This window comes from Centropristis striata, chromosome 16 (assembly GCF_030273125.1).
Source record: "Centropristis striata isolate RG_2023a ecotype Rhode Island chromosome 16, C.striata_1.0, whole genome shotgun sequence".
Classification (NCBI taxonomy): Eukaryota; Metazoa; Chordata; class Actinopteri; order Perciformes; family Serranidae; genus Centropristis; species Centropristis striata.
The window spans coordinates 5,747,240-5,891,418 of record NC_081532.1 but is presented as its reverse complement, the minus strand read 5'-3'; the positions used below and the strand labels follow the sequence as shown (position 1 = coordinate 5,891,418).

At 38.5% G+C, this 144,179-nt stretch overlaps 4 protein-coding genes and 1 long non-coding RNA gene across 8 annotated transcripts; 3 read left to right on the top strand and 2 right to left on the bottom strand.

Annotated features, from left to right (window-relative positions):
- The first annotated feature begins 3,590 nt into the window (after window positions 1–3,590).
- Window positions 3,591–5,670, top strand: LOC131988041 (uncharacterized). The gene is made up of 3 exons (XR_009395850.1): window positions 3,591–3,616; window positions 3,703–3,807; window positions 5,650–5,670. It is a non-coding gene; the product is annotated as an uncharacterized LOC131988041 (long non-coding RNA).
- A 4,351-nt stretch (window positions 5,671–10,021) lies between these two features.
- Window positions 10,022–12,485, bottom strand: ptafr (platelet-activating factor receptor). The gene has a single exon (XM_059353690.1). It carries the CDS (start codon window positions 12,483–12,485, stop codon window positions 11,331–11,333), a length of 1,155 nt encoding a protein of 384 aa, XP_059209673.1. The 3' UTR covers window positions 10,022–11,330.
- A 14,473-nt stretch (window positions 12,486–26,958) lies between these two features.
- Window positions 26,959–106,290, top strand: luzp1 (leucine zipper protein 1). 2 transcript variants are annotated; one of them, XM_059352807.1, is made up of 8 exons: window positions 26,959–27,241; window positions 60,729–60,787; window positions 80,655–80,996; window positions 81,647–83,924; window positions 85,460–86,052; window positions 86,768–86,944; window positions 98,050–98,339; window positions 99,983–106,290. In XM_059352807.1, the coding sequence occupies exons 3-7, from the start codon at window positions 80,865–80,867 to the stop codon at window positions 98,296–98,298; spliced, it is 3,429 nt and encodes a 1,142-aa protein (XP_059208790.1). In that variant the 5' UTR covers window positions 26,959–27,241; window positions 60,729–60,787; window positions 80,655–80,864; the 3' UTR covers window positions 98,299–98,339; window positions 99,983–106,290. The 2 variants fall into 2 exon arrangements, with proteins under 2 accessions (XP_059208790.1, XP_059208791.1); XM_059352808.1 differs by having other exon boundaries at window positions 60,729–60,792.
- Window positions 106,291–112,768: 6,478 nt separating this feature from the next.
- kdm1a (lysine (K)-specific demethylase 1a) lies at window positions 112,769–134,453 on the bottom strand. 3 transcript variants are annotated; one of them, XM_059353769.1, is made up of 21 exons: window positions 134,390–134,453; window positions 132,034–132,327; window positions 131,482–131,650; window positions 131,171–131,304; window positions 130,580–130,658; window positions 130,373–130,465; window positions 129,997–130,103; window positions 129,229–129,310; window positions 128,493–128,587; window positions 127,033–127,050; window positions 126,013–126,155; window positions 125,784–125,874; window positions 124,270–124,404; window positions 121,624–121,697; window positions 120,154–120,265; window positions 119,168–119,300; window positions 117,997–118,184; window positions 117,011–117,125; window positions 116,191–116,318; window positions 114,439–114,585; window positions 112,769–113,718 (listed from the first exon to the last, which is right to left on the bottom strand). In XM_059353769.1, exons 2-21 carry the CDS (start codon window positions 132,304–132,306, stop codon window positions 113,518–113,520), a joined length of 2,517 nt encoding a protein of 838 aa, XP_059209752.1. In that variant the 5' UTR covers window positions 132,307–132,327; window positions 134,390–134,453; the 3' UTR covers window positions 112,769–113,517. The 3 variants fall into 3 exon arrangements, with proteins under 3 accessions (XP_059209752.1, XP_059209750.1, XP_059209751.1); XM_059353767.1 differs by lacking the exon at window positions 134,390–134,453 and adding an exon at window positions 132,863–133,299; XM_059353768.1 differs by lacking the exon at window positions 134,390–134,453 and adding an exon at window positions 132,863–133,298 and having other exon boundaries at window positions 131,482–131,647.
- Window positions 134,454–135,475: 1,022 nt separating this feature from the next.
- On the top strand, window positions 135,476–142,688 carry tmem30b (transmembrane protein 30B). The gene is made up of 8 exons (XM_059352653.1): window positions 135,476–135,607; window positions 136,585–136,785; window positions 137,695–137,802; window positions 137,922–138,029; window positions 138,643–138,730; window positions 139,037–139,174; window positions 139,826–140,032; window positions 141,949–142,688. The coding sequence occupies exons 2-8, from the start codon at window positions 136,594–136,596 to the stop codon at window positions 142,125–142,127; spliced, it is 1,020 nt and encodes a 339-aa protein (XP_059208636.1). The 5' UTR covers window positions 135,476–135,607; window positions 136,585–136,593; the 3' UTR covers window positions 142,128–142,688.
- Window positions 142,689–144,179: the final 1,491 nt, after the last annotated feature.

The following is a 144,179-nucleotide window of genomic DNA, read 5'->3' as shown; positions in this document are numbered from 1 at the left end:
AATTATTAATTTCATTTACATGCAAATAGCAAGTTTTTTCTGCTGTTTTTGTGTGTATAAATATAAAAAAAACACTACATTCCCATAGAAACCTGTGTCTTTTGTTTGTATTTTGGGTTCCTGGATGCTTTTTATACTTTGTTAATTTGAAAGAAAATGAAAAATCTGACTGATAGCCAAATGTTTGTGGAGAAAAAGGAGCCATGCATGTGATGTAAAGACAGACTGAAAGATGCTAAACACAGACAGAAATTAATGCATAGGAAGTTGACAAATTTGAACCAAAATCTCCTGGACTTCAGAGGTTTAAGAGCTGATATCTAGACATTTTCCATGGTTTTCTTGATAAAAAAAAAAAAAACATGGAAAATGTCTAGATATCAGCTCTTAAATTAAACTCTCAACAGCTATTTTTCTTGTTATCATTATATTATCAAGCACAGTGACGTCTTTTAAATCTCTTTTAAAAATTAACTTTTATCGATTGGCCTTCTCTTAATTTCCTTTTATTATTGTTGTATGATTCCCTTGTTGTGATTGGTGATTTTAAATTTAAAATTTTAAAGTTTTTAAAGTTTTTAAATGTAATTTCTTCTTGTTGTTTTATTTTGTTGTTGTCAGTAAATTGTATTTGATATGTTTTATTTCTGTTGTACAGCACTTTGTAACTTGTTTTTGAAAGGTGCTATATAAATAAAGTTATTATTATATTTGTCCAAACAAATGTACCTTTAGTTGTACCAGGCATTAAAATGAACAAGAAAGCAAGGAGAAAACAAGGGTACTCTAATCATTTTATCCATGACTGTATGTTCAATGGCGGTCCTAGACCAATTTTACTGTGGGGGCCAAGGAGGGGCCAGTGTTTAATCAGAGGGGCACATTAAAAATCGTCAAAAATGATATTTAAGCATTCAAAACCTTTATTTTAGCTAAAAGTCTCATATTTTGAAGAACTACATTGATTGAAGCAATGAGACTTACCAACATTAACAGTTATTTTTGTACGACAATGACATTTCTCTTTTTTTTTGCACAATCACTTCTTTTATTTTGATAGTGCAGTACAGTGAGAATGATCTTTATATTTAGCTTTTATTGCACAATTAAACTATTATACAATGTTCACATTCTGGGTTCCTTTTGTGTACAATGAGATATTGTTTGAACAAAAAATAGGTAAGAATTGTTCCATCGTTCATCGTTATAAATTTATCATTTTATTATTAATTTTACACAGGGGCCACAGCAGGGGCCAAGGGCTTCTTCACAGGGGCAGTGGCCCCTGTAGGCCCCTGTGTAGAACCGCCACTGTGTATGTTAGTATGAATGTAAAAGGTAAAAGCTTATATAATGGACTAAAATACAACTAAACCATGAATTAGAAACTTTCGTTTTTGTGCCTTTTGCACACCATACGCTATAAATCCACTTGCCTCTCCTGACCCTCTCTGGCAGCCAGTGAGCGTTGGCCTCAGGTGAGAGCTCTGGTGTCAAAGTGTCCAACAGCAACAATCTGAGCTGTCATCACAGCCTGGGCCTGAAGGTGACCACTGCCGCAGATATGAAGAGTGTTTAAAACCAAGTGTGCTGAGAGTCTGATAGTCGTCCCCGCCAGCTCTGAATTTTAAAAAACCATTAAAAGTTCTGTGGAATCTGGTTAACTGCTTTTTCCTGCAGGTCATGAATTGATTGACGGATTTTAAATTCTACAAACTGAAGGCTTTCGTGGGTGAGATTGTGAGTTTAATTATGCTTCTCTTTATGCTCTTTTGAACAGTTGTGTTTGTGCTACTCTTATCCTATCTATTCTATGCTTTCTTTTTCCTATTTCCACATTTTTTTCTGCCAGTTGTGCACCTTGCCCTTTCTTTTAACCCTCTATGGTACGGTGTTGCCCTCAGGCAACATTCCCACTTTGGCCTGTCAAATTTCTCCAATGCATGTTTTTGAGTGATGCGATACTTTAAAAAAAGAGGGAGGAGTATAGGGAACCAATAACAATGCTTTAATTTGTCACATGACCTCCAGGAGGCCATATTGAAACCCTATTTTACAGACTTTTCCAAAGGAAACAGCTTTTTTTTGCACCACAAAAAGCTCTCAAAATGTCATTTCTTTGCCCTTTTCAATCTGGAAAAAAAATATTCCTACTGATAGGTGAGTAAACCAAGACAATCATTTCAGTGGGTCGTTGGTTTAATGGTACTATAGCAGTGTTTCCTTTAGGGGGAAGAGTGGCCATTGGGAAAGTGTCAGGCCACGCCCTCTTAAATGTCCGCTCACTCTGCGTGTTTCCATTACAAAAAGGCCCCCAGAGGGATTTAGAGACTCTGGAGGTGACGTCTGGTTTTCGATCATGGCGTAATCGCTTAGCGACAGTTTCGACCGTGATCCGTGATCACATAGGCGACAGATTAAACATGGGAGACTCAACTGTGGCCGCCGTCGCTAATTGTGCACAACGTCAGCAACTGATCATAAACAAAGCAGCATGGCTAATTATGCACAGTCTCTCCGCTGATCATAAACATCGTGATAGTGAATTAACCCGCATCGCTAACTGTGCACAGAGTGTCCGGTGCTTGTTGTAAACAAACAGAGATCGCTAAGAGAACACCTCCTGCAGCAGCACATACACACTGTACTGCTACAGAGCTAACTTTAGCTTATAAAGTCACTAAATATAGCAACAAAGTCGCTAAGTTGGCAACACTGCTTCGCAGGCTTTTACAAATGGTTGTGTTGTTGTGGCGTCGAGTACTATGACACATCCTGCTTAGTGATCTTTCCAATCAGCGACCAGGCTTTTTTCAGGGGAGAAAAACATCCTTGCTCTTCCACAGGGCCAAAAAAAAGTCCAGTCAGAAGTCCGCTCCGGATGGCTCATATTCAAATTAGGGGAGTTTCGGGTAAGAGTTTTGGCCGGTAGTGGAAACACCCTTAATGTTGCCTACAGGCAAAATTCAGAAAAGAAACTGGTTAAAAAAGTTCCTTTTATAATGTTTTTAAATTTAAAATGCTATGTATTGTACCCTGTTGAAGCTACTGAATCCTTTAAACATGTTTATTAAATACATTTTGTTAAAATACATTTAAAAACTCTCTTTTTTACTTGTGCACTGTTATGGTACAATGTTGCCTACGGACAACAAACCCCAAAAACTTCTGATATTTTTTTTTCAGATTATGTTTATTTAGTCTATTTTAAGACAAAAAAACAATCCAAACTTTTTTTTCCTAACTGGCATCATAATGTGTATCATAGAGGCTTAATGCCACATAAGATCTCCAATAACATGGTGCTGTAGAGGAGGCGGACACATTACCTTCTGCTGTTTGCCTTGTATGCCATATTGGGGAATGTAAATGATTTCTGTACAGTATTTTTGTTACTTGTTTGGAAAAAGGAACTTGACACTTCCCCTTCTTTCTGTTTTCCAGTCTTTTACTTCCTCCATCCTCACCTGTGCTTTGAATATTCACATTTGATCCACTCTTGTACCTGTTTGTACCTGTTACCTGCCTGGAGTGAGTTTGCAATATAGTTTTAGTCCATCTGAAAACAACATGCTGCTCTGCCTGTTTCTCCTGTTCTTTTTGTGTGAGAGCACAGGTAAGGACATGTTTATTAACAGAATCTCCACTATGGGTTTTAAATATACTGTCAACATTTATTCATGCTTCTTGTTGTCTTTACAGCACTAACAATTGTGCCTACAACCCACTGGCCTACTACCACCCTCACTACTACTACTACTGCTCCTACTACTACTACAACTACAACTGCAGTGACTACTGCAGAAGGTAATGTAGAATAATAATAATAATTATTATTATTATTATAACTTTATTTATATAAACAGCTGTTTACAAAGTGCTTCGACAGAGAGCAAACTGAAAAAAAAATTTTTTTTGGCAATGTAATTATTATTTTAATCATCTATATAAATTCTACAAAGAAATACGAATTCAGTGCTTTTACTTTAAAATAGCAGTTTTTCATGTAAAGCATTACTGTTACACAGACAGATTGTTTGTTATTATGTGTCCTCAGTTTTGTATGTAATATTCACTAAACCAGTTCATTGGCTTAATTAGTTGATATTTCCAAGTAAAATGTAATTGAGGTGAATCTGCAATTTACTTGTGTATTTTCATCAACAACAACAATCACAAGACATTCTCAAATACACAGAAAATAAAAGGTAAAAGCAGCAAAAACTAAAAAGTGAAGAAGTAAAAAGGAGTGGTGAGACAGACAGCATTACATTAAAACAAGAAGTTACTGACTCTGCACGTTTTAGTAGCTCATTATTAGCTCTGTAAGGATGTACAGCAGTGTTTTGAGCTAAATGCTCATGTCATCATGCTAACATGCTCATACTGATAATGCTAACCTGCCCGTGTGTAAAAGATAGGAGCTGCTCTGAACTGTTCTTTGTTGAACACGGAAATATTCTCCCAGATGATGTTATATGCTAAAGGTTTATATTACGGCCACCAGTTTTATTATCTATTCATTGGTTTCAGAGAAATCATGTTTATGTAATTTTTGCATGTTAGAGCAGTCTTAATGCTACAAACTCAATTCCAAAAGAAGGGGGATGCAGTGAAAAATGTAATAAAAACAGAATGCAATGATTTGCAAATCCTTTGAAATCTGCATTCAATTGAACACAATACAAAGAAGAGGTATCGGTAACACTTTACAATAACCAACAAAGTAATGTTTATAGATGGTTTATAGACCAATTATTAACCATTTACAAAGTGCTATACATATTTAATCTTTAAATGTTGTCAACCAATTTCTTAAAGGTATATGAATCATTTCAAAATCATTAACATACTTAATATGGTGTTAATTTTTTTTTGTAATGAGTGCAACTACAACTTTTAATAAATAATAATCTGTTTATCATTTATAAATGATGGTTATTGGTAAGTGTTACCGAGGTATGTAATGCGCAAACTGGAAAATGTACTTTTTTTTAATCAAAGTACCAGATGTAAGACAGTTCTTTTTTTTTTAACTGATGACTTAACTGGGAGAGTTTCCTGCTGATTTGAGCCAACTGTGAGTGACATAAAATTGGCTCAGTATAAAATGTCATTCTGAATCAACTATGTCCATTTCACTGAAATGGAAGGACCCAGCTCCTCCTTCCTATTCACATTGGCTCAGAGACATGATATCCTGCATAAATCTAGAAAAGATTGGATACACTATTCGGGGATCGGAGAACAAAATCTACAAAATATGGCGCCCCTCTTGGTATTTTATGAGAAATCCTTTGATTTTGACCCTTTATTTTATTATTATTATTTGTTCATTATTTATGTATTTTATTTCATTCTATTTCATTGTATTTATTTATTTATTTATGTATTTATTTATTTATTTATTCCATCTTTTTCTTCCATGTATTTCATCCTTTTAGTTGTTACTCTGTCCAGTTACAATTTTTTGTCAGTGGCTGTATATGTATGTGGATGTTCGGGCAGGGGGTTGTGTTGTGTCATGGGTGGATGTTGTACAAAAAATCAAAAGAAAATTCTTCCTGTACAGTGATTGTCTTATACATACTTTGTCAACAATAACAAGACCATTGAAAGAAAGAATCAACCGTGTCCCTTCCTCCACAGTAAAGCTCTCTCCTCTGCTGCTGGTGGCCACACCAGACTACCCAGTTGCAGCAGGAACAAGAGTCCACCTGCACTGTACTGCTGCCATCTTTCCAGACTCCATCATGTGGTACTGGGAAGTTTACCTCCCGGAGAGTTACAGATGGAAGACAATTGCAAATGGTTCTGATCTGATCCTTACCAAGCCAGAGGAGAGTGGGCTTTACCGCTGCTATGCCAAGAAGGATACAATTCTGGAGAAAGTGAGCCCTAGCCACAACGTCTACATCATCGCCATGCATGCAACAGGTTGGTGGTCGGTTTGGTCCCTTCCCGCTGCTCTCAGAGCTGTTTTTGGCCACAAAATACCTGTAAAAGCCTTGTAACCTGGTCAATATTGTCAAGCATTTAGCACAGGGGTGGGCAATTCATTTTCCCAAGGGGCCACATGAGAAACTGTGAAGGTTGTGGAGGGCTGGACCAAAACTCTAAACTAAATTCCGCTCAGTATTTATTTCATCACTTTATAAAATGCAGTAAATTTTCTGGTTTTGAGCTGCTACTGGTAAGAATACATGTTATGATAAGACTATGTTAATGTGGACTAAGTCAAATATAGCAGTAAAAAATTGTAAAAAGTCCAATCATTATCTCACTTTTCCATTTATTTTAAACACAACATACTTTCAAACCACAAAAACAACATAGAGCATGTTTGTTATGCAGTAAACCAGCACTTTATTAACTTTATGCAAAAAACAATAAGTGTTTTTGACAAGGTAGCAAGGTAACTCAGTGTTTCTGTGCAGGTGCACATGCACGCATGCACATACGTACACCACCTTCAAAATAAAAGAACCGTAGGCAGGCCGGACAGGGACAGCCAACGGGCCGGATGTGGCCCCCGGGTCTGATTCAAGAGTCAATGTAGATTAAAACCAGAGCTAGAAGAGGAGTAAATGTTGGAATGTTGGAATGTTGTTTCTTTATATCTGCTGGATGTAAACTGATATGTATACACTCCCTCACTTAATTAGGTGGTGGTGTGGTCTTCTGCTGCTGTAGTCTATCTGCTGTAAGATTGGAACTGAGTAGGAAATTACGTAAAGATATGGCCACAATGAACATATTTGTATTTGATAAATAATCATCTAGTGATATTCTCAATAGCTTTAAATATTTCTTTGACCAAGAAAATGTAGATTTTGACACCAAGATTGCCCTTCTAAGTGGCTTGGAAGATGTATTGGTTCTCATAGATTTTATATGGCTGCCATCTTTGATCCGCAATCTTGATGAAGTGGCTCCCATCAAAAATTTAAACTTATGGTGATAGAGAGCATGCGGAAAAAATGTGGTGCTTTTGTCCGACGTGTCCCCTTTATTTAGCTCCGCCTCCTGACTATGTCGTATGTACAGCAGCCTATTTGATCCTATATTTAGGTTCATTATTTGGCAGTGGCCTCTCGTGGCCGTAGAAATTAGGATGGAAGTCCATTTGGAAGTGAAATTATGGCATCTAAAAGCCGAACTACCTCATGTCCAGTATTATTATTTTACTTCTCTTTTCCTAAGCCCAACCATGTATTTTTCCTAAACTCAACCAATCAATGTTATGCCTAAACCTAAACTAAACTACAATTGTTTGGCAATATTAACTATGACAAACATTTTGCATAAGTAGATAAAATTTCTGATTTCTGAACAACTAACTACAAATAAGATAGGATGCAGTTTTTTGCTGTCACCTACAACTAAAGCCTTTCTCCTGTAATTCTGTACTGTTTCCCCGACTTACAACAGTTGGTGAAAAATTAGGAATAGCTGCCTTTGCCCTTTGTCTCGTGGCCTTCATCATCATCTCGGCTGTTATTCTCTGGCTGGGCTGGAAACGATCTGAAGCCACAAAGACCACCTCCAATACTGCACCTAAAGGTAAACAACACCACTGAGCATTTCCTGTCAAGTTCAATTTTTCAAAGGATCAGTATACAGGTTCATCTCAATAAATTAGAATATCATAGAAAAGTTTATTTATGTCAGTAATTCAATTCAAAATGTGGAAATAACACATTATATAGATCCATTACACACAGAATAAAACCTTTCATGTCTTCATTTACTTAATTTCTTCTAAATATAATGACTAGTGCAGGGTCCGTAGGAAGTATGTATTCGTATTGCGGTGCGAATCGCCATTTGGCCAAACAAATCCACGCAGCGATAGTGTTAGCTAATGCCTCTTGCTAGTGTTACCTTAAATAACACAGAAACGCTATCTTTCCATCCGTATTATGCTTAGCTGTCAGTTAATAAAGTTTTGTTTTTACTGTTTTCAATGGATCAAACTGATGCGGAAAAAAGGCCTTAAATCTCCGCTTAGCATGCTAATGGTGAGCTAGCACATTACGCAGTATGCTGCACTAAAAGTACATTAACATGAACCCAATTAGCCGATATACTATATTGCATGTAAGTATCTCATATCAAATGATTATGGGCATTACACTAAGCAACATGAATGTCATCCCTGAATTACATAGTAATGCAACATAAGAAGTGAATAAAGCTAAATCTCCGCTTAGCATGCTAATCGTGCTACAACAACATCTGCAACTCCATAAAACACTTACTTTTCATAAGGTACCACACCATCCAGCACATACACATTGAACATTGATATTCGCTGGAAATTATTTGAATATTATTGGAAAATCGAACCTTGTAGCGCACTTTAAAACTCCGAAAGATAGGTAGGCTAAATAGACTTCCAGATGAGATGAGTCAGGGTGGAAATCCAGAGTGAATTGTGTTACTGACCAGGTGTAGGCCTATCACACAATGGGGCGGAGCTCCCCTAAAAGGGGGCGGAGCTCCCCTAAAAGGCGTACGATCGGAAACAGTGCAATGCCGCAACACGTCCTACTTAAATAATGATATTTTGAAAAATGGATTCAAAACTCTTCAAAATCGAGTGCCATGCGCAAGACACATACTAAATCTTAGGTCACTCTGACTAACAGTCAGTGAGATATGCTCCAGACCATGGGTCTCAAACTCAAATTACCTGGGGGCCGCTGGAGGCAGTATCAAAATGACCAAAAAAAGACACAAAATTACTTAAAAAAGACACAAAATGATTTTAAAAAAAGACACAAAATGACCATAAATGACACAAAATTATTTCAAAAAGACTCAAAAATTACAAAAAAAGACGCAGAATTACCAAAAAAGACACAAAATTATTTTAAAAAAGACACAAATTATTTAAAAAGAAATTACCAAAAAAAAAGTAAATAAAGGGAGGGCCGCAATTGGCCCAGGGCCGCAAGTTTGAGACCCATGCCCTAGACACACACACACACACACACACACACACACAGACGCTTCTTGCTTTTATAGGTAGATTATGGTTTACATTTAATGAAGACCTAAAATTTACTCAAAATTTGAATATTCCAAAACACCAATTTTTAAAAAAAAAAGTATGTTTAATATGGAAATGCTGGCCTCTGAAAAGTATGTCCATCTATATGACTCAATACTTGGTTGACTTGAACTACTGAAATGGACTTTTCTATAATATTCTAATGTATTGAGATGATGATGATTGAGATTACCTACAGCAGACAGCAAACCCAACTGTAGCTCATAAAATCCCACTTCAAAAAATCTGAACTCTCATTTAAACAAATGTTCTGTGAATCATTTTAATTTCTTGTTTTTTTTAAAGGTTTTCCTGCACCTGAAAAGTCACCAAAGTAAGTCTCTACATGGAAAACACAATGTATTTATAGTAGGGTTTGCATTTTGTTCAGTCAGAAGGTTAACAACACATCTTTCTGCACACCAGGAGTGGATTTCCACAGACTGAAAGTGACGGAGATGTGTACATGAATTACACGAGCACCAGCGGAGCTTACACCGATCTGGACCCAGCCAGCGTGACTATGGATAACGTGTACCAAAGTCTGTAATAAACATTCATAGGAAGGTGGAGATGTTCTATAATGAGACACAAAAAAAGGTTTTTGTTCCGCAGCAGCTGAAAGATGAGATGTTTGATAGTATCTAATTTTACAAATGTTATCTTACATGATCTGAATGTGGTGAAACCTGCAGATGTGGAGCTCGAGTTGCCCCTTCCTTCTCTTTTTTTTATCCACTTTTAATAGAAGGTGTCATTTCCTATAATTTTCTCAACCCACATGTACTGTTTTTTGCTTAATACAGTATGTCAGACTTTTAATTTAACTCATCCTGATACAGCAAATGAAACGTACAAATAAAAGTCTATCCAATCAAAGACTAGGAGTTGGTTGTATTGAGTAAAAACATCACATTTTCACACAAATACACGTTTTATTTCACAGAATAAAATATTCTTCATCAATCTGTTTTGCAACAGTATACAATATAAAAAAACAAAGTATATTACATATATAGTAGACAGGTAATAAAATAATCATTTGATTTATTTGTCACAGTGAATCATGGGATTTTCAACACATGACATGAGCAATGTCACAATATTGGATGCCAGAGGGGAAACGTGACCGTATTACTTCTGTTCCCTGGTTTCATAATACCAGTTTTAACTTGTCCAGGCAAAGCTGAAAAAACTGTAACGGATCTGTCGGGAAACAAGAATCTCTTTACATATTTCACTGGTATAATGTCATGCATGGCGCCTTGCTGAGTGAATGTGTGTGTGTCTAATCTAGTGAGAAGCTCCACTCTTTACACCCCAAAAAAGATTCTGTATATATGTGTATCATCTTTGACTTCTCTTCTATTTTCAGTGCCCCACTTTGTGAAGAAACAAAACCTGTGGGTAGATTTAAATAATGCATGTGTTTCATCAGTTCATTTCACAAACTAAAGTGGTAAAGTGTCCTCCTGCTGACTTTTTTTCGGTGCCGTCATTGATTGAATCTGTACTTCTGCTTGCAAAACTTCTGCTTTTCAGCTTGTACTTCACACAGGAAGAGCAGGGAGACTGGCGCAATAAAGCCACCAGCTTCTACAGTTCATAGAGATGATATCTAAAAAATGACATGGGTGTGGGTCCGTGTGATATCCTGTGGGTCTGCAGTCACACACTGAATTACATAAACACTGCTCAGGAGCGTTATACATTTAAGTTATTATTATCATAATTATTATAGCTCCAGAGGTGCTATAACCTATATTATGTACACTGTAAAAAATTAAAAATAAAAAGTATAATGTACAGTAAAATACCAGCATCTGTAGTTGCCAGAACATCACTGTAAAAAATACAGTGAGTGGGCTTTCTACTCTCAATTTAAATGTAAATATCAGCAAAAACTGTAATTTAGACTGATTCATCCCGCTATTTTAAGGCTAATTGTGTCATTGTGACATCATGGTATTTCTCCATTCATTTTACATGAAAATTTTATAGTTTTACAGCAAAACTGTGTATTTTCTACAGTTCATGACAGTAAAAGTTTTGGCTGATTTTGATTTACGGTTATTAAAAATATCTACTACGGTGATATGCATTTTTAATTCTACGCCCTAATTCTGATGCAATTTGACTGTGTTTTACTGTTATTTCTACAACTTTATTTACAATGTAATCTTGAATCATTAACAAAATAAAAGTCTTTCACACTCAAAAAGAGATATCTACATTTTTGTACAACATATTGCATAATTACATAATATAGTTTGAATTAATCCTTATCGGGCAGTTGGTGTCTGAAATCGATGGATTGTTCTTTGCTGTCCAAGGAGAGATGTGTGGTCCCCGTCTGAGAGCACCCCTCTCCCTTTATTACCTTCTTAAAGTGAGACATGATGAACACTCTGAATTTCCTTGTGGCGAAACAATAAACAACAGGATCCAGGATGCAGTTGAGGCCCATGAGGAACAAAGTGACCTGATGCGCGTCGTTTAGCAGCTGCAGAGTGTTCTGGCTCCACTCTACGTGTCCCCAGCCCTGCTGGATCTGCAACACCGCCAGAGTCCAGAAACCTTGAATGACGTGATGTGGCAGGAAACACAAGACAAACACTCCCACTACTGCTAGCAGCATCTGCAGAGCTCTCCGTTTCACCCCTCTGGGCCTTTGGAACGAGGAGGACATGGTCCTGGTGGACTTCCTGGATATGATCGTTGCAGACCTGACCTGCTGCTGAGGAGTATTTTGAGAAAGTAAAGCTCGAGCAATGAGGGAGTTACACACCACGACCAGAAAAAAGACGACAAAAAACATCCCAATTATTGCAAAATGAGTGGCAGCCACTGTTTTCTTCTGAGAATCCGTTTGATCCTGGTATCCTTCGAAACAGCGAGTCACGTTGTTCTCATCCACGTTGGTCCCCGGAGACGCCAGAGATGGAATAGCCATCGCCGTGGTCAACGCCCAGATGACGACGCACACGCCGATCCCACGCCGCCGGTGGTCCGAGGAGGCGGCGTCCAGAGGCCTGGTGACCGCCCAGTATCTGTTCACGCTGATGGCCCCGAGGAAGAGGATGGAGCAGTAGGTGTTGATGAAGAACAACGAGCCGGTCAGGCGACACATGAAGTCAGAGTAGATCCAGTTACCGTGGCGACTGTAGTAGCCGATCCAGAAGGGGAGGGCGCAGACGAAGAGGAGGTCGGCGATGGTCAGGTTGGTCATGTAGATGCGGATTTCTCCCATGGCCTTGGCGCCGCGGAGGCGGCTCAGCACGAACAGCACGTAGAGGTTAGCGATGAGGCCCAGGACGAAGATGATCCCGTAGACGACCGGGAAGAAGATGTAACGGAACTCAGAGTCCAGGAACGTCGAGGCTGCAGAGCCCAGACCAGAGGACCCTGATACTGTGGTCGAGGCCTCCATCTCTGCCTGTAGGAGACAAAACATCAACATCAGAGCCATCAATGGACTCTCACAATCCACAATTTGATTCAATTTTCACTTCTGACGGCTATGCCATTGTTAGTCTTGATTCATAAAGGTGCTGCTTCATTCTTAAGTGTAAGAAATCAGGATTTAGAAGGGAACTGAAAAAAGCTGTTTTGAGTAAAGAAATTAGGTTAACCTCCTGAGACCAAAGCTTTAGTTTGGTATGTATTGTTAGTTTCTCCTAAATATTTAGGATTAGTAGGATATGATAAGTACAAAAACTAAGCATTATTAAAAACTGAGCTTTATTTTACTGTAGAACACAATTAATTCACCAGTGTGTAAATCTGTTTATTTCCATACATTTACAGCCTCTCTTTGAAAGAACGATAGCAAAATCTATTCGTTGTCAAATGAGAACTTCCTGATTAGCAGTCGCAGCTTGTTGCTATTGCTAAAAATAGTCAAATTTGTACAGAATCTCAAACTACAAACATTTTTAAGCACAAATAAACAAGTTTTAACCATAAAATCTGATCAGCTTTTGTACCTGGTCCACTTTTTTCTGGGGATAAGCTGTTGATTGACTTTACCAAGATGCTGCCATCTGATTTTTTCACTCATTGATGTATTTTCTAGAGTGTGTACTGCTGAGGACAACATGTCATAGTTAAGCAGAATGAAGTATAAAGGTCCAGCAAACCTAAAATGTAATGTCCACATATGAGGATGCAGGTTCTCAGGAGGTTAAATTCAGTTGACTGATATCTGTAAAGCTGCAGAGTGCCTTATTTTTTTATATTTTTTTTTTGTTTAAACTTGTACAGAGACAGCTCTTAATGAACTGATCTCTGAATGTGTCTGTGTATATGTGTGAGTATGTATGTGTAGGTGCTTGTATTATGTATATACTTGTACTGTGTATGCATGATGCATGTGAATGTTACTGTTATGTGTCTTACTTTTTAGGGACCCCAGGAGGAATAGTTGTCACCATGGTGACAACTAATGGGGATCCAATAAACAATAAACAATAAACAATAAACAAACAGATTATTGGTTTCAACACCTTTCCAGTGTAGGAACGTGTGTGTGTGTGTGTGTGTGTCTGTGTGTGTGGGCGGAGGTGCCAAACCTCAGCTCTGTTTTCATGCACATCGAAGATACTTGCACCTGTGTTGTAGAGCGCTTTGAGTGGCCGTTTAGACTAAAAAAGTGCTAAATAAATGCAGTCCATTCTTTAAAAAAATATAGGCTACAATGTATTAAGTATGACTTGATATAGGACTGCATTTTTTTGTGGTAAAATGTAATAATTTAAATTTATTTTAATCACCAATCCTGCTTTTGATTTTCAATAATTGAAATCAAAAAAGGTTTTAATTTTTTATGTAGAGCTGAAATGATTACACCCATACATTAAATGTACTATCTGGTGGTTATTTTAGTCACAGAAGTACACTCAGTTGCCAATTTATTAGGTACACCTAGCTAAAACTTCATAAAACGCATTTATGAAGATTATTATTATTATTATTATTATTATTATTATTTAACTGAATGGTCATTTTGGAGGCTGCAGTGTGTGGTGCTACCAAATTGTTTTGTGTTCTATTATACGGACAGGTGTCTCTATTCATTTGATCTAGGTAAGTATAAACTGTTACAGTTTTAAAATCAGAATTTGATCGACGGGAGCTTTAAGTTTAAATTATTCAATTAAAAGCAGAATCAGCAAAAAAAAATAAAAAATAAAAAATCATTTGACTTTAGTGTGGAACATTCCAAGAATAAAACAACAAAATAATAAAACAATAAATAAAGGAATAATCTGAAAATCTAAATGCAATAAAAACACTGATCTGTTGTTCTTTACAAATCAGGGCTAGATAGTCTAGTAATGTCTGATTTAAAAAAAAAATCGAATTCAATCGTGACTATAAAATCAAAATTAAATCGTGGATTCAGAGAAACGTGACGCACCTTTTTGTGAAAGGTGCGTCACGAAAACACCTGCACATTACTTCTTCATGACGTGAAGTCGTAAAAATTAAGCAACATTGCGGCTTGCCATCAACTTCTCTCTAAAGTTCTGTCTTGAAACCCCATGCCAGATTATGATATTCAGATTTATGATATTCGGCCAAGTAAAACCGGAGATATTGTCAAATATATTTAGTATAAATATTGAACTAGACATTATCCTCATTTCACCTGTTACATGTTATATTCTGTGTTTTGAATCATCATTTTCAAGATCAGATTTTATGTTACCTTAGTTTCTTTTGGGTTCAACATTTTGATCAAGTAAGTCAAAGTTCAAAATTAATTATATGGACATATAGGTGAGGAAAAAAACTGATACCGACATGGCATGGTAAATATTTTTAACAGACATAATAGCCGAAGATTTCAGAGGATTAACTTACCAGGCGTCTTCTTCTCCTGTGAGGAAGTGGCTACTGTCTGTCTCAGTAGATGTAAGGTGATAAGTGAAGGCATGGGCGGTCCGTGCGTCTTACAGTCCGGTTTCAAAGTTCAACACGAAGGAGGTGTGAACATATTTAGGTCTTTTCAGGAAAACCCCGCGTGGTGCAACGCGTATCTTCACCTCAATATTTTTCCGCGGCTGTTACTGTCTGTCAAGACGGAAAAATCCGCCCACTTTGAGGAAATCTCGGAGTTTTACAGTAAGTGGAGGCATGATTGATAGACGGCGGCAATAAACTATCATTGATCATCTGAAATAATTTCTGTGGAACCATAAAGCAGAGTAGATTTTCTTTAAGAATAAAACTTACATCTTTATAGGTTTACAACTAAAACAGTGAAATAGAAAGGAATAATAGGGCGGTTAAATATTTCAAAGATGTTATTAAAATATCAAATAATGATCTCAGTAGTTGAGGTTATTAGCAGAAGAAGTTATAAAAGCACATAACAACAAACATACAGTGAGTTTGGCAGAAGAGGAAAGAAACCAATAAGGACTAAAAAAAATAAATAATGAATCCTAATACAATAGATATTTGTTATAATAACAGAAAGAGAAAGAGAGAAAGAAAGAAAGAAAGAAAGAAAGAAAGAAAGAAAGAAAGAAAGACAGACAGACAGACAGACAGAAAGAAAAAAAAAGAAAGAAAGAAAGAGAGAAAGACAATAATTATGATAATGATAATAATTATAATAATAGTAGTAGTAAAAAAATTAATATATATCCGGCTGAAAAGTAGATTTTTCCTCATTATGCGGTACATATACCTTAACAAAAATGTTTAATAGTGTGCCAATTTCAGGAGGTGACATGGGGACAATACAGCAGGTGACTTTTTTTTAAAAAAAAAAGAGTCCCTCAAAATGTCAGTGCAAGACCTTGATGGGCTAATAAAGAACAATGAAGGGATGCTAATGACATTAAATTAAATATCAAGCAAATCTGTACTTAGACTGGGCGATTAATTGTCTTCAGTCGGACTATTAGATGCAATCGTGCCTCACTGTGGAGATGGAAACTTGTTTAATCAGAGGGCTGACAGCCTGTAAATCAATTACAGACATTAGTTATTAAATCTTTATGGTGGAAGTTAAAATGAAAGTTAAACCTTAAGTTGACTTTTGGTTTCATTCCAGGGCAAATTGAAGTTAATGTTGTGTTAACTTAATTCTAGAGAGGAATTAAGTGTGTCTTCAATACCAAGAAGTGGATATATAGTGATGTTAATTCAATGATACAGTAGTATATATAACTTATATATATATATATATATATATATATATATATATATATATATAACTTATATTTTATAGTCTTATAGTCTATTCATCTTCCCTTTTATCACACACTTCCTGGCGAACATAACTCCTGGAATACCTGTCCCCAAAACCTGCCCATCCCTGCCAGTATTTAAATTTCATATTAATCATTTCATAGTTTTAATTCATGAAAATAAAAAATGAAAAAACACCTGTGACAAAATGAATGTGATCAGTATGTGTGTTTTGTGTTTACTTTTGTTCTGTATGGTATACACAAATATGTAAAACACCTATAGATTTGTTTTAATTTGTTTTTTAATTTTTCTTTATTTTACCATAATATTTGTTATTGAGATTCAAAATTCCTAGCCCTGGCCAAAATGGCAGCATAAAACGCATTAAAGCTCAAACAACAGGCTTAATATAATACAGAAAAAGTGAAAACAAACAATGTAAAAGGAAAAATACTTTTGCTGGGTAGTTAACTTAACACATTTAAAACAGAAACACATTTAACCCCTTGGAGTCCACAAAAGCACTGACATGTTACTTCTTCATTATGTCATTATGGCATAATAACAAAGAAACTTCAAGCCTTGACATCGAGTTCTGGCTTCAAACTCTGCCAGTTTTTGTTTGATGATGATAGGCCAGTGTACAAATGTGTGTGTGTGTGTGTGTGTGTGTGTGTGTGTGTGTGTGTGTGTGGGCGGAGGTACCAAACCTCAGCTCTGTTTTCATGTAAAGCAGATGATAAGGTCAAATATATGTATATATATATATATATATATATATATATATATATATCATCCCATCAGTTTCTCTGCAGCAACATCTACAGTAACAGTCAAAAGTTTGGACACGTCTTCTCATTCAAAGGTTTTTTTCTTTATTTTTTATTTTATATATATATATATATATATATATATATATATATATATATATATATATTCCCATCTGCAACATTTACAATTCTTACACATACACATACTCTGAGCATGAGTATGTTTTGTAAGTTAAAAAAAACTATTATTTAAACTTTTTTTAAACTTTAAGTTTTATGTTTTGGTTTTTTTCCTGTATCCTGGGTTCAAAATGTTGATCCAGTAAGTCAAAGTGAAAAAATATTAATCAGATCAAATAGGTGAGGTGCTGAAAAATAGTGATACAAACATACACATAACAGTCAACACTTTTTAAGTGACAGAATCAAAAGTATTCAAAATCTGACAAAATAGCCCAAGACTCCAAAGGGTAAAAATGTTCTTCAGGCTCATCAGCAGTTAAAGCGTTTGTGCAGTAACGTATTTTGACCACACGGGGGCGGCAGAGGCTAATAAAAGAGTGTCTTCAAACACTGAGCAGTGTTAGAGTGGTTTTTAGCTCAGGTAAGGCTCTCTGCAGCCCTGTGTGAGCTGCATGAAGCACCACTCTCACTCTCTGTGGAGTTCAAAGCAGCTCCAGCCCCCTCTGAGGTAAATGTTTAATTCCAGCTCCTATGTACAAGCACACAACACAACACAACACGGCCTCCTCTCCCTGGTGCCACAGTGTAATTCCTTGGATTAAGGTTAACGAGCCTTCCTAACCTTATTGCTGTTATTATGGCTTGGCGCTGGAACAAGAGAGCAGAGCTTTTTGGTGGTTGTGCCCTGCAGGACTGCCAGGCATGCTGTGCCATTGCTTGGTATACAAGCTTACACTGTAAAAAAAAAAAAAAAAAAATCTTTTCACGATACATCTTGCTGCTGGTGGTTTGGGTGTGGAGTCAAAAGATTCCACAGCAAGCGAGTGAGATTTGTCTTGGTCATGAAATAGAGAGCAGCTTATGTGAGATGTGGTTTGCTTCAAAGTATGTTATTGGATAATTGTTTTGAAGTATCACATACACTGTAAATCATACGACTAATCTTTTATCAGATACATTTAATTACATATTTCCACTTTATTCTATTCAAAATTCTACTTCTGAAGTAGATTTGAGAGTTAAAACTCTTCAGAGATTCTTTTTATAGTTAAAAAAAAAGGCATGATTGAAGCATGTTTTTAAATACATATCAAATAATTAGTATGTGCCTATTTGATTTCTTGTAGAGAGAGTGAGATGAGAAGATCAATGCCACTATCATGTCTGTACAGTAAATATTCAGCTAGAGCAGACCAGTGGTAATTGTAGGTTTGTAGGTAATTATGTGGGGACAGGCTTGGGCTACATGCAATTTTAGGGTTAAAAAATGTTCTTACCACTACCCCACTGATAGGTTTGGATTCTCATATGAATAACAATACACACAGATCAATAAACGCAAGAATACTCATTGAGTGTTGCTGAACGTTTCATTAATGGGACAATGCAGTCATGGGAAAATATTAGACCACCCTTGTTTTCTCTAATTTCTTGTTCATTTAAAGTGCCTGGTACAACTAAAGGACAGAGCCAGGCTAGTTTTCACTTTTCATGCTAAGCTAAGCTGAGCTAAGCTGCCACTGGCTGCAGCTTCATATTTACCATTCAGACAGAACTCTCAGACATGAGACAGCATAGATTGATATCTTATTCCTTCCCTAAACCCTAACTATCAACTATCCTTCTCTATTCTCTATGTTGCACTATGTGGCTCAGGGACCTACTTCTCTGTTTTGTAATTTTAAACAATGACAATAAAGACACTTGACTTGATTTGATCACTGTAGGCAGGTTTGAATGTCATGGTTGCCAGTGTGGCTGAACAGTTAATGATAGTTCACATTTCTAAGGGAAACCTACTTTTCCAAGTTCAATTTTCTAGACTGTAATGCTAAAAACTGTTGGATTCAAATGTAGACATCCCATGTTGCACAGGCAGCAGTGATACGCTTCACAAATTCTTCCATAAGCTGAACACCTGTATCTCCCTCCTGCCTGCACGCCAGCTGATTCTTCTTCTCAAACATTACTCCTCTGTGCGGCCTCTGAATAACTCAGGAGAAACAGTAAAATAATCAGATACAGATTCATGCAGGTGATCCCTGATGTTGTGCACCGCTGCACAGGTCAGTCCAAGGATTCCTTTCTCCCGACGAGTGCTTAAACTCTGAGTCCAGGTGTGCAGAGACACACAGATGGACTGCTGCCAGGGCCCCATCATTTTTTCCCTGCTATCGCCCTGGAAGAGCTGTTATAGTCAGAAGTCAGAGTGGTGCATTCCTCAGGGAGGCAGGAAGGGAGGGAGCTGCCTGTGTGGAGCTCCTCTTGTCCCATTAACACCTTTTCACAGTTGCTCCTTCACCTCACCTTGATCCATGGCACTTTGCCTCTGGCAGAGACGTGAAACGCCCTAGTAGGATGTTTTAACAGACGGGTAGGCCGGCCCGTGGCTGTACAACGAGGCCACTTATGAGAAACAGAGAGAAGCTGATAAATAGGTAGTGTTCAGCTGCACGTCTTGCTTGGCAGACCAGAGTGTAGGTCTCTCTCTCTCTCTCTCTCTCTCTCTCTCTCTCTCTCAGGCAGATTTACTGCATGCCAGAGGCTGAGGTTAGAAGAATGTCCCCCTGCAGTGAGAAGCAGAGGGCCATGGGAGGGTGAGCGAGACACACTGAGGCATCTGTACTTCAAGATAATAGAGAACCTGACAAGTTTTTTTTTTTTCCAAGAATATATGTATTGAGTTTTTACAAAATTGACACATAGGTCACAAGAAAAATACAAAACAAGCCAACGTACAAGAACATGGCGGCCAAAGGTACACTGTAAAAAAAGATAAACAATAGCTACTCAATAAAGTTGAGGCAACAGATTGCACGCAATATTTTTAATGAAATCTAACTACGTTACAAGTTGAGTTAATAACAACTTAACAGGAAGTGCCTGTCAATTAAAAACGGACTAATTCTATTGTGTTGGATTCATTCAAAATTCTCTTGATTTAGAATTACATACACATAAAGATTATATTTAATGTGATCAAAATAAGTAGATTCTATCTCAAACATTTTTGTATTAAAGTTACTTAAACAACCGCCTCAAAATCAAGGACGCATTTATATTTAATACATTTTATCAAATATATTAAGTAAAATGAAATGACTACAGAATAATTTATTACAATGTAGCATAATTTAAGAACAAGAGTCCTTGAGGATCTATTCAAAAAAAGAGTACATGAGTATAGAGCAAATGAAAAGAAGTATAAATACGCAGAGGGTAAAATTATTCTGCTCCAGGTTCGTTTATTAAATGAGCCAAATTATTGTTCTTAATATAATGTACACTGTAATAAATTATTCTGTTAAGTTGTTATTAACTCAACGTGTAACGTAGTTAGATTTAATTAATAATATTGCGTGCAATCTGTTGCCTCAATTTTATTGAGTAGCTATTGTTTTTATTTTTTTTACAGTGTATAAAACGTCCCCATACTCTTTAAAACACCTCTTGTTTATGTAATTCGACAAGTTTTTTTTATTCTTATCAAAGCATTTGGAGCTCTCTATCTCTCCCTCTCTCATGGGACATTCTGTGTATTTCTAAATTAAGACGTAAAAAACCTCAAATATCAAAATCTAGTAAGAGCTGTTGGAAGTCCCCCATTAGTGGTACGAGTGGGGATGGCTGTCATGATTTTAAGATATTTAGATTCACATGACAGTGTTGTACAAGTGATGCAGCCTATAAAAAGGGTCACTTCAAACATAATATCTGCACGGCATGCTGGTACTTACACAATGTTACACAATGGTGTTGTCAGTGCTGGAGGGCATTAGATAAGTGCATGTTTGCCTCCATGACAAGCTGCCCCACATTTTGATCCATCGGGGTTACATCTGTTTGAACACTGGCCATAACCCACTCTGAGAGGACAGTGAATTAAGCACATTAATCCTTATCCCCGCTGTAAAACGGACACAAAGTAGGAAAGCTTTAGTCATATCGTGGCATTAAATCCTCCTACTCTGGTCTAATTTTTTTCCTACATGCTCATTTTGTAGTCAAAAGAATATTGTCAGGTGACTATTGACCCGATCCTTGCACTCTGTACTATTGGCTGCTTGTAATTTTGGTGATCTATGCAGGATTATTAGAGATTAGTCTGCAGCTGCAGCCGCTGCAAGCCAGCCACTCTGGATAAGATAAAATACCTAAAATGTGAAATACAAACAAATCACGCGGCTTCCTTCTGAAAGACAACCAGTTGTTGTTGGTCCACACAGTTTTATTTGACTAAACAACAATGTTGCTGGGTGGTGAAGGATGTTTGTGATTAGGAAGGATGTTGGCTCGAACACTAGCTCTTCCTGAATCCTGTGTGTGCTGCACTATGTGCTGCAGGAGATTACATTCCCCGCGACCCCCGACTTTATGCATTAGATTGCAGCCTGTATTATGCATTTGGATTTATATCATTTGATGTATTAAGGCAAATTCCCAGGATGACAGAAACTTGTCTGTGCATGAGCCAACCCTCTCAGGAGGGATGAAACATGGCCGATACACGTCCTCATAAAAAAGAGGCATTTTCCATGCCTGTCTTTACTTATATGTCATCTCACTGTTTCTATTGCCCTGATGGATTTTTTGGGGCTTTGCTTCGTCATAGATCAAGAGTTTGTTTAATGTTTAGAGCAGACCTGTGGCTCTGGAGGTATTCTACTGCTCTCTCTCATGCCGTGCCTTTCTCCTTTAGGACACAATAACAGTAGAAATATACACACAGACACAGAGTTTATACAGAAACTAGTGCACTGCCTGTAGGAAGTATATATTTGTATAGTGGGACATTAAGTACATTTTTCAATTATGGCCAACGTCGGCAACTCCATAAAACTCTTACTTTTCATAAGGTACGCACAGCATCCAGCACATACACATTGAACATTGATATTAACCCTTAATAGGGGACTCATTGAAATAATTGCACATTCCAAATTTCAACCCTAGAGAATATTGGAGGATATTACATACTGCCAGAATGTGTAAAAAAAACATACGGACCCAGGGGAGGGGGGTAATATTTTGAGAAAAAAGTTTACGAGACTAAGGTGTCTAATCTATGAGAACAATGTGCAGATTTATGATATTTAAAGTGGTGAATCTGCGAGAAAAAAGTTGTTTTTTCCCCACTTTTGTCTCGTAAATCTGCGACTTTTTTCGAGCAGATTTGCCACTTTAAATCTCTTAAATCTGCACATTTTTTTCTTGTAGAAATTGAATTTTTATTTTTATTCATACTTGGCCTTAATATGCCGTCATAGTCAAGTTCTCCTCATACAAGTCCATGTGGTTCGAAGACCAAACAGAGAGACATTTTGATATCCACTGAAGTTACCAAATATAGTTCTTCACCTGATAAAGGGTTAAACTATTCAAATATTATTGGAAAATCGAACCTTGTAGCGCACTTTAAAACTAGGCTAAATAGATTTACAGATGAGATGAGTCAGGGTGGAAATCCAGAGTGAATTGTGTTACTGACCAGGTGTAGGCCTATCACACAATGGGGCGGAGCTCCACTAAAAGGCGTCCGATCAGAAACAATGCAATGGCCTACGTAAATAATGATATTTTGAAAAATGAATGAAAAAATCTTCAAAATCGAGGATGCACACCTTCGTGCCATGCACAAAACACATACGAAATCTGAGGTGAGCAAGATATGCCCTAGACCAGGGATGGGCAACTGGAGGCCCTGGGGCCGCATACGGCCCGCACCCTCACTTGAAGTGGCCCTCAGTACAACTACATGCATTTGAACATGAAATCTTAAAAGTGCAGTGTAAAAATGCATAAAATAACTTCTTGCAATTAATGTTGGTCTGCTGTTCTTGCACTGAAAAAAAAAAAATCATAGTAAGTGGTTATTTTTTATTTGCTTCAAACCTTTTGTATTCCTATTTATACTGTTATACATGCATTTGAGCATGAAATATGTTAAGTTACTGCACTGTAGACACAAACACACACACACACACACACACACACACACAGATGCTTCTTGCTTTTATAGATAGATATGTACGCACATATTCACATACACCTGCGCTTGGCTGTCCTGCAGGTGTCTGGGCATGCCTGATCGTTATGTCTTTAGTTCACAGCAGCTGAAGAAAGGATTTAATTTCTCTTTGATTACCTGCTACCTCGAGTCTTTTCTGCACCTGGAGACAGCAACACCGTAACATTATTTGTATCTAGCCCACGATCAAAAGTGATAAGACTAGAGCACTATGGCCTTTTAGAAGGGAGGAGTGTTTAATGAGGTGGAAACAATAACTTGACTGTGGGAATCTCCATAAAGGACTATTTTAATTACACAAGCCACAAAAGACATGGTCACGGTTATTGATGAGGCTTTTGACATCCACTAACTGTGATTTCTAGCCTCTCCCTTTCACACAGTGCAACAATGTACTGCTGATGTTATTTTGGAAGAGCAATCAGGCAGGATATAGATTCAGTTTATGATAATACGACACCAACGACTTGAAATGACGTCAATGTTTATGTGTTTCTCTGCTGCTGAATAAAGCCGCGTTTTGCAACAATCAGTCTAACTTGTTCAAGAAATACAAACACTGAGCGTGAGAGCATGTGTATGTCTGTGTGTGTGTGTGTGTGTGTGTGTTAACTAATGAACTGAACTGAACTAATGGCTCTTATTGCACTATCCCTGGATTCAATCAATCAATCAACACTTTATTTCAGACACAGGGGCGGTCCATATAACAATAAAGTAAAAACACAATGATAAAAAAATAAAAAATAAAAAAATAATAATAATAAAAATAATAATAAAATAAAATAAAATAAAAATAAATAAAAAAAATAAATTAGAATAATAATAATAATAATTATAATAATAAAAATAATAAAAAAAATAATAAAAATAATAAAAATAAAAAAATAAAATAAATAAAAAATAAAGTAAATAAATAAATAAAAATAAAAACTCTGTTAGTTGCTTTGGATAAAAGTGTCTGCTAAATGACTAAATGTGTGTGTGTGTGTGACATCACCTGGTTGGCTGGCTGCCTATCACATTCATACAGGAAGAGTTCGGCTGTATTTTATCACCTTGTTGAAATCATTTCCACAGTTACGTAACCAAAAGAAAGTGAAGAATTTACTGCCACACCATAATCATGCTGCGATAGAGAAAACAATAAGCTTTTGTTACAGTTATCATGCTGTATGACTGCAGTGCACTTGAAGTTCTCAATAGCACCAGTTACCCGTTTTGCATTAGAGGATTAAACACCTTTAGCATAACTTTTGGTCCACATTAAGTCACATTTACCAAATATCAAAAAGGGTCTTAGTTGCAGAAGCCTCTTAAAAAACTTGGACCGTTGCTGTAAATTCCACACTGGACATTAATCCCAACAATGCCACTTGCATTCCTCAACCTGACATCATAAAAGTTGCATAACTTTAATTGTGGGATTTGTACATTTATATGCAGAATAATCAGCATTTTTGTGGTCGTCAGTTTGCAGTTGTTGGAATTTTTATAGACATTATAGTGCATACAAACCCAAAAAAACCTTTATAACAATACAATGGGGATATATAATATGTCTATGCTACTGGAAAATTAGGCTACATGTATAGTAATCTTAGCAGTGTTTTTCCCTTTGCTTACCTAAAGACTCTTGTAACATTGCTACAGGGGTTACTCATTGAGTTTATAGCGACTTTATGATACTTTTGGCACTTTGTTCCTGTGTCACTTCTGTCTAATATTGCAACAGGGATTTAAACTGTGACACATGATGGAAAGTTTCCTTATAATGGTAATCTACAGCTCCAATGATATTATGAAAATAGTGCCAGTGGTGGAAGAAGTACTCAAATATTTCAAAACCACTGCGAAAATATGCTTTTTTACAAGTTAAAACCCTGCATTCAAAAAGTTTTTGAAAGTAAAAGTAGTCATTATACAGAAGTATCGATGCTCTTATGTGTACATTACTTTAATGCTACTATATACCATATGTATATTGTTCATGCAACTGTACTTGACTATTTACATCTTTCTTGCACAAACTACTTTGCACTAAATGTATATATGTATAGTTTATATTTATATTGTATTTTTGCACATGCAGCCTCTTAGAATTGCTTTGTTTTGTTATTTTATGTATTCTATACTGTTATATATATTCATTGTGGACAGTAATAAAATAATTTCATTGTAAAGGGAAACATATTTTCTTACTGTACGTTTGACAATAAACTTCTCTGAATTTTATAACATGTGAATTTCACCTAGAGATCAATTGAGTCTTTATCTCTAATAAGGTAATACATCATGATGTGTTTGTTCACAGTTGTGGACTTTTCTACTGAAGCAAAAGTCGCAATGCCAAAAGTTGTTATGCAGAATGGACCCACTCAGATTGATAAATATACTATATATATATACTAAATATTTTTGGATTATTATTATTGATGCATTTATGTAAGCAGTGTTTTAATTTTCTAAAGGTAGGGCTCATTTTAACTACTTAATATACTGTTATGATGTTTAATTAAAGGAAAATATGCATAATTACTTTAAATGTATTATGTTTTTTTGTTAAATCTCCTGAAAAGTAACTAAAGCAGTCAGCTAAATGTAAATTTTTAATCTAAAAAGTACAATATTTGCCTCTAAATGTAGTGACATAGAAGTATATAGTTACATAAAATGGAAATAGTCAAGTAAAGTACAGGTACCTCAAAATTATACTTAAGTACAGTACTTGAGTAAATGTACTTAGTTACATTCCACCACTGACTAAAGGTATCAAAAAAATATAGTGAAGTAGAAAGTGTAATATTTACCACTGGGATGTAATGGAATAGAACTATAAAGTAGCAGAAAATATGTTAATGCACAAATAAAGTAGAAGTCAAAATAATACTAAGTAAATGTAACATTGTATATGTAATATTAATAATCTGAATCGGAAAAGTAACTAAAAGCAGTGGTGGAAGAAGTATTCAAATCTCTTACTTAAGTAAAAGTACTCATACCACACTGTGAAATGACCCCACTACGGTAAAAGTCCTGCATTCAAACCTCACTATTACTATTACTATTACTTATTTTCTGCTACTGTATATTTCTACTCCATTACAACCCAGTGGTAAGTATTACACTTTTTACTTCACTATATTTTGTAATACCTTTAGTCAGTGGTGGAATGTAACTAAGTAAATTCACTCAAGTACTGTACTTAAGTACAATTTTGAGGTACTTGTACTTTACTTGAGTATTTCCATTATGTAACTTTATACTTCTACTTCACTACATTTAGAGGCAGTGGGTCCATTCTGCATTATGAGTACTTTTACTTTTGATACTTTAAGTACATTTTGATTCTGATACTTTTGTACTTTTACTTCAGTAAGTTTTGAATGCAGGACTTTTACTTCTAGTGGAGTAATTTCACAGTGTGGTATTAGTACTTTTACTAAAGTAAGGCATCTAAATACTTCTTCCACTGATTGTATGTGTGTACAGAGAGTTTAACTCTGCGTACATGAAGACACTCGGACTCTCCACGCAGCCTCAGCCTGGATCCATTCCTCCCCACCGGACAGACTTGCCTATGTTTTGTGGGGGAGAGAGGCGGGACCTCGCAGCCGGGAAGGGCGTTCTCTTTGCGGTCAGACCGGGCAGAGTCATCCCGAGGGGTGGGTCCTCCGGCAGCAGTAAAGGAAAACCCACCTTTTTTCATTGTTAAGGACGCGGTGGAATGTGATGGTTTGATCTGAAACGGGCCAGGGAGGGGAATATCCGAGAGGAAAGGACCGAGGAAAGTGATTAAGGGAACGGGGGGAACCAAAAGACGCATTCCCCCCAGCCGCCTCCAACTCTCCGCTTCTCTGTGAGGATATGTGGATGAACTTGTCCTCTCCGAGTCGGCAGCAGCAGCAGCAGCGAGTCCTCCCGTCCGCACGAGCTCTCACCGTGTCAAGTTGTGGATTTACCGCTGCGTTTTTCTCACCCGGCGGCGGAGCAGCTAAGGTAAAGTTACACCTTTTTATTTCTCTGTGTTTTCGGGGTTTTTTTTTTTATACAGAACATGTGTTTTTAGAGGGGTTCAGACAGCGGCTTCCTGACTTGGATCCAACCAGTCGGGACTGCAGAAGTCTGAACTGCGGCAAGTTTTTCAACCCTCCTCCTCCTCCTCCTTGTCGTCGTCCTTCTCCTCCTCTTCCTCTGCTCGTTTTGTAGCCAAAAGGAAGCATCCAGGACTGCGGCGAAAACCTCAGGTGGTTAAAATGTAGCGGTGCAACATCATATTTTGTTAACACGTCGCAGTTTTTGCACTGTTTCCAGCGTTTTGGCTGCAAAAGTGTTGCATGTTTGCGATTCGGCTGCGTCTACGCACTTAAAAACGTCAAGCTTTTTAATATAGGCTGCTGCATTACAAGCTACAGTACAGAACATGGGGAGAGGAAAACATTAAAAAGAAAGTGTTTTTCTATCTGTACATGCTTTTGACATTAATGTAGTTTATGTTTTGGCTACTAGGGAGGCCTACTAAACGTTTTGTAGGCCTGTTTTAACAAACTGTGATTCCCCCTTGTTTCTTAAAGTCGTTAGGGATTTTAGGGTATTTTTATGAATGAAGTGAAAATGTTTCTGTTTCTTTCAGTATTCATAACATATTCTAGCATAAGTAGACGTTGTACCTGACTGCTAAAGGCACTGTTGGCTGTTTTTCCCTTCAGGGTATGCATAAAAAACTATGTTTACACATGCACATATATATTTCTTGCACTTCAGAGTATGTATACAGAAAGCAGATACTGTATGACATGATGTATTAGTAGATACTGCACTTGTTCATGAAAAGGTTGCATATACAGACTGGCCTGAATATATTTTGGGTAAAGCTTAATCACATCATAAAATCCCAACTGAATCCCAACATTATGGTGGTTTTACACTGAAGGAAATCTAAACACCACCTGTATTTAGGTTTCTTAATCCGTTGAATGAGTTCACTGTTAATTAAGCCATTTTGACTGCAGCTGGAAGACTGTAAAGATAAATGAGTTGTGCACATGTTCCTGTGTGCTGGGTTCAGTTTTTTTGGATGGTGGACAAAGATGTGGATCTATAGACAGAAAATTAGTAGTTTGTAAAGGAAAAAAGGGCTAAACATTCCCTGGTTCCAGCTTTCAAAGGGGAGGATTTGTTGTAAATATGAGTGGCATGAATGTTTGGCGGGTTTGGACAGTTTGCCAAACAAAACAAGCAGTTTAAAGACGTCAACTACTGTGTCACAAATTGTTCTGGGCGTCATTTTATTGCCTACATTAATTGACTTACAAGTTGCAAGACATGTTTGTTCTGTTTGTTTTCTTTCACGTGAGCTGGAATGCACATGCATGTATGAAACCAAGGTGGCAAAATGTTAACAGTATGGGCCCTGTGCTGCCTCACCAGATCAGTAATAGAGGAGTGTGTGTGTGTATGTGTGTGTGTGTGTGTGTGTGTCAACAGCAGAAAAGGTAGTTGTCGTGGTGGAATACTAATCTGCCAGGTGGGGCTCGTAAAGAGCAGCACAGGGAGGGAAGGAGATGGAGGGGACCTGCCTTGACCTGTTTCAGACATGAAGGAGACAAAAAAAAAATCACTGATGACTTTCCAGTAAGGCTCGCCCTCCCAGCCAGCTGTAGATTATACCAGCTGAGCTACCAGCTTCAGCTGCTGCACTGAACTTTCCTGCAGGATTTTGCACTTGCATGGCAGCTTGTCATGGCGGTAGATGTGTGAAAAGGGTTTCCTACGGTATTTTGGAGTTGATCTTGACACCGCATGTGGAGGGAATGTCTGCAGTTTGTGCTGTCAGTTTGGAAATGTTGGGATGAAATGCAAAGGGAAAATTAAATGAGAGTACCAGCAAAGTGAAGAGTGAGATGTCTAAATTTCCCCCTGATTATGGCTTGATCCACGCATTTACAGTCTTGGGAAATCATGCTCCGAGTTGGTTGCACCGGCTCGCCGGAGGGATATCTGAACATGGTTCTTCAGTGCAACGATCGCTGTTACTGCTGACACAGAAAGAGAGCCGCCACCACCTGTTGTGTGATCTTTTAAAGCCATCTCTATTGGTAACAAGTGACACAAAGACAGAGTTTGCACCACGTCCTGTCCAGGAGTTGTCGCCTGCCATGCAAAGTAATAATAATACCCCTCGCTCCTCTTTTATGACCTGGGCTATACCACGCATGATTGGTTTTCCACTCCGCAGAACGCCGCGACCGCCCAATGAAACTGCCTGCACTGCTTTGGGTGAAACCAAAAACTAATCATTATGGGTGTCCAATAAGGGTAATTATCAGACTAAGCACTGGACCTGGGGATTATGGAGTGGCTAAATGACTGCTCTGGGGATTAAATTAAAATATTGAGGTTTTCTGCCTGGGAGAATCAAACCGCTGGGAATGTCAAACCCAGCTTGCCGGTGGTAGTATTACTGCCACTCTGCACATCAAGGTTTATACAAAGAGCCCCTGATGTTAGTGTAATAGCGTCACATCAGTGTGGAGTTACACTACATGGATGGAATTCGCTGCAAGTGTATGCATATAAAAATGGATATTGTTTAGGCTGAGTTGGACGGAAAACACAAATTGAGAAATGGTTTGGTATAATTAAAGCATCAACTTGTATTATTATTTAAATCCACAAGAAAAGAACACAAAGTGGGCAGTAAGCCAACATTAAAGTGATATCAATACCAATGGAGTACTCCATTTAATACCTTTTCCTCTCTACGTTACTGTTCTGATGTCCCGCCGGCGGGAAACTTTACAACCATAAACTAGAGACCTGGAGCATTCAGAGGATGTGCAGCTTTCCAAGGTTTATTGACCATAAGAAGGTTTCTCAGCAGTTTGTAAAACAGAAGTGCTTGTCATCCAATCGCTGAAAATACAGAAATCTCCAAAATGTTTTTTAACCCAAATCTCAGCATGGGTTCTGCTATGTTGTTCCAAAGGTCTTTATATATTTATGTGATATTCTGGAGGGTTTTTCTGACCATTTTATCCATTCTCGATATAAATATATTTGCATTATTGAGCACCAAATGTGTGAAGCAAATGGTATCAACCCAGAAATTGCTGCAACAACTTCTGGGACACAGTTGAACACGGACTGGACTTTAGAAAGCGTACCCTAATGTTGTGACCCTTTATACACCATAATAGGTTTCAATAAATAAATAATTAATTCATTAAGTCATATTGATTAGATATTTTTGACCAGAACAACTTGACACACTTCTGAGCAAATTAAAATTAATCTTCGGTTTCACAGCTTTCAGATGATGTTCACCACTTCTATGTGGCATTTATTGTTGACCTGCTATCTCCCCCTAAACATCCTCTGCCCACAACCACCAAAAAGGTCTTTGAACAATAAGAGTTTATCTGATACCCATCATGCAAATGGAACATTCCATTAAATAAAATGCCACCACAGCATTTATTTTTATCAGATGCCACAGGTGTGTCGTATCTCCAAACATTCAAATGTTTTGGTGGCACGCTGAACCACTAACTCCATCAAATACATCAATCATCACAGACTGTACAGGCTGCAGTAGTGGGCCAATAACACGTCCCATTGAATCGTATGACTCTTGTGGTGTTTGGCTGCAAACAAAACCATAGAAATAGTGAATTTTTTTTGTCTAAATCTGGGTGCAAAAGTTAAATTTAATGCACATATCGTAGGACTGGAGATACTACTTGTTGATAAAGCTGATACCTTAAAGATAACACGCATTCAAATTGTTTTAAATCACAGTTCAAAATCAAAAGATATTGAATTTACTCTCACATATGGAAAAGGAAACGTTCAACTGTGTCCCAGTGTTTTGGCATTTTGACTTAAAAAATCACCAGACCATTTAATCAATTATTAATTTATTTCCAATGGACTAATTGATTGTCAGCATAATGAAGACTAGGCCTGTCATGATAATTACTATATCAACTTATCGTTTTATCTATCTATCTATCTATCTATCTATCTATCTATCTATCTATCTATCTATCTATCTATCTATCTATCTATCTATATATATATATATATATATATATATATATATAATATATTCCCACATTTCATTCATCTTTTATATTGACAGGCCTAATGCAGACGACTCAGATCGTGCACTGAGTGTATCTTGTTCCTTCTCAAATGAATAAAGGTTAAAATAAATGTCAGTGTGTCCTTTCCAGCCAAATCTATACATCCTAGAATGCTGTAATGGATACTCAGGTACAATTTGGACCGGATGGTGTTGACTATTATTAGTGGTAGTAGTCTCTCACTTTCAGCCTCCGTAACCCTCTCACCAGGAATAGAGAGCGGAGGATGCATACACACACACACACACACACATACACATACACACACACACAGGATACAGAGGGATGGTGCAGGCGTTACAATTTGTTGGCCTCCTTGAAATAGCACAGATGAATCATGGTTTCTTACAGGCTTGTAATAAAGCCCACACACACAGTGTGTATACTGTACATCCTTTTGTGAGTATGTGTATGTGTGTGTGTGTTTTGTGATAATGCAATAATGGGCTCAGTATCCGGGACAGAGGCTGCTGTTGACAGTATGCAGGCCAGCTGGAGCTGCTGTCTGTCTATTAGACATGCAGGAGGACGGCTTCGTGCTATAAAGACGCCTAAACATGTCTGGAGTGTGTGTGTGTGCGTTTAAGGGACGATATATTCCATTAATCAATTAGTCAATCAACAGAAAATTAACCTGCAACTAGGGCTGGGCGACATGGACCAAAAGTAGTGATCGACCGATACAGGTTTTTCAAGGCTGATGCCGATGCCGATTATTTTGACATCAGTCTTAACCGATCCCCGATACGTGCTGCCGATTTTTTTTAGGCCGATTCTTGAAGCCGATATTTCCTTTTCTCCCTCCATTTACATCATAAAAATGACAAAATGACAACAAATGTTACACAAGTCTCAATTTAAACAAAAAAAAGAAACATTTATTAACAAAACAGACAAAACATATTAACAGTTGGATAGCAAACAATGTGTATGTTGTTCTAGGCCTGGAGGTGGTGGCGCTTCAGATGAGTCCACATATTTGATGTGTTTTTCTTTTCTCCGGTATCAGCAGCAGCTCACCAGAGAACGGCAGATGTTGCACCGAGCCTTGCCTGCTGTTGGCTCAGTGAAATGGGCTAATTGATCGGAGAACGCACGCACGTATTGGCCAATGCCGATACAGTTAAAAAACGCAAATATCGGCCGATATATCGGTCTACCTCTATATTCCATTAATCAATTAGTCAATCAACAGAAAATTAACCTGCAACTAGGGCTGGGCGATATGGACCAAAAGTCATATCCCGATATATTTAGGCTGAATATCGATATACGATATATATCCCAATATTTTTAACGCAAAGACTGCACTTAATTGATCCATTTGGGATGACTCCCTCAAGGAAATTGAAGTTCCAGTAGCATACAAATGCAATTAAGATAAACAATCAAACAATAGATAAATAAATATAGAGGAATGTATGGCATTGTGTTTTGAACAGTGGATAAATGACCAAATAAGAAGCTTTAAATAAAATATTGCATGGTTATTGTACAAGAAAAGGAAGAAGATAAGTGTCCAAGTTATTTTTGTACAGTGGCTTCTGTTGTTTTTTTCCTACAAACTTATTTTCTACAAGAATATCTTCCAGCTTCTCAATTGTAGGATTTTATGCTTTTATTTGTCTTCTGTTAAATGTAAACTGAACATCAAAGGCTTTTGGGGCTTTTTGTGACGCAAAACAACCAATTTAAAAAGCAAAAAATGTTCTGCTAGGGATCTCTCGTACAAAACAATAACAAAAGGCAGAGTTTGGTGACGTTGTGAAGTAACGTCATTACAGTCACCTTCTCCTGGTTAGGATTCTTTCAGTGTTCATTGTTCAGAAGGTTTTTACCAGGAGCCAAATTATCTGCAGGAGTCTCCTCTCCAAAACAAACTGACCTGCTGATTAAAACCAGTAGAAACGCTGAATATACCAGTTTCATGTTAAAAATCAGTGTTTTCTGATGCTGGGCACAGGATGTTCTCAGTTATCAGATGTTCTCTGAACAATGTATCGTAAAAATATGTCTAAAACTGGATAAAAAGTCAATTTATCACAGCTTCTAGCAGACAACCACAATGCTGACACATGCTTATAGGGGATATGACGCCATAAAACGAATGAGGCCCCTTTTTCCTGATTAGAATTATGGATTTCTCTAAGTTTGAAAATTGATGGAAACATTTGGGATAAACAATTAAACAAAATATATAACGTATTCCTCGTCCTTTTTAGACATTTGAATATGGAAAAGTTACATATTGTACTTTTTAAAACCAGCTGCAGGCTCTGGGAAATAACAGTACAACAGAAAAAGTGGATTATGACAGTAAATATTAGCTGCAGCCCCAAAGGCAGGGACATGCATATCAACTGCTTGTATGCTGCTGTGTACACAGATGTTTTTAGGCTAGCTTGTGTTGCTAAAATGGACAGAAAAAAAACTCAACTCTTAACCAATAATCAAAACTTTCCAAGGAAATCGCTTTAGCTTATATGATTTTAAGAGTTTTATATAGATTTGAGCTTGATTTTGTTGCTTTCTTTCCTCCTCTGAACTCTCTCCTAGGGCTGGGCGATGTGGACCAAAAGTCATATCCTGATATATTTAGGCTGAATATCGATATACGATATATATCCCGATATTATATTCGCAAAGTGAGAGCAAATGTTCAGTCAAAGCCAAATATGACATGTCACAAGTAGTTTTATTGAAACTGTTTATTTAAGTCAACATAAATATTGTATAACAACAGGAGAACCTTTTTTTTAATCAAAGCTCCATAAAGTGCACATTTAAATAAAAAAATCTTAAATAAAAATGGCCTATGAAATAAAAAAAGCCTATCTTTTTCTGAAATAAATATATTTATATGAGAAAAGAATAACTAACATTACAAAAGAACTAAATACGACAAACCCTAGTAAGGGCAGCATTTATATATAAAGAAACAAACAAAAATTTGAACTATATTACGAATAAGAATACGAATACTTTATTTTTGGATAGGGACAGTGCACATTAATGAACATCGATAAACATCTTTATATAATAAATAATATGCCGGATTATAACAAGGCTGCTAGGTTGCATCCGTAGTCCCTAAAAAATACAAATAAATACAAATATAAAAGACATCAAGTACATAGGTAAGATACAAATAGAGGAGACAACACACACACAACACAACACATTAATATATGCAATATGGTCTAATTCCATATATATATCTATATATCGCCCAGCCCTAACTTAAAGTATCAAAAGTAAAAGTACTCGTTATGCAGAATGAACCCACTCAGGTTATTATAAATATTATATATACATATATAACTAGATTATTTGTATTGATCCACATTTAAAAATATATCAATATAGTTTTTATATCGATATATCGCCCAGCCCTAATCTCTCCTCTACTTTAAACATTATTTTCTCTATTCCTCCCTTTCTCCTGCTCCTTCTCCCTCTCTTCTCTCTCCTCTTCCTGCCTGCCTTCGCTGCCAGCTTTCTTTATCAGTGGTGGGCCAGTGACAGGGCAGGGCTGTGTGATTTCAGCTGGAGTTCAAACTACTTGAACTTTGTGTGTATTCATGGTTTTGTGTGTATGTGTGTATGTGTGTGTGTGTGTGTATGTGTGTACATGTATGTCTGCGTGTCAAAGTACTTTTGCTCGGTGCTGTTCCCAGCCGTGTCGATCTGTCATCGGATCCTCGAGGCTGAGAGTGTCAATCACTCAGCGAGCAGCAGTCAGAAGTACATCTCAGCTCCACGAGTTCACACGCCTCGCTCTCACAGGCTCATTAACACACACACCAACACACGGGGCGACAGATATGTGCTCTCACTCTAAGAATTCAAAGCAAGAATGGATTCTGTTCATACGTTGTACTTCTGCGTGTGTGAATGAATCCTCCCTCGTTAGTCCTGTAAAGCGTGCCAATCAGCCTCCTCATTACCAGCTGCTCTGGTGGTCACTCACCGAGGCCTCGCCACTCTGCTCTGCTGCAGATGAGAACCAGCAGATTCATCACGGAGATCTGCTCCGGTGAAGGCGGCAGGTGCACGTAACTGTATCATGTCCAGTACACAGCAGAAGATATCCATGATGCATTTCCAATGCAGAAGGTCATGTGACACTGCAGGGACTTTGCCTATAACGTGACATTCACATTTACATTCACACAAAAAATTGCTGTGGATACTGATGGTAACCTGGCTATTTAAAAATTGCGAGTTTGTCCAGGAAGTCCGTGTCACAATAGTGATGATTCACCTTTGATCAATCAGTGGTCTGCAGTGTTTTAACTCCATCTTCTAATGTCGGCTCTGCTCGTTTGGAACCTTGACTCCGGTGATACCAGAAAACGTGCCCGGTATCAGGAACTTACCACAACTTTGCTGATGGAAAACCAAAAAGAGTTGAGTTCAGTAGAGCTGTATTATTCCATACAGTGGAAATGCAACACTACCCTTGACGATAGTCATCCGATCACTGTTCACTGCGGCGGGCGGTGCTAACTTGGCACAGCGTCCATCGCTTATTGTAAACAAACCGGCATGCTAACTGTGCACAGAGTGTCCCGTCCATCAATCCATCCATTATCTTTAACCGATATTCCGCACTTGGGTCGTGGCCGGCTGGAGCCGATCCAAGCTGTGATTGGGCGAGAGGCAGGGTACACCTGGACAGGTCGCCAGACAATCACAGGGCTGACATATAGATACAGACAATCATGCTCTCATTCACACCTACGGGCAATTTAGAGTCACCAATTAAACCTAAGTGCTGTTTTTGGACTGTGGGAGGAAGCAGGAGGAAGCAGGAGTACAGCGTCCGTCGCTTATTGTAAACAAACCGGCATGCTAACCGTGCACAGAGTGTCCAGTGCTTGTTGTAAACAAACGGAGGTGACTAAGTGAACACATTCTGTTGCAGCACATACACACTGTAATGCTACGGAGCTAACTGTGTAGCCTGATAGCACTGTGCCACTGCGCAGCACTCTGCTGCTCTATTGCTCGTCACTATTGTCTCCTCCCACTACCCTACAACCTCCTTCTGCGACGCCAGACTGCACTATGAAAGGGCAGAACATCACTTTGCCTTCGCGGGATAACTATGAATGCCCTAAGGCAAAAAGCCGGCACAGATTGTAAAGGGACATTTGGTCTTCCCATTTAACTTTCTTCACATTGTAGGACTAATAAATTATTACCAAACAACAAATGAAATGTTTTACCTTGAGTTTGACCTTAATCTAAAACCTTGTTTCCCTGGTTCTGATTTGCTGCATTTAATCTCTTTTCAAAACTCAAACTACTGCTTTACAGAATATCATTTTGTTCAGATTTTTTAACCTTGAATCAGTATTCACATCTCTCTTCAGCCTCTCTGTCTGTGTATAGTGTCTTGTATTGTGTGATTTGTGTCTTAATCGTCAGCGAGGTTGTGTAACCAGGACTCCTATTCAACCAGTGAGCCAAAAGGACATGTGTGGCATTCACTGACCTGTTATTGAGTTACTGTGTGGTTATCGAACCTGCTGTTGCATGAGCAAGTGGTTATGAAATGGGAACTTTGGGAGCAAATTAGGCTCTTGTTAAATGATCGACTTTGGAACAAGTTTTTAGTCCGAGCCAAAATATCAGGTCCATAAATTGTTTGTAATGAGGCTTTGAGCTGACAATAATGAGTCATAAATTTTTAAGAAAAACGTGTCTTTGAAACATTTACTGAACCTTTACTCAGACTTCCTTCAGTACTATGAATGAAACATTTCCATTTCCTTGTATTCTTTTCTGCGTGACAAGCCTCCTAGTCAGTCATATAAGCAGTTCTGGCAGACGCTCATTGCCTTTCCTTTGTCATTATGAAGAAATCCTCACAGCTCAATGCAGAGCTATAATCATACTCTCCTAATTAAGTTTATAAATTATTTTTGCTCTGCCTGTAGCTGAAAGCTGGGCTCTGTACTGCTGGTAGAGAAGTTCAAACCTTTGCTAAAACATGTGGCTTTCAGAACACGAAACCCTCAGCATGTGCAGAATCTTGATAAGAAATCCAATTATGGACATCTTTTTATGATAAGCGATAAAACTGGCTCAGATACTACACTCCCTCTACAGTGTACTGGCTTAAAACAGATGTCTTCACTGCTCCTCTATCACTGTGCCTAAAGAATTATCTGCTGCTTGTAATGCAGACCTGTAGCAGACGTCCAAACTGCCTCCTAGCGCCGTATTTCAGGAATTTAAATTTATGAACACCCATCAGTCCCCTGCAGCCCTCGAACCCAAGCAGCTGCCCTGCTGTTGACCATGTGATGGTCCTTAAGCTGTGGTAACTGTAGAGGAAAAAAACTCATCATCTGGTCTTCATTTTGGCTTCCCAACGGTCCACCATTTCCTTATCACACAGGAGCAGAGAGGGACGTATTTAGCGTTTAGGGCTGGGTATTGCCTTGAAAAATGACAATACCTGTACCCTTAAAGTGTTATAAAGTACTTATTTTTTTACCGTGTGACTTACCGTGAGGGAGCCTTTAGTTGCTATGCGGAACCGTCTTCCTATAGACATCAAGACCTTTCCCACCATCTCATTTTTAAATCCAGACTAAAAACCAAACTTTTCCATGATGCCTTCCACTAACACACTCTTGCACCCGTGGTCTGTTAGCCTTTATGTTTTTATCTGTGCTGTGTTTTTGCTTTTTTGCTTTTATTAATTTGTTTTGTAATTATTTATTTTGCTTTTGTCATTTCTGTGTAATAGTGTTGTCACAATACTAAAATTTTCAACTCGATACCGATACTCAGGAAAATATTCGATACTCAGGAAAATATTCGATACTTAATACCATTTTCGATACCACCAGGATAAAAACAAAGACCCCAAAATTTAACAGAAATATTTTTATTAACAAGAAAAATGCAACATGTAAAAATGAACAGAACCACAGGTTAAATATTTATAATAAAAAACAGTTGTGCAAAAAGAAACTGCAACTATGATAACAAGCTTCAGATACTCGATACTTTTGAATATGAGTATCGTATCTGGATACGTTTTAGTATCGATACTTCTGACAACCCTACTGTGTAATATGTTCGCTGTAAATTTGCATGTCTTCATTTTTTTATTCAAATTATTTAAACTTTTTTTAGTCGATTTGACCTCTTATGACATGACATTTTAGATAGTTTAATATGTGATTGTTATGATTATGTGAAGCACATTAGGCTACCGTTCTGTGTATGAAATAGGCTCAATATCAATAAACATGACCTGACTTGACTTGACTTAAAGCATTCAGTTGCCTTAAATGCTGGCACCACTACTCCTCATCCAAATGAGTTTTATTCATGAATACATTACACGCTGAGCTGCCAACTCTCAGACTGTGTGGGTTGTAGCTGCTGCAGTAGTCAGCCAATCCCACATCGCTTTAAATTTAAACGTTTTCAGTGATTGGTTGCAAGCAAAACCATACAAATGGTGATATTTTTTTAGATTTGGGTTAGGATTGGGCCCATGGACCACTGGGCCCAGAGATATGATTTAAAAGCCAACACAGAGGCTCCACTGTCACTCACGAAATGCTTAAAAAGAGACAACTCTGATCTGTGTTTACCTTCAGTTTATAAGTGCAACTGAAGGTAAACTCTGCAGTGAAAGTGCACGGGGAGCAATTTAGGATAAAGCTGACTGTTTCAGTGACTTCTCTCTGCAGACTTTACTCTAAGGATATCTCATCTTTGTCTTTTTTTGCAAACAAACATTATCTTGAATGAATGCCGACTCACTGCAGCTTATCACAGATGCAAACATTGTTGTTTACCTGCTGATAGATTTCTATGATTTTTAGATTCTTTTAAAAATATTTTGTATCTTTTTTGGTAATTTTGTGTCTTTTTTTTATAAGGTTGTTTCTTTTTTTGGTAATTCTGTGTCTTTTGGGTCATTTTGTGTCTTTTAAAATAATTTTGTGTCTTTTTTGGTAATTCTGTGTCTTTTTCTGTCATTTTGTGTCTTTTTTTGGTCATTTTCTGTCTTTTTTGGGTCATTTTCTGTCTTTTTTAAAATAATTTTGTGTCCTTTTTGTTAATTGTGTGAATTTTTTTGTCATTTTTTGTCTTTTTAAAGTAATTTAATGTTTTTTCAGTCATTTTGTGTCTTTTCCAAGTAATTTCAGGGGTTTTTGGTCATTTTGTCTTTTTTTTTAGTCATTTTGAGTAACTTTACTCTAAAGATATCTCATCTTTGTCTTTTTTTTGCAAACAAACATTATCTCGAATGAATGCCGACTCACTGCGGCTTATCACATATGCAAACACTGATAGATGCTGATAGATTTCTATGATTTTTAGATTCTTAAATTTGAATTTCGTGGCTTTGTGTCTTCCCTTCAAGCTGTCTCTTCCTCTCACGCCCCCTGCCCTGCAGACTGAGTGCCAGTTTATTTAACAAAACTCCCCTGCCAAGAACTTGTTTGTGGCTGTTAGATATCCTCTGATAGCTGCAGGTGATAAGTCCTCTAATGTTTAATCGGCCAGCTGCCCCACATGGCTGGAGTTTGGACCACATTGACTAATAATGTGGGTCACTCTGCTACTGTGTTTGTGTTTTACATGCTTTCAGGTTGACCTGAAACACAAGTTTCCTCTTGGTTTTGGGCTTTTTTTTTCCAGCATGGGATTTAGGTTTCTGTTTCAGCCTCCAATAAGTTGTTTTACAGAAGCTCCCCTGCGCGCCTGTTTTGTTCCTACACTGTACAGGCTGCTCAAAAATGGCTACCTCGTCGATCCTTGAAGAAAAGTAGTGCAAAGGAAACAGACTTCAAAAGCATGTAGGAGGCACAGAGAGGCGGAGGAGGGAGGGAAGGAGGGAGGCAGAGGGACTTTTTAACAGGGGAGAGCTAAAGTTAAGACATTTCTTGTAAATTCCTCAGCCACACTTTATTTTTTTAGGTGTTTTCGCCTCCTCAACAGGCCAATATTTCCCCTATCTCCTTCCGATTGTTATCTCGTCCCGCTCACTCTCTCCTACTCCTTTCCCCTCGCTAAAGAGGAGACCCTGTCACTCCCCCTCCTCCTGCCTGGTCCAGGGGTATTTTTGGAAGTTAATGAAAAGAGAAATCTGAACCGCTTACCCTTAAAAGGCATGTCTGGGTCAGCCGGGTGGAAACTTGTGTTATTAATGTCCTTAACATTTTCTATGTGAGTGGGTCATCTGTGATTGTAAGTATGCGTGCGTTCGGTGCTGCGTACAGCGCAGGAATGCTGTGGGTCGGGGGGCTCGGAGAGAAGGGGGGTGGGCTCGGGAGCAGGCCTACGTCTTCAGGAAGGGAGGGGGGTCAGGGGCATATTTGGCATATTTCAGGAGCCATTCCAGTCTGGTTCAAGATGCATTCTTCTTCCTAGAGATCTGGCTGTGTGGCCAGACAGGCGATGATCAAGGGAAGGGAAGAAGTGAACATCACGCTCTACTTCCCATCAGTCTTGTGATGCCAGTGATGGAAGATGGTTCAGAATACACACGGCTGAAAAAAGTCGCCAACACAGGTGGTAAAGAGATGCCAACCACTTCAGTCTTTTTATTTCTCCACAATAAGAGTCAAACCCACAGACTGACCAACAAAGTATTCAGTCAAACTGAAGTGAACTGATACCAAACATGTATGGACGACAACAACTGCAGCATTTTATCAAACTTTCAAAAACTTAAAGCTTCACTGCTCTGAGTTTTTTTTTTTTAATGAAACGTAAAGAAAGCCGAACTTTGCAGCGTTATTTCGACAACTTCCCGACACAATATCCTGACACATTGTGCCTATAGATTCCTTAGGTCTCCTAGTTTCATATGATACTAGTATCTCCAGTATATTCCTAAAAGTGAGCTGCTACAGATGGAATAAAAAAGCGGTGAAAATACTGCGGGCCATCGGAACGCTAAATATTGAATTACCTGAATTTTTTTGAATTAAACATAAAGAAAGCCTAACTTTGCAACTTATTTCTTTTTAAAAAAAACTTTGTTTATTAAGTTTTTTTCACAATAGAACAAAGACATACAGGAACACTTGGAACAGAATCCCTACCCCAAAAAGTAAAAATAAATAAATATACAGATAGATAAATAAATAACGATAAATAGATGATTCATTCTAAGACAATATAAGTTAAGTATGTTGTAAAAGAGGACATATATAAACATAAAAAGGAGAGAATTTTACAGAAAACAAAAAAACCGACACGATATCCCGGTTCCTGTAGGTTCCTTATATCTTCTAGTTTCATATGATACCTCCAGTATCTCCAGTATATTCCCTAAAGTGAGCCTGCTATGGATGGAATAAAAAAAAACGGTTAAAATACTTTACATTATCCATGTTTCTGCCCCTAGTGAGCCTCATGAATAGTTGTTGACTGCCTGAACATGAACATTAAATATGAGATATTAACAGAGAAAGTGAAATATCATTTTTCCCCCTTGAAAATGAATATTTAACTGACAAGAATGAAACCGTTTGTTCTTTCTTGGCTCTGACTAGTTGACAGACAGCTCCAGGAAGGTTCTGCTAAAGATGTCAAATTATCATCCCAACCACAAGAGGTAAAAAGATGCCACCTACATCCTAACACAGGTGTCCAACCCCTTCACAACCTCTATAATATCCATAAAAGGCAAAATGTTTTACCAAAGCCCTTCACCGAGCTGCAGGGTTTGTGTGTCTTGGGCACCAGCACTACAACTTAATGAGTGTTTATATGCAGAGAGCTGTAATATGTCTCTTTCAACCTCTCTTCCGTGGCATTATAGTCACTGCTTCTCTCCCCTAGAATTTATGATGTTTTTAGCCTGTTATTTGCAGCCGGATGGCTACTGACTGACGTGACAGTGGTTGGCAGGAGTTCACTGTGGCTGCAGCAGTCCAGCGCTCAGCAGAGGTCGGGTTCATCATGAGGTCTTGAGTCTGTGTAGAGCATGAGTCTCAAACTCGCGGTCCGCGGGCCAATTGCGGCCCTCATGACGATATTTTGTGGCCCCCACCTTGATATGAAAGTTTAATGTTAGTTTTATATGAATGGCACTTTACCGTGTTGTGTGTGGAAGGTCCCTTTAATTACTTTTTTTGGTAATTTTGAGTCTTTTTTTTTTTTATAAGTCTGTGTCTTTTTTGGTAATTCTGTGTTTTTTGGGTCATTTTGTGTCTTTTTTTAAAATGTTGTGTCTTCTTTGGTAAATCTGTGTCTTCTTTGGTAATTCTGTCTTTTTTTTCTGTCATTTTTTGTCTTTTTTGGCCATTTTGTGTCTTTTTTTGGGTCATTTCGTGTCTTTTTTAAAAATAATTGTGTGTCCTTTTTGTTAATTCTATGATTTTTTTTGTCATTTTGTGTCTTTTTAAAGTAATTTAGTGTTTTTTCAGTCATTTTGTGTCTTTTTGGTCATTTTGTGTCTTTTTTTTTTTAGTAATTTCATGTCTTTTTTCGTCATTTTGTGTCTTTTTTTGGTCATTTTGACACTGCCTCCAGCAGCCCCCAGGTAATTTGAGTTTGAGACCCTTGGTGTCGAGGGCCGGAGTGGACAGAATCTACAGCTATACGCTTCATTCTTTTATTTCTAAAACTTGCAGCAAAACAGTTTCCTTTGACAAATCACTGTGTGTCAAATCAACCTGGCACTAAAGTACACTGATAAAAGAGCAAACTATTAGAATATCAAATGCTCCTTCTTCCTGCTGGGAGCCTATTGTCCTGACTCTGGTGCTGCTGTTTCTGGGTGAGGCCCAGAGAGACGACATCAAATGTGCCCGCTGCCTGTCTGTCTTGTGCTTTGATGCGTCTGATGTCTCTTCTGTTTTGATCTTAGCAGGGAGATGTGGATTAGGGGAACCACCACAACTGTGACAAAGGGAAACCAGAGTGCACAAGAACTGCTAACAAAATGAAAAGTTTGAAGCTTATTAGATCTCAAGCCAGTTGAACACCTCCGCCACTATTATTAAATTACCCAATGAGGGGAATTTCTGTGGAAGTGTGGTGAGTAGAGCTGCATAGACTTGTAGAATATATGCCTAAGGAGCAATGAAGCTGTCACTGCTGCTTGTTGTTGTTCATTTTCCCTTGAATTTGTTTGTCTGAAACATGGTTGCACGTACGCAAACGCAAATGAAAACACCTGACCCAGCCGGCGCTGTAAACAAATAGGGAGGAACGTGAACAGATGTGCACAGAAGGAAGAAAAATAAATAAAATCTAGTAGAGGAGGGAGTCAGCAGAGTCCCCACTGTATGATTTTATCCCGATACTTGAGTCACGATATGATATTATTGCGATTTTAACCCTTTATTGGGCGAAAAACTATGTTTGGTACCTTCAGTGGATATCAAAATGGGGTTTCCATGTCTTTCTGTGAGGTCGTAGAACCACATGGACTTGTACGAGGACAAGATTAAAGATTAAAGTGCCAAATCTACAAGACAAAAATGTGCAGATTTAAGAGATTTAAAGTGGCAAATCTGCTCCAAAAAGTCGCAGATTTACGAGACAAAAGTGGGGAGAAAAAAATTGTTTTTCTCGCAGATTCACCACTTTAAATCTCATAAATCTGCACTTTTTTCTCCTAGATTTGACACCTTTATCTCATAAACTTTTTTTCTCCAAATATTAACGCCCCTCCCCCAGGTCCGTATGTTTTTTTTACACATTCTGGCAGTATGTAATATCCTCCAATATTCTCCAGGGTTGAAATTTGGAATTTGAAGTACTTCAATGAGTGCCCTATTAAGGGTTAAGCTTTTTGTGATATGGTGAGCGATACAATATATTGCGATTTAACTGTTTAACTACATTTTGTGTCCACAAAATTAAATTAAATTTTGTCAAATCAGAGAAAATTCTCAGTGTATTCATCTCACTTCAGTCTTTTTATTAGTCCACAATGAGTCAAACCCACAGACAACAACTGCAGCATTTTATCAAGCTTTACTCAACTTTAAGCTTCACTGCTCTGAATTTTTTTGAATGAAACATAAAAAAGACAGACTGAGAAGTTTAGCAAAAATAAAGTGGACTTTGGACGAGTTCTAACTGTGTCAACATCCTCAAAAGTGGCCTTCATAAATCCACTGAGTGGGTGTGGATGTTTGTTCATTCGATCATATGGTTTTGGATCCTCACATGTTCTTCCTCTGCAAACGATCCGTCTCGTGATGTACGAGTCTTTGGTCTTGTGCCTCCACCTTTTAACTGTATGAGGGATACACACACACACACACACACACACACACACACTCCTGTCTGACCTGCTCTAATCCTTGGATCTCCAGGGCGGCTCTCAAAATAAAATTCCTCCCGCAGATTATTTTTCTTGTGATCAGAAAATATACATGTTCTCAGAGAGAGGAATGTTCAGACGCCATGGCAACCTGACGATTGCTCACTTCCCCCTCTCCTGTTTCTCTCGTCCTCCGCTGTTTTGTCTTCTGTGCTCGCTTTCTACTCAACTTTATTTTTCTCTCCCTCTACTGATTTACTTTGTAGACACTTCTACAACAGGCTGTTGAACTTTTAACAACTTTTTTTTGTGTGTCTGACTTTCCAAAGTTTCCTCATTTTCTGTTCATTCTCACCTCTCCTCATTTAAAACTGGTTGGATGTTTTTCTTCTTTGCAGCAGACATCCCTCCCTCTGTTCCTCCATCCATCCATGCATTAGCAAGTCTGGTTTTAGGAGCTTTCATCATTGTGGTGCTGATGCATGCAGACCCCGACTGCTCGGCTATTTTCAGCCTCTCTTTCCCCTCCTCTGGACCCTTTTTCCCCCCTCTTTGGTTTTATTTTGGAGGAGATCTCTGCACTGTTGCCTTTTGTGAAGGGCAGCTGAGGGCTGGGTTGGCTGGTTTTCCCCTCCATGCCAACATCGCTCTTTAGAGCTCCTTCTCATGCTAACTGTCCCAACCAGGGGAAGTGAAGCAGCACAAAGCGAGCCAAGGCAAGACCATAAAAATAGACCGGCTAAAGTGCCGCTTTTTACTTTAAGAGACATGCTTACAACCCCTTCATGTCCAATATTTTTGTAGTAGTAGAAGAGGAAAAAGAAGCAAGGCTGAGTAGAGCTGCGCCTAACAATGTTTTAAGTCTTTGAAGTCTGTTTTTCACCTTTTGTTGAATATCTAATAGTGTAGAGACTAGAGGTGTGAGTCACCAGAGGTCCCAAGGTACGATTTTATCCCGATACTTGAGACCCGATACGATTATTGCAATTTTTTTTCTTCAACTTTAAGCTTCACTGCTCTGAATTCTTTTGAATGAAACCTCAAAAATAGCCTAACTTTGCAGCTTTATTTCAACAACTTCTTGATTCAATATCCTGACTCATAGTGCCTATACATTCCTTAGATCTTCTAATTTCATATGATACCAGTATCACCAGTATATTCCTAAAAGTGAGCCCCCTACAGCCTACAGAATAAACAAATATGGCAGAAAACTGACTGACCGCTGGAATATCGACACTTGATGGCCATGAATTGATATAATATTGCCATGCAAAATATCACGATACTATGCTGAATCTTTTTTTTTAGTATTAGAGTACTAAGGTTTATCTTAATTATTGATTAATCTGCCTATTATTGTCTCAATTTAAAGATAAATTGCTTATAAAAACCAGAAAACAGTAGCTGTTTTTACGATTGAACCATTTTCTTTCTCGTAGATGAATTAGATGGCCAAGATGGCGACTTGTTTTGTTTCTGATTCACAACCTCAGCTTCTTCCACTCTGTTTTAATCGTGGATTACAGATATGTTTAGCCTATAGCTCCAACATCTGCCAAAAATAGTCTATAGCCTGGTTTATTCATTCGCATTTCTCTGTTGAGACACTTCAAAAGTTTGTATAAAAGTTGTCCGACAATGAATAGAAACGGGGCAGTGAGAATGTTCCTCCCAGTTTGCAAAAGTTCCAACTGATGGGGTAAAATTTCCTGTTTTGTCTGACCAACCCACAAAAATTACATTTATTACAATGCAAGACAAAGAAAATCAGTCATTTCTCACATTTCAGAACCTGGAAACATACAATTTTTTTTGCTTGATTTATTGATTAACTGACTCATCATTTCTGTATTTTGTCTAGTTTAAAAATAGCTTGAGTCATTGGACCCTAAACACATCACTGGCTGTGATAACACACACACACACACACACACACACCATTTGCTTGGAGTGAAGCAGACAAACACACACATCGACTCAGACTATCAGCGAGTCATCGGCTCCCCTCCGGTGGTCCCTTCACCTTTTCTTTTCCCCTCTGTGCGTCACTTTCTGACTAAAAGTCAGCTAACATTTAGATAAACGCTCCAACAAAAGATGCCTTTTAACAAGAATGTAGTTTGTTTTCACTGAAAAGCAGAGTTCCTTTTTCATTAAAAGGCCGAAGAACAGCAAACTAAATTGATTTTCCCAATTGTTGTTGTTGGCACCAGTGGACTTAATTAAGTTTTGTCTTTAAGCTTTTTAGGAGTTTATTTATTGTCACTCTAGTTTTTCAAACTTCTTGTACACAGCTATGATGAAAGTAATGATCAAAAATGATGTGAAATTAGGGCTGGGCGATATGGACCAAAGATCATATCCTGATATATTTAGGCTGAATATCTATATACGATATAAATCCTGATATTTTTATCACAAAGAGAGCGAATGTTCAGTCAAAGTCAAAGCCAAATATGACATGTAACAAGTAGTTTTATTGAAAAAGTTTATTTAAGTGAACGTAAATACTATATAACAGGAGTACCTTTTTTTTAGTCAAAGCTCCATAAAGTGCACATTAAATAAAAGCCACAGCTTGCCTGGAGGAAGGATCACAGTGCAAATTTGAACTATATCGGTACGTGCGATATGGTCTAATTCCATCACATTTAAAAAATATATGAGTGAATTTGACTGAGAAATCAAACTTGAGGCCATTGGTTGATGGTTTGTTCACATGTATGCATGTGTATGTGTGTGCCCTCCTCTTGTAGCCTTGACAAACAGGCCAACTGATTTTCTTACTAGTTTTACATTGTAATAAATTTAATTCTTGTGGGTTTGGTCGGACAAAACAGGAAATTTTACCCCGTCAGTTGGTACTTTTGCAAACTGGGAGGAACATTATCACTGCCCTGTTTCTATTCAATGGTCGGACAACTTTCATACAAACTTTTGAAGTGTCGCAATGGAGAAATGTGAATGAATAAACCAGACTATTTCTGGCAGATGTTGGCGCTAAAGGCTAAACATATCTGTAATCCACCATCCATAACTATATATCTTTTATATCACCCAGCCCTATGTGAAATTAGACATTAATTCTCTACCTTTTTATTTGAACTGATCGTTTTGATGGAATCGTTATTGAGCAACACTGGTGTAACTGGTATAGCAGTGAATGTCTGGCTCACCCACAGTTAACTTGTGTGTTTGTGGACACATTCAGACACAGGAGCCTCACAGGATAACCCGTAACACTCCCAGGTCCCTGAGTGGCTCATTTGTGCACTGTGGAACATTGTGGAATACCAGGCATATTTTATGATCCAACCTTCAGCCGGCTCCCTCTTTTCTCTCTCGGCGTCTGGGTTTATTTGTGAAGCTAAGCTGGTCTGGCCATCCGTGCCCCCACCTCCTCCTCCTCCTCTTCTCCTTACCTCTGGAGAAGAATATTAAACATCGCATTTTAGATGTTTAGCTGATGCGGAGTAACGTACAGGGAGCTGGTGAGTGAATTTGACTGAGGAATCAAACTTGAGGCCATGGGTTGATGGTTTGTTCACATGTATGCATGTGTATGTGTGTGCCCTCCTCTTGTGGCCTTGACAAACAGGCCTACCACATGTGGTGGCGTGTTTTGACCGCCTTGGCAAACAAGGGTAAAGCAGAGCTCGATGCCCGCGGCAAAGAGTGACTCTCGCCCACCCACTTGGACAAACTCAGAGTAGTTTTACCTCCTTGTTTTCACCCTCCAGTCAGACATTTTTCTCTCTGTCTAAACCTCTTCAGATCGTCTGCATTTCTTGCCTCTCTCATCCGTACTTCACTCTCTCATTCCACCTCTCGCTCTCTCGCTCTCTCTCTCTCACTCTCTCTCTCTCTCCCTCTGCCTCCCTTCCTCTCACTCTCTCTCTCTCTCTCTCTCTCTCTCTCTCTCTGCCTCTCTTCCTCTCTCTCTCTCGCTCTCTCTCTCACTCTCTCTCTCTCTCCCTCTGCCTCCCTTCCTCTCACTCTCTCTCCCTCTCTCTCTCTCGCTCTCTCACTCTCTCTCTCACTCTCTCTCTCTTGTCTCTCTGCCTCTCTCGCTCTCTCTCGCTCTACCTCTCTCTCTGCCTCCCTTCCTCTCTCTCTCTCGCTCTCTCTCGCTCTACCTCTCTCTCTGCCTCCCTTCTGCTCTCTCTCTCTCACTCACTCACTCACACTCTCTCTCTCTCTCCCTCTGCCTCCCTTCGTCTCTCTCCCTCTCTCTCTCTCTCTCTCTCTTCCTCTCTCTCTCTCTCTAGGTGTGGACTGCACAGAAGAATGCAGTTAAATTAGTGTTTCTTCTCTTCCTGCCAGCCAGCTGCATCTTACCCTCCCAGCCATGCCAAGCATCTGAGACACAATTGACCTTAAAAGGAAACAATAGCGGCCTATCAATTCTGCTCTGCCAGTCAAGGAATGGCTCGCTCCGGCATGGGCAGGGTCCGCACCACTCTCCCTCTCACACACACACACACACACACACACACACACACACACACACACACACACACAACAGAAGGAAGTGTTTGGAAAGTGAACTTTGAGACTACCAGGAAATAAGAGCGGCCCAGTTTAGTTTTCCTTGTGATTTTATAGGTGTTTACTGTCTGTACAGGGCCGGAGCCAGGACTTTGAAATGCCAGATGCTGTTTCGAAACCTTGTGCACAATTCTTAATGTAGTTATTAGTTAGACTAAAGGTAGTTAAATGTAGCTGATGAGGGGAGATGGTTACAGTCACGGTGAGGTGGTTGCCCAAACAGATTTTGCTCTGCAGCACAGAGTTCATTGTTCTGAACTTCTGGCACCAACCACCTGGCGGCAGCAGGAGTTTTTTAGGGAACGCCCTTTCAGATAGAAAGGTTGTCAGTACAGTGGTGTGAAAGCAGCTTTCGTGTCCTCAATGTGTGGAAAAAAAATCAGGTCTGATCAAATTCTGTTAAAATTTCGGGGTGGTTGACCGTTTTAGATCATGGTTGAACTTGAAGCGTCCACACTCTACTTTTCAGGTGACTCGTAGAGATTAAAATGTTTAATGTCCTCTGACTTAACATCACCTCATCGACTTGTGGATCCATAGGCGCATTTCCATTAGGTACTTTTCCCTCTAGTGAGCTGCTATGGGTGTGGCTAGGGAGAGAGGATCCGCCCAACTTCACCAGTTAGCGGCTCAGAAAGTACCTGCCTCGGGTCGATGCTTTCTGATCTGCTACTGAGCAGCGATTTCGTGCATGCGTGATTATTGTGCAGACTGGACACTGAGGGGTTAACAGATTCTGCTCTGACTGCAGCTGAGAGAGACCGCTGCAGGAGGACTGGGCCGCTTGTGAGTGCTTTGGGACGGCGCTACTCATTAAGAAGAGTAGGAACAAATCTCCAATAAGATAAAAAAAATAACAGATAAAAAGTCACTAGATTTTTTCGCTAGTCGCTTTTTTGAAAAAGAGTCTATAGAGGGGTCTAAATAGTCGCTAAATATAGCCACAAAAGTCGCTAAGTTGGCAACAGTGCTTGCCGCGTCGGTCTGTTGTCACATTGGGACTCCGTTGGTTAGCCGCTACTAAAGTACCTGTATGGGAACAGAGGCCGAGGGGAACTAACTAGTGGGCGGAGCCAAAACACTCACTTTCCAAAAAGTACTGAGAAAGTACTCAGTGGAAACACGTCTCATGATATGTGAACAAACCAACTAGATCTCTATGCTGATTGGAGGAATTACTTCACGTGCCTCTTCCTTGGATGACTTATTGCCAACAATGCAACATGAGTTATAGCTGGTTCCTGAACCATCAGTTGTACAGGAACGGTTTGGCTATGCAGTGTCAGATATTCCCCAAGCCAAAGTTACCTGTAATCCTTGTCGAGCAGCAGTGGGCTCTTGGAGATTTATACAACAAGCCTATTCATCCTCAGTGTGGGGCAGCCTCACTCTCTGCATCCCAAAAACAAAAGTTATTGACCGAAGCATTTGAGCAGTTGACAAAACACAATCGAGCAATGGAAACAGGGAACTGAGGATAAGATGCCATTCAAAGCAGCTAAAATGCAATTTAAAATGCTGATAAAGAACTTAAGATCTGTGGTACAAGAAATTGATTTACAAAATCAAATTGTTAACTTTGGGATTTATTTATTATTTCTTAATCTCATCAAACATTTTCAAAAGTTTTGTTGGGCTTATTTCAACACTGCATTGGCAGCTTCGTTTGCCCTACCTTTGTCTTTCCATGTCACAGTGATTGTGCCTTTTATAAATGCCTCAGCTCGAGTACAAGGCTTGGCTTGTTTTGCTTATACACTCAGATTTTTTAAATTCTATTAGATCATTAGAGCAAAATATTTCTATTGTGTATTGTTCCAGCAGTGATTGGAATTTGACATAAAACAGGGACAGCCCTGGTGTGTTGTGACATAGATGAACATTAAGGCTTTAGAATGTCTTTGTGGTCATAAAGGAGTCAGTTAAAATCTTTAGATATTAAGATACAAATCTAAGTGTAGGAGTTTAAAATCCATTTTTTCTCAGCAGGCAGTCTTTTTTTTATTCTAAATAGTGGATTTAAAGCCAATTTACAAGCCTGAAGCTCCCTTTACTGCCGCGGTGTTCTGTGACAATGTCGGCTGTCATATTATTGTGTAAATACGACATGTTCGACAGTGATCTATCTGCGTAGTCAGCAGTAATGTGTGAGAAAGTCTCAGCTGTTGTTTGTGGAACAGGCAGGGCTGAAAGTCATTAGATATCGAGACAGGTTCTGCAGGTTCACGGTGAAGTTAAAGAGGTGGAGATGGTTTTCCATTTGACAGCTCATCAGCTTGTAGACAAAGTCTTACTCCACCTTGCTGCTCAGCTGGAATGCAAATAGCAGCAGGAGGAATGCTGTTCGCAGCCTTCACTGGCAGCCAATGAAGAATCAATCCCTCGCTCCATTCTTCTCCGGTGTTCCCTCCTCCTCTCTTTTGTCAGCTCCTTCTGTCTGCTACTTTCTGGATCTCTGCTTCCTGTCTCTGCCGGCCGTTCTCCTCGCTGTGTTTCTGCTTACTCTTCACCGCTCTCCTTCTTTCCCCCTTGTCCTTCTCTCTCTCTCTCTAGGCATCCTGTTCACTGTGTTTGATTTGGGCATTCCTTTCCTCCCCAAGCAGACAAAACAACCCCAGACCTCTCCGAACTTCAACCCCCAGTGTGCGCACACACACACACACACACACACACACACACACACTCACACACTCTCCCTTCTGCTAATCACACACAGGAAATGGGCTCCCATGCAAACGAGGCCCGCCTGGCCAGTGGAACCCAGGATGGAGTTTCAGGCCTTGAAATGTTCTCCAGTCGAGGAAATTGAACATGATCTCTCTCTTCCCTCTTCTTTCATTCTCCCTCATTTCACCTCGTGTTTTACTCGCTGTGGTTCCTCTGTCCTTTTTGACACTTCTATTTCACGCTGCATTTAAATGCATCCTTTTTGCTTTGATACACTGATATTAAGACCAACTAAGAGTTTCTCCTCCATGGGAACTTTGTGAACGGAACCTCCTCGGTGCCACTTATATGCCTCCTTTAGTACATGGGTCTCAAACTTGCGGCTCGCGGGCCAATTGCGGTCCTCGTGATGATATTTTGTGGCCCTCACCTTGATATGAAAGTTTAATGTGAGTTTTATATGAATGGCACTTTACCGTGTTGTGTGTGGAAGGTCCCTTTTAATTACTTTTTTGGTCATTTTGTGTCTTTTTTTAATAATTTTGTGTCTTTTTTGGTCATTTTGTGACTTCTATTTCATGCTGCATTTGAATGCATCCTTTTCTGCTTTGAAACACTGACATTAAGACCAACTAAGAGTTTCTCCTCCATGGGAGCTTTGTGAACGTAACCTCCTCTGAACCACTTATATCTCAGTGAAGCAATTTGTTAAAATCATTCAAACTTAAAGGGACGGTTCAGATTTATTGAAGTGGGGTTGTATGTTGTACTTAATGTATTAATAGTCAGTGTATTACTAGAAGTGTGAATCAGCAGAGACCCCACAATACGATTCTATCCCGATACTTGAGTCGCGGTACGATATTATTGTGATTTTAACCCATTTAAGCCGGGAAAGCATTACCGCATTTCTACCATTAAAACCGGGGGGCGCTGTTGCGTTATTCTACCATTAAAGTTGGGAAAGCGGATACGTCGTTTTGTAGTTTTTTCCACCTATTTTCGGTCTCTTGGCCAATGAAATGCATCAGAATACACGTGGGAGTGTCGCAATGCAATATGGGACTTTTGAATTTCATTTCTATCTGCTACAGAGGCTGAAAAATCTATTATTTAGTAGGTGTTGACACTTCTGTTGAATTTCCAGAAAAAAATCTAGTTTTAGGGGGTCATTTTAAAATCACCCAGAGGTTTTACAGGCATTTTTTCCAGGCGTTTTAGGCCTAAATGGGTTAAACAGGGCTGTCTGATGGCAAGGTGAAGTGGTGAAAATATTCTAAATATAGCATACACTTAAACTGATATTGATATTTTTTGAAGGTGTTTTGCTGCGTACCTCTGTTCACAGCAGTACATGATTATGGATAAGTACTGTGCCTGCCCAAAAGAAAAGTATTATTTCATGTTGTTGGTACCAGTCAGAATAATGTTAGTACAAAACTTACTTGTATTCAGATATTGTGGCTGTGTGGCTTCACATGTTCTCTATGTGTTTGAAAAGCTTAAGCCTAAGTGCTCAAAAAGCATATACTGATAACTTATCACCAGCCTCTCATTATATGTGGGATAAAACCTAACCTAACCTACTCAAAGATAAACATAACAGGATAAAATGTTTATGTAGAATGAGAAGGGAGGAGAGGGTTATTTCTGTTCTGTTTAACATGTTGGAGTTTGTAGCTTCAGGTAAGAAATATTGTGTTCCTTTGGCCAGGACAAGAAGTGCTCAAATACACCTACATAGATAAATACACAGTAATGCGTCTTGGTGACGTTAGTGCGCACGTGTTTTGATAGATAATCATATCACATATTGACACAGATCAAACAGGAACAGTAGCTTCTTCCTTTAGTACAATGCAGAGCATAATGTGTTGAAAAGGACAAGACAAAGGTTAGTTAACCCTCTGGGGTCTGAGCCTATTTTGGCCGTTTTTGAATACTTTTGATTTTGCCCTTCATGTACCACATAAAAAAATGTTTACTATACGCATATTTGGACTCCATTTTTTCTTAACCTATATGATCTGACAATTATTTTCTCACTATAACCTACTTCATGAAATCTGATCTCAAAAATATTACTATTTACTACAATAAAAACCAAAAATATGCTCAATGAACAGTTTTGGAACTTGAAGTTGTAAACATAGGATACAAATATGAACACATAAAAGGTCAAATTTAAATATAATAAAACTATATACAAAAAGTCCCATAAAAACATGATATATACAAAAACTGTATATTCATAGGCGTTTTTTTTTCTTGTTAGCTGCAACTCTTCAAAACGAACTGTGCGAAGTTACACAGAGAGCTACACCAACGCTCAAATATTACTATCAAATCTAAACTATCATATCTGTGGTTTTACATGACCTAGGAATGTCAAAGAAAAATTGAAAGAAAGTTTCAAGTCTGGACTTTGGAGTGAAGTTGATAGCAGCGCTCCATGTGACCTAGTTTTTTTTGTTAAATGTCATGTGATCTGATCAGGACGGCATGATCATAGACCCCAGAGGGTTAAAGTCAGACTTGAATATCACAGAATACATGCATCTCTTTTATGAACTTCTGAATATGATGGACGAATGAAATCCATTCTAAATCCTGATTATATTCAGGATGGAACCAAAGATGTACTTAGTTGATCTTCACTAAATACCAATTCATTGAACCTTAACATCATTAAATGTTGCCGTTTTGCGTTTATTTTGACTTGGAAGAACACACTGATTTATCATTTTATTTGGCTCCAACACCAAAAAAAGATTCAAAAAGCGATCTACTATTAGACATCTGTATATGGAAACCAGAAATACTGTGTTTTGCAGAAAAGTTTCAATTCGGCATAAAATATTAGAGCTGGAGAGTCAGTCGGTATTAAGTATCTATATTTATCACATGTTTTGTTGAAAACTCATGTTGCTACATGTTCGGATTGATGAATTACAGCATTTTATGGATTATTTTTCCTGAATAACAGACCGTTGCTGTGGATGCACTTCTGAATCTGATAAACAGTTCTTTTCGCCGAATCATTAAAATCATTTTTAAATCAATATTTTTTAAATTATATATTTCAACAAGTACACATGTATTAAGTGGGATAATGTACAGTAAGAAGTTCATTATTGCAAAATAAACCCTTTCAGGTTGACACAAGAGCCTGCATCAGGGTTTATTTTACAATAATGATCCACTTGCTGTACATTATCCTTTTATATACTTCCAGTAGAATGATATTGTGAGGATATGATTGCATTATGTTTTCATTATACACATTTCTGTTGTCCAAATGAATGATTCTGAACCCAAAATGTAACATTTAATGTTTTATGTGTGATCTTTCCTGCATTGATTACAAATCCTGACACATATAGATACTGGAACATCTGCTTATGAGTCATTATAATGATTACTGTTCAAGTTCATAAGTTTTCATGACCCATAAAAGGATAAAAAGTGGACACAGTGCAGGAAATGACACAAAGAGGTGACGACTGGTTGTCCAGAGTCGGATATAGACTGTGGAGGAAGTGCCATCTCACAGTGTTTCTGTTTATTCTGCTGAGTAACGTAATGAATCCTTCCCAACCTGACATGTTGTGTTCGTGAGGGGAAGCGAGGGATGAGAAAGAGACAGCTGTTTTCAGTTTCGCTTGGTTACGGGTTGGCTAACTGTCTGAATGAATAGCTCCGACCCCCCTACACACACACACACACACACACACACACACACACACACACACACACACACACACACACACACATCCTTGTACTTCTATCTTTGTGAGGACCCTCATTGGAATAGTGAATTCCCTTACAAGGTTATAATAGTTTTGGATTTTTCATCAGTTTTAGTTTTTATTTCGTTGTGAATTTTCGTTTTCAAATTCAGTTAGTTTTAATGAGTTTTTAGAGTGAGTTTTCTAGTTTCAGTTTAGTTTTTTTTTTTTTTAAATGCTTTAGTTTTAGTTTAGTTTTTGTTAGTTTTAGTTTTTTGTAATGGGGTATTTGTTGGGTGGGAGATTAAAAGAGGTCCCAGTAAATTTTGCCTTTATTTCCTTTGCCTTATCCATCTTCATTATATATGAAAAAGTTGACAAAACGATTTTCACTATAATTTTAGTTAGTTTTGTAACCCCACAATATAGTTTCAGTTAATTATCATTATCATGTAACCTTTAACCCTTAAAACAAAGCCGGAAATCTCAAAAAAGCCTTTAAAGAAGTGAGGACCGGCCGAAATGTCCTCACTTTGCAAATATGTCCTCACTTTGTTGGTGAAAAACGTGTTCTGGTCCTCACTATGTATGGAGTACAAGAACACACACACACATACACACACACTCTCTCACACACACTCACATAACCCAACAACACATACAAACACAGACAAACATGTGGTCTCTGGTCAGCAGGGTATTTGGCGTCTTCTGGATTGCTAAGAATGTGTCGAATCTCATTTGTAAAATCACATATTTTCATTAAAATAAGTGTTTATTGATCACACAACTGGCTGTGCGCTCTGCACAATTACACATTTGGTTTAGTGCCGTCTGGAAGCGATGCTGTGTAGCGTGAGAACGTCAGATGATTCAGCAGAACCTGTGTGTGTCTGTGCTCCGCCGCTCGCCTCATGAATCTAACATGACGGAGCCGAGTGCAGAGCAGCAAGGCTGTCTCCTTCCTGTAAAGAAAAGCTGTGTGGGAACAAAGAGAAAGGATGACAGAGAGAGAGAGAGGAGTCGAGAGTGGCAGGAGCAACTAAAATACTGTCTGTTTCTGTCCGTCAGTAGCTGCTTACATGATCGAAGTGTCTTTAAACAGATCACTTCGTCTCTGCTTTGAGTTAGTTCAGCCTGATTTAGGAGAGAACCCTCTTTCTCAACAGTTTCATCTGCTTTTAGAGTTTAACCCTTTATCGGGCGAAGAACTGTATTTGGTTACTTCAGTGGATATCAAAATGAGGTCCCCATGTCTCTCTGTGAGGTCATAGAGCCACGTGGATTTTTCTTCCAGCTAATCAGCAAAGATCAGGCTACGTCACAGACAGTGACACCATGACATCTGACCAATCAGTATGATAATAATATAATAATATTAACTTTATTGACCTGGACCTCCAATGTAAAATGTAAAATGTAGAAAAAAATCTGCAAGAAACAGTTGTGTTATTCTTCAATGACTTGTACCAGGAGAACTTGACTATGAGGGCATATTAGGGCCAAGAAGGAATAAAAATAAGAATTCAAACCTGGTTTGGGGGGTAATATTTCGAGAAAAAGTTGCAAATTTACTAGATTAAAGTGGCAAATCTACAAGAAAAAAAGTGGCAGATTTAAGAGATTTAAAGTGGCAAATCTGCACGAAAAAAGTCAGAGAAAAAAGTGGAAAAAAAGCAACTTTTTTCTTCCAGATTCACCACTTTAAATCTCATAAATCTGCGCATTTTGTTTCTCATAGATTTGCCACTTTAATCTCGTAAACTTTTTTCTCAAAATATGACCCTCCTCCCCTGGGTCCATATGTTTTTTTACACATTCTGGCAGTATGTAATATCCTCCAATATTCTCTAGGGTTGAAATTTGGAATTTGATAGTATTTCAGTGAGTGCCCTATTAAGAGTTAAACACACCAACAGTTTGATAACCTCTATAAACATATATCCACAGGTGAAAGCAGAATCTGGTGTCTGAAGTGTTCTGGTTTCTGGTTTCTGTGTATTAGTATGAGCAGGCTTTGGCTGCATGCAGATAAATGGTCCGAGGGGAGAGCAGGAGAGGAGGAACACTTTGGCCAAAATGCAATCTCAGGATACATCAGCTATCATCTGACAATGATTTAGCTTTTGATTCGCTTTTATTTAATTTATCTGCATTCATATGCACATATCTGTTTTAATAGATAAGCAGAGATATTGGCTGTTGACCCCGAAGGCTAAATCATCGTCACGCCGACCAGTGGTGGAATGTAACTAAGTACATTTACTCAAGTACTGTACTTAAGTACAATTTTGAGGTACTTGTACTTTACTTGAGTATTTCCATTTTATGTAACTTTTTACTTCTACTCCACTTCATTTTGAGGCAAATATTGTACTTTTACTCCACTACATTTAGCTTTAGTTACTTTTCAGGTCAATTCAGGTTAATTTAGTGATTTTTCTTTCCTCTTTTTTCAATTAAACCTCCTATCAGTATATTAAGTAGTTAAAATGAGCCTTATCTTTACTAAATTAAAGTGCTGCTCACATAAATGCAACAATACAAATAATGTAATAATATATTTAAAATATTTGAGTGGGGCCATTCTTCATAACAAGTACTTTTACTTTTGATATTTTAAGTTTTGATGCTGATACTTTTGTACTTCAGTAAGTTTTGAATTAAGAACTTGTAGTGGAATTTCACAGTGTCATATTAGTACTTTTACTGAAGTAAGGGATCTGAATACTTCTTCCACCGACGGCTAATGCAGTCCGTTTTCAGTTTTTATCATAAATTCAATCTTTTAAGGTCATCTGCCCAAATATGAGCTGTTTCAGATTTTGTTTTTGTCTTTCGAGGGGGTTCATTTAAGATCTTTGGATTTTGAACTGTAGGTTGGACAAAAGAATCAATATGAAGACGCCAGCTTTATGGAAGGTCAAAACATGTCAAACTGACATCAGGAGTAAAGTGTTGACAAGGACAGAGGAAACCAGTTGGGAATTGCTTGTAATATCCTCTATTTTCTGACGTTTTATAGACTAAATGATGCCTTGATTGATGGTGGATAATAGAGTCCCCACTATACGATTTTATCCTGATACTTCAGTCACAACACGAGATTATTGCGATTTTAAGCATTTTGTGATATGGTGAGTACTGCGATACAATATTATATAATATATATATTGTGATTTAATTGTTTACTGCATTTTGTGTCTACAAAATTAAATTCAACCAGGAATTGTTTTGTCAAATTAGGGTTAGGGTTAGACATTCGTAGCTGCAGCCTTACATGATTTTATACCAGTTTTCCCATTTCCTCCTACTTGTTATAGCAGAGGTTCAAATGTTCAGGTGACAGAGCAGTTTAAACTCACAGCTTGCCTACATGCCGGTTCTGGATTCATTTTAACATCTCATACAGTCTTTCACAGCAGTTTGCTTATGAAACTGTTTAAACTTTCCATTTTTCTGAGCACCTCTTGGACTCAGCAGTTAATTCTTTCATGTATGTTGTATGTCATGTTAATGTTTCTGTACCAGAGTGCCCTGTTGCTGCTTACAGTTCACAGGAATGTTCCCTTTCTCCTTCAGCCCTCTCCTCCTCCTCTTCCTCATTGCTCCCCCTCCCTCAACTTCCCTCTCTCATCCTTTAAATTCAGTCCAGACTTGAGTCTTAAATCTGGATTCTCTGTGCTTAACCAAACATATGGAATGCTACTGTAGTGGAATGCTCCAAGTCTGGGCTGTTTTCTCCGAGTGTGTGTGTGTGTGTGTGTGTGTGTGAGAGAGAGAGTGTATGTGTGCGTGTTTAACCATGCACATGTTTTGAAGCAGATGAGAGCTTCTAGGATGATGATGATTATGATAATGGTGCGTGTGTGTTTGTGTGCCTCCCCGGAGAACTGAATAGGGCCTTCTGTTGTCGTGGCCAAACACTGCTTGTCTGCTCATGCATGAGTCTATTGCAAAGCCTTCCGAATGCGTCCCATATCTGAGCAGTTAGCTCATTCTTTAGCCCGATAGCTTGACTGTGAACGATCTCCCCCACAGTGACTGCATTGTCAGCCCGGCCGCAGGCTCGGGGCCTTGCCAACTGCCAAACACAACAATGGTGAAAGATGGCATGAGTGTGTGTGTGTCTTGATATTATGATGAACACTTTTTTTTTTTTTTTAAACATATGTTTATTTTGAAGAGGTTCATTAGGTCTACTGATATAATTTTTACACTGTTTCTCTATACAAGGCCAATATAGCAAAATATTTTCTTGTACCTGATAAGATTCGGCTACCTTCAGGTGGCATGGAAAACCCCATATAACACATCACACCTACATCACGTGACACCTCTGATAAAGGCTACAGAGGCAAGGTAGCCAAAACCTGTCAGGTACAAGAAAATATTCAGTAACGCTTTATAATAAGGTCCTTAATAACCATTAATTAACAAGTAATAAGGCATTGTTCTCGCTTTAGATCCGGTAGTTGCAAAAAGCATAGTTAACTTATAGTTAACTTATAATAGATGAGCAATAAAGTATATTTTAATATCAATAAGCAAACAATATAAGATTAATAAAGGCATGGCAAAGACATAATGGGTGGGTCATGGGTGTTTGTAATGCCATTATTAACACTTATGGGGCTTATAAACACACAATAATGTTAATAAGCATCCAGTAAGGACTTACGAGGGCCTTATTACTTGTTAATTAATGGTTATTACAAGGACCTTAATATAAAGCTTTACCAAATATTCTGCTACATACACTGTGAACAGTGATAAACCCACCCCTAGCCCACCCACCAGCTTCTCATCTCTCAATAGTTACCGAAAGAAATACAAAAACAGGAGAAGATTACAGATTAATATAAATCTCAGAACATAGTACATAGTGCAATTCCATGCAAACAAAATAAAATAAGAGCAGCAAGTGTACAGGCATCAGAGCAGCATTAACCAGAGTATCAAGTCAGTGTAGAGCAAGGCATATAGGTATTATTCTACTTCCAGTAGCGGAATTTCCAGATGAATATAAATATGAATATAGAGCACCCTTACAGGATGTGTCAGGAGGAAGGTATGATGAGCACTTTTACTAATCTTTTGCTCTGCTTTTGTGTTTTTAACCACAGGATGGAGACTTTGGGAAGAGGAGCTTAACGTGCTACAGACAAAAGGATGCATCTGAAATGTAAGGTATGCCCTCCAGTGTTTTAGCTTAAAGTTGAATTATTTCTGCTGTTTCTGTTTCTGCACATATTCAGGGCGTCTCTGAAAAGTCAGCAAATGCAATTTACATAAAATACAGTTGAAATGTCAAATCAAAATGTCTTCAATCTAGTAATGACAGTTATTAACAGTGAACGATTTACATATTACGCTAATTTATTGTTTGCAGAATATGCTATCTTTGTGCTTTACTCAGCACAATTATATTCTATGTCTCTCCAAAGGAATAGTTTTGGGAAAATATGGTTGATTATTCATTTTTTCTCTGAGGTGGAGTCAGGAGCTGATTAGCTTAGTTTTTTAAATAAAGACTGGAAACAACAAGTCTAGGGTTGGGCTGAAGTACTGAACAGTTACTGTACTGTGATACAAAATTATATACACCATCACACTTTGGCTCTATCCAATCACAAACGTACAAACAGCAGTTTGCAGTTCGTCCATCTCGCCCTGCTCGTCTGGCAGCTTTGATAAGACAATAAGACTCCAGGAAGTCGCTGTGCCCAGTGCTTGTTTGCTATGGAAGCACGTAACTCCCCCTATTAACCTCAAATTGTTGTTTTGAGGAGTATTTTTTACAGATAGCCAGGCCAGCTGTTTCCCAGTGCCTCCAGCTACAGGGGGGAAAGATTAGCGTAATGCTAAGCTAAGCTACTTACCTCCTCGCTCCAACACACAAACATGAGAACGGTGTCGATCTTTATATCTTTAACTTTAAAAATGTACTGATCTCCTGCTGTCCTTTTATCGTATAGTGACTCTCAGTGTTGTGTGTGTAATGAGAAAAGGGGAAAATAAATTTAAGAAAGGCTTTATAAAACTAAATATTACCTTTTTATATGGTGTGTGCGTGTGTTTGCCAGTCATACAAAATCAATTTACAGCATCAATAATTTTCTGAATCTCAAATATTTCTTCACTTTTCTCCCTCTTACCTCACTCCTCCACCTCTCTTCTTCTCCTCCTCGTCATCCTCCTCTTTTGCCCACCTTTTCCTCCCTTCCTCTCCCTCCTCCTCCTCCTCCTCCCTCCTCCTTGCCTCTTCCGCCCCTCCTCTGCTCTTTGTGAGTCTGTTTCCTGTTGGGCACAAACGCCGGCGCCGCATTTCCTTCCTTGTAGCCTGAAGTCACACAGGAGTAGCAAACACACGTATATACCATACTGTATGTAACATATGGGTCATAAACATTTACACTGCTCTCAGGGACAGCAGCAGCTGGTGTGTGTGTGTGTGTTGGTTAGTCAGCAGAGAGTGTATATGTGTCCCTGTCCCTCCATGTCTCCTTGTCTGTCTGCTCACGCAACAGTTAAAGGTCAATATGTGGCCAAGGCGTGTTCTCTGCGTCTTCACCGAGCTGCATTTACATGCATTTATTATTCCGGATGCTAGTTCACATCCTGCTTGAGCCGAATTCATCCTAAATAGTCCGGAACTAACAAAGACCATGAAAACTGACAGTAAAACAGGAAAAGGAGCTTCTTGCGTGGGTGTCCTGCTACAAACAGCACGTCCCACTTGAACTTTAGTTTTTCATTATCAGCTTCAGTCTTTTAAAAAGGGGATTTTATTAGTGGTTCATTAAGCAGTTTTTATCATAATAAAAGGAATAATTAGACATGTTTGCTTCTTTGCTAAAATAGGAGGAGACGGTTAGCTTAGCTTAGCATTTAGACTGGCGGCATGGCAGCAAACACAGATACACTTCAGTTTTTGTATGGATTAAACAAACAAGAAAAGTGTTAATAAGTGAGCATTAGAGCTACTGTTAGCATGTTTTTTTTACCTGAGGGCGGAGCCAGGCTAGCTCCCACTGCTACACTATAGAGAGTGGTATCAGTCTAATCACCTAACTCTCTGAAGCGAATAAGCATTTCACCAAAATGTCACATTTTTCCATTAAAATGCAATTGCGCAAGAGCCTCAATTATTATTTTTAAATAAGGGTGACGTTTTCTCTTGATTTTCTGTTGTTGTTTCTCCTGTCAGCACACTTCATGTAGTCTCTTTAGCTTTGTTGGCTTTCATGCAAACTGCCAAAAAAGACAGACTACATGATTTACATGAATACTAATATTAGTATGACAATATTCCAAATTCGATATGACTCATAAAAACAACCTTTTTCCTTTTTCATATTATTTTGATATTCCAAATCAAGCCTTATTCCAAATGTAGCTTTTTCCAAAGAAGGCAAATGGGATATGCCCATCTTATTCTGGCTTTAAGATAATATTTGGACATGTGGATAGCTCATTCTGAATATCTCAGCTAGGTTTGTACTGCAGTTTGCAACACACAGCGTCTTCTCTCTTTTACAGCGCGCTCTGTGCCATGCTGTGGTTGTTAAACCAACTAGCTAACAGTTTTCAAGTCTAGAATGGAGATGCATGCTCACAAGGAAGGCCCACAACACACCTGCTACTAAATATTACAAAAGTCTTGGATAAAGATAGATTTTCAGATATGCACAAATATTGCAATGCTGACCTTTTCAAAAAAGTTGTTGAAGTATTAAAAGAGCGAGACTGCTCGGTGAAACAAGTCCGCTACCTGTGGAAAACTTTTTAAAAATTCCTATTTTGCATGTAAAATTGACTATTTTGTGCATAACATCCTCCCTGCCTAAAACCACGTGCATTAGCGTTAATTTCAAAGGATATTTATTTATCCATTGCAGAATCCATGTTGATTTTCAAATTCAAGTTTATCCTATTACATGTTCAAATATTTAAACGCATGTGAGCACATTTGTATGAAATGTGATAAGCAGCTCAGCTTATCAGCTTGTTTTATCCCTGCTTTAACATACATTTACACTCCAACAACTGTGTTTGAATAACAGAACAATCTGTAACAACTGTATGACTCAGTATCTCTCCTCAGATGCACACCTCCATCACTACCTCCTGCTCTCTCCGTCTCCTCTTCCCTCCCTCCCTCCATCCTGCAGCCATTCAGTGCTGCATTCCTGCTGCAGTAATCCACTCTGGCAGCTACCTGCTCTGCATTCTGTGGAGTCACTCCCCTCATCACTCTCTCTCTCTCTCTTTCTCCTTCTTGTCTCTCTCTCTATTGTTCTCTGCTTACCTCCCATTATTACATGCATTTTGCTCTGCACATTGGCCCGCTCAAAGCTTTTGCACTGCTACTTCTTTCTCTCTCTCCGTTCTGTTTCTCTCTCATCAGAGAGCCACTGAGGTCTCCATTCAGCCGCAGCAGGCAGCTAATGCCAAGGCTCAGGCTGATGAAGCACGGCCAAGCTCTGCCAACCCAGCTCTGTGTGTGTGTGTGTGTGTGTGTGCTCTGTGTTAGGACGGGGAAGCAGTGAATGAGCAGGATGTCAAGCAGCCAGGCAGGCAGGCAGAAGGGTGAAGGGCTGTACGTTGAGAGCTATTGATGAGTCTATGAATCGACAGTGTTTGTAGGCGGTTGTCGTCAGCCATCAGAGGGGGCCGGCCTGGGAAAAGGCCAAAACCCGTCATCAGCAGAGAGTTTGATGATCAGCTGTCACCTCCTCCTCTCTCAGGCACAGCGGCACGGACGAGTACGTGCAGCAGGGGAGGCAGGGGGACGAGGATGAAGGGCGAGGGAAGGAAACAGAAGGAATGCAGCAGCAGAGACCGGGGGGGGGGGGTATTTAGAGGTAGAGGTCATGTGAGGGGGGGATGATAGTGACAGGGACTGAAGGTGAAGAGGAAAGAAGAAAAGAAGGGATAGTAATTAGATGTTGTTCTTGACCTTCAATTGGAGGAAATGGCAAAACACACAATTGCTGACCTTCCACTTCAATGTCACACTTAAGTAATTACTTCAATTGTGAGATTTTGTGATGCAACAAGCAGGAAAATTAGTTATTAAACCAGTAAAAACACCACTTTTACTGGTTACATGAGGCATTTTATAGAGGTGGGGGAAAAAATGTATACAGCAGAGAATCACAATATTTTGCATGGCAATATTATATCGATTCATGGCCGCCAAGTATCGATATTTAGCGCTGGTGGGCCGTCAGTATTTGTGCTGTTTTTCTTTTTTCTTTTTCTGGAGGCTGTAGCAAAGGGGTCTCAAACTTAAATTACCTGGGGGCCACTGGAGGCAGTATCAAAATGACCAAAAAAAGACACAAAATTACTAAAAAAAGACACAAAATGACAAAAAAAGATTACACATTTACTTTTCGCAATGACACCAAATCTTTCAACATCGTCTTATAGTTCAACTCTCCATCTGAACCCGACACATAAGTGAACTTTGACTCCTTCTGTGCTGCAGCTCACACAGCAGACTGACCTTGAGTTTATAATTAACTCCTTAACGTGACTCCTAGAGTTGTTTTAGTCTAGACGAAGCCTGTGGTTCCACCTGATGCACAGCGGTGCGTTTCAGAAGCATCCTGGAAGAAACTCTCTGCGTAAAATCTGCACCAACTAGACTTTTGATGGAGCAGCAGCGTGTTGCACCAAGCAGAGCAAGCCAGGCAGTTTTATTTACTGTACTGTATATATATCTTTTATTTTGCCCATGTATGCATGCAGCGATTGATCGTTAATGTTATAGATGCTCAAGTTGACAGGTTTCCCCATCAGTAGTTCAGTATATGATTTCTATGCTGTTATGTTCCACAGACCTTTATTTGATTTACATTCTTTAACCCAGTCCATCTGGCATGAGCATTTGAACTATGTAACGGATGTGAGGTAGCGTTTTCTCCATAAATCTCACCTCACCACTCTGATAAGCCTGTAAATGCATTTGTACGCTCTGCAGCACCTGGAGGAGAGTTTTCAGGAGCTCTCCTCCACTGATACTCTGCAGATACTGCACACACACTGTTATCTTCTGACGGCAAATTACTTTGTGTAAATGTTTGTTTAAGTGTGGGCTTAGTGGAAAGTCAGGTTTAACAATTTCAAGTTCAGCTAGAAAGCACTTTGCTAAGGCTGCACAATACTCAGAACGTGGGAAAATGTTTGTATTTAATAAGCATCTGCCGATTGTAGTGCAGTAGTTTGAGAAAAAAGCATTTTTAACCGAGATTTTTTTTACCATTACAAAGAAAACTTAATAACAAAGTTCCCTTACATTCTCAGCAGTTACAAAAAAAGTAAAATAACAATACAAAAAAGGTATGAAATAAAAAAATCTTAGAGTAATTGTAAAAAATCCCCCATCTTTGTAACAAAAGCAAACACACAAGAGAGAAAAGTATTTTAGATAACATAGCAGTGTCAAGAAATCTTGTTTTTTGGCGTTCCACTGGATTTCATAGATATTTTTTATCTTGACAACTGTCAAACAAAGACACAAACAAACAGCGCAGGGTGGAGGTAATGAATGAGTGTGAGTCTGTCATTTTCTGTTCTTATCACTCTTTATGTCTCTCTTGATGTTTGTCTGTCTGCCTCGCCTCATTCTTTCTCCGCCTGACTCATACTTCTTCACACATGCAGACTGTTAGTTAGCCAGTGTCGAGTCTGACAAGTGTCATCATGTTGTGATGTTTTCATGTTCACTTATCAGTGTTAAACGGGGACACACACACACACACACACACACACACACACAAACACACACATTCCTTACTGAGCAGTTCAGCGTGTGAGTGTGTGTGTGAGCGTGTGTGTGCATTCGTTCAGTCATATAAAGTTTTCGCTGACGTCTGCTGACACCTGAGAGTGCCGGAACAGCTGTTAAGCAGCATAGCTTTAAATAGGTAGCTGCTGTTGGTCCTGACTGTGTTAATGGGAGGTCAGAGAGTTCCTCTTTAAAAAAGTATGATAAAAAAAATATACTGACCCGGGGGAGGGGCGTAATATTTAGAGAAAAGAGTTGCAAATTTATGAGAAAAAAAGTGGCAAATCTAAAAGAAAAAAATCGAAGATTTATGAGATTAAAAGTGGCAAATTTACAAGAAAAAAAAGTTGTAGATTTATGAGGAAAAAGGCAAAAATCTACAAGAAAACAGTAGCAGATAATGAGAAAAAAGTGGCAAATCTAAAAGAAAAAAGTTGCAGATTTTTTAGATTAAAAGTGGCAAATGTACGAGAAAAAAGTTGCAGATTTATGAGATTAGAAGTGGCAAATGTACGAGAAAAAAGTTACAGATTTATGAGATTAAAAGTGGCAAATGTATGAGAATAAAGTTGCAGATTATGCGAATAAACGTGGCAAATCTAAAAGAAAAAAGTTGCAGATTATTCGAATAAAAGTGGCAAATCTAAAAGAAAAAAATAGCAGATTTATGAGATAAAAAGTGGCAAATGTACAAGGAAAAGTAGCAGATTATGAGGAAAAAAAGTGGCAAATCTATGAGAAAAAAAGTCGCAGATTTATAAGATTAAAAATGGCAACCAACAAGAAAAAAGTTGCAGATTTCAGTGAATTGCCCGTAGATGTAACCAGCGATATCCTTCATCTGTCCATTGTGTTTTAGTTCCTGGTGCAGAAAAGCTCCTCATCACCTCATCCAAATTAGTACAGTGTTTTCTTCTGAATAAGCCCAATTCACGACAATGTTCCTCTTAGAGCTTTTTGATCACATCACAGGATCTTTGCACATAGATATAGATAGATAGTTTGAAAAAGCATCAAAACCAATGCAGCAGAAGCACAGATAGTGTCAGCACTTCTCCTCTGATCATCTTATCTAATCACAGCTCTTATTAATGTCACAGTGTGGTCAAACTGTTACGTCTCCTACTGGAGTCTTAATGTCTGTCACTTCACAGCTGGGGTTTCCTGTGGTTTCTGCCACAAGATAGCAAATTACACACGCATACACATGCAGAATCACATGCACATTCTTGAAATCGTCATTTTTGTGCACATGGATGTTATGAACATGAGTTTTACTCATTACCTAACCCTCCTGTTATGATCCTTTCTCAGGAACAGCAATAATGTTTGTCAATCTGACCCGAGGCATGTTTAATTATCCAAAAAATCCCAATAAACATTGTTTATATTTCATTAATTAAATCTATTACTAACCATTTCAATCAATATTTAGTGCATTGGTGTTCTTTACCTTTCACAGATCATGGTTCAATGAGGATAATTCACTCGTTTTCCATTAAAAATGCATGTTAAAACTTTATTTTATGTACATTGGAAAGACCTACATATAAAATGTAATGGTTTTACATGACATTGATTTTTTGGAAATTTTATTTTACATTTTTAAAGTCTTTCTTTTTATGAAAAAATATTTTTTACTATTTCTTTTTAGATTTTTTCAACTTTGAAATGGGTCAATTTGACCCGCAAACATAACAGGAAGGGTTAAGAAAGAATTAATTGCATTTATGTCACTCATTACAGTCTGATCATATAATACTTTATGTGCAATACTTCAGTGGCTTAATTGTGAGAGATGGGGTTTTTCCACAAATTACTTATTACAATTTTATTGTCCTTGTCAGATTTGAAGTGCCCACATGTGTTTTTCTATCTGTACGAAACTATTAAGCAACGAAACTCCAGTTTGATTTCCAACATCGTAGTCAGACTGCAGGACCAAACACAATCTGCTCTCCTAATCAGGCCTCGCTCCTGTTTGCCTCGGTGTCTTGTGTGGAGAGTTTTTCATGTTTACAGTGTCACTGACCTCTGACCACAAACACAAAGGGCAGCAGGCTGAGGGCATGCAGGAGAAGAGCTGGGAAATATTTCATGGAAACAAGACGGGGAGTCACATGGAACATAAATCTGTGTGTTTAAATCAATATCAAGAGGAAAACTTGTTTGTCTTATGCAAGTGAACCTCACATATATTTAGAAAGTAGAGCTGGGCGATATGGACCAAAAGTAATTTCCTGATATATATTTAGGTTGAATATAGATATACGATATATATCCTGATATTTTTATCGCAAAGTGAGAGCAAATGTTCAGTCAAAGTCAAATATGACATGTCACAAGTAGTTTTATTGAAACTGTTTATTTAAGTGAACGTAAATACTGTATAACGACAGGAGTACCTTTTTATAAAATCAAAGCGCCATATAGTGCACATTTAAATAAAATAAAAATCTTCAATAAATATAACCTATGAAATAAAATAGGCCAATCTTTTTTTCTGAAATAAATACACTTATATGAGAAAAGAATAATGAACATTACAAAAGAACTGAATATGACAAACCCTAGTAAAGGCAGCATTTATATATAAAGTAGCCTCCCTTTGAACTATATCGATATATGCAATATGGTCTAATTCCATATCACATTTAAAAATATATTGATATATTTTTTATATCAATATATATATCGCCCAGCCCTATTAGAAAGTATTATGCAAATCTAATTTTGCATCTAGTTTTCATATTATTTATGAAAGTACAGCATTTTTGAGGTGTTGGACAGTCAGCGCATGGACATTTTATTAATGGTATAAGGTTGGGCTGATCTGTGTGGCTGTAGGTTTGAGTGAAAACTGTATTGGAGCACATTTTTTTCCTGCAGAGATAAGGACTCACCATGTGTTCAGAGCTGGTTGTGAGACCAGCTGGATCCGAATAAGCAGAGGAAGATGGATGGATGGGTCAGGTTTTGGTTAATTCTGACCTTTAATCTGCAACATCACCTGCCAGGACAATAACTTAATACACAACTCTTTGTTGTCAAATAGTTTTTAACTGAGAAGGAATTTGATTGGTTCTTGATGCATAAGGATAAAAAATACCAAAGAAAATATAAAAGGCAAACACAAGTACTGCAGGCAGTCAAGAAACAGAGAACAAAAAAGGACAATAAAAATACTTAAGAAATATGTGCATTATTTCATGCTGAGCAGTTTTGTGCATGGATGTGCAAAAGTTGACAGTATAAAAAGAGAATATGTGCAGTTATGTCCAGAGATGTGTTTTGCATTAAACAGAGCGGTACCTGAAGGATGCAAGACGTATTATTATTGATGTGTAGTTGTCGTATTGTTATTGAGTGAAGCTTGATAGATTCTGTGTTTCTATCAGAACTGATTACATTTAAGTTGCTCCAGATCTCCTTGGCTGGCTGCAGATCTGCCCGAGGCCCAGCTAGCAACTGACTGGCTAGTATTTTCAGGAGCTGCTGGTTTTTTTTTTTTAAAATAGAGCATCTAATATCCTTCTCTTGCTCTGCTTCTCGTCACAGCAACACTGACTGTTTCATGTAATCCTGTCTGAGTGTAGTGCTGATGTTCGATCAAGAACATGCCCCAAATTACTGTTGCGGCACCAAAGATCAGGAGGCGAGCCGAGCCGAGAAGCTCTGAGGGCTTTGAGTATAAATTCAACCTTCAGAGTTACATCTGCAACTGGGTCATAAACAGAGAAGCCAGAAATTTCGTGCATGTGTAGAACCAGCGTTCTCCTGCACTGTAAGCCCTGTCATGTCTCTCTTCCAACTTTCCCCAGCGTTTTTATCCTCCTCCCCATATGTCCGTCTCTCATCTTCTTATCATGCCCTCTCACATAAGCATCAAGCTGCTTTTAAGCCCCAGTAACAAGACTCTTGATGTAAACGGACAGGGGAGGGGAGGAGAGACCTAGAAAAGACTCTGGGTTACTGGGCCAAGACCGGAGAGAGGACTGTGGCTTTGCTTTCAGTCTAAAACTGATCATAACGTTGTTAGGGAAAGCTTTGTTCTAAGCTTCACCTTTGACCTCACTGGCCACATTTCAACTTTCAGAATAGAGCAAGAATAAGATTAAGATTTGCGATCATATTTATATTCATAACCTGTCACTACCCTGTACTGTATGTGTGCATGCTTTTATTGCAGCTGGGATTGGTTGTGCACATTATCCGCTTCTGTGCAACTTATTGTCAGCGTTGAAAGAAACACTTTAATGTAATTCTACTACTTTTTGTGGTAACTAGAAGTGTAACAAATTACCTTTTAAATTAAATAACAGTGTCTTGTCTATGTCTTGTACGATGGGGTATTAGGGCATGAAAAAAAAAAAGTATGAAAAAAATATATATACTGATCCGGGGAAGGGGGGTAATATTTAGAGAAAAGAGTTGCAAATTTATGACAGAAAAAAAGGCAAATCTAGTAAAAAGTTGAGAAAAAAAGTTGAAAAAAAAAGTTCTAGAAAAAAGTTGCAGATTTATGAGATTAAAAGTGGCAAATCTAAAAGAAAAAAGTTGCAGATTTATGAGATTAAAAGTGGCAAATCTAAAAGAAAAAAGTTGCAGATTTATGAGATTAAAAGTGGCAAATCTAAAAGAAAAAATTGCAGATTTATGAGATAAAAAGTGGCAAATGTACGAGAAAAAGTAGCAGATATATGACGAAAAAGTGGCAGATCTATGACAAAAAAGTCGCAGATTTATGAGATTAAAAATGGCAAATCAACAAGAAAAAAGTTGCAGATTTGAGTGAATTTCCCGTAGATGTAACCAGCGATATCCTTCATCTGTCCATTGTGTTTTAGTTCCTTATGCAGAAAAGCTCCTCATCACCTTATCTAAATTAGTACAGTGTTTTCTTCTGAATAAGCCCAATTCACAGCAGTGTCTCTTCAAAGTCTGGATACTTATGATAATATGGTGATTCTGGGCTAAAACCGCAAGTATTTCCTTATTACTAAATCAGGTCAAAGTATAATTTGATTAAGTCACTCCCTATAGACATAGGCATGTGCAGCTTCTGTGGTGATGGAGTTCCTTGAAAACAAAACACTAGCGTATTTTCTGACTTTTTTTCTCAGAAATCTGCTACTTTTTCTTGTAGATTTGCCGCTTTTTTCTCAAAATATTACCCCCCTCTCCTGGGTCCGTATTATTATTATTTTTTCATACTTGGCCCTAATATGCCGTTGTAGTCTTGCCACAGCAACACTAAAATATCATCACAATGTGTGCAGTTATAAGAGAATTTAAGCAGGTAAAACCTCAATTCCAAAAGTTGGGACAATGACTTAAATGGAAATAAAACACAATGCCATATTTTGTTACCTTTTTGATTAATATTTAATTAAAACTGTAAAAAGACGATATAGTTTCTCTTATGCAGTAATTAGAAAAATATTTCACTTATATTTGAAGTAATGAAGTAACTAATAACTGTAATTAATTAAACTTTTTGCAGGTGTTATATGTTAGATCGCCCTAGGGATTTTTATTTTTTAATCATTTTCATTCTCAATTAACCTGGTAATTTTTTTTCTTGATTAGTTGTTTTTAAATGTCAAAAAAAACTGAAAAAAATTCCTTCACAATTCCCAGATCTAAAGTTATTTCCACATACTCCAGACAACAACTTCTTTTCCAACAATAGACTTTCTCTCGCACTGCCGTCTTCATTTTCCTTCTTTTTTTCCTTCTTCCCTCTGTTATTTTGGCTTTGTCACTCCCTGCGTTCAAAACCATAAAAAGCCACCGTTTCTCTTAAATTGTAAAATGAGTTTAGACTGTTAACAAATGACAGGAAATCCAAACTGAAATGAAGCTAAGTGTCCCTGCCGAGTATTTCCAATCATTGGCAGCCGAGGCCTCGCAGGAAAGACCCTCCGGAGTAATGGAGCAAAACTGTCATGCATCTACTTAACTTTTATTCTGCTTTCACTCTATTTCTAGTGGAGAAAAGGAAATGGTGTCAGGAAGGAATATGTTAACGTTGAGTGACAAACAGAAAGCATCTGCTTTTTCGTTAGAGTGGTATTGTGGTTAACTTCTATGTCCTCTCCCATAAACAAATCTATTTTTTTACCGGAGTCGACGTTTTGTTTACCCACCATTTCACCACATTTCAATACTTGTGCAGTAAGTGCTCATTTCTCCCAGGATGTTAAGGAAAAACCCAAGGAGAGTAGGTACTCCCATCCCTAATGAATACGCTACATGACCTTAGTTCCTTATCCATTTTTCTGCTGAAATGCAACACGGCCTTTTTCATTTCTTTACCATTTTTCCAGAAGCGGTGCAAAACTGAAAGGGTGAAAAAAACAAAACACACACACACAGAGCGAAGAAAAAAGGAACATGACAGCACAGGAAACGACAAACCGAACATTATGGGATGCCGGTTTTCTCTTTCTTGGAAAAACGGAAAAATGCAGGCCAAGCATCAGGTCTCCACCATCTTGTGGCTTCCAGTGCTGCGCCAGCATCCATCCACTGCAGCCGTCCCTCCTCTAACACACACACACAGAAAAACACACACAAAGTATTTGTCACACATTCGCAAATGCAAACTGGCAATAACCCCCTACATGAAGATGCGGTTGAGGCATTTTGATTGGACTGGGGCCCTTTATTAACTACCGTTTATGAGGCAGAAGAGCTTCAAACCCAGAAGTTCCAACGTCAAGTGCAGGAGAGGGGGATTTTTTTTCTCTCCTTCCTTCTCTCTTTCATGGAGAGAACAGAATGTACTGAAGGCAACAGGCAGGCAGGAAGAGAGTGGCTAAAGCCCTAATGATATGGTGTATGATTGTAACCTTGGTGTGTGTGTGTGCGTGTGTGTGTGTGTGTGTGTGAGAGAGAGAGAGAGCCAACAGAGTGGATGAACTTCTTCAACGAAGTTTGACTTCCAAGTCTGTTTGGTATTGTTGGTCCAAGACAAAATGAAGCTTCTTGGTTGTTGTTTTTTTTTGTCAGTCCCCTCCTCCTGACTGCATCACTGTCTGACTCTCCCATTTACATATTTATCTCTGTTTTCTCTTGTTGGATGTGAGCCGTCTAGGTGTGTAAGTCACTCACACACAAACTAACATATTCAGATTTAGCGGGATTGAGATTTTCCACAAAGGAGCGAGCTGTTCAGTCTTTGTGTGACAGTCAGTTTTCACACATGCCACCCTGCACCACCTACAGCAGACGGACGCGAACATGAGAACCAGTTTGTAGATTTATGAGGAAAAAAAGGCAAATCTACAAGAAAAAAGTTGCGGATTTATGAGATTAAAAGTGGCAAATGTACAAGAAAAAAAAAGCAGATTATGAGAATAAATGTGGCAAATCTAAAAGAAAAAAGTTGCAGATTTATGAGATTAAAAGTGGCAAATGTACGAGAAAAAGTAGCAGATATATGACAAAAAAAGTGGCAGATATATGACAAAAAAAATGGCAGATCTATGAGATTAAATATGGCAAATCAACAAGAAAAAAGATGCGGATTTGAGTATTTTGCTCGTAGATGTAACCAGCAATATCCTGGGTCTCTATTTTCTCTTGTTGGATGTGAGCCGTCTAGGTGTGTAAGTCACTCACACACAAACTAACATATTTAGATTTAGCGGGCTTGAGATTTTCCACAAAGGAGCGAGCTGTTCAGTCTTTGTGTGACCAGTTTTCACACATGCCAACCTGCACCACCTACAGCAGACGGACGCGACATGAGAACCAGTTTAGAGCTGAAATATAGCAGTATTGATGATGAATTTGATATTTAAAAACTGAGATATTGATATTGGGGTAATAATACACACATGGTTATCGTGTAAATAATCCAGCGCCTCCAAATTATTTGATCTTTTTGTACACTGACCCTCTCATTTTTGACTTTCTCATCACCTTATTTGCCAAAAAAGAGAAAAAAAACGCAATATAAACAAAGTCAAAGGTGAATTTGACTGGTTGCATTACTCTACATTTCATATTTTTCTTATAGATACCACAATAATATCATTATCCTGCATTCTTATGCACCAGTACACCACAGCAAATTCCTTATATGTCAAACCCTACTCAAAAACTGAATCTGATTCTGATTCTTTTTGGCCATGATGATATTGAAAATCTGATAGTAGAGCTGGGCAAGATATTATATAATATCATAGTGATATTGTCATGGTTGACTTGATATTGTCTTAGATTTTGGATATCATGATATGGCAAAATATCATGTTTTATTTTGTAATTTAAACATTCTTAAACAGTTCTAGCTGTTCTATTACTTGCTAAATAACCCATTTAGTCTTTAAACACACATTACTGGGATTAATTATCCAAAATCTCTTAGTGTAAACTATTTTTTTTGGACGCATCAATACTCAACCCTACAATACCATCTCAATATCAATATCAAGGTGTTTCGTAAATAAAATACTGTGATATTTGCAGCTGTAAGATGCTGATGTTGCTCAATAAATGACAGTAATGGCTGCTGCAGCTTTAGCAACATTAATGTGGTTAGTTCTGTCTGTGTGATTGTACTCCTTCCAGAATCCTAGAAAATATGCTCCAGTTAACCAAACCCATTCATTAAAAATGTGAAATATAAAACCTTAAATTCCAGCGGCTCCACTCCCTGAAGGTGTCACACGTATCAACAGAGCCGAAGCTGCTACATTCCTCACATGTCTCCAGTCTGCCGCCGCCGCCGATAAAAAGTCTCAGCGTCCTGCTTCTCGTAACAGCGGCGGTGGGAGTGAGAGAGGTCAAGTAGGGAGCTTCCTGTCCAGATTTCAGGAAGGGAAAGGTGTTAGAGTCATACATTGTCAGACTCAAGCATTTCAGTGTTCTCTTTACTTTATATGGGGCCGTCAGTTTAGTTACAAGATGCTGCATCACCGTTGGAGTCTTGAGCTATTTTGTAAGTTTTTGAACATTTTTCATTCTGCCACTTTTTCAGCACAACCTCACCTGTATGACCTGATAATTGTTGCAAATCTACCTGGAAAATGTTGCAGATTTATGAGATTAAAAGTGGCAAATCTATGATAAAAAAAGTTGCAGATTTATGAGAAAAAAGTGGCAAATCTATGAGAAAAAAGTCAGATTTATGAGAAAAAAGTGGCAAATCTATAAGAAAAAAAGTTGCGGATTTATGAGAAAAAAAGTGGCAAATCTATGAGAAAAAACACTTTTCATTCTGCCACTTTTTGAGCACAACCTCACCTGTATGACCTGATAATTGTGTTTCTCTCACTTTGACTTACTTGATCAACATTTTGAACCTAAAAGAAACAAAAAAACAACATAATTCTAATATTGAAAAAGTTTTTTCAATCAAAAACACAATAATGCTCAATGAAGAATTTTAAATGTCAGTTACAAATATAAAATAAGAGGTAAAATAAGGATGACGTCTAGTTCTATATTTTTATACTAAATATGTTTGACCTTTTACTCCGGTTTTACTCGACCTATCAACATCTTTAGAGTGAAGTTGGCGATGAAAGCGATTCCACATAGTATCGCGTTATTTTGCGTGGCAATATTATTATTATTAATATGTCGATTCATGGCCGCCAAGTATCGATATTTTGCGTTCCAGAGGCTGTCTGGCCAACAGTTTTTTTCCGCCATTTTCGTTTATTCCGGAGGCTGTAGCAGGCTCACTTTTAGGAATATACTGGAGACACTGGTATCATATGAAACTAGAAGATCTAAGAAATCTATATCTATAGGCACCATGTGCGTCAGGATATCGTGTCAGGAAGATGTCGAAATAACACTGCAAAGTCAGGCTTTTTTTATGTTTCATTCAAAAATATTCAGAGCAGTGAAGCTTAAAGTTTTTGAAAGTTTGATAAAATGCTGCAGTTGTTGTAATCCATACATGTTTGTTCAGTTCAGTTCAGTTTGACTGAATACTTTGTTGGTCAGTCTGTGGGTTTGACTCATTGTGGAGAAATAAAAAGACTGAAGTGAGATGAATACACTGAAAATTTTCTCTTATTTGCATACAAAATGCAGTTAAATGTCAACACATTGTATCGCAATACTCACCATATCGCAAAATGCTTAAAATCCCAATAATATTGTATTGTGACTCAATTATTGGGATAAATTCGTATCGTGGGACCTCTGCTGAGTCACACCTCTAATATCCTCCCTGGGCCCGGCCATGACACCCAGACAATGGCCTGGTTAGGAACGGGTTTCTGCAGAGAGACTTGCCTGTCAGTGGCCTGGTTAGGAGCAGACGAGGCAGAGCGAGGAACTGGCAGTGCCCTGGTTAGTCCATCAGTAGGAATGTGTCTGCGTTAAAGGGGTCAGTTCCCCTGCCTCACAGCTCCTACCCCCCTCCAGGTTTTTTCCATAATTGTCCGACAACGCTCCGAACAGGGGAATAAAACAGTGTGAGCAGAGTTCAGAATACCTCAGCGACTCCCCTCCGGCCATACTTCCTCCCTCCATCCCCTCCCTTCAAACCTGTTCTTGGCTAAACAGTTTCACACCTTTTTTTTCGTGTCACAGTTTTGAAGATAAATATTCAAAGGAATATGAAGTGAAAGCTTATCTATGTGGGTCATGGTCCTTAATGGAAGAAGCTCAAGGTCTTAGACTAAACACTGATATCCTTCACTCCTCCATCATAACACGGTGTCTTGTCTTTGTCTTGTATGACGGCGTATTTAGGCAGAGTATGAAATAAAAATAAAAATACGGACTCAGGGGAGGGTGGTAATATTTCAAGAAAATAGTCCCAAATTTAGGAGAAAAAAGTGGCAAATCTATCAGAAAAAAAGTCACAGATTTATGAGATTAAAAGTGGCAAATCTACCCGAAAAATGTTGCAGATTTATGAGGAAAAAGTGGCAAATCTACCTGAAAAATGTTGCAGATTTATGAGAAAAAAGTGGCAAATCTATGAGAAAAGAAGTTGCAGATTTATGAGATTAAAAGTAACAAATCGAGAAAAAAGTCGCAGATTAATGAGAAAAAAGGGGCAAATCTATGAGAAAAAAGTCGCAGATTTATGAGATTAAAAGTGGCAAATAACCCGAAAAATGTTGCAGATTTATGAGTAAAAAGTGGCAAATCTATGAGAAAAAAGTGGCAAATCTATGAGAGAAAAAAGTCACAGATTTATGAGATTAAAAGTGGCAAATCTACCAGACTTTAATGGAAGAAGCTCAAGGTCTTGGACTAAACACTGATGTCCTCCATCATTTCTTCAGCTCTAATCTCTCACCCCTTCTCTTCCCTCTGCCACCCTGCATCTTCTCTAGCTAATGAGGCCCCAGCCCCGCGATAAGTGAATCAGGTATGTTGATTGGTTTGGCAGAGGCGGGCCCTTGCCAGAGTCGCTTTGCACGCACCGCCGCCCCTTTAAAGCGCCCACTTGGCCACGGCGGTGTGCGTGTCTGAGCGAGATGGAGGGGAGAGATGAAGGGAGGGAGGTAAAGAGCTGGCAAAGAAATAAAGGGAGAATGAAAGGAGAGGTAGGCAGCCTGCCAAGACAGGAGTAGCTGGACGTAGCGAAACACCATTATTAACCAGGACGAGGCTCGACCCGAGCTGCTCTGGTGAATCTCAGAAGTCATGTCGCGGCCCAAAACCCAACCCTCGAACATAATCAGAACTCTGTTATGGGAAAATAATAAAGCCTGAACTTGAAGGATGTTTCATTATCGACCAGGTCAAGCCTTGAAGCTTTGGTGTCCAAGGAATCAACCGTTCCTCCCGAGGCACATTGTTAAAAAGTCATCCTCTTAACCTTTTCAGTGGTTCTGTTTTCCCTGAGCTGCATAGTGCAGTGTGAAGAGCTGTCATGAAGAGTTTAACTATAGGTATGTAAAACATTTCGTGCCAGTGTGTGCTCTCTGCTTTTAATGGAAACACGGGGAATTTTTTCATAGTATTTCTACTCCGCTGGAACAGGATCAGTCGGGACAGGTTTGGATCACAGCGACCACCTCAAGACAACAGAGAAAAATTGGTCTACATCTTGCTTAACAAGCCACAGCTGGGCAAAGCTAATGCAACCTAAAATGACTTTATTGACTAAGGTGTTTTGGCATTCGAGTGGACAGCTAGGCCCTTTTCTCTCCAACATTTTTCCCCATTCGTCTTCTCCCCTACTCCCTCTTCAGTCGCGCACTTTGCAGTATTTCCTACTAAAAAGATTAACAAACCACCAGACCTCATGAAAGAGTAGAATAATTAAAACACTACAGCTGAACACTTTGAGTCCGCTGTGCCTTTTCATAAAGTAATTGTTGCCATATTGACTTTCAAAGCTCATTGCCTCGGTTTATGTTCAACAAGACATTTAATGAATTGCGGGGAGAGCGGTTTGGGCTTTTTACACCAAATGAAACGATAGAAAATATATGAAACTATGCCGGAGTAAACCCCTAATGGTAAGTTATACCTTGTTGTATACCATAGATAAAAAGATTGGGTACATTTACAGCATTGGTTGATGTTTTTGAAAGCGGTACAAGTTATTTAATGTAAAGGAAAACTACAGTAGTCTTTATGTGTGGTGGTTTTGAGGCAAACTTTGAACATGGTCCTGAAGACTAGAAGAACGAGGAGGCATGGAGCCGCTTGTCTGGGGGTCGATAAGTGATGATGTGTGCAGATGTTATGTCCTACCCTCAGGTCGATTTTTCCCTTGCGGTCAGTGGGGGAGGCTGGGCAGAACGACGGGGGGAAGGGGAGTAATGGGATTTAGGAAAGCCCGCTACCTGAATCATGCATGAGACAAAAGCTTCAGCTGTTAGATTTATGGAGATCACGCTGACAAGCATACTGCGGTGTGCTAATAATCTTTGTTCTCATCACACAGAGCCATGCTGGGCCCACAGATGGGTAACACACCATAGTAATGGCTGTAGAATTACACCCCTTGATATAAATATACTGATTAAAAACAGATTAAACACAGCTTCAGTGTCCAGGTTTGCATTTCTGATATTTCTTCTGATCTTGTATAATGTATTTCCACCTCACAGGCTCTTTTTTTTTTTTCTTTTTTTTTTCTCATCACATCCGTCCCATGTGACCATGAATGGTGTAGTGTTGTGACGGGCCTGTGATGTCGTGGTTGCCACGGTGACGGCCGTGTATGTGCGCAGATGGGGGTGTGTGAAGGAGGCCGGTGTTATTGAGATGTGCTGCTGTCAGCAGAAGCAGGCAGGCGAGCATAAATCGATGCAGAATACAACAGCAGGGAGACGACACAGTGTGTGTCTACGTGTGTGTTTATCTGTGTGTGTCTGCAGGCCAGTGCAGACATGTTGAAACCCCCATACTCACACACACACTGAAGCAGTGTCACCTCCATCTCCTACAAAGGAAAGGCAAGGTGAAATACAAGGTGGTTCAGTGGCAAAAAGGAAGAGGAGGTGCAGTGTATGAATGGTTCATGTACCTAGGGATGGGAATAATTAATGCAAGCCAATGAGCTGAGAATAAAGTTGGATAAAGCTACAGTTTGCAAACTGAAAGTTTCAATAACAATAATAAAACACACAGAAATACAATAGTATTAATTTGAGCAAAACTAGCCTACTGTATCAAACCTTGCTAGCATGAATTACTGAGTTTAATTTGATCCAAAACTTATTTAAACATAAAACATATTTAAATATGAAGATTACTGTGAAAACTGACCTTGTGCCTCTTCAGGGGCTAAAACATAAAACATTGAACTCCTTCATGTTTAATCTCCCTTTACAGTTTAAACTCACAGAGTTATTTTTACGATCAACAGGATCAAGTCTCTTTCGTCCTTTCAAAATAAAAGCGCCCTTTATCAAAACAGGCTTTTGCATAGTACTGTATATATATCTTTTATTTTTATATGGAGTTGGCAGGTTTCTTCCAAATGCCCATGCCTACCACAGATAATGTTGTGCTCATTTTTTTGACTGAAAGAATGTAAATTTATGATTGAGAAACTAATTCCTTGTCATATTTATAACTGTTATCAAATGAAGCCAGAGCAAGATTTGTTCCTGTATGACTGTGTCGTTCTCTGTCCTCTTTTCGTCTCGTCCTATGGTTTGTGTCACAGCAATTATGCGGAAGTGTAAAATCATACAGTAGCGTTCTGGTGTGCAGTCTTTTTCCTCACTTACCGAGCCACCTTTTGGGAATGCAAATGACTGTCATTGACAAATTAGGGATGACTAAGTGATTTCCTCTCTCCCTCCTACAGATGACAGATTCGTCTGCTAAACACCGCTCTGAGGGATCTTCAAAGTCTTAAAGCGACAGTGACAGACAGACCGCAGAGAGAGAAAGAGGATTCTCCCCTGAAGGACTTGTTAACTCTACAACACAAATGTGGACCTCCCAAAACATTGTCATCAAATAATCTGAACAACAAAACCAACACAACAGATAAGACACAAAGAATTTTGCAGCCATGTCTGACCATAAAGACATGACGCACCGCCACCTGCGGCACAAGCTGCAGAGCCTCAGCCGAAGACTGGACGAACTGGAAGAAGCAACCAACAAGCTGCAGAAGTCTGAGGATGAGCTGCTCGACCTGCAGGTCAGTACTGGATGACTTCAGGGAGTGTGTTTGTTTGTGTGTGTCAAATAGAAATACTGTAGATAATGTGACTGGCTAAATAAATTAGGGATGCACGATATTATCGGCACGTTATCGGTATCAGCCGATATTGGCTTGAAAATTAACTTTGCCGATATAATAAAGTGATTAAATAATGGGGTGCACATCACCTCTCTGCTGCACCTTGTCTGTAGCTCATAGAATTGTGCAGTGTAGTCTGAGCCCACCTATTTATTTATGTTCTGATTAGGGACTGAAGCTGCTTATATTTTTTGTACTTTTTGTGATTTGTTTGCACAGTGCAGATTGAGTCGTCACATATCGGGCCCTTGTTTTAAGTTAAATTTGAATTTAAGCAGCAGTCTGTAAGGTACATGTAGTTTTATTCAATTTGGGTTTAATTGCTGTACAGTTGCACTTTTCACATGTTCCCAGTGAACACAGGTTATGTTTACTTATTATGTCAAATGGGAAATTGGCCTAATTTGCCCTGATTGTGGGTGTTAGTTGTATCGGTAATCGGCTAAATGAGTTGTAAAAAAATCGGCATATCGGATATCGGCAAAAAATCCAATATCGTGCATCCCTAAAATAAATAAATGGTTGAACTCTCTCTCTCTCTTCTACAGGACAAAGTAATCCAGGGAGAAGGCAGCAACTCATCCCTGCTTGGAGATGTGGAGGCCCTGAGGAAACGTCTCCTAAAGATCCAGGGGAAGGATGAGGAGGTACGCAAAGCCGAGGATCTCTGCCGCACAGTCAGAGAGAAACTGGAAGAGGAGGAAAGCCTGACGAAAGAGCTGAAGGCAGAGATCGAACGTCTACAACGGAGGATGGCCGAACTGGAGAAACTGGAAGAAGCTTTTGGGAAAAGCAAGTCTGACTGCAGCCAGCTCTGTCTGAGCCTGAATGAGGAGAAGAACTTGACCAAGAAGCTCTCGTCTGAGTTGGAGGCGCTCAAAGCACGTTTGAAAGAGGTGGAGGGTTCTGAGACGAAGCTGGACAGAGCTGAGCAGGCTTTGGCTATGGAGCTTGAGAAACTCAAAGGATTCACCCAAACCTTTATGAGTGAGCGTAAGAGGCTACTGGAGAAGCAGAGAGAGGATGAGAAGATCATATTGAAGCTGACGGAAAAGTTGGAGCACCAGAAGAATCGCCTCGGGATGTCCGCAGACCCTGGTCGCACAGATTTCTCGAGGTCACGAATTGAGGATGAGCTTTCATCCACGGGGCTCCTCACCAGTAAACTGGCTGGACGCAAGAAGAGCCTTGAGTACTTGAAGTTGGCTGACGACAACATCGGCCTTCTGAACAAATCTGAGAATGAAAAGAACAGCGGTCTGGAAGGTTTGCAGGAGGACAACAAAGTAAAGGAGCTGACACAGGAAGTGGAAAGGCTGAAGAATCGCCTGAAACAGCTGGAGATAGTGGAGGAGGATCTGAAGAACTCAGAGTCAAAAAATGGCGAACTTCATGAGAAGTTCCAGATTGAGCAAAACCGGGCTCGTCAACTGAGCGATCAGGTGGAAGAGCTCATGATTAAGCTGTGCGGAAAAGGTGGAGTTGGAAGAAATGGAACCAGTAATGTGGATAAACACGGCAACGGGAGAGGTAACATTTGCCCCAACAGCCCCGCCAAGGTTCTAGAGAATGGCAAAGCTGAGAATGAAGAGATTATTGTGAAGGGTTTCAGACAAGAGAAGCCCAAACATAGGAGTGCTGCAACCGCCTCAGAGCCGTGTTCCCCCAAACACAGGAACAGGGAGCTCTCTCCTCAGCATAGGAGAGAGACCAAGCTGAGGAGCAAGGAGCCAAGCCACTCAGAGGAGAGCTCTCCTAAGTCTGTGAGGAGAGCTCTCAGTCCGGCTCACAAGAGCAGACGGACGCCCAAAACCCCAACTACTGCGATTTCATCCGATAATGGAGTAAGAGACACAGGAAGAGGAGCTGAGGAGAAGACAAGAGGAGCCACTCCCAGCTCAGTAAACACATCCTCTAGCGATGCTAAGAAAGCGTCTGTTCTTAGTCGCTACCCTCCAGCAGCTCACGACCAGAAGCCACTGAGGACAACTCACAAACAGACAGACGGGGAGGCTAAAAAGAGCAGAGTAGAAAAGTTCTCCAAATTGTACGTAGGTAGTGATAGCGAATCAAACAACTCTGACGTAGTGCCTGAAAGTTCCAGTAACATCAACAGTCTCGCTGCTTTAGAGAAGGACACGGCGTCCGCCTCAGATCAGGAATCAGCAGACCAGGTTCAGGAATGTGTCTCTGTATCTGTCGCCCCCACCCTGTCCAAGGCCAATGGATCCTACACAGCCTACAGATCCAACATCTCTCCACTGTTGGCCAACGACCAGGGTTCAGAAGGTCATTCATCTGCCTCCGAAACCGAATCTACTGGATCAAGGCCCTCTGAACCAGAGCCTGTGTCTGAGGCAGCTACTACAACTGTAAGCAGTAGGACTTCAACCTCCAGACACCCGAGATACTCCCACGTCCATGATTCTCATTCAGAGGGATCTTCTACCAGGAGCTCGTTTGATGAGGAGCTCCACAACAGGACACTGTTTGCTGACGGAGGCCACCAGGGGCCCACGCATATCCCATCAGGGATCGAGATCCAGCGAGTGTGCAGCCCGCGTGAGGCGCTGAGGTCAAAAGCTGTCATCAAGCCTGCAATAGTGGAGATCGACAGGAAGGAAATGATGATTTCTGAACCTTTGTCCGCCAATGGCAAACCCAAAATCTCCACCAAACCAATGGTGACCTCCACCAGTAAAATGACCAGTAGTATCACCATCTACCCCAATGACCCGAGCTCTTCCAGAACCAGCAGTCGCAGCAGCAGCGTGTCCAGTGAACCCATCAGAGAACGCCACACCTCCACCAGTAATATCCTCATAGGTAAGTACCACATGGTGCTCTATATAAAGGTTGCCAGGTGTGTTTTAAATCAGGGTTGCTCAAAGTTTTGATGTCCAAGCATCAAATTCAAGGAGCCAGTATAACATTGACAGCCACACAGGTTCAGGGCTTACGATTTAGGACACTTTTACCAAACAAACTATACACATAGAAATTGGTGAGATACCATATAGCTTGCCTGTTTTCAACACTTGTCACAGGATTTTTGAAGACTGACTTGATGACTGTTGGGCCAATAAGTCTTGTAGAAACTGTTTGACCTTACATTATCACTCTTCACCCATCAATTTGTTGTAGGTCTCATAAAGGTGTTTAACATGAAGTTCCTTAAGCACTGAATTCAACTGTTTGCAGATGAGAACCTCAACCAAACAGCATTTTTTCCATGGGGGCTTTTACATCTCACCATCACAAAAACTGCAGTTGTGTAGCAGTTTGTCACTGTAGACGATTTAGTCTATTAAATGTAAGCTTTTGAAAGTTAAAGTACTGAAATGGACAGCAGCTGATTGCACTATATAAAGGTACAGCATAAAATATAATTTAAGTTACAACTGCTTTAGAACATGAGGTGTTAAAAGGTATTAAAACAACACTTCAAAACCTTGTGTGAGGCTGTACTCAAAAAATGCTTTGAGCTAAATGCTAATGTCGGCATGCTAACATGCAGGTATAATGTTAAGCATGTTCACTATCTTAGTTTAGCATGTTATCCTGCTACGTATTTGATTGACAACTCCAGGAGCATTAAGCACAAAGTTCAGTTAAGCCTGATGGAAATTATTAGTTTTAAAGGTTTTGTGCCAAAATACCATTCAAAGACTGTCATTGCCATTCATACAGCTATGGCACTAGCATGGCTGAATATATGATATTTTAAAGGACACTGCACTAGGGTTGTCACAAAACTAAAATTTTCAACTCGATACCGATACTCAGGAAAATATTTGATACCTGATATCATTTTCGATACCACAAGGATATAAACAAAGACCCCAAAATTTAACAGAAATATTTTTATTAACATGAAAAATGCAACATGTAAAAATTAATAGAACCACAGGTTAAATATTTATAATAAAAAACAGTTGTGCAAAAAGAAACTGCAACTATAATAACAAGCTTCAGGTCTGAGGTAGTGCAAAAAATATATAAATACAATAAACAATAACAATTAGAACAATATTTTCGGCTGTGTGTGTTGCTGTTTGGTTGCAGGTTGACTTTTCTCTGCTTCATTCTGAGAGAAAATAACACTTTTCCATCACCAACATTTATGTAAACTTATTAACTCTATGCTTATGTATACTGACACTGTATCAATTAACGTCGATACTTTTGAAAATGAGTATTGTATCCGGATACAACGTTTTAGTATCAATACTTTTTTGAGTATCAATACTTTTGACAACCCTATACTGCACTACTGTCGTGTCAGTCTTACTGTCAGCTTGTTGTTTCTTTAAAATGTTGAACAAATGTTGATATATTGTACTTATTGTACTTATTGCCAGGCCCCAGCAGCGAGCACCACGGCAGTATCTCCGTCCCGTATGAGATCTCCATTCCCAAGAGCGACATCACCTTGCGGTCGTGCCAGGACCAGGACTGTGGGCTGGACGACAGCAGCGATTCCTCTTTAAGGTCCAAACTACACCCTAACCCCAGAATGGAGACCACCACCAGCCACCTGTGCTGCCAGCGCAGCAACTTCAGCCTCGGGTCCCCGGAAACCACCTCGGCAGACTTTAACGACACAGAGTCGGGCTTCGAAAGCAGCAGCAGCAGTAGCACCACCACGGTCACCAGCTGGAGACACCAAAGACAAACCCAGCACTCCCAAGAAGACATTTTACCAGACATGAAGAATGTGACTATGAGAAGCACCTGGAAGAACCGAGGCACCGCGTCCGTGGACGACACCGGCCGGGGACGAGGGGGTGCGAGGACGATGACTGAGGGAGGGTCGGGGGACGAGGCAGAGTCCGCAACAACATGGAGGGCTTACCGGGCCACTACCTTTGATACAGAAGAAATGATGAACAGCGGCGCTGGAGCTGGTGGGAATGCTGAAGCACAGAAGGGAGCCAAGCCGTCCCCTGCAGAGGTGAGCTAATGAATAAATGTATGAGACAAATGAGGACACAAAGGTTAAGTTAAACTGGAGAGTGAACTACTCTATAGCTGAATAATGTTGCTCCTTGTTCAAGGTGTACATGCGTAGGATCAACAGTGTGGTTGCCCCCAATCTTTTTTTGACAGCTAGCTAAAAGTGGCCTCCCAAATATGTTTTGAAAGATTCCTACACTGGATGATCTAAAGCAGGGGTCTCAAACTCAAATTACCTGGGGGGCCGCTGGAGGCAGTATCAAAATGATCAAAAATAGACAAAATTACTAAAAAAAACACACAAAATTACCCAAAAAAAGACACACAATTACTAAAAAAGACACAAAATGGCAGAAAAAAAACTAAATTACTTAAAAAAGTATCAAAATGACCAAAAAAAGACACACAATTACTTAAAAAAAGACACAAAATTACCCAGAAAAGACATACAATTATTAAAAAAGACACAAAATGACAGAATAAAGACACTAAATTACTAAGAAACAAAGGTCACAAAATTACCAAAAAAAGACACAAAATGACACACTAATACTAAAATGTTGAAAAAACAGAAGGGAGCCAAGCCATCCCCTGCAGAGGTGAGCTAATGAATAAATGTATGAGACAAATGAGGACACAAAGGTTAAGTTAAACTATAGAGTGAACTACTTTATAGCTGAATAATGTTGCTCTTTGTGCTGCTCCTTGTCCAGGTGTACATGCGTAGGATCAACAGTGTGGTTACTAACACCAGAGAGGTCGAGGATCCGCTCCGTCGAGCCAAACGCTCACAGTCTCCCTCTGTGGAGGGACGAGGCCTGGGGAGGACCGTCCCCCACGCACCTGTCACCTCTCAGTCCTGGGGCCGATCCTACACACAACAACCACAGGTACAATGAAAAAAACTGGAGTGACATTTACTTAAAAAAAGCTAGGCAAGTTTTTCCACACAGAGAGTGTTTGTAATCTTTACTCAGGCTGTTTCTAAGTAATATTTGTTTAATAAAACCACTTCTTTTTTTAAATGAAAATATACAAGTAAATTGCAGATTCACTGATGTCCCTCAATCACATTTTACTTGGAAATATCAACTAATTAAGCCAGTGAACTGGTTTAGTGAATATTACTTGGAATGAATGATTCAGTTTACATACAAAACTGAGAATGCATAATAACAAACAATCACTAAGTAATGCACTATATGAAAAACTGCTATTTTAAAGTAAAAGCACTGAATTCATATTTCGATGTAGACTTTATATAGATGATTGAAATAATAATTACACGGCCAAAAAATCGCTTTTTTTCAGTGTAGGATGATCACCTTTTTGGCAAGGCAAGGCAAGTTTATTTGTATAGCACAATTCACACAAGGTAATTCAAAGTGCTTTACATAAACATTAAAAACAGCAAGACACAATTGAAAACAGTCAATTAAAACAGGGAAATGGAAATAAAAATACAAATGAGATAAAATAAGATACAGCAGGATAAGAAAATAGATAAAATAATAAAAAGCACAAGTCAAACATTGCATAGTTAAAAGTAAGGGCAGTAGAGTTACACTTTTTCTGCTCTAATGAATTGTGTTCTTTCAAAATAATTTAGGTAGATAGAAAGTGGTAATATGAATTATTTATTAAGTACAAAACAAGTCAGTGGAAAAACTTGGTTGGTAATTCTAAATGCTTTGAGTATTTACACTTAAAGAAACAAAACTTGCTGACAATTTCATTCCTCCCTTCTTGGAAAATTAGTCCTTGTGTCTGATTTGCATTTCTGGCATCAAACAAGCAAGCACTGTATTATGTGGCTCCTAAAATACCCTGCATTGCTGTGCAGGTGGAGGCATTATCCGCACCACTCTGCAAATAGTTTACTCTTGAAGACAAAAGTCCAGAAAGTACAACCGCAGGGCTGAGCTCCTGGTGTGTCCACTTTGCATGAGAGCTCAGCTTGTATTTTTCCCTGACGCCAGGCTCTGCGACTTCAAGCTTAGCACAGCAGTTCTGTAGGCCCCACTCCTGCTGCCCCAGTAAGCACAAAGAGAAAAGGGTGGGACAAAAAGAGGGAGGATGGAAATGAAAAAGACCTCAACAGGGGGAAAAGAAGGTTAGGAAAACCTCAAGGAGAAGAAAATAGCTTTCTTGTATTTAAATGTGCCACCACAGTCTGTGCCCCTGCCAGGCGGCAATGCAACTCTACTGAAAATAACAGTTTGAATTCTCACCCCCGTTTAGTACATGTTTAGAATTAATGTGTTTGTGTATTTATCCACATTCATGCTTCTCTCATCCGTCACCGTGCAAGGGCTTGCATTTGTGGCTTTAATTTGATTAATTTATTATCTGCAATTATTTATTCTGAGATATTTTGGCTTTCTTTTCACATCTTGTTTGGAAAAATGTTCACTGCTGTCAGTACTACAAACATCTGACAATATATTATATACCAATAGACAAGTAAGTTAATACTGTAGCCCATTAGTACTCTTCACAAGTGAAACAAAGCTCCAGCTTGTGCAATAAAGGGACCTTCCACACACAACACGGTAAAGTGCCATTCATATAAAACTCACATTAAACTTTCATATCAAGGTGGGGGCCAGAAAATATCGTCATGAGGCCCGCAATTGTATTGTGTATTTATCCACATTCATGCTTCTCTCATCCGTCACCATGCAAGGGCTTGCATTTGTGGCTTTAATTTGATTAATTTATTATCTGCAATTATTTATTCTGAGATATTTTGGCTTTCTTTTCACATCTAGTTTGGAAAAATGTTCACTGCTGTCAGTACGAGCTGACATAAAACTTCTCCAACACTTGTGGAGCTACGTTATATACAACTAATTTCTGTGTAAATCAGATTAAACCCTCTGATTTCATGTATGGGTGCCTATGCATTAACATGTCAGATTGTGTGTTAATTAATGGAGTGTGAAAGTTTATACAAGTCATCAGAAAAATTAGGTGAAGAGTACTAATGGGCTACAGTATTAACTTACTTGTCTATTGGTATATAATATATTGTCAGATGTCTGTAGTACTGCTTACACAGTGGGCTCCATGGCTACAATAACATGTCAGTCTGTCACTTTGATAAACTATGCTGGACTAGAGGCCTTTGGGTAAAATCTCTGTATTTTCCCCTATAAATAAACTAGACGTTGCCAAGGAGACAGACACACACATGCAAAGTGTCTGCTGTCTCATCCATCATCTTTGTTGACATTTGCGATCCGGGCCAGTAAAGTTATCTGGTTATACTTTTTTTATATGGCATAGAAACACATAGAGGAGTAATCCTAGGGAGATTTCTCAATTTCTTTTTTTTTTTTTAACTTCACACATACTATGTATACTATGCATAAGCAGATCCTGTGGTATACCACAGCGTTGTTGTGTTTGTAGCTGTTTTTGTAGTTTAAGTCATGATTTAAGGTGTTTTCCTTTAGAAGTAGTGATTGAAGGTTTATTGACCCGGTCAGGACCAGGAGTGTCATTTATAAAACTCTGTTGAGAATCCACACTAAATCCTTATGTACAAATTAGGAAGTGTATGTGGGTCAACAAATATTCTGCTTTAAAAAATCTTGCATATGATTGCCAGTGCACAGTTTCCTCCGATAAATTCCCCAAAAACTTTGAGTTGTCCATAGTTGCTCACATAAACACACCAATATGCTCCAGTGCAGTCAGTGTCACAAGTTAAGGGCAAAAAAGCTACAAGATGTTTCAGAATGCCCCCAAAAAATTGTAATTAAGAGGCAAAAGTTGCTCCAAGATTTAGTTTTTTTTTTACCAGTTTATGCCAATATCCTAATCCCACATCAAGCAACATTTTTTTTTATTTAATTAATTGAATTCCCATTTCTGTCATTAACACACACTCACAAAAACAACGCTTTGACATATAAATGCACAGGTAATTATGAATGAAATGATTACTCATGTTGGCACAAAATGGTCACTACTGTATGCATTTTAGTCTGGGCTCATTTCACATTAAAAAACAGCAGCTTTATGAGCTAAATGCCCCCAAAGTTTTGTAAATGCCCCCAATCTTTTTTTTTTGACAGCTAGCTAAAAGTGGCCTCCCAAATATGTTTTCAAAGATTCTTACACTGGATGATCTAAAGAAGGGGTTTCAAACTCAAATTACCTGGGGGCCGCTGGAGGCAGTATCAAAATGACCAAAAAAAGACACAAAATTACTAAAAAAAAAGACAAAATTACTTAAAAAAAGACACAAAATTATTAGAAAAAGACACAAAATGACCAAAAAAAGACACAAAATTACTAAAAAAGACACAAAATTATCAAAAAAAAGACACAATTACCAAAAAAAGACATAAAATTACCAAAAAAGACACAAAATCACATTACATAACATTTCCACTTCTTCCGGTAACAACAAAACGGCAGATAATAAACACTCCGGTAGCAGCTGCCTTTCTTTTTGTTAACGTCGTCATAGAAACAAGTGAAACAAAGCTCCAGCTTGTGCAATAAAGGGACCTTCCACACACAACACGGTAAAGAGACATTCATATAAAACTCACATTAAACTTTCATATCAAGGTGGGGGCCACAAAATATCGTCACGAGGGCCGCAATTGGCCCGTAGGCCTGTGATTGCCTGCAGGGCCCTTAGCTTCAACAGGCTCAATGAAATCTATCAAACCGACCCTTAACGCCCCCTTTAGCACTGATATTGACGGCTAGAGAGACCATGAGGAGACGGCACCCTTTTGTCTCTGACTCCTTTTTCTACTCCCTCCACCACCCTGTATTTAATTTGTCATCCAAGCTCTGACAAGAACAAAGTGGCTTCCAGTCATGTATTGGAGCAGCTCTGTCAGGGTCAGTGCCCACATCACTTCTACCACATGGCCTTGACCCCAGATCCGTATTTTCAAGACGGCGTCCACTTATTCCACTCCTCTTTCTGTCCCACATCACTCAGCCTTGATAGCTCTGGTTAGGCCCGAACCCTGTCCTGTCTGTAAACCTGCACTGACCTGATGAACTGCCCTTCTTCTTGTCACTCCATCAGTTTTATTTTTTTTGTCAGTTATGCTCTTCGTTATGGGAATTTCCCAAACCAACTCGGTTGACTCTGCGGTACGCTAAAACCTTGTTCATCCTGATATTTGCTGCACAAACTGGTCACTCCATTTGGATAGCAATTATGAAGAAAAAAAAAAGATTCAGTGCAATAAAAACATATTTCAATTCATAATTGGGCTTTGAAATGTGTCTTGGAGCACAGCCGATCATCTCTGGTTTGGATTTTCAGAACATTTCAGTGGTCTGAACAGCGTCCATTCCCAAGAGGTTTGGATAAATACAGCTGTAGTTAGGACAGCGGGAGGTTGGGATTAGTTTGTGATTGCAATGTCAAAGGTTGATAGAAGAGGTTTGTGTTATTACAAGTTTGATGTTTGATGGAGGCTCATGGATTGATGGAAGAGGAATGTCGCTAGTCATCATTAACTGACTTCCTAATGATCTTTCTTTCAGTATGCCTTTGTCTAAAGCATCCATTAAAGTTGTAGTCTGCATGTAAATAGCAGCTGTTTTTACATCGTGTTATTGTTTTTGACGTTTACTCTTCCTAAATTCCCTTTCGACATAATAAGACTGGTTGAAAAATGTGTGTCTTTGCTAGAGATTAAAATCCACATGACCCTTCACATCAAAGGCTTCCCAGTGATGAGAATCAGCGATCAATAGATGGTCATTAAGGAGGAGACTACACTCTCGATTCCTTTAAGCACCCTGGAGCGACCCGGGCAAGCTGATAGCTTATTGATTAGCTGTATGTGTATACATTATTTGGACGTCATTTATTCAAACCTCTATGGGACGGAGAATGACATCTTTTCATCCAGTGAAAGGTCATGGTTGTTTTAATCATGGTGCGAATCCATATCCATGACCGATGTTTAACCTCGACGGTCGTCTGTGGTTTGCCCAAACCAGTTGTAGTTGCAAACGTAGATTTTAATTCTAAAGCCACTTGATTTATTAGCAGTAGGCTGGTACAGCTGGCTCGACTCGTATGTTACTGTATTGTGTTCCTTAACTACTCACAAACCACCGGAGAGTCAGGTCGTAGTTTCGTTGTTTTATTTCTTGTTGCTGAATCCAGGTATTTCCATTAATACACACATCATTCCAAGCTTCTCTTGGTTTTCACAACGGTCCACAACACCAGGAAGTAACGTTAACATCAGAAAGTGACGGTCAAAAAACCTTTTTCCCCTGTACCTCTTAACACTCTGCTAATCCACATGTTTACCTTTTAGAAAGTCCTTCAGAATAATGCAATGTGCATGAGCAGCGCCTACTTCAGGTGCTGTGGTAAATTTTACAACCATGCAATAAAAGGCAATAATGTCATAACACAACCAAAACTAATATAAAACACGCTGCAATCTACAATAAAAATCTCAACTTTCTTGAACTTAATATTGGCTCCTACACCAGTGTTTACTTTTTTCGCTCTAGTGGCATGGCTCTATGGATAGCAGTCTGGATCTGTTGCTCCACCACTTTGGTCTGGACGAAATATCACTACAACTGATTGCCATGACATTTTGTGCAGACATTCATAGTGTCCAGAAGATGAAACCTTCTGACTTTGATGATGTCTCACTTTACCTATAGCATCATCATGATGTTGATAGTTTTGTTTTTGGGGGAAATGTTTGGGGAGCCAATGGATATATTATATTTGGACTAGATCGCCATGGTATCAAAGGACTGTGGTGATCCTCTGACTTTCCCACCAATGCCACCATGAGGTTTTCACTTTTGGGTGAAATGTTTCCATACTATTGGATGGATTTACATGGAATTTAGAGCAGACAATTATGTCCCCACTAGATAAATTGTAATAAAAAGTCCCTCAACTTTTTATCCAGGACTATTAATCAGATTAAAATCTTTATTTGTTTTGTGACCAAATACCTACCAACCTATTCCCCATCGTTCCAGCTGCATTCTATGTTTAGTGCTGATCATCAAATATTAGCACACTCACATGCAAAATTAACATCAAATCAACTATTGGTCATTTTGTAAAACAATCAAACCGCGACGCATATCCTGAACCACCGAGTGATCTTAAGGCCAAAACATGTTCGCCATGGTAAACATGAAGCCTGCTCAACATCAGCATGTTGGCATTGCCAATGTGATCATTAGCTGGTGATGGTTTTTGGCTCAAAGCACAGCTGGACAAACTCATAGCTGAAGACTCATTAAACCATTTAGACCTAAAATGGCTGGAAAAAATGTCTGTAAAACCTCTGGGCGATTTTAAAATAACCCCCTTATATCTGAAGTTTTTCTGGTAATTCAACAGAAGTGTCAATGCCTACTATATTATCCATTTTTCAGTGTCTGTAGCAGATAGAAATGAAATTCAAAAAGTATTTGAGAGCTTATAGCTGTTATATCTGAGCTCCCTCCTGAGTCGTCTTCCGCCATGATTTCAGTTCTGGAAAAGTCCCATGTTGCATTGCGACACTCCCACATGTATTCTGATGCATTTCATTGGCCAAGAGACCGAAAATAGGTGAAAAGAAATACAAGAACTACAAAACCACGTTTCCGCTTTCCCGGCTTTAATGGTAGAAAACACAAGAGCGCCACCGGTTTTAATGGTAGAAATGCGGGAATGCTATCCCAGCTTAAATGGGTTAAGTAATAGACGTGGCGAGCAGACCTGGTAGCAGAAAAAGGACAAACAGGACTTGGTCCAAAACACACTTTAAATTTAGATATGAATGAACCTTACAGGTCAGTGAGGTCAGTCATGGGGAATACTAGTCACTCAGAGTACAGAACAGGATTGTAGTCGTTCCTCCCCGCTGTAGCAGAAGGAAACCTCAGCCTGTACATGAATGAACCGTGAACTTATGTTTGGCTGAGGACAGCGAGGCCGATATGGCCGATGAGCGAGATACCAAAACATCCTTTGTTGAGTCAAAAACCAGTGGCAGCAAGGTAAAGTGAGGGATCAGAGCTGCTCCACTGTTCACCATTGGCCTGATGTGACCCGTGCAGAAAAAGCCCTGTGGAATAACCGTCTGTGCAGCAGCTGAAGTTGGACTGTGAGATGTTTTCAGTAGTAGAGCGTCAGACAACAGACACTGACTGTACACATAGCCATAAAAAAGCCATAAAAGAATGGCTTTTATAAATCACAACCAATAAACAGATCATCACCTGGGAAAATCAAACACAGATTTCGCCTTTTTCTGAAACATTTCACCTGGAGTGTCAAGAGTGTTGTCTTGCTGGGGAGGTGATTTAAGAGTATGGGTTGGCAAGGCAACGCCATTCCTTAAAATTGGGCAAGAGACCAAGAGCAGACAGATTTAAAGTAGGGATATAATTTGTTCAGCAGAAGCTCTGACACGCTACTTGTGTTATTTCTTGAATCTGCTGGGATTAGAAAGCATAGTCTTCTTCAGTGTCCAAGTGAACTCTTTGAAACTATGATGATAATTCTTATACAGAGAGCGTTTTCTCATAAAAATAAAAATGTTTTCACATAAAGCCTAAAACAGAGATAGTTTATCATTTTAGAAAAGTGTGTATTCACTTTCATGCTGAGAGTAAGATGTGAACGTACTGCTCTTGTAATGTCTGTATTGTAAATGTGAAGCTGCAACTAGCAGCTGCTTAGCTTATCTTAGCGTAGTGTAGCTTAGTTTAGCTTAGCTTAGCTTAGTTTAGCATAAAGACTGTCCAAGAAAAAGACTCCCAACTTGTTGATTTCACACTTTTTTAAATTGAAAGCCAGTTAACCCATTAAGCCGGGAAAGCATTGCTGCATTTCTACCATTAAAGCAGGGAAAGCAGATATGTTGTTTTGTAGTATTTGTATTTTTTTCCACCTATTTTTAAAAACTTTATTGAAGGTTGAGACAAATAAACTCACTTTTTCATGAAAGCCACAGGTATAAGCTCTCAAATACTTTTTGAATTTCATTTCTATCTGCTACAGAGGCTGAAAACTATTATTTAGTAGCAAGCGTTGACACTTCTGTTGAATTTCCAGAAAAACTTCAGGTTTTAGGGGGTTATTTTAAAATCGCCTAGAGGTTTTACAGGCATTTTTTACAGGCGTTTTAGGCCTAAATGGGTTAATTGGAAAGCAAGATGTGTTGGTAGGCAGATTATGTTACTTTTGGTCAGAGCCAGGCTAGCTGTTTCCCTCCTGCCAGTTTTTAATGCTAAACTAAGCTAGCTGCTAGCTGCTAGTTCCAATAACAAAACTTTACAGATATGAGAGTGTTGTGATCTTATTAATCAATTTTCAGCGAAAAAAAATTACAGCAAATAATTGTATTTTCCAAAATTTCAAACTATTTCATTTAAAAATAAACTATTAGCATCTTCATTCATCATTTCATTCATTTGACACAAAAAGGTTCGAACAAGCAGTTTTTTGAAGGTTATTTTAAAAACGTAATAGACTAAAAAGAAACAGATGACTAATTACCGTGATAAAAAAGGTAATAAGTTATGTAACTATTTTAATAATTTCATCAAAGAAATATAACTTATAACAAATATTTTAAACTGTAGGCTACAATAAAGCTGAAAAGTTAATTTAAAGCAGGGGTGTAAACCTCACAACAGTGATTACTGTCAAACTTTTAACATTTACTTAACTGTAGATCTTTCCACAGTTTTGACATCAAACATTTTGATGTTGATGGCTTTTTCTTTTCTTTTTTTACCTTAGGTAGATAGGATTTCCACTGTTCAGTGAAATTAGAGCTATTTTCTGATTTCAGAAGGAAACTTTTGCACAGAGAAAAGATGTAAAGCAACAGAATAAATGTTATATTCTCCAGACAAGCGTTTAACTTAAAAATGTGTCAATAACTGCAACAGATTACAACTACAAGTACTTTAATGAATAATGCTGTAACATGTAACTAGTTACTTCACAGCACTAGGTACGAGATATATATATACCTAACAGCAGTGCTTTTCTTCGCCTCACCTTCTCTGTTTTTTATTGTGTCAAATCATCATGCTGTGCTGCCAGACATGATTTAGTGTTTCTGATTATAACAGCCTATAAAAGTGGGTTTTCCAAGCTGAAGGCATTCTGCTGTGAGCTGGAGCAGGTCTGTGATGACAGCAGCACTTGCTGTTCCAGTAGATTTCCTCTGCTGTGGCACATCAATTTACTTAACAGCATTTATTACAGGCTGACGTTGCTCTCGCCCAAATATTTTCTTAAATTAACTTTCAGCCACATGGGAAAAAAGCTCCGCATTGGCACACACACACAAGTTACTAATTTTCCTTCAACTGAAGCCACACATCTTTTTAAAAGCTGTTAAGTGCGTTACACTTTTTCGAGCGTTTTCTTTAAACTCCCAGCTAATAAATGCCAAGCCGTCATTGTCATGTGTGTGTTTATTAAGTTTTGTTATTTTAAGTGTGTTGAGCAATGCACAATTCTCCTGATGAGTGTAGGAGGAAGACTGGAAGTGCATTACACGGCAGACTTGTGAAAGCCCCCGGTCTTGCAGCAATGGCTTACCATAGAAGGAGAATATGCCACTCTGCCGTTTCCTCCCCTCGCTTACTGGAGCAGGAAGTGACCACACTGAACACGCCTACTTGGCAGGATTTTCTGGTGACTGATTTCCTGTCTGTTACCCCTGGAGACCGAGAAAGGCAGTCCAGCAGGGCTCCATTAAAGCCAATTAGTGAGAATGCATTCTAAAACTGCATCAGAAGCCAACTCCAACCCACCAAATGTCACTAATTATGGTGCTTTTTTAAAGCTGAAATTACAGGAGTGGGGTGCTGTTTCTGTGTGCTTTAGGAACTGCATCGTCATCTAACTCTCGCTTTTTTAGAGGAGGGTTACTGAGGTTATGAGAGGGGACGTGCCGCTGTAGCCACCACAGACTAGTAACGTGGGGTTTGTTTTCTAGTCAGCCCACCAAATTATAAATCTCTCAGCTTGGGGTATGTTTGGGGTTTTTGGTTGGGGATTTTTCCCCTGGCAGGAATCCACATGGCAGTTTTTCCTTGTCACACACCAGTTAACATAAGCAGCATGTATTTAATGCCCACATAATATAAAAAGTCCAAACAAGGCCCCAAATCGTCCAAACAAAATGCCCAGATCTCTAAACACAACTCCAGGATATGGGATTGAAGGAATTTACTAGACTAAGACTTACTAGGACTGATATAAAAGATATATCGATATATTTTCAAATGCGATATGGAATTAGACCATATCGCATATATCTATATAGTTCAATTTTTTTCTCTCATTATATATAAATGCTGCCCTTATTAGGGTTTGTCATATTTAGTTCTTTTGTAATGTTCGTTATTCTTTTCTCATATAAATATAAATATTTCAGAAAAAGATTGGCCTATTTACTTCCATAGGCTATTTTTATTTCAGATTTTTTATTTATTTAAATGTGCACTTTATGGAGCTTTGATTTTTTTTAAAAAAGGTACTCCTGTTTAGGTTTATTTTACTTGCACAGTTAGAATTACATAAAATGACAAAGATAACATATAGTGTAAAGTGCAGGGAGAGGCAGAAAATCCAGATGGGTTTATTTAAAGCCTCCACCTAAAAATTTCATAGCAATTAGAAAGTAATAAACTGATACATAGGTATAACATCAACAAGTTATAATGACAATAACAAAAACAATAAAAAACGAGATGAATGAAAGATGAACATGTTATAAAAGTGTATTTTGTGTATTAATTAGAATTTTAAAACAGCAGTTAAATGAACTTTTAGACATCTTTTAAAGCATTTCATAGAGATGGAGTCCTTTGCCAGATGGGAAAAGGTATTCCATTGCTCTCACTTTGAGATAAAAATACCTGAATATATATTGTATATCAATATTAAGTCTAAATATATTGGGATATGACTTTTTGCCCTAAGACTTATATTTTCTGACCTTTCCAGGCTGCTGATAGCGTGGAGCCCACCCCCATCCCCAACCCCAGCCACAGCCCGGCCTCCTGGAGGCGGCAGCTGCCCAGCAGCGACTCTCACCACCTGGGGAGCTCTTATGACCGGACGTCTAAGACAGCAGGGGCCTCCTCGAGAGGGGATCTGTGGTCCAGTCGGGGTCAAGGGTCAGGGGCCAGAGGCGACGGGAGGAGTGGAGCCGGGAGCAGACCGTGGAGCCATCGCCAGTCTGAGCATCATTAGATCAGCTTCGTCTGAGCAGCACATCTACAGCAAGAAAACAGGTAGGAGAGGGCAGGAAGTCATTAATTAAAGAATGCTGCTGTTAATTAATGTTACAATAATGTCACATCTCCCAAGAGGGTTCCATTTGCTGTATCAAAGTTCAGATGTTTTAAAGTGGTGGATGTGCTGTGGATAAAAAAAAAGCATCAAAATGTATTTTAGTCACCGAAAAAAGTCAATATCAGTTTCAATCAAGTGTATGCAATATTTAGGGTGGTCTAATCATTTTTTTCCTTGACTGTATATAGCAACAGTGTGAGTTATTAAATTATTGCACATGCTTTCTATAGAAAGTCCATATTGCACAGATAATTATTATTCATAAAGTTATGAATTATGTGGTCATACCTGCTGATGGCTGAAATATGTCTATTGAGTCAGGGTGTGTGGCACTCTGAGGGAGGCATTGTTTAATAGTTAATAAGTACTCACTGCATGTAACAGTTAGCATTTTATTATAATTATTTGGTTCTTACCAAGATAAAATAACTTAAATTTAGAAGTGTTAGATAATTTATCTTGTTTTTAAGAGTTAATTTCTTTTTTTAAGTGTTCAACATGCTTATTTTTAGATTTTTTTTTTTTTTTTTAACTTTTTATTGAACATTTTAACAAACATTTTGCATACATCTGGTATACATAAATCGAACCCCTCCAATAATGCATCCTCAGATAACACTTGACATCTTTCCTCAATCTTTCATCTTGTATCAGATATAAAATAACTTTACATTTTTTATATACTCCAATAAAATTGTGCAACTGAAATAGTAGTCATCCACTGTCATCCAAAAATGATGACTAATCAAACAGCAATTTGTTCCAGTGAAGCAAAATTAGAGAAATAAAAATAATATTCATAAAAGAAAGAAAAAATATCCAAGAAACAATATATCAAATTTGAAATAATTATAATAATACAAATAATAAAAAATAAAAACAAAAAAACGTAACTTTTCAACTTCTGTAGCTCTTATTTTTAGCTTTAACAATATTAATTCAAGAAATCTTGTCTAGTGAAATTATCTGTCCATGCAGCAAGACAATTTCCCTCAGATTTAGTGTTTTTATCTTGTTTTTAGACCCTTTTTTGCAGTGTGAGCAAAGCACGTTCAGGTGAACCAACTGTGTCTAAACCTGCAAGTAAGCGTGACAGGAAAATGCTGCATTGTTCACAATTCAGGGTATTTTCTCAATTCCTCAGTTTGCTGGGACCAGAGCATGTACTTTAGTACTAATTCGGAGACATTTTGAGTTTCCTTGAAAGCTTTGCAGCTCCCCATTTGCAATAAAATAAATAAGCCAGTGCTCATTCATTAGTCGATTCTTTTTGCAAACTTAATTCTTTATACATGTTGACTTGTAAACTTCACTTGTTCAGCTGATCTGCTGTGCACCGAATAAAAAAGACTGAAATTTAATTTGATTTTATTATTTACTTTATTGGAAGTGTACCAATTGAACACTGTCTCTATTTTCCCCATAATTAGTAGCAAATGACTTTGGTCTTTCTGGCAAACATTCGAGCAAATTATTTGTAAATTAGGGACCAATCATGTGTCTAAAGAAGATGAATAGCTGTGTTAAAATATGAAGGATTAACTAAGATATTTTCTCTTCATGTTTTTTTTTTTCTCAACAGCACTCCATTAAGCTCTCAATGGCACACGGAGAGCCAAACATCAGTCTCCCATCAACTAATGGCTTCCACCGTCTCCAAAAGTCAACATCCACAGCTTATACAGCAAGAAAAGCAAAGAAAAATAGCAGTCGCAGCCATATAGAACAACAAACCACAGAGCTGACATCCTCACTCTGACCCTTAGTGTACGCTGAGACGTGAACAGCTCTTCCTATCCGGAACCTTCCCTGTCCCAAAAGAGGCATAAATGGAAAAGACAGTGCCTGTACAGTGTTTTGGAGGTCGCCTCACCAGCCCATGTATCCTCTTCTGCTTCTCGTGTTGGATGTATTATAGTGTAATCCCGAAACTTGACAAGGGAGAGGCTGGCATGCTGGGGACGGCTGGGGATTTTCCTGCGTGCCAGAGAGGGTTTAAAGAGAGTTAGAGGAAGAAGGACTCAAACGTTGAGAAAGCCTTTCTCACAGGACCATTAGTGACCTGGATGGAGCTGGATACACATCAACTGAAAAACAAAAACCCAATCTTCAGCCACCTGCAGTACCAAGATGCATCCTCATCTCACAGGGCTTGATCTTCACAAACTAAAGGATCTTCAACCTTTTAATGTGACCAAAAACAGGAAGCGAACCCGTCTGTGCTGATTCGTATCATGATATTCACTTTTTCTTATGTATTTGCTTTGACAACCGTTTTCTTATTTTATTTTGTTTTGTCTTTTTTTTTTCAGATTTTCTCACACAAAACCATACAGACACATGCACACTTTTAACTTTTGGTTTATTTTTAACCCGTGTCACCACTTTGTGGCATGCAGCCTCAAACTGGATTTAATTTGGGGTCTAAGATGTTGAGCGAACATTTGCATGTTTCTAAGTAATAAAAATGAAGAGCACTTGAAAGATTGTGACTCAGCATGCACTCTGCTTAAAGGATTGCTGGTTGGCTGCATTTAAGGAACACACACAACACACACACACACACACACACACACACGCATTAAACACATACACATACACATTAGTTCTGACAAACCGGGACCTTATTTAAGCCTTTTTTTGCCATTTTCACCAGTTATTTTGATTCTTTGTAATTCGCTTCCTGTTCTGCATTATCCTTTCCCTTTCTGCTCAACCATATCAAGACAAAAAAAAAAATCGTAGTTTGCACGCAATGAAATGCAATGCACATGTAGAAAAAAAAGAGTATTTGGGAGGGGGGAGGGGGAGCATTGTTTATAACCTCAAACCATGCTACAATTTCCATGGTGCTTTGTTTTACAGCTGTTGCAACTGTCCTCATTCATGTATTTTGAGAGAGCCATAGCGAAAATGGAGTTTCTGTTTTAACTGAACAGTGGACTTCGGATTACCAGCAAACCCGGCCTGGCAAGGCAGACTTTTTTTCTTGTTTTGTTTCAGTGCTGCTGTAAATACTGTGTAGATGCCAGTCATAGGAAGACTCCTAACTACAAGGAACTGAGCGTTCAGCTTGTTATGTGACTGGGTTCGCCGTGCGAATCGTCCCAGCTTATCTCCATTTCTTATTTCTATAGAGGTGTATTATTTTGTGACATCGTAAAATATCAACTTGTGGTTGGTATGTTGGAGCAATTTCTCATTGGAGGGTGCCGCTGCAGCAATGGGGGTGCCATAAAAACCAATTAAATAGTGGCCAGTAATAAAAATAAAATGTTTTCATTGAGCTTAATGGTGCATTTCTATGACAGGAAACATTGTAAAACTTTTAACAGGCTCCTGCTGGACTTTAAATCTGACCCGTAAGATTCACAGCAGTTCGACAGGCGATGTAAACTTTGATCCCACAACAAAATGTATGAATGTCGCTCTCGAATGCAGCTGAGAATGACCAATTGCTCGATGGCTTCGATCCAACACGCCTGCGTTCTTTATCTGACAAGATCATGTAAGCATAACTGTGACAACATGGGACACATGAAATCTGTTGAAGAACTTTTGGGCTTTTAAAGCTCCATCTGGTTCCTCTGCTGTTGTGGATTTCAGTGCTGTGTTGAGCCAGACCCTGCTGGGAACGGCCAGTTTCAGTCTCAGTGCATTTCTCCTGTATCCTACCAGCCCACCATCTAGCTGTAATATTTATTAGCCTCCATATATGTACAGTTCTTTTATTGTGAAAAGGTCTGCCCAGTCTGTCGCCGCTTTGTCACTTTACTGTTTATGCAAGCAGGAGATTATATGCAATCAATAAACAGTCGCCCCCATAAAATGTCTGTAACCATATCAGTCATCATGCTGTAAATGCAAATCAGTCATAACTCCTTTTGTTTACTATCAGAATGCACATTTTCATTCTTTTACTTTTTGCTATAAATACCTGTTCATCTGTGCCTTGAGAAACATTGAGAGGTCGACTGTCCCAACAAATTCAGACTAACACCGTATTCTTACTGCATATAAATGACATGCAATACTGATTGTGAGGGGTTTTTTTAAACTTTATATCTTTTCCTTTTAAAGGATCGTTGTATGGAACATCGTAAAAGTATTTTGGTTGAAGCTTAAGAAGAGCTCCTCCGAGGGAACTCCTCCCTGACGGATGTCAAAGTAAGGTTCCCTGAGAAAAAGCTATTTTTTTCCCCCGGTTCGACTTCAAAGCACCCTTTAAAAGAATATAGACCGCACCGCCCAAAAAGCTATGTCCTTTGGATTTGTCTGTCAGAGTCGCAGGGTGCAGCGCGGCCTCAGAAAGGATTTCCATGTGGCCTCTTCATGGCCACTGCTGGCTTTATGATAGAGCAAAACCAGACCAGACATACTGCTCTTAGTGCACATGCCAAGATTTGATGATCATATGGACTTTCTGAGCTTTCTCTTTTATTATTCCTACTACAACTCTTCTCATGTACCAACAGGGAATGTTGTACATCTCTCACCTTCCCAACTGATCCCAACTCCCCTCTCTTCCTCTGTTTCTTCCTTGGATTCTCATTTCCTAAAGGGAAATCTTAGTCCTAAGCAGCGGTGATGTGTGTTGTTGGTTCAGAGAGTTGTTTTATTGAAGTTCCTGTCACCAGTCTGTGATGGGCAGCTCCCTGGGTAGCCGAAAGGTCAGAGGTCAGGGCTGCATCTAATCCCGTCTCTACGTCTTGACTCAGGGCTTCTAAATACAGGAGAGAGGAAGAGCGGCAGCTTGGCAGGGATGTCCACTTTAGGGATAATTAAAACAGGCCGAGGTATCGAATGTCCAGAGCTGCCAGACATCCACGTGGTGTGTGTGTGTGTGTTGTTATTAATATGTCAGCGAGGGCTCACGTTTTAAAGCTGGACATGGTGGACTTGTGTTTTGTAAGCTGCAGTAAGAAGGTGCTGACTGACAAATGTGCACGTGTGTTCGGAGATTGTTTTTTCCTGTTCGAGGCTGACATCACTGTGGGTCAGGATTACTGTATAAAGCAACTCAGTGATGCAAGTGCTAACAGGAATGCCCTCCTCAACCCCTTACTGCCCCACCTGTCTCCCTCCGCCCAATAAAGAATCTTCTACCATGCAGACAATCCTCCAGTTTCACCCGTCCTGACTGCATACTGTGCGACATCTATCATTCACCTTTTTCACTTTCTGCAACCTTCAACCTCTCTTACCTTCTGCTCTTAAACCTGTCTCTCCTTTTCCCCTTCACCCTGAACACAGCATTTGAGTCTGGGGTCCCGGGAAGAGCCCAGCTGTCGGAAACTGTAGGTTTTATGACGAGTCGGAGGGGTTTCCCTCCTGGAGACCGGCTTCAAAGACAGCAGGGCTTTTTAAAGGGCAAAGTTGAAACCCCATCCTCCACCATGCACCATGCCTTTCTTCCTTACAAGGCCCAAACGTACACTAACCGTACAGACCGTACAGCCACTGAAACCTAGCTGGACTCTGTGTGCCACGATGAAGACCATTGAAGAAACGGGTCACCCCCAAAATCCAAACTACATGTTTCTCCTCTTACCTGGTGAGCTATTAATCAGTCTCCATTGTTTTGGTGAATGTTGGAGATGTCTGCCTTCTCCTGAACATAATAACACTAGATGGCACTGTGTTTAAGGTGCTAAAAGCGTCAAAAAAAAACATTTGAAAAACTCAACAGCAGTGTCTCTTTCCAGAAATCATGAAGTGGTTAATCTATGGAACTAGAAAGAAAATAGTTCCTGTGTCAAGTTGCTCACAAAAAGGTTTGTGGATTTCTTGAGTAACCAGGTCATCATTTCTGGAAATATTGCCATGCATTGCTAGTATGTATTTTGAATTTTGGGGTGAACTGTCCCTTTAAGAGTCTACCTGTATGGGTTTTGGGCTAGCAATGTTCTAGGTCTTCATTGCTTGCAGTGAGAGCCTGTCTAGTGTTGACGTGGTGGAATGCACTGACTGGTCATCTGGGACTCAAGTGAAGACTTTACAGGTTTCTAGACTTCTATGGCTTTTGTGGCGCCATAAAGAAACAGCCGGGGGCTGTTTTTAGAGGTTTTGCAGAACATTTATCGAATGAGCGAATCGGAATGACAGCTGCCGCTGGAGCAGAATATTTAGGACACGGCTGCGACGGTTAAACAGGGGAGAAAAGAGTGTCTGCTTCCTGTTTCCCTGCTCAAATACCAACGAAAGAGTTAACAGAAATCCTCTTAAGCTCTGGTAGTGTATGTATAAACATCCGTTATTTACAAGTCATTGTTTTTTCCCCTTTTTATAAAGTAGACTAGAATGTACTTAGTGGAGATTGGAGTGGCGAGGCAGAAATGGCTCCTGGGCAGCGAGCGGGGCCTTGTCCTCAAAGGCCTCCATTGTGAAGCCAGGGTCATGGTGTCACTGGGTGGCGTAGGCTGTAATCTGCACTTAACCAGCACTTAACTTTAAGACCTCAAACGACTAATTCTCCCTTAGTCCCCTTTGTCAAAAAGTTTCCTCTTTTGTGTCCCAGATTTGTACTTTAACTCTGTTTCAGTCGCTGTTTGCTGAATGTACCACAGTCGGAGACGTTATGTGTTTTTGCACCAGCCAAATTAGAGTATTTAAGAGTCATCTCATCAGTTAAAGAAAGGAAATTGGCGTGCACTCAGTGATTGAATATTTCTTCGAGGTATGGCACCCTGTTACGCCTGCATCTCAGCCTTCTAACTCTGTGCCAAAATCATTCCACAGTATTTCCAGTTTACAGTTAGAGACAGTGCCAACGCTTCCCCAGATGCTCACCCTGTCTCTAAGATACTGAAATTAGGGGAAATGTTCAATTTGAGGGTTTTCTTTCTTTTTTCTTTTTTTTTGGTTTTCTGCTTAAATGTGTTTTTATTTCTTTGTTAAACAAAAGATGTCTTATTTTGGAAGCTATATCGGATAGATTTTATTTAAGGAAACTCTTGTAATTTTGTAAAGTGGGCCTTATTATTGAAATATATTAAGTATTTGTCCATCTTGATTTTAAGAATGATATTTTTTGCGAGATAATGTATCTTCCTCATTGTTATTACACTCCTGGAGAGTACTTCTTCCTGTATTTTTGTGTTTTTTGTTATTTTAATGCAAGACATTTCTCACGACCTGGAGACACGATGGCACAACACGGATCAGAGAAAGAGGGAGAGAGAGAAAGAGAGGAGCCAGGGTTGTGTCATAGTCATTGAAGAATGAGAGCTATGTGCATTTTATCAGAGCTGAGCAGGTTTTCGCGGCGCTGAGTGGTTCACCATGTGTCGTCCCGTTCTTATCGGGGACCGTTCAGTGCTCGCTGCTCTGTTCTCCGTCGCTCTTAAATTCAGGGTTCGTACATCTTCTGTGCTGTATGTTTGTAAGTGCTGCCAAAGAAAGAAGCGTGCAGGCCCCAGACACACACACACACACACACACATACACACACACATGTATATATATAAACACACATAAATAATCATAGGAATAAAAAAAACAACATAAAACTGGATGTCATCTCTCCTACATGCATACATGCACAGATAAACTAATTTCAGGCCTGTACAATCAACTTGTTTTTTTTATTTCTGAGTGTTTCTGAGTTCATTTTGTGTGCAGAAGAAGGAGACTGACAGACAGAGGTGTCAAACACAAAACTGTGTGTAATGAAATCAGATCAAAAGGGTTTTATGATTTATTATTGCTTCTCAGTGTGTCAGCGAGGACTGTGTGGGGAGGCTTTCTTTTTTTTCTGTTTTAGACTTAATCCATTGTGCATGTTTTAACCTTACTGTGGCTGGCGCACTCTGCATGTAGGTCTCTTGAAGCTGCCAACTGTACAGCAGACCATATGTATTCCAATAAAAATAAAAACCAACCTGTTTGTAACACGTCTCCATGTTGGAACCTGTGTCAGTGTGTGTGTGTGTAGCTGATTGTGTGTAAAACTCATGTATGTTAATCTCTTTCATGCTTTTTGCTCAACGAGCTCAGCAAGTTTTGATTTCATAGCGGTACACCCTGTGTGTATGTGTGTGTGTTCTTGTACTTCCTACATAGTGAGGACCAGAGCACGTTTTTAACCAACAGAGTGAGGACATTTTTGCCAGTCCTTACTTCTTTAAAGGCTTTTTTGAGATTTCAGACTTTGTTTTAAGGATTAAAGGTTACATGATAATGATAACTAACTGAAATTGTATATAAAATTATAGTGAAAATGTCCTTAGTTCTCGTCTTTGTCAACTTTTTTCATACATAATGAAGATGGTTAAGGCAAATAAATAAGGCAAATAAAGGTAATACCCCATTACAAAAAAACGAACACTAAAACCAATAAAAACTAAACTAAAACTAAAGCATTTAAAAAAAAAAAATACTAACTAAACTAAAACTAGCAAACTCATTCTAAAAACTCATTATTAAAACTAAAACTAATGAAAAATCCAAAACTATTATAACCTTGTAAGGGAATTCACTGTTACAATGAGGGTCCTCACAAAGATAGAAGTACAAGAGTGTGTGTGTGTGTGTGTGTGTGTGTGTGTGTGTGTGTGTGTGTGTTCAATCCCCTGGTTTGAACGAACAGAGAACAGCAGCTGACGGTACGTAAAATAAGCAGGCAGACAAATGAGGCAAATTTGGTCAGGTCAGGTACAAAGAGGAAAACCACAAGCTGTTGTGGAATGCAAAGTCAGCACACACAACTTTCTCTTAAACAGCAACGCCTCACTTTGTGAAAGCCAGCACTTCTGTTCCCTTTGGTAGCTTTAAATAATCATCTAATCTACACAATGCAGTGGTGATAAATCTGACTTTTCATATGGAAATGAACCCTCCTCTGATTCTCAAGTTGTTTTATTATCCGTCAAGTGCAACTCGGGAGAGTTTTTTTTAATGTAAAGTTTTTTATTTTACCTGGTAATCTCCAACATTTCCCAGAACAGTTTTGTAAAACTCCAGAGAACAAGCCTGAACATGTTGAATTCAGCTGCATGGCCTTTATGTGTAGGGAGAGCAAAAGATCAACAAGTGGCTCCTGGTGCAGCTGCATTGCTGCACCAATCCCTCTGGGATTTGAAATTTACAGTTTTACGCCAATAATCCCAAAGATAAACTGTATTATGCATATTTATATTAAACTAAATATATATACATATATAAATTAATACATATAGACAACTGTATCCTGATAGGAGACCCCAGTTTGGCAAAAAATTAGAGATTAATGAGTTTGCTGCTTCAGTCTGAGGTTGCTGGTATTGTGCATGTAACTAGGACGAATCATCGTTAATGTGATCAGTAACAGCTGTGCTTTACCTTCTGAAAAAGGCCTATTTTTAATCAAATGCTTGCAATCCCAAGGCTTCTAAAGACAAAGAGAAACAAGAATAATCATCACTGATCAAAGTTCACCATTTACAGCGAATGATTTGTTTGTTACGAGACAAAGTGGTTGAGCGTTAAGGGTTAACGCTGTCTCCTGCTTGTGTGGTTTAATCTGTCCCAAGTTCAGATGCAGGGAGGTGTTACCCTCACACAGTGGTGCCTGTTTAGACCCTGGTACTCCTGAGCCTCAGCGCTGATGCCTGACCTGAATTAGTGCTGTGAAGTCAACCATGGAAATGACTCAGTGGCGCTCCAGGCGAGTGGAAGAGGAGGAGGAAGATAGAGGAGCAGGGTCGGGTCCAGAGGGGAGGGCAACTGGTTAGTAAGAAACAGCATACTGAACACTAAAACAAGACATTTTTAACTCCAATCCACTTTATTTACAGGTACATCTAAAAAAATTGAATATCATGAAAAAGTTATATTATTACAATATTTTTGGACAATTATTTCAGAATGTGAAACTATATTATATAGATTCATTACACATAGTGAAATATTTCAAGCCTGTATTTCTTGTAATTTTGATTATTATGGCTTACAGATCATGAAAACACAAAACTCAGTGTCTCAGAAAATTAGAATATTACATAAGATCAATAAAAAAAAGGATATCTTAAACGCAAATGTTCATTTCTATACATCAATACTTGGTTGGGCTCCTTTTGCATGAATTTCTGCATTAACACTTGGTGGCATGGAGGAGATCAGCCTACAGCACCATGTTGCTTTTATAGCAGCCTTCAGCTCATCTGGTGTCTCTCACTTTCCTCTTGACAACAGCCCATAGACTCCTATGGGGAGTTTGCTGCCCAGTAACACCATGGTCACTGAAGCAGCTTTTGGTACCTTTGTCAGTGTGGGCAGGTGCCAAGTCCTGCTGGAAAATGAAAGCAGCATCTCCAAAGAGCTTGTGGAAGCATGAAGACTCTAAAATGTCCTGCTAGATGGCTGCTATGTTGACTGTGGACTTCAGAAAACACAGTGGAGCAACAGCAGCAGAGGACATGGCCCCAAACCACCACTGACCCAGGACCATCAGATTACACTTCTGATCCATATACTTGATAAAAATGTTGAACCCAAAAGAAACAAAGGAAAACATAAAATCTGATCTTGAAAATTACATTTCAATACACAGAATTTTAAATGTTGCAAATATGAATACAGGTTGCAAATATTACATATAACAGGTAAAATGAGGATAATATCTAGTTCTATATTTTTATACTAAACATATTTGACATTATCTCCAGTTTTACTTGGCTGAATACAATCCAAAAAAAATCTGGTATGGAGAACAAACCAGAAGGCTCAATGTTGCTTCAAAACTTATTTTTATGTATATTGGAAAGGCCTGCATATAAAAAAAACAATGGTTTTACACGACATTGATTTTTTTTTTATTTGACATTTTTTCATTTTATGAAAAAATACTTTTAACTTTTTTTGGGGGAGATTTTCAAACTCTGAAATGGGTGAATTTGACCCCCAACATCAGAGGAGGGTTAAAAAAAAACAACAACTCCTAGACTCGCCCTGTGGAGGAGTGAGAGAGAGAACGAGGCTTCACCGCCTCCAGCAGGTGTCACAGGAAACAGTGAGTGGGTGGTGATTGTGAGAGTACATACAAAGGGTTGTCGAGGTCGAGCCTGCAGCTTTGAATAACTTTTCAGTAACAAGAGCTTAATAATTGTGCATGTTATATGGAATTTATAGTCATGTGAGAAACTGATTACAACCATGCTTGCAAGAATTCCAATAACAATAGGTGATTAATTAATGTACAATTAATGTATATAAGAATTCTTTGAAATGAAGATATTAAAAATACTAAACTGACATAATATGAAAACATTATACAATCACTAGCCTCTTAATCAGTGGTGGAAAGTAACTAAGTACATTTACTCAAGTATTGTACTTAAGTACAATTTTGAGGTACTTTACTTGAGAATTTCCATATTATGTAACTTTATACTTCTACTTCACTACATTTAAAGGTAAATATTGTACTTTTTACTCCACTACATTTAGCTGACAGATTAAGTTGCTTTTGACATGAAAATCATGATAAATTTTAAGTGATCAGATGTTTAAAAAACAAAAAAAACAAACTCATAATAGTATATTAAGTAGTTAAAATTTGTCCTACCTTGAGAAAATTAAAACGCCGCTTACATAAATGCATCAATAATAATAATCTAATAATATATTCAGAATATACAAAACAATCTGAATAGGTCCATCCTGCATAATTAGTACTTTTACTTTTGATAGTTTAAGTGCATTTTGATGCTGATACTTTTGTACTTTAACTTTTTTTTTTTAAACTTCTCTTAATTGTTTTTTTTTTCTTTCGTTCACATACAAAAATAAAGAAGGTACATGTTAATTTATGCTTGAAATCAACATGAAAGAACAGAATGGAAGTTAAAAAAAATAAAAGCAATTTTTAAATAAAAAATAAAAAAACACCAAATAAACAAAAACCTAGGTGGAGTCAAATCAAATATCAAAACAATAATAAGTTTTACAAATAAAAGAGATTTAAATAGTTATAATACAATAGTTGTTCATTTTTCATGGGATTATATTTAGTACAATAGTCCATAAATGGCTGCCATATTGTGTAAAAGGTATTTATCTTACCTCTCAGGGTGAATTTTATTTTTTCTAACTGCAAATGTTTCATTACATCATTCATTAAAGCTTGATAGACTGGAGGATTTTTTTTTTTGTTTCCAGTTCAGCAGAATTAATCTTCTAGCTAACAGTGTTGAATGCAAGACTTTTACATGTAGTGGAGTAATTCTACAGTGTAGTATTAGTACTCTTACTTAAGTAAGAGTTCTGAATACTTTCTCCTCCTCTGCTCTTAATATTTGATCCTTATGGATGATGTCCAAAGATTCTCATAGCAGGATTTGGGAGTTGTTTGTACGTGTGAGTGTACATTCCACCCCACACCTTTTTAAATCCCATGAGATGTGCTCAGACACGCTGTGGTCTCTCATCCAAAGGACTTTAATAACTCCCTCTCACACTTTCTATGCCGCTGCCTCTCTATCAAGTAACAAGTTGATGTGGGCTTGAGGCTATTATGAAAAATAACCTCACAGTCAACAGTTACACACTGCTCTGAGCCCATGGTTTACCAGGGAGGTGAAAATACCCGAGTGCTGCCGTCCAAAACCCCAGCTCAAATTACTGTTGTTACATCAAACATCTCCTTTGGTCACGATAATAATAACCGCGTCTCTGGGGGAAAACAAGGCCCGTGACGCTCCAGAGTGCATGGAAACAAGAGGGGCACAGAGCCCTGAAATACAACTCCACAGAAGAGCTCATAGCTCATGGTTGACCATTTTAATCTCCCCCTCTCATTCATCAGATCCCCCACTATGTGGAGCTGCTGCCAGGGACCCTCATACACACACAAACAGTGCCACAGACCCTGGGAAGCAGCCAGACCTGCACTGCAGGAGGGTCACTGGAGGGTCAAAGCACAAGCAGCCATGTTACTTTTGTACATGCATGTGCAAAGTACTAGAGGTGTGAGTCAGCGTCTCGGCCCCAGGATACGATTTTATTGCGGTTTTAAGCATTTTGCAATATCGTCACCCTGTTAAAATAATTGCCTCATTTTTTCAAGTTTTGCAGGAAACACAAAAAACTTCACCAAATTCATTCATTTCAATCATTTATGTAAATGTGCACTTTATGGAGCTTTGATTTAAAAAGAAAAAAGGTTCTCCTGTTGTTATACAGTATTTATGTTCACTTAAATAAATGGTTTCATTAAAACTACTTGTGACATGTCATATCCTCACCCTGTTAAAATAATCGCCTAACTCATTTTTTTCAAGTTTTGCAGGAAACACAAAAAACATCACCAAAAGTGTAACATATGACATTTATTGATAATTTCACTCAAAAAAGGATGGCTATTGGCATAGTAATAACACTGTGTGTAAATTATGTAACTTAAGAGAAATAAATGACTTAGGCAATTTTTTGAACAGGCCTTTGTGACTTAAGCAAGATATGGTAACACTTTATTTTGAAGGTGTCTACATAAGAGTCATACAAGCCTGTCAGAAACATGACATGACAAATATGAGCATTAATGTTACTTCAAAGTGTCATTAATGTTCATGACACATCCCATGTCATGTTTATGACACGCTCATGTCACTCTTATGTAGACACCTTCAAAATAAAGTGTTACCAACGCTTAAAATAAGAAATTAACTCTTAAAACAACAAATTATCCAACGCTTCTTGATCTAAAAGTTGTTTTTTATCTTGGTAAGAAACAAATAATTGCAGTGCACTCTGCTCGGCCCAGTTAATCACTGCTTTCAGCTTTAATTTACCTTTTTTTTTTAAAGAGTTAATTTCTTATTTTAAGTGTTCAAAATGCTTATTTCTAGATTTAATAATCTTAATTTAAGAAATCTTCGTCAAGTAAAATTATCTGTCCATGCAGCAAGATAAATTCCCTCAGATTTAGTGTTTTTATCTTGTTTTTAGACACCTTTTTTCCAGTGTAAACCCACAGACTGACCAACAAAGTATTCAGTCAAACTAAACTGATAAACATGTATGGACGACAACAACTGCAGCATTTTGTCAAATTTTCCTCAACTTTAAGCTTCACTGCTCTGAATTTTTTTGAATGAAACGTATAAAAAGCCTAACTTTGCAGCGTTATTTTCCCAACACGATATCCTGACACACATGGTGCCTATAGATTCCTTAGATCTTAAAGTTTTCTTCATACCAGTATCTCCAGTATATTCCTAAAAGACTGATACTTGGCGGCTGTGAATCGATATTATACTGTGATATAAATATCACGATACTATGCTGTATCGATTTTTTCCCCCACCTCTACAAAGTAAAAAACTCCACATCTGCAGGCGATAGGACAGAAAGCACTTTGCTGCGTTTAAAATCTCAAGAAGAACACGCTGACTACAATTTCTGTTCTTTTAATAACAAAACAATTGACAATATAAAAAAGAATGTAATGACAACCTTAATAAAATACTTAAACCGCTATGGCAACAAAAAACATTCAATTCTTTCAACATATCTGTCTTTTTTTAGCTTTTAATACAAACTATTTCCACTACACTCTGCAACCTAAATGATCAAAAAAGTAAATTTAGGAGGCATACAGCTACAGAACATAGCAATGTGTTAAGACAACCAAGACAAGGCCTTGAGCTAGTTAGTCATCTGTCTTATAATAAAAATGATATCTGGCTCTAGGTTGTGTGTACATTTAGGATTTAGATAAGGGCACATAAATAGATGTCGGGTTAATACACTGAATTGCTCCAAACATAATGCCATGCTTCTGTTTTTAAGACTGTGAAATAGAACATTTATAAATCGAGTTATTACATCACTATGTAACAAAATTGGGATTTATTTGTCATTAGCACAGTACAGTCTTTGTTGTAGGTTAAATCGGTCTCTGGATTTTGCTGGAAATGTGAACAGTCACTAACGTCCCGAAACAAGTCTGAGGAGCTGAAATGTTCCAATTAAGGAATCTCGATTTGACATCGTACCAGCCAGAAAATAAATTATTCTGGCCAGTGATGCAAAGTGTTGTCGGGGACTTCCCAGGAACAAGAGTTTATGGGTAAACTTTTCTCAGTAACTGCTGTAGTTGGTCCTGCAGTCCTGAGTCGGCAGGACGTGGGAGAGGCAGCTTCAGACGCTGGGGGCGGGCTGAGCCTGCTGGGGGTTGCTGGCGGCGGTGGGAGTGGCCTGTCGGGGGAGCGTGTACATGGCGCCCAGGAACTGATCTGCGATGCGGCCGGCCTCGCGGAGCCCGCTGAGCAGGGCGCCGTGGACCGTGGCGGGGTAATTCCTGATGGTGTGCTCCCCGGAGAAGAAGAGACGAGGGACCGGCTGAGGGAGGAGAGAGAGAGAGAGAAAAACCACGTTGAGATCGGATTGTACCGACATAATAGGGAATAAGAGAAAACAGGGGGGGATTAGTGAGGGAGAGAAAAAAAGTGTGGTAGTAAACTGCCAGGACTCATCAGTCGACACATAAATATGACTTCATCAGCATGCCAACATAAAAAAAAACATCTGTGTGGAGAATAAACTGCTGTGCTTGGTTGAGTGTTGTGGGCAGAATGGGATGCCGTCTCTCCTTCGCTTTCTTACACACAGAAACCCAGATCCTGACCAAACACTGAGGATTCTCTCTCTCGTGTGTGTGTGTGTGTGTGTGTGTGTGTGTGTGTGGTTAAAGGTTACATGATAATGATAACTAACTGAAACTGTATTGTGTGGTTACAAACCTAACTAAAATTATAGTGAAAATGTCCTTCATTTTCGTCTTTGTCCACTTTTTTCATACATAATGAAGATGGATCAGACAAAGGAAATAAAGACAAAATTTACTGTGACCTCTTTTAATCTCCCACCCAACAAATACCCCATTACAAAAAACTAAAACTAATAAAAACTAAACTAAAACTAAAGCATTTCAAAAAAATAATAAATCCCAAACTATTATAACCTTGCATGGGAATTCACTGTTCCAATGAGGGTCCTCACAAAGATAGAAGTACAAGAATGTGTGTGTGTGTGTGTGTGTGTGTGTGTGTGTGTGTCTACCTGTGAGGCTCCAGGGATAGCCGGGCCGGGTGTGATGGGTTGTGCCATCAGGTCGTAGTCGTTACCCGAAGAACCTGCCGCGACGTACGAGTAGGAGCCCCGGGCCCAGGGGTCGGCACGCCAACGCGTGACCACGGTTTCCTTTGGCTGCCATGACGACAAACAACAACACATACTTCTTAGGAGTTTCCATGATGATATTAGAGGGACCTGTAAACAGCTGGATGGCAAGCAGCTCCGACGCTGGCCTCCATGCATATGATTTTATCCCATTAGAAACCATAAGCAAATGATTTATGACGACGGGTGGTTTGGACGCGGCTCGGCCCGCGAGTGCCTTTCACATGTGCTCGCTGTGTAAAGCTGCGCTGGTTATGGGGGTCGGTTCAGGAACGGGATTTGACATTCCACTCAAAGTAGTGGAAAAACCAGAGAAAACACTAATGATGGAGCTTGAAAAATAAAGCCCACCACTATTTTTCTGTAAACAACAAACATTATGAATTTGGATTTGAACAATACGGGCCAGCTGTGTCAGACTGTGTGCACATTGTGTTTGAGAGGAATCAACAAATGGGTATTTGGTGTTAAAGTAAAACTCAAAGTCAAGGTGAAGAAAGACAAAGACAAACAAGCATCATACTGAACATGAACCATGTCTCAATTCACATATTTTTAGCATCAAGACTATTTAGTATTTATTTAGAAAAGCTGAGTAGAAACAGGGTTGCTACACTAAATGGGATATGGAAACATCTTTGCCAAATATATTCTGACGTAGGAAACATTTAAATCACATGACTAATAGCTGTGTCTGCTGTGGGCATCTTCCTGGATTATATTCATTTCTGTTTGTCTCTAAACATCATTAAACAGGGCCAGTACTAGCTGACATAAAAGAAAAAGAAAAACTTGGACCAATTGAACCACATTCCTGAAGACCTCAGATGGGTTAGATGGCCAAAGCAATTTGTTTTGTTTCCAGTTCGCAGCCTCCACTTCTTTTGACTTCTACTCTATTTACTGCCATGTGAAACCAATATTGACAACTTCTGAAGAAACTACACTGTAGTCTAGTTTATTCCCTGTAAACCAGTTGATAGAATTAGCCTGAATTAATGTTTCTTTTTTGCAACATTTTGCTTAAAACTCGCTTGGCAATAGAGTGGAACCATCACTATATTCAGTGCTGTAAAGTAACTAAGTACATTTACTCAAGTAAAGTACAAGTACCTCAAAATTGTACTTGAGTATTTCCATTTAATGTAACTTTTTACTTCTACTTTAATACATTTAGAGGCAAATATTGGACTTTTTACTCCACTATATTTGGCTGACAGCTTTAGTTACTTTTCAGGTCCAGATTAAACATAAAAACATTATAAATTAAAAGTTATTATACATTTTTAAAATCAAAACTCATAACAGTATATTGAGCAGTTCAAAGCGCTTATTAAACAAATGCATCAATACAAATAGTTGAATAATATATTTAGAATATATAAAACTGAGTGGGTCAATTCTGCATAACAAGTACTTTTACTTTTGATACTTTAAGTACATTTTGATGCTGATACTTTTACTTCAGTAAGTTTTGAATGCAGGACTTTTACTTGTAGTGGAGTCATTTCACAGTGTGGTATTAGTACTTTTACTTAAGTAAGAGATCTGAATACTTTTTCCACCACTGGCTATGATGGCTTGGAAATGACAGCTAGGTCTGCGTGTCTTAGATGATGAAGCAACATGTACCTGTGGAACAGCACTGCTTCCAAATATCCCTTTAAGAATGGCCAGGCAGCGTCCGACGATCACGTCATCACTGATGTTCTCCATGATGCCGGCGGCCTCACCGGCCATGAGAGCCAGTAAGATCGGGGCTGAAAAGAGAAAAGATAAAAAATGTGTTATTAGTGAATTAGAGAAACAAAGAGCCTATATAGAAATGAAATGTATCTCAATACCACGTCACTCTGCTTCAAATGATCTACAACATGGGTCTCAAACTCGCGGCCTGCGGGCCAATTGCGGCCCTCGTGATGATATTTTGTGGCCCCCACCTTGATATGAAAGTTTAATGTGAGTTTTATATGAATGGCACTTTACTGTGTTGTGTGTGGAAGGTCCCTTTAATTACTTTTTTTGGTAATTTTGTGTGTCCTTTAAAATAATTTTGTCTTTTTTTAAATATATATATATATATATATATATATATATATATATATATATATATATATATATAATTGTGTGTCTTTTAGAGAAAAAAATTGTGTGTTTTTTGGGTCATTTTGTGTCTTTTTAAAATAATTTTGTGTCTTTTTTGGTCATTTTGTTTCTTTTTTAAGTCATTTAGGTTTTTTTCTGTCATTTTGTGTCTTTTTTGTGTCATTTTTAAAATAATTGTGTCTTTCTTGGTCATTGTGTGTCTTTTTTTTGTAATTTTGTGTCTTTTTTTTGTAATTTTGTGTCTTTTTTTGGTCATTTTGATACTGCCTCCAGCGGCCCCCAGGTTATTTGAGTTTGAGACCCCTGATCTACAACTACAGTGTGAAACTAAAGAGGATCTTGTCACCTTTGTACAGGTTCCAGAAGAGGAAGAGTTCGCCCCGACTTGCTGTGGTGGAGCCAACATGACCAAACAGGTTGACGCTGGGATCCCAGAACACGCGGTCAAAACACAACACCACCTTCAGACAGGGAGGAGCACAACAGAAAATAATCACTCAACGATGTTAATCAAAAGCTCAACGGCCTGTGAAGCACATCCCGGGTTCTGCACATTAACTGCCATCACTAGTTGTAAATGTGTGAATGGTGGAGCGCCCTCTGCTGGACACACGGCACCACTAGCAGCTCAGATTGCATAATAATGCAGTATTCTCCTCCGTGCTGCAGTAGAATTAGGAGATAAACTACACTGCTGCAGTTGATGCTCTGCAACGGAGAGAGAGTGTGAGAGCTGGTGGGTCAGTGTGACGCAGAATGAGGAACTCTGATCCGATTACAGACACGCTGGCAAAAAGACACATTTCATTCGCACGCCATCAGGCTCAGACTGTCTGTCTCTCTCTACTTCTACACATTACACATTGCCTGTCCCACCCTGAGCCAAACCAGGATATGCAACATCACCATGGAGGAACACAATCAAATTCTGAATACTCATTGGTTTCATCCTATCATCTCTATCACTGAAGGTCAAGTTCCAGGCATAAGGATACTGCAGCAGAAAGAGGAGCCGGAGGTCTCTAAGGAACAAAATACACTTCATGATTTATAACCCGGCTTGAACTCTGATGACTCATTTGAAGACTTTGGAGAGTTTGGAGTGGCCTGTACAAAATGTGTCACATCACACCTGCCACACATGTTCCTGCAGTGGTGGGTGGGGGTTTAGCATAACATTTCCAGCCTCCTATATCTAAATGTCAAACTACTCCGGGCTGTCGTGCCTAAATCAAATGTGTTCAGGATTTAGAATGGTCACATATCAGAATGAGATACTGTAGTTTGGCTGAGGACAGCAGTAATAAAGCTGATGGATGCTTAGCACCATACCTTGTTGAGGTTGCCAAAGCCCATCCTCTGTATAGCAGAGGTCTTCCACTCCGGCAGCGGGGGAACAAACTGCACAGCAGGAGGCTGCTGCTTCAACACGCCGAGAGGCAGAGTGCACAGCACAGCATCACACTTGTATATGAAGGTCTGCGTCGTGGAGCGGGTGTTCACTGCGATCACCTCACAGCCTGCAGAAAGAACAGATGAAGAACTCGTTAACATTGACAATCACTGCACTATAAACACAGTACAGTATTTATATTATTTCATTTATGTGTAATACTCTCTGTGCAATGATCCGTCTCCAACTGCTGACTGTCTAATTAAACATGTAAATCTCCATGTCCATAAATTAAATTTCACACATAGATTGTTTGATATGTATAAATCAATTATACCTACACTGGTGGTGGCGATCTTATTCGAAACGACCGTAAAAACACCGGAGAGTGCAGCATTGCAGATGTTTTTATTTTATTTTATTTTGTTTACATTGTAAATTGTTAATACTTTTGTATTTTTACTTGTTAATTTGCTTATATTTTTAGTTTATACTGCTGTTTACTATTTATTGTTATTTGTTATCCGCTTTGCTGCTGTAACACTTGAAATTCCCCGTTGTGTGACTAATACAGGGTTCGTACACTTTAGCAGTGGTCAAATTCAAGCATTTTTTCAAGGACTTTCAAGGTAAATTTTCAAGCTTTTCCAGTATCTTACACCTGTTGTAAGTTGCATGTTTTAGATGAGTACTGACATACTAAAAGGGGGACATTTCACTGAACCATACCAACAGCGATGGTATTACACTTTTAGGAGGAACGGTCTTCATTTCAGATAGGCTACTCATTTTTTTTACATTGAACATGTGATTATCTATAGTCTATAGATGGATATACTCAGATTGCAAGAGAAATACAGTAAGAATTTCAAGCATTTACAAGCTCTTTATCCAAAATCCAAGCACTTTTTAAAACCTTGAAAATACAACATTTAAATTCAAGCATTTTCAAGGATTTCAAGCATCCGTATGATCCCTGCTAATAAAGGAAATCTTAATCTTAAACTCACACTACATCAACTATGAAATAAATCATGGCAGAAGACACACACACACACACACACACACACACACACACACACACACACACACACAGCGCTGTGCACATACCAGAGGCTGTGTATCGGACCTGCCGCACCGCTGTGTTTAGTTTGATGTCCAGGCCTTCAGCCAGGGCCACGGGGACACAGGAGTAGCCGTTCCTTACGGTCAGGTGGCTGCCAGTGAACTCAAAGTCATCATCCTGTGGAGAAATTAATAACCCGTCACCACCAGCACAATAAACTTCCTAATGTAATGAAACTGAATGGCAGAAGTATATCATAGTTATAGTAGCACTAACTTGTTATCAGTGGTGTAAAAAGTACTCAGATCCCTTACTTCAGTAAAAGTACTAATACCACACTGTGAAATTACTCCACTACAAGTCAAAGTCCTGCGTTCAAAACTTACTGAAGCAAAAGTACAAAAGTATCAGCATCAAAATGTACTTGTTATGCAGAATGGACCCACTCAGATTGTTATATATATATATCCTAAATATATTGTTAGATTACTTTTATTGATGCATTTATGTAAACAGCATTTGAATTTTGTCGAGGTAGGGCTTATTTTAACTACTTAATATGCTGTTATGAGGTTTAATAATAAAAAAAATCTAATTACTATGTTTTTATGTTAAATTTACATAAAATGGTAGAATGTGTAGAACAAGCAGTGGTGGAATGAAGCAAAGTACATTTACTCAAGAACAATTTTGAGGTACTTGTACTTTACTTGAGTATTTCCATTTTATGTAACTTTATACTTCTACTTCACTACATTTTGAGGCAAATATTGTACTTTTTACTCCACTACATTTAGCTGACAGCTTTAGTTACTTTTCAGGTCGAGATTTAACATAAAAACATAATCAAATTAAAGTAATTTGAATATTTTTATTTGTATTAAACCTCATAACAGTATATTAAGTAGTTAAAATAAGCCCTACCTTGACAAAATTCAAATGCTGCTTACATAAGTACAAGTACCTCAAAATTGTACTTGAGTAAATGTACTTAGTTTCATGACATTTTAAACTGGGTGCATGTGTCTACCTGATCCCAGTGCTTGAGAGAAAGGGTGGAGAGGGGCGTAGCGTTGGCAAACTCCAAGTTGGCGAAGTGCCAGTCGAGGATCTGCCGATCCCTGGATGACAGGTAAACATCACTGTGGGAAAGACGGGGAAGCAGAGAGACATGGTGATGTATACTGACAGCTATTCAGACATCACAGGGACACGTTTACTCATGCACCAGCTGAAGCAGCTTAACTCGACCTGGTGCCAACGTAATAACACATATTTGAACACATAGAATTAACTGCAAACTAAAAAGAAATAATAGGCAAATTGCCACGAGACATACACAGGTAAACATCTGTTGCTAAGGGCTGCAGGGCTCCAACTAACAATTATCCTTAATTGACATTAAAGGCAGACTATTTTCACTCCGGCACATGAGCCAAAAATGCTTCTACATAGCCAGTCTATTATGCATGGCTCCTGATTATAACAATTAATAAACAAAGTCTTCTGGAGATCTGAGCAGTTACATCACAAGCTAATGGACTGATCCAAACCAGACCAACGAGCCGCTGCTGCCTCTGTTCCCACTCGAGCTGGAGTTAAATAAGTGCTTCATGTCATTATTTATTTCACTGAAGTCGGATGTTTTGTTTTACTGATGAGAAGAAATATGTTTTACTTAATAGAACACATGTTGGAGGAGTAGGCTGGGGCATTTCTAATGACAAAGAGCTGGACAGCATGAGCAAAAAATGATATCATGGTGTAATTTGACAATTGTCCAGTAATGACATATATACTGTGGTAATGTGTAGTTTCCCCCTCATAATAAAATGTGATTAACCAGAGCATGATTTAACCATTATGAAATTTTGATTGCATGCGAAGAGAAGACGAGTGAACAAACAAATAGAGATTCATTTCCATTTCATACTATTTGATACCAACTACAGGGTTCGTACACTTTTTCAGTGGTCAAATTCAAGCACTTTTCAAGGACTTTCAAGGTCCATTTTCAAGCTTTTCCATTATCTTACAACGGTTGTTAATGGCATGTTTTAGATGAGTACTTCGATACTAAAAGGGGTAATTTCACTTTACCATACCACCAGCAATGGTATTACACTTTTAACAACTAAAAGTAGTTTGCTAATCTCATAAAACATACTGGTATGGGAATCTAGGGGCTAGGAGCAAAAGGAAGCTCACAAAAATCATCAACCGGCAGCTGGTGGAACTAAACATGACCCAAACTAGGAGGAAAGCCCCCACTAATTTTTTCCCATTGAAAATGCGGTTATCTATAGTCAGACTGCAAGAGAAATACAGTAAGAATTTCAAGCATTTACAAGCACTTAATCCAAAATCCAAGCACTTTTCAAACCTTGAAATTCAACATTAAAATTCAAGCATTTTCAAGGATTTCAAGTACCCGTACGAACCCTGCAAATAAAAGAAGAAGTGGGTGAGATTAGAGTGAAACATCAGAAGGATTGGTTACCTGGGCGGATTGGCCTCCAGCTCCTGCAGCTTCTCCTCCAGTTTGACCTGCAACTCCACCAGCTCATCGTACTCCTACACAGAGAGACGAGGCACATGGTCAGGAGAGGCACAGACAGCTTCATTTTTAACTGTACACTCATATCTGTAACTATCAAATATTGAACTAGTGTCTAGGTCTGTCACGATACTATCAACCTGTCGTTCAATATATAAAAATGGACATGATAGTTTTTTCTGGACTCAATATATTGTCGTTAACATGCGGGACTTTGTGTTTTTTTGTGTTGTTTTGAAAGTAACGCTGCAAATGTTTGACAGGCAGTACGAATTAACGAAAAAAAACAACTTATTTCTCAAGCAGCCATTCCAGCTGTTTATATGTTATTTTAATAATAAAATGAATTCTATGTTTTAACTGAATTCTCAACTGCTGTATGTTTTTAATGAAATGTTGTATCTTTACAGTGAGCCGAAGGCAAATTTCCACCATGGTGGATAATAAAGATTTATTGTATTGTATTGTATAATGTAATACATAGTGATTATCTCAGTGCAATATTTTGTTAACAGTCTGAAAGTCTATTTTATTTGTTTTTTATTTGTTATTGTACACTTCAATTCCAATGTTTAATATTCTCGAGATTCAAAAATTAATTGTTGTGAAAAAAGGATGAACTTGTTATGCTCTAATTTCATTATGAAACTAAAACGACATCGATACAACAATACTATTGTTTATCCTGATAGTTTTCGGGAAAATACATCGTCCTAAAAAATGTGTCATTGTGACAGGCCTATTAGTGTCAGACTTCAGGCGCCGGTGAAGTTTTTAACTAGGTGAGCGTGTGTAAAAGGTGCACACCCAGAAGGTTCCTTCAGGTCATGTAGAAAGGACAAGCAGTCGACAGAAAGGGCTGACTCAACCTGTTCATCAGTTCACCACAACAGAACCAACTACAGCAGAGTCTGGGAATACCACCTACCACACCAGGCCCCGGGACACGGAGTCAGAACTTTACGTCCTAATGCACTTTACGAGCTAGCAATCTGACCTGGGAAAATACTACAAATTGCAAGACGCAGCCTTAAAATCTTATTATATGGAGTAGTCATGCATGTCATGAACACACACACACACACTCACTCTTAAATGCTCATTCTGTGTGTACATGCGCAGACATAAAGACAGTCAGACCGTGATTCAAAGCCTTGAAGTGGTTTCTCAGACAGCGGATGGGTAGCAGACAAACTCGGTTCAGACACCAGCTGTGTTTAAACCAACTGAAACCTCCGTCTAAAATACACACATCGCAGTAGTGGAGGTGATTTATCCGGAGCAAAAATAAAACAGCGGCGCTCGCTCTAATAATACATCCTACCGAGGCATTAAACCACTTAAACACAGCCTGTCTGGTTTACTTAGAGAGCACGGCATTAAAATTCTGTGAGGCATCCACCCTGACCTAGTAGTCTATAAAATATCCAGCGTACACGCCATTACTCCTGCATCACAACACCGCTCCCCCATCATTTGATCTTCAGAACAAATGCAACGTTCCCGCCCTGCAAATTGAGGTGGCCGACCTTTCCGACCTGCAGGTACGCCTAATAATCAACAAAGGAAATCCGATATTGTTTCAAAGTAGTTCAAACTACAGCAACTGGAAACACATCCACGATGTAATACCCACAACACCACAAACACAGTTGGAAATAGTTAGCCTTTAAACTTAACTGCCCTGACTTGAGTATTTTAAGTCTGGAAGTAATGAAAGAGTCACATAGGAATCTGTTCTGAACAACAACCAGTCTAAATAAACTCATACATAGAATGAATCTAACACCAAGAAAGAGGAACTTGAAGATCATACATTCGCCTATTTGTGATCTATGTTCTCTGGGTCGTTTAGGATCATTGTTACATATGTACTGGGAAGCGTTCTGGTGTGGCGTTCTTTTGGAAATTGGTATCTTCCACTTTATCAGGCCTACTGGAGGTAGACATACCATGTTCTCCTACAATACTACTTCTAAATGACACCTTATCTTTGAACCTGCCCTCTACTCGGACCTGCACTCTTTTTGACTGCAGCTAAGAAAATGCTAGCCTTGCGCTGGAAGCCCCCAGTGGTTACAATCATTTTTTAAGCATACTCTATATGGAGTCGTCTGTGGCAAAAATGCATGGAGCTAGTCAGAAAACAATCCAAACCTGGACCTCTGCAGTGGCAATGGTTAAAGATTTACTCAGCTGAGTGGAGTTAAATATATCTTTACTTGAAATATATGTAATTTTTTGTTTATTTTTATGCACTTACTTTGGCCTATAGGACAATGATATGACCTATTTACTATGTGATGTATGCTGTATGTAATGTAGAAAATCTTTTTGGGATATTGAGGGAGGGGGGATGTCGCTATCCTGGGAGGTATTCGGGAGGGCTGGGTAAAGGGAAGTGAATACTACTTGTTGTATTACTGTCTTTGACTTGTTTCATGCCCTTCTCTTTTGGAAATAAAATTGAAATAATTGATCACAAAAAAAAGCCCAACCAGTCTAAATAAATGCTCACAGCTTTTAGATATTTGAAATGATCTCGTGTCACATATCTGGTTCTTTTTCTGAAGTAGTGTTTGAGCTCACCTTGCAGAGCGCGGTGAGGTCGCGGTGCTTGCTCTTCACCAGGAACTCTGCTGTGATATCTCGGGGCGGTTTGACCTCGCTGGCCTCTTTATACTGCTGGTGGAGCTCCTTGACCCGTTCCTTAGTGGTCACCATCTAAACAGGAGAGGGAGGGGAAGGAAGTCAGGAGATGATGGTGAATGGAAGGAAGGAAAAATCCTCATCGTCAATAAAATGTTGTTAAAATGCCACTAGCGACTGAGTATGTAAAACCAATCAGATCTGATTTCATTTGAGTATCTTTGTGCTTTGTGGTTTTTTATTTTTTGTTTTTTGTTTTTTGTTTTTTATTTTTAATTTTTATGTGATGTTTTGATTGTCTCAAATGGTGCGCTCCCCAGTTCTGTTTTTTTTTTCCTTTTTTGTACCCAACTGAAAATTAATGGTCTGTAAAAGAAACTCCAGAAGGGCAGTTTGGACAAATCACTTAAACTTTCTTCACCCATCCTTTCCTATGTCCTTGAGTGACTACAGCTGTAATTGATGTATGTGATGGAAATTTGCCTTTCTAAATAAAAAGAGAATTATAAAAAATAAAAAAAATTTAATTCGCACAACTGGCTGCTGAAGAAATGAAAACCAGTAGCATTCCAGTTTAAAGCCTGCTGTTATTATCATAATGTCCCTCTCAGACTGCCGTCAGATCTGTCACCAGTTTAACTAGACATGTTCTCCATCCATTAGCTCTCTTATGCCTTATTTTCGCTGCATGGTTCCGCTTGACAAACCCAAGTTTTAGTTTTACAAGATTAGTGTCACTAATTCATTATCTCAGCAAATGTCTCCCTGTTTGTTCCTGAATTGTGTTGTTTAATAATAGCCAGAAAATATTTTGTAAAGAATAACAGTTGTGAAGTTGATCTTTTCAATGTAAAATGTCATCACGTCAACATTTTATCCTCAATCGATCAGATCAAATAGCCTTTATTCTCATTCTATAGTCATACAACGAAATTGAGTGTTAGTGCTTAAGGTGCATAGTTAAAGAAATCATAAGACAAAACAAACATGAGTAAAACATTTAAAAATATGTTAGAACACAGAGCTAAAACTAGAACAAGGACATGTGATTAATATAGTAATTAATATAAAAATAAATAAATGACTACTACTACCATTGTGCATAAGAAGTACTTTTACTTTAGATACTTTAAGTACATTTTAATGCTGATACGTTTGTACTTTTACTTCAGTAAGTTTTGAATGCAGGACTTTTACTCGTAGTAGAGTCATTTCACAGTGTGGTATTAGTACTTTTACTTAAGTAAGGGATCTGAATACTTCTTCCACCACTGCTCAAAACGTAACAAAAAACTGAAAAGTTATTCACCACTTTCTAAGGTTTCCCTCTAAATAGAATGAAGGGAATAGTTCAACACTTGTGAGGAATTCTGGCACCAACAACTTAATGGTATTATAAAATGTGTTTAGGGTGACTGATGCCTCTCCAAAAAATGTCTTTAACTTGTGCTCACCTTGTTGAGAAGATCCCTGAGATCTTCCTGAGTCTTTACAATCTTCTTCCAGTGTTCTATCTGCTCATCTTTGACATGCTTCTCCTGCAGCCTGCACACAAACAGACACCAGATTAAGATTAGAGTGTTTGTTTGTACCTGTACACATCTCTTCTCTGGGTACACGTGTGCAGGATACATCTGTCAGCGTCTCCTGTGTGTGAGCTCATGTAGTGTGCACCATACTCACTGTATGACCACCTCCAGGGCTTGTCCCAGAGAAACAGGTTTGTTGTTGAGGAAGTTAAAGTCCAGCTGGTGGCTGAGGAAGGAGGTGGCCTCCAGCAATCTGTTGAACTCTTGCTCCACCATCTCATCTTTTTCCTTTGGCACCTGGACACACCCACACAACAAGGACACAGGACCATCAGTCAGAGGGATGCCACACTCAACTAAAGCTACACAAAGTATGATGACTGGTACAATAAGCAGCTCACTATCAGTATAAAGGATGGTTTGAGGTGATGTATAACATTTATACATCTCTTAATAATCTAACTTGTCTATGTCTTCTCTTACTGGGACATGAATGTAACCCTTGTGCTACACTAGGGACAATTTTGGCTTTTTAGATTTCCCGAATGTTTGGGCTGTGTTTCATGCATATGGCACATTTTTGAAAGGGTGGGATTTTTTTCTGAATATTGCAATTCAACCCCAGCAACTATAATAAGTCTATAGTGAAATGGGGAAAAAATAGTCATATTTAAAGCCATTAAAACTCCAATTATTTGATCACACGGCCCAAAGCACAAAAACCCACATTAATATATAGATCAAAAGCCTTGTTTGATGTTGATAAAAAGGCATTAAATGCTCCCGTCCTCCTTAAATTCTCTTTATGTATGTATGTATGTATGTATGCATGTATATATGAAAATATCTGTTGATTTAAAAATGTCTCAGTGAAAGTAGACATAAAAATATATTTTTTTATTTTTTTATTGCCATTTTAGTAAAGGATTTAGGAAGATTTCCCCTCGCATTTAGTATACAGTAAATATATAAATGTTTGTTTTTGTGAGTTTTTGATCAGGATAGAAGTAGATTAAAATAAATTAAGTAATATCAATATAGCATTTTATGGCAGTTTTATTTATTTTGATGTCCTCTAAGGACAGCAGAGGCACAAGGGTTAAATCACCGATTCACTAATATAAGCAAAATAAGCATAGGTAAGGAATATTTTATGAACAAACACCATACTTACACTTGTGCATCGTTCACCCTTTGAATGGTTCACCAAAACATGGAAGAGGTTGAGAAGACAAGATGGGAGCGGGGAGAGAGAGAGAGAACATATTAAGTAAACACAACTTTAACCTCAAACAGGTTTGCACAAAAGTAAAACATGTACATTTAATTTGCCTTTTCCTGCAGAGGAGGAAACCAGTTACACATGATGCCGATGCTTCAAGAGCCCTGCTGGCTCGTCTCGACTTCAATGGAAGTGCCCTTAACATGAACCTAAACATCCTCCTACTGTTGCTGCCACTTGACGCACAGAACACAAATGAGAAGGGGGAAAACGCTGTTTATTTCCAATTTGATGACTTAAGGCTACATCTGATATCTGTTCTGCTTCTCTGAAAGGAACTGGAGCTGTTGTTGATGACACGCAAGGGTGAGCAGTTAAATGAATCCACCATTCTCTGTGTTTTTGTGGCTCGTGGAGAGCCAGATCCCTGCCTCAGGACAAGAACGGGGCTTGGAGAACAGCTCTAAACCCAGACACGGAGCACTTTGACGCCAAGAGGGGAACTCTTTTGCAAAAGTAAACATCTTCTGTTCAAGGAAGTAAACAACACAAGGTCCCGGTTTCGAACATGTAACTTGGATACACATGTCTAATGCAGCTGCAGTGGTTAGCTGTTTCTAAATGAACTTGACCTCATGCATAGCTACAGTGTCAGTATGACTGAAGCAGATCTTTTTTTCAGGCATCAGCTGCCTGGAGTAAACAACATGCATGGCTCTGCTGCTGTTCACCTCTTACCATCTATCAAGCTGTGAGGCAATTCCTTGACTTAACAGGAAAAACTGGGCTTTTTGCAAATAACAATCAACATAAAATGGAGCTTTGGATAAAAGCATCTGCTAAATGACATTGTAGAGCATTTTAACAACTATTTACAATATTTCACTCATAAGTTATCTCTGGTTTCTACTCATTTGTCAGAGAAAACCCAGAGCAGGGTTTGTACACTTTAGCAGTGGTCAAATTCAAGCATTTTTCAAGGACTTTCAAGGTAAATTTTCAAGCTTTTCCATTATCTTACACCTAAATTGCATGTTTTAGATGAGTACTTAGATACTAAAAGGGGGAGATTTCACTTAACCATACCAACGGCGATGGTATTGCACTTTTAGGAGGAACGGTCTTCATTTCAGATAGGCTACTCATTATTTTTTACATTGAACATGTGATTATCTATAGTCTATAGATGGATATAGTCAGATTGCAAGAGAAATACACTAAGAATTTCAAGCATTTACAAGCACTTTATCCAAAATCCAAGCACTTTTTAAACCTTGAAAATACAACATTTAAATTCAAGCATTTTCAAGGATTTCAAGCACCCGTACGGTCCCTGCCAGAGGAGCTTTGCTACGGCAGGATAATAATTTAGTGGCAACAGTTGACTGATTAGGATATGTCGTTATACTCACAGCCTGGCCGTTGGCTTCATACAGCGGACACTTCTGTTTGATCTTGGCCAGCTCCATGTTAACCTGCTTGCTGATCACTGCCATGGGATTCCCTCCTGAACAAGCACACACACAATCAACAATGACACAACATAAACATGGACAATAACACCCTCTACAGGTAGATTTTAGTAACTGTAGAATCTCTTTGAGAACTGTTATCTGACTTGGTAACAGCAAGTAGTGCCTTAGAGTCATGGATCTAATATGATCTGTCATGATTAGACACGAAAGGTTTACAGCAGGGGTCTCAAACTTGTGGCCCGCGGGCCAATTGCGGCCCTCGTGACAATATTTTGTGGCCCTCACCTTGATATGAAAGTTTAATGTGAGTTTTATATGAATGGCACTTCACCGTGTTGTGCGTAGAAGGTCACTCTATTGCGCAAGCTGGAGCTTTTTTTCACTTGTTTCTATGACGACGTTAACAAAAAGAAAGGCAGCTGCTACCGGACCGTTTACTATCTGCCCTGTTGTTGTTACTGGAAGAAGTGGAAATGTTATGTATTGTAATTTTGTGTCTTTTATTGGTCAATTTGTGTCTTTTTGAAGTAACTTAGTTTTTTTGCTGTCATTTTGTCTTTTTTTTCATAACTTTGTGTCTTTTTTGGTCATTTTGATACTGCCTCCAGCAGCCCCCAGGTAATTTGAGTTTGAGACCCCTGGTTTATAGGATTTATTTGGATCTGAGCCTTACCCAGCCCTGTCACCACCATGGCTCCCAGATCAGCCACATAGTTCCCCTTCCTGAATGTGGCCACTCTGCCTCCAACACGGTCCTGCATGGAAAATTGAGTCAAAATGTTCAACTGTAACACAATAAACTTACAAAGAACAAAGCAAGTTTAGCTTACAGGATGGGTTATCATTTAAACCCTTATAAAACATGCACATACCTTGTTTTCCCAGAAACTATCATGATAAACGATAGTATCAACGTTTTAGTTTTATAACAATATTAGAGCATAATAAGTACATCCTTTCCACAGCAATGAATTTGTTAATCTCGAATATTAAACATTGGAATTGTGGAGAATTTTTTTTTTAAATATCCTAGATCAATAAAACAAATAAACTACAACCAAAACAAATAAAATAGACTTTCAGGCTCTGTTAAAAAAACATTGTAATAAGATAATCGTTATGTATTATAGTATTTTATTATTAAAATAACACTTAAACAGCTGGAATGGCTGCTTGGGAAATGTAGTTTTTTGGGGGAAACTCATACTGCCTGTCAAACATTTGCACCATTACTTTAAACACAACACAAAAGTCCAGAAAAAAATTGTGTCCATTTTTGTATATCGAACGATAAGTCGATATAGTATTATTACTACAGCCCTAACAATTATCAAAAATACAGCTAATGTTTTACAATCATAAAATGATCTATACCCATATCTGGTTAAGAAAATGTGACACCTGAAAGAACAGATTGACAGAAAGCCTGTTGTGGACCTACCCTGGCCTCCAACACTGTAACGTCCATCCCGAAGCTCTGCAGCTGCCTGGCTGCAGCGAGGCCAGACACACCTCCACCAATCACGATCACTTTCCCGGTCTTCTTAGCTGCAACAACAAGCAGGGAGTACAATAACTGAGTATCCTTACAATACTGACCATTCTCATGTTAGGGGAGTGATTATATCTATAGGCAAGAGTTTCTAGTAAAGCCCACTGCTCGACAATCCCATTAGTAAACCAAATTTGGTTATTTGGGGTAAAAATCCAAGATATTTTTGCCTTCAAATCAAAGTGGCTTGTAGTATAAACTAATTCTAAAAACATTTCAGGTTAGGATTGTTATTTAACCAGTGCAATGAATAAAGTGAACTTACTGGGTAAAGGCTTGACCCTCTTGTAAATACCAAAGTTGATGAGACCATGCCTTTCTAAGTAGCTGTGTATCCTGTGGACCAGCACAGCATCACCTAAAAAGAAGAACAAAAACACATAGAGTCTCAACTTCTGTATGACTCCAATCTTCTTGTAAAAATAAGATGATATAGAAAAACATAAAAACAATGTTTAATTTAATGTCTCACTGTTGTATGGAGCTTCAAGCTGCTGTGCTGTGGCCTCAAAGGTCAGCTGGATCTTCGGGTTGTCCAGCCACAGTTGGAGCTGTAGAAGGATATTGTGAAATAAAATACATTAGTACATATGATTAAAACAATGATGTCTGACTTATATTGGTACGAGACTAACTGCCATTGTGTTGAAGGGCCTGCTGGACCGTAAGTGAGATAATATGATGCTGCTGTGGATACTGTCTCTAGGGGGACTCCCCCCACTTATCTCTATGTATCATATATGATCTCTCTTTTTCAATTTAATTAAAATATGTATGATGTGGCCCACCGCTGTGGTTCTTGTTGTTACGGTTGTTTTTGTCTAAGACAGCTCTGTTTGTTTGTTTTCTTGGCCGTCTGTGCTGGTTTGTGTAATGTATATTTGGCTACTCATAATGACATGCTGTATATATGCGAGGAGCAGAAACTGTACAGCTTTATTTCATTTTATCGAAAATGGTATCGAGTATCGAATATTTTCCTGAGTATCGGTATCGAGTTGAAAATTTTAGTATCGTGACAACCCTATTGGAGACAAAGTAATGCGTCTACACTGGCACTTACTGTACGGTTGCGGATGTAGAGGAAGACCTTCTGGGTCTGCTGGGGACCGCTGATGATGTCAGGGAAGCAGGCTGCCTCTTGGGATGTCATACGGTCATGAGGAAGACGGCTTTGGAAAGCAGCTCCTTCTACACCTTAAGCATACATGTCACTATATCATTAACAACATTGAGTATCATGTAGGATCAATGTCTGACCAAAAACAATACCCTTCGTGAATAACTTAAAGGCTTTTTCTTACCGTTTCTTTACTCAAGAAAAACCTGTTTCATTCCACTTCTTTGATATAACGCATCATATTTCAGACTCACCAGATGGCTCCTCTGGTTCACTGTCATTCTCTTCTTCTGGTGGGGGAGGTGGTGGAGGGATGACCTGCTTCCTCTCTTTCTCCGCCTTGGCATTCCTCTCCTCCTCAGAGTAATATTCGTCCTCCGAAAGATTAGCAAGGCTTTCGTCCATCTCGCGGTACTCCACCTGCAACGGTAGGCACAATAAAAGCATCATTAAAACCAGCGTTGCGGTAAGTTGGTCGGTGTACTCCTCATCGGAAGTGCCAAAACCCGTCTGTGAGAAAGAAAAAAAATACCATCAACATCATGTTGCAAAGACTATGACCGTAATATAATTACCAAACCTGAATTCCAGCGGGGCATATATGTGAGGCTCCAAATAGGGAGCACCTAAAGTTTAAATAATGACAAATACATTGATACTTTAAAGCAACACAAACAAGTGGCCATCAAATACATTGAAAGAGATAAAAAAAACGTTTTTTAATTCCAAATTTTCACTCATACCAGTTTTGGCACCAAAACGTTTTCCTCTCAGAGCGAGAGGAAGTAGAAGCAGTAAATATTTACTTTTGCTCGCTTGCGACGACTCGTTCTGCGAACTTCAGCTGCGTCTTGGTCTGCCCCCCCAGGGCCTGCCTGGTGGGGCAAAGGGGCTCCTCCAGGTTCCCCACTAGGGGATGACCTCTCCTTTTTCTTTACATCCATAGGGCCGGCAGCTGATGCCGACGTACCAGTCTGGGCATCAGAAACTGCAACCCTATCACCTCCTGCTGCTCCTGCAGTAGATGAAGAGGAGGAGGAAGAGGAGCCAGCATCTGACTTCTTGCTAGACAGCATCATGGAGGATGTTGGAGGCCTCTCCTGAACAAAGGGGGGGGGAACAGAAATGTGAGGAAACCCATCAAAATCAAACACTCATTTCAAACACTCAAGTTTAATATTTAAATATAAATATTTCTAAAAGAAAAGATGAAAATGGTGAATTGTGCGTTGTGCATACTGGAAAAAAAAACAACCAAACCAAAAACAAACTGTTGAAAGTTTGTGGCTTCCCTCATTTTTTTTTTTTAAAATGACAACAATTAAAATGTAAAAATCCATGCCAAACGTTTTTTTTCACTCACTTACTAGTGTTGTTTTTTTTTTTACACAAATAAACTCATAGTAGAAACATTTGTTTACAATCTTCTCAACTGGTCACTTTGCTGTTGGGGGCAGTAAAGGCACCTGCAACAAAATGCTAACAACCACCAAAATCTGCCTGGCTTTAGGAGATGCTTTATCCAAAAATGTCACATCTGTATCACTGGATGGTTTAAGTAACGTTAACTGTGCATGAATGTCATGGTTAATGAAATGGAGGCTCTATGGTTACAGTAACCTTGTCTTGTTTTACCCATTTCTCCGTGCACCTGGTAATATCCATTCAAACACTAAGAAATGAAGACAGAACCAGAAATATGGTTACGAACAGGAGCGACGGGACAAAAAAACGTTGGCCTTTTCACATTACATTCATTGAGATTTAGCTAAACATCTTATATCAGCTGAATACTACGAGACAATCAGATAAAATGTGTTTCATCGTAGCTCACCGGTTTATCAGGACTTAGCCAAGTGAGGATACAAAACACCTTGAAAAAGCTGAGCATGTGCCATTATGATGTTTGCTTAAATCATGTAAAGGTTAACCCTCTGGAGTCCATCTATTTATTGAAAATACACATGTTTTATTTACAGTTATAACTTTATTTATATATGATACGTAGACACGCTGAGAAAGCCACTCAAAAAAAGGAACAAAGGATGGCTATTGGCATAGTAATAACACTGTGTGTAAATTATGTAACTTAAGAGAAATAAATGACTTAGGCAATTTTTTTAACATGCCTTTGTGACTTAAGCAAGATATGGTAACACTTTATTTTGAAAGGGTCTACATAAGAGTGACACAAGTGTGTCAGAAACATGACAAGTATCATGAGCATTAATCTTACTTCAAAGTGTCATTAATGTTCATGACACATCCCATGTCATGTTTATGACACGCTTATGTCACTCTTATTGAGACACTTTCAAAATAAAGTGTTACCATATCTTGCTTAAGTCACAAATTCATGTTCAAAAAATTGCCTGAGTCAAATTTTATTTTGACTTAGGCATAATAAATCCGCATACACTTGACATCAGCCATTATCTTAAAGGGGTAAAAATCACATGATCTGATCAACTGAGAATGTAGGCGATTTTACCATAGGTGGCCGGCGTCATGAGGAGATGATTTAGGCAAAAAAACAACCAATTTTGACAAAAAAAGACGATTATTTTAGCAGTGTGACGACGTGATGTAAGGACAGACTGAAATATGCTAAACACAGACAGAAACGAATGCATAGGAAGTTGACAAATTTGAAACAAAAAATCTCCTGGACTTCAGAGGTTTAACCATTAGGCAGACACCGTTAGTAGTTCCTGGATTTCCATTCTGGCCGAAATAAAATTTGTTAGCTGGCGAGTTAGCCGCAGAATGGAAGCTATTCCCACAGCTACCATGTTAGCCTGCGTTAGCTAACGGTAGCTTTGCTTTTGACAGCATTAAGCATATATTTATTATTATTGTTAGTAATAGTAAATTCATTTGCTGGTATTGCAACAAAAGCTCTGCTGCAAACATAGATTTGATAGCATTTATATGCATTTCCTCTCGAATTGATATTGTGAGAGCATGCTATGTTAGCCGCTAACAATGAGACCGGCTAGCACCAACAGTTGCACAGCAGCAGGTGCGAGCTAATGAGGAAAGAAAGCTTCGTTTCCAAAGGGATCTTCATTTATAAACTGACCGAATGTAAATCAAACGTCGCTGGAATTTTTTTTTCTTTCAATAAATGCAAGTATTAAGCATTGAAAATATTAATATTACCTCTCAGTCCTCCGAAGATGTCAACACAAAGACGGCACAGTAGCAGGTCTCCTTTCAATGAACTCTTTCGTGATTGGTGGATCGGAAACGTTTCGCAACACCACTCAGCGACACGATTGGTCGAAATAACTGTCAATCAAGCAGTAGGCGGAGCTTTTTCTCTGAACTAGCACAATTTGTTTATTTTTTAATATGTGCGTTTAGGTTTAGTCAGGCAAAAACACCATTGTTTTCGAATTAGGAAGGTAAAATAATCTGGAACGAAATTTATTTAAATTACTAATCTGGATTCAGCGTTTCCACCATAGGTTTCCACTCGGCTTTAAAAAAAAAAAAAAAAACTTTATTAAAGCAACATGGTGCAATACAAGACAATACACCAACAAAACACCGTCAGGGGGTTTCAACCATAGATATATATATATATAAACAAATATATATATATATATATGTATATATATATATATATATATATATATATATATATATATATATATATATATATATATATATATATATATAAACCTTTCTTATATATATCTATGGTTTCAACAATACAGAGGCAAGCTTTCATACAAAAAACATTGTAAAGTGTACATAATTAAAGTTAATAAAGTTTTTATAGCTTTCATGTTGGTAGATTTCTTAATAGACTTAATAAATTGTTTGGTTTCATTTTTAAAGACAAGTTTTTGATTAACGTAACGACATTTATGGATATGCCATTTGGCTAACTGTATCATGAGATTGATGATATAGTATTGTTTTTCTTTTGCAAAAGGAAAGTCAGTGTAAGTCAGTTTAAGTATATGTCTTTCCACTCGGCTTATCTTGCGTTTATGGACTAAACTTTTTTTTAATATATAACCTTTATTTCACATTCATTTATAGAACATATGCAGCAGTCGTGCAGTAACAGAAATAGCAGGGTAAGCATTACATTAATAATATTTGAGAAACATCTAAATAATACACAAATAAATACATAAATAGAAGATGAAAATCATAACAATAGTAGTAAAATAATAATTAAGTGTATGGACTAAACTGATCCCAGGTCTGCAAAGAACGTGACGTCACTGTGGAGGAAGAACAGGATGGGCAGGTACAGAGGTGGGGGTAGACAGGTAAAGGTGAGCCTCTCCGTCGCGCCTACAACTCAGGGAAGCATACCGACGTGTTGTTGACTCCTTTGTTTCTCCATTTTGAGCCGACTGTGTAAGTATCATCTAAAATACAGATATAAATCGTAAATATATGTGTTTGTGCACCATTTAAACCAGTTCACTTCACCAGCGAGTTCTAAAAGCAGAAACTGGTTTCTCTCGGCTGATCTAGGTGGTGTTGGTGGTTAAGATTTAAGATTTTTGTTTTGTGACATGACGCATTTCAGGGGTGGGGTGGACTGTTTGTGTTGTAAATAAGTTATATTAACCCTTGCAGCCGTCTGCAACGTCCTACATTCCCTCTAAATGAGAGTAGAGACCTAAAGAAGCAGATATGAGGAAGTCTAAGTGGACAATCAACGCTCATTCATCTTAGTTATACAGGGAGTGTTTCATATGTTTGCCATGGCTATTGTATAATAGTATGCAGTACAAACAAGTTATAAATGGGGAGCTGAAGTCACGTTTCCACGAGCTCTGAAAAACAGACAAACAGACCTATTTTCAACTTTCTTATGATGCATTTTTACAACTGATCCAAGAAGGGTTTTAATAGTTTACTTAGCTCAAGAAGTAGAACAATTTTCTCAACCTATAAAGGAACATTTCATCCTTTGGTTTATCAGGAAAATAAAATACAATTCAACTCTTTTTGTTTTTACTGAACAGGAAGGGGCTGAAAAAATTAAATATGAAAAGCTGTCAGACCAATTTTGTACAGTAAAAAAGTACAAGTTATATCTCTGAGCTGTAGAGGAGAAGATATACAAAGTAGCATGTAAAGGGAAATACTTAAAGTGCCTCAAATGTGATTGTAATGAAATGAAAAAGTATTAAAATGTCATCATTGAGACACAGTTATTTTTTTCATAGCTACTACAACCTAACCTTAACAAATACAATAATTGTTTTTCCTAAAAAACATTTTTTTCTTGAAAATCTACCCTGGGGACAGAAAAACTCCCTTAATTGAAGAATCACCCATATATAGTTATTCATATCCACCACTGTTAACAATCTGTCTGGCAGATCCAAAAAATGGTGAAGGAAGAGCAGCAGGAGTTAGCCAACCGGCCGGACAACACCGCCTTCACTCAGCAGAGGCTTCCGGCATGGCAGCCCATCCTCTCCGCTGGCATTGTCATCCCAGGGTTTGTCCTCATCGGCCTGGCATTCATCGGCATTGGCGTCGCTCTCTTTGTCACTTCGCGGAGCATCCAGGTGTTGGAGGTAAGACTGTGTCTACTAAACCAGCCAGGTTTTGTATAGCTGATTTGCATCATTTGTGAAGTTTTACCATTATTGCTTTTCTTTGTGTCAGAATGTCTGTTTATTTTTCTTATTGTCATTAACGCTAATATATTTGGGACATTCTAATCATGTTTATTTTTATTATTATTATTTCTTATTGATTTTATGGTGTGCGCACAATACATTTGAGTTTCTGAATGTGTTTGAGTTCATGGATGTTCTTGTGCTGTATGTATTATAAAACCCAATAAAAAATATTCACATACTAAACCAGCCATTCTCAACCTTGGGGTCCCGACCCCAATTGGGGTCGCAAGATGATTTCTGGGGGTCGCCAAATCATTTTGGAAAAAATATAAATGCACAAAATTAATATTAAATTGCATGATATCAGACAGGGAGATGTTTTAGTTGTTGTCTGCTTCATTATTCGTTTGTATGATCTGAACTGTACGCGTGACATTCTGTTCAGTGAGCACAGTGGAATAAATAAACAAACAAAAAGGAAAAAAACTGGTGCATTGTTGCTTTACCGCAGCTGCAGTTTGCTAGCAGCTAGCTATAACTGATGCTGGAAAAATGGAGCGACGGCTGCAAAGAAAAGCTCCAGACTTGGGTCAGCAGCAGCAGCAGTAGCAGGGGTCCCAAGTTCTACCACCAGAAACCAGTTGGCATTCTGGAAATTAGATTTAAAAAATAAGGTGTTTTCAGCGCTGAGGTAAAAGAGAATGGCGTAAATGGCTTTGTGCTGCTATCTGCTCTCAGACTTGTGACATGTAAGCGATCTCGTACTGAGTTAAAGAGGTGTGGTGTCCATAACACTACAACAATGGAGATAGGTGTTGTAGCCATCAATAAATAATAATCACCTTTCTTGTTCCTTCACAGTTGGACTACACGGGGGTTGAACAAGACTCCCCGTGCTTCAAGTGCTCTGACCCCGATGTGAAGAACTGCAAATGCGAGCTGAGCTTCTCCATTAACAGTCTATTTCAGGTAGCAGATTGAGCTTTTTGGCACAAACACAGTAACACAGATCCAACAGTAATGAAGTTGAACTGTCCTCCAGCCGCTGACTCTTGGTTCTGTTGTTGTGATTCTGTTTTCCTCCACAGGGACCCGTGTTCTTTTATTATGGTTTGTCCAACTACTTCCAGAACTACAGAAAGTACGGTGTGTCCAAAGATGATAACCAGCTCTCTGGAGACCTGGATAACTTCAAGGTGGGTTAACAACATAGAATATTGTGGAAAAAAGACATTTGGTAAACAAAAAATGCTCTCAGTTGGAATAAAAGTTCTTTAAATATATGCTGAGTTGAGTACAAATATATATACAGGTGCATCTCAATAAATTAGAATATCATAGAAAGTTTTTTTATGTCAGTAATTCAATTCAAAAAGTGGAAATAACACATTATATAGATCGATTACACACAGAATGAAACATTAATGTCTTAATTTATTTAATTTCTTCTAATTATAATGATTATTGCTTCCTTTTAATGAAGACCTAAAATTCACTGTCTCAAATATTATATAAAACCAATTTTAAAAAGTATGTTTAAAATGGAAATATTAGCCTCTGAAAAGTATGTCCGTCTATATGACTCAATACTTTGTTGGGGCTATTTGACTTGAACTACTGGAAATGGACTTCCATGATATTCTAAGGTATTGAGATGGACCTGTATGAAGTGCAATCCTTATTTGAATCAGTGTACATGTTTATGATGCATTGTTGTATCTCATGCTGGTTGCTCTTCTCTAATACAGACAGAGATTTTCAGACTGTTTATTTGAGCAATGAAAACACTGTTCTCTGTCTCTCTTGAAGACTCCTGATGACAGCTGTGCACCTTATGAGTACAGCAATGACAAGCCAATTGTGCCATGTGGATCGGTAGCAAACAGCATGTTCAATGGTATGGAAGGACGTTTAAAAATATTTTGCAATTCTGTTTTTTGTGTTTCATAATTTTTATCGATGAGTATACAAAAACAACAGAGGGACATACCTATATCAGGGTACATTGGTGTCAACATTAAACATGTTGTACACATCTTAAGATTTCAATTTGTATAATTTTAAGAACAAAGGTAAAATGAAACCAAATAAACTATACAATATTTAGATATTTAGACATAGTCTGTATAAAATTAATAAAATCAGTTCTGTTTTTTACCCTGCTTTGGAAGTTCTAATTCTTGTTTTTTTTGTTTTCTTTAAGACTCCTTCCAGCTGTTTCAGATCGTCAAAGGGAAACAGAAGTTGGTGCCCTTCGATGGAAAAGGGATCGCTTGGTGGACGGACTACAACGTCAAATACAGAAACCCCAGTGTCAGCCCTCTGAAGAATGCATTCAATGGTACTAACTTACTTTTTTGCCACTTTCTGTTTGTTCTGTAAAACCTCTTAGCATCATTTTAACTGGTGTGGAGGACAGGGGATGTCCAGGGGTAGATGAAAGGTCAACAGTAGATGCCTCATTAAAGTGGTGTTCATCATCTCAAAGCTGGGGACCTGAAGATGAATTTGAGATGCAAACATTTTTGCAAAAACAAAAATGACTTAGTTGATTAAACGATGTTGTGAAAACGTATAAGGCCATATATCTATATGATGGAAGTGTTTGAAAATCTTTCCCATACTCACTTATGTCTCATGAGTTGTTGCAGCAATATTTTCGTTGATACCAATTGTAATACAGATTTTGTGCTAAGTTTAACCATTTATGAAATTGATAAAAAATGGTCAAAAATACCTCAAAAATACCACATTAAGACACAAAGACCTTGAGGAACACCGTAGAAAATCCCCGCTGTGATTTGGTTTTAAGAAGTTTTGACATTTTTGAGATTTCTGCTTAAAATTCACTGGGATTTCAACGTGATAACAGAGTTGTCTTCGAGGACAGTTGAGTATTAAGGGGTTCTTTCGGTAAAATCACATTATAAATCACATTAATTTAATATGATGTTTGAAAATCATGATGGCTAATCATACGTTTGACTCCCAGGAACCGTGAAACCAGTATTTTGGCCCAAGCCTGCTTACGAGTTGGACACCTCAGACCCGGCTAACAACGGCTTCATCAATCAAGATTTCCTGGTGTGGATGAGGAGGGCGGCCCTGCCAGATTTCAGAAAGCTGTATCGAAGAATCACAGAGGGCGATTATGCTGAAGGTTTGCCGGTTGGAAACTACACCCTCAAAATAGCCTACAGTATCCTTTATACCTGTTAGAGATTCTGGGATGATTGTATGGATGGTGTTTGGAAGTATGAGCAATTATGTTGGTTTAGCATGTGTTTAAAGGTTACAGTAGGGCTGGGCGATATGGACCAAAAGTCATATCCTGATATATTTAGGCTGAATATCGATATGCGATATATATCCCAATATTTTTATTGCAAAGTGAGAGCAAATGTTCAGTCAGAGTCAAAGAAAGTTATGACATGTCACAAGTAGTTTTATTAAAACGAACATAAATACTGTATAACAACAGAAGTACCTTTTAAAAAAATCATAGCTCCATAAAGTGCACATTTAAATAAAAACAATATTTTAAATTAAAAAAAACCTTTAGAGGCCTATAGAATTAAATAGGCCAATCTTTTTTCAAAATAAATACATTCACATGAGAAAAGAATAACAAACATTACAAAAGACCTAAATATGACAAACCCTAGTAAGGTCAGCAATTATATATAAAGAAATACTTTTTTTTAACCATATCGATATATGCGATATGGTTTAATTCCATATCACATTAAAAATTATATCGATGTAATTTTTATATCGATATATTTTTTATATCGATATATCGCCCAGCCCTAGGTTACACAAGCTTTTTTTCACTTTGACCCTATATAATGTTTTTTAATTACTCAAATTAGTACTGTAGAAGTATTTACATCTTCTTCTCTTACCAAACAGTCTAAACAAACTGCAAAAATCAATACCAAAAGCCAAAACATAGACGTCTGTTTCAACAATTTGACACCATTTTATAGTATAGTTGCAGCTGTCATTGGTGCCAAGACAATGGCCAATGAACCATTAAAACTATTAAAACATAAAGACCAAAATTAAATCATTCTTATTCATATCTTTATACAAAACAACCCACAATCACGTTCCAACAGCAGCTTAGCCTAGCCTGTAAAACCGGTTGGGTGTGGTTGTTTCTATCAGGGCAGAGTGAACACAATGACTCAGGAGTTCCTTGAGTAAAGAAAAAAATGCAAATTTTCTGACATCAGTAAATGTGCTAGGCAAATAATCTTTTCACATGATTGAATGCAATTTCCTGAAACCCAAGAGGGCCTATGTAAATACATTTTTTATGTTCCTTAAAGGACCTTACCACTGTGTTTTCAAGGTTAAACGCCTTAGCTGCTTGTAAATACTCATGTATACTTTACATTTTTGCTTACCATTTTCAATGCAAACCAGGCCATTTTAGTTGTTTGGGTGTATTTTCACTGTAGACAGCTATGGCCTCAGGCATTATGTCCATTTGTCCATCTGTCTGTTTATCCGTCCCTCACGAACACAATATCTCAGGAACGCCTAGAGAGAATTTCTTCAAATTTGGCACCAACACCCACTTTGACTCAAGGATGTCCGTTTTATTGTTTATTATATACAATGTAGACGGAGTCAGCAGCTGGAATACAGTGAAACTACTGGCACTATGTCACTATTTGTCTTTTTTTTTATTCTACAGTACAGGCCAAAAGTTTGGACACACCTTCTCATTCAATGCGTTTTTCTTTATTTTCATGACTATTTACATTGTAGATTCTCACTGAAGGCATCAAAACTATGAATGAACACATATGGAATTATGTACTTAACAAAAAAAGTGTGAAATAACTGAAAACATGTCTTGTATTTTAGATTCCTCAAAGTAGCCACCCTTTGCTTACTAGAATATAAGACATGTTTTCAGTTATTTCACACTTTTTTGTTAAGTACATAATTCCACATGTGTTAATTAATAGTTTTGATGAATTTACAATGTCAATAGTCATGAAAATAAAGGAAAAACATTGAATGAGAAGGTGTGTCCAAACTTTTGGCCTGTACTGTATGTGTTTCCATTTTTGCTGTATATCCTTAACAGTTTGTTCCCAGACTACCCTGTTCTGAGCTTTGACGGGAGAAAGAAGGTGGTGTTCAGCAACGTGTCCTGGATGGGCGGCAAGAACGAGTTCCTGGGCATCGCCTACCTGGTGATCGGCTCCATGTGTGTCGTCATGTCCATAGTTATGCTCATCGTCTACGCTAAGTTCAAGTTCCCTGAGGAAGACTGAGTGCCCAGACTGTTATTGACTGGAGGTTTTTATACTCTAGCAACATTTTTTTTCTTTTTTCTTCAATGGGATGATGAAAGCACATCACAGCGCTCACACGAAGGAGAATACAGAAGTAGACTCCACCTATGAACATGAGCTATTCTGGACATGAAGACGTGTCCTAAAGAGTAAAAGAAGCTTGGTGTCTCAGCACTGGAGTTCCCCCATGACTGCAAAATGGGATGATTTTTAATATAGGTTCTTGTCTGTAAGCACATCTATGAAGTTGATAGCTGTTGTGAGTGCGAAAATACTGCAAAATCAGTTTTTTTTATTGTTACAAAATGAGCTGGCTCGTCATTGTAGGTCAGTAATAATAAAGCCATAAACTATTTGATAAGCCATATGTTACTGAACAAGAATTATACTTGATGTGTCGCTTAGCTTGGAAATAATGCTGTTAAATGTGGGAATATTAACTCAGGGATCTGGTGTACAGTGCAAGCTCATGTTTTAACTCATTCTTTGGTTTCAGAGATTTTACTTCTTGTTGATATTTATTTAATAAAACAACATCAAAACCAATCATCTCTGTGTTAAGACATTTGAAGTGTCATGCTGCAAGATGTTTATATTTTTTTAATAATACTGGATTCTATGGAAATATGGGCGTTCAGCTATTAGTAGGTAAAGTTCTCTTCCCTCAACCACTTCATTATTATGATTTAAGAGGTCTCTTATTTCAGTTATTCAGATCTAGGTTGATATTGTGTAAGCTTTTTGGGTCTGCCTTCTCAGCTGACTCAAGCCGAAGCTCCAGGCTGTCTTTTGTTCTTGATGGTTTTGGTTGCTTAGGTTTATAAAAACAATATTAAAGCATTAATAAATAGAACTTCATAAGATGCATACAGCAAATGTGTGCATTAATGCATTTATGCATGATAGCATGAGTCTGCAAAAACTATACAGGGTGCTAATGCCAGTCAAATTGTGTTATCTCATGATTCAAGTTCAAGCTTCTTTAAGTTCAAGTTCTTTACTATCTCGTGCAGAACAATTACAGCAGTCACTGGCAATGAAAATGTTGGATCCTTCCAACAATGCTAATTTAATGCGTATAAAAAGAAAACCATGCAAGTAAAAGGAAAATAAGAATCTAAGACAATATAATGCAAATTGAATTATGGAAACTACAGGTGCATCTCAATAAATTAGAATATTATAGAAAAGTTTATTTGGTAATTTAATTCAAAAAGTGGAAATAACACATTACATAGATCCATTACACACAGAATGAAACATTTCATGTCTTTATTTATTTTTCTACTAATTATAATTATGGCTTACATTTAATGAAGACCTAAAATTCAGTCTCTCAAAAAAAATACATTTAATTACAAAAGACCAATTTTAAAAAGTATGTTTCATATGGAAATGTTGGCATCTAAAAGTATGTCCGTCTATATGACTCAATACTTGGTTTGGGCTGTTTGACTTGACCTACTGGAAATGGACTTTTCATCATATTCTAATGTATTGAGATGCACCTGTATAAGCATAATTAAAAATAAAATAACATAGTTTGTGTAGACAGTATTTGCAAATGCTCGATCTAAGCTAAGTATATAGGCACAATAAGCGTATTATAACTAAAATTAGTAACGTTAATATGCTTATTAATGTGTATCACTGTTCATATTAACTGTTAAAAGCCTTTTGTAGCCAAGGACGTCATCATAGACTGTAAATTATTTAGATACAGATTTTTTAGCTGCATCATTGCAGACAACTCCCTTTCTCCCTCTATCTGTCACACACTGTTAAAACAAAAAGAGACAAAAAAATATTTTTTCCATCATATTCTAATGTATTGAGATGCACCTGTATAAGCATAATTAAAAAATAAAATAACATAGTTTGTGTAGACAGTATTTGAAAATGCTTGATCTGAGCTAAGTATATAGGCACAATAAGCGTATTATCACTAAAATTAGTAACGTTAATATGCTTATTAATGTGTATCACTGTTCATATTAACTGCTAAAAGCCTTTTGTAGCTAAGGACGTCAT

Bases quoted from the DNA above. Each gene is read 5' to 3' on its own strand.
- ptafr (XM_059353690.1), bottom strand. From the start codon at position 12,485: ATGGAGGCCTCGACCACAGTATCAGGGTCCTCTGGTCTGGGCTCTGCA.
- luzp1 (XM_059352807.1), top strand. From the start codon at position 80,865: ATGTCTGACCATAAAGACATGACGCACCGCCACCTGCGGCACAAGCTG. The intron at 83,925-85,459 runs GTAAGTACCACA...ACTTATTGCCAG, and splicing joins CACCAGTAATATCCTCATAG to GCCCCAGCAGCGAGCACCAC. The intron at 86,945-98,049 runs GTACAATGAAAA...TGACCTTTCCAG, and splicing joins CCTACACACAACAACCACAG to GCTGCTGATAGCGTGGAGCC.
- kdm1a (XM_059353767.1), bottom strand. From the start codon at position 132,892: ATGGATATTACCAGGTGCACGGAGAAATGG. The intron at 131,651-132,033 runs GTAAATATTTAC...TGCCTACCGTTG, and splicing joins GTCGTCGCAAGCGAGCAAAA to CAGGTGGAGTACCGCGAGAT. The intron at 124,405-125,783 runs GTGAGCACAAGT...TCTCCTGTTTAG, and splicing joins TCAGGGATCTTCTCAACAAG to ATGGTGACCACTAAGGAACG.
- tmem30b (XM_059352653.1), top strand. From the start codon at position 136,594: ATGGTGAAGGAAGAGCAGCAGGAGTTAGCCAACCGGCCGGACAACACC. The intron at 138,030-138,642 runs GTGGGTTAACAA...TCTCTCTTGAAG, and splicing joins GAGACCTGGATAACTTCAAG to ACTCCTGATGACAGCTGTGC. The intron at 140,033-141,948 runs GTATCCTTTATA...GTTTGTTCCCAG, and splicing joins CACCCTCAAAATAGCCTACA to ACTACCCTGTTCTGAGCTTT.